The sequence below is a fragment of the Pholis gunnellus genome, assembly GCF_910591455.1.
Source record: "Pholis gunnellus genome assembly, chromosome: 21".
Taxonomy (NCBI): domain Eukaryota; kingdom Metazoa; phylum Chordata; class Actinopteri; order Perciformes; family Pholidae; genus Pholis; species Pholis gunnellus.
This window is the reverse complement of record NC_136548.1, coordinates 8,817,318-8,958,999: the sequence shown is the minus strand read 5'-3', so window position 1 is coordinate 8,958,999 and position 141,682 is coordinate 8,817,318. Positions and strand designations below refer to the sequence as shown.

Below are 141,682 nucleotides of genomic sequence, written 5' to 3'. Positions count from 1 at the left end.
TGAGTCTAGCGCCATGACTTTTGGTGACCTGGCCAACAAGTACTGCACAGCCGCCCACAAAATGATCGTGGCCACAGCCCAGGACGTTGCGGAAGTCTACTCCGACTGGCAGCGCTGGGTGTTGGGCGACCTGCCTTTCAGCCACATGGTCAGGGTCCTGGACATCTACCTAGTGGAGGGCTACAAAGTTCTCTTCCGTGTGGCTATAGCCTTGCTCAAGTTCTATCGCAAGCATAAAGCAGAGGCCCAGGGAGGCCCGGGCAACCAGCAGCAGGATTCAAGCAAGGTTAAGGAGGACATTCAAGCTTTCGTCAAGGGCATTGCCTCCACCGTCACACCAGAGAAGCTGCTGGAGAAGGCCTTCTCCATCCGCATGTTTAGCCGTAAGGAGATCACCCTGCTGCAGCTCACAAATGAAAAGTCCCTGCAGCAGAAAGGCATCACTGTCAAACAGAAGCGGTATAGTCAATAATCCCTTTTTTACGCGGTGAATTGTGAGCATTCTGCTAGTTTTTATATCATTTTAAACTGACATTGACAAAAACGTCTGTTCTCTAGCATGCTCTGGGTAATGCTTCAAGTTGCTCTTCCATCACATTCTGTTCTTGTTTCCTCTTCGTTTGGTTTCTGCCATGTCTTTCCATCCACCATCTTCTGTCTCACCCGCACTTCACTCCTGTGTTTACTGCCTTGGTTGTTTCACAGTCCTAGGTGGGTTTTCTTCTCTATGCTATTCTCCAGATCCATCTTTATTTATTTTGAAAAAACGCTCATTTGCTTTCAGGTTTCTGCGTCACCAACTGTGCGCTCTGCCTCACATTCTGTGCCTCTCCATCTCTTCCCGTGTCTTGTGTTTGTGGGCGTCTCCAGGCGGAACGTGCAGCTGGCGCTTAACCCCGACACCTTCTCCTCTGAGATCGTCAGTGCCAAGGAGATGCGGGACATCTGGTCGTGGATCCCCGAGCGCTTTGCCCTGTGTCAACCACAGCTCGTCTTCACCACCTCCACCCATGGTTGCAGCCTGACCAGGTACATTGACCAGTGCTCACCTCAAAATATTAATCCTGAGTCTTTGAATTTGATTTATGGCCAGAATTGCTGGAAAGAAATACTGTATGAATGTCAACATGAAAGCAAAGCCGTAAACCAAAAAACATATGCCTGAAGCAAAAAGAAAGTTGTTAATTTGGATCAAAATGTTTTAGCCATACACTCAGATTTTTGTTCTATATTTAAACAATGTCTTTACATGCATGTGTGCCTTAGTAAATCTACCAACCGATAGTTTAATCCATTGACTCAGTATAAGGTTAGTTGTAATGAATTCAACTATTCCATTTTCCTCCAGATTCTACTCGCATTGTGAAGGCTACGAACCCACTCTGCTCCTCATCCGGACCACAGATGGCGATGTAAGCAACACTCTCTCATGATTCCCACCATGTTGGAGGGAATTAAGGATGCATCTTGAAATAATGCAATCAAATATATAGACTCTGGTTTTATTCTTGACCTAAACTCTGAATAGATGTGAGAGGTCACGATCAAAAGGTGTCGTATGATTGGATTATGGTGCTCCAAACAGATCTCAGCACGAACTTTGGCAGCTTGCAGAAAGCAATCTTCCACTCGTGTGAACTACTATTTTAGGGAATGATGGCGTTGCAGATGAGCAAAGAGGTAAACCCACTGATGCATATTGGGTTTTTTTGTTTTTTTTTTACTTTTTAGGTATGTGGAGCCTTCCTGTCCACAGATTGGGAGGAGCGGAAAAGAGGAGGCAACAAATTGAGCTTCTTTGGCACAGGGGAGTGCTTTGTCTTCAGGGTGAGTGCACTTTTACTCTCTAGACTTACTGTCTGTATTTTATTTAACTTTGTGAAGCTTTTCTGGGGATAAATTGAAGGGAGAATGATTTCATTTTGAGCATACAGCCACCAGAGGGCACCATCCACGCTGTTTTCACATGTTCCAGATTTCAGTGTCACTGGCCCCACTTGGCATGACAGGCTCCCATTTGGGAAAGCCGGCCTAGTAGGTCACAACTCACCATACTGGCTTTGCCATATCCGCAAAAACAAGCGCACATCATGCTCTTGAAGCTTTTCTGCTTTGAGCTTCGGTTCTATCACCTGGGCTGGAAATAGCAGAACAGACCGGCTCTCTAATGCCTTCTGTATGAATTATTTATTTACAGGGTATCTGTGTGTTGACGCACAGCCGTGGGCTGTCTGAGCCAGAAAAACACCGTCATCTCACACACTAATACTTAAGCACACACAGATCGGAAACTCCTGTAACCTGATCCGTTAGTATCTAACCTGGCCGTCACCTGACACCAGGTGAAAATGGAGATCGTCGGCAAGGACTGATGTCTTGTCAGATGTGGTCTCATTGAGATCAAGATCTCTTTTTCTATTAATACATGTGCAGTACTACTTTATTAAATGTGTGTATTTGATGATGAATGGCTGTTTCCCTTGTTAGCTGAAGCCAGAGATGGAGCGTTTTGAGTGGGTGGTGATCCGCCACCCTGAGTTAGCCTCCTCCAACAAGACTCAGGAAGACACAGCCTCTCCTGAGGGGCAGAACTCAGACAACAATGGCTTACAGCAGCCAGAGAAGCCTGCTGGAGGCCTATCGCCCTTCCTCTCCGCCCGCCACTTCAACCTGAACTCCAAGAATACTTCCATGTTCATGGCGGGTAACTTTGACTCCATCATAGTGGGTGAGTGCATTTTTATTATATGTTATTGTTGTGTATTTGGCATTTCTGGTCTCTTTTTATTGTGGTATTTGTCTTTTTCTAAACACATGGGGATCACATTTCACATGGGATTTTATTGTTAACCTTTCATCCCATTTAAAACTATGATTTGAGAATCTCTCAGGGTGGAATTTTGAAAAAAACATTCGCAGAACTACAGACTTTAGTATCTCGTCACTTATACAAACTGTCTGCTCTTGTGTCTGCTCAGGAGGAGGCGACGGCAACGCTCTCTACATCGACTCTGAGCTCAACCACGGCCGCGCTGGCCGGTGCGCCACCTTTGACAACCCGCCCTTGTGTGCTGAGAGCTTCCAGGTTGCACTGCTAGAAGTGTGGGGCTTCCAGGACGCCATGGCCTCCTAATACTCTACACATGTAGATCCATACAGGCATAGACTCGTAGGCACATATTCATGCACACACATTTTAACACTTTTAAACAGAAAATCTTGACATAAAAGGTCCTGCAAACTGTTAGAGGTGGAAAACAGAACAATGTCCGTCCTGCAAATTCATATATGATAATCTATTTTTTATTTATTAATGCAGTTAATCCAAATTCGACATGTGAACAAAAATGTGATGTTTGTTTTCTGTTTATTTTTGTAATTACAGATTTGTATTATGGTGTGCTAAGTATGTTAACGTGTCCGGTAATATGAAGGAAGTCAGGATCAACTGTAGATAAAGCCAATACGAGCTTCATTTAAAGGTCTTTTAATGTCGGCCGTGGTGTGTTCATGTTCATGTTGAGCTGAAACATTTGAATTCCTGAATGTAAATTCAGTCTTTTATGTGCTGTGGTTTGGCGCAATCTGCCAAATGTACTGTCTCTGCGGCTCTTAAAACATATTAACCAGGCCATAAGGTTAAAGATAAAATGTGTGAAGTCGAGAGTTGATTTGGTGAGATGTGTTTTTTTTAATGTTGAAACTAAGATGAACGCAGTGAAGTTCCAGGTCAGCTGAGTTCTAAGTCGAGCCCTGAATAATTTCCCCCCACTTTGATTTGCTGTACGTGATGAATCAATGTGCTAAATGTTTGTGGTGAATTTGAGTGTTGCCATTTTGCACCATTATGTCGAGGCTTTCTTTTGAATGAGTGGCAATTTCTCCATTTTTAAAAGTATATGAATATTCATGTGAATACAAAAGAACACACTTTTGAAAAGTTTTAAAATGTTTATGGTTTGCAAGTAACGAAGAGAAATGCAGTTTGCTCGTCCGTTCCTGCTGCCGCCGTCCTTTGCAGTGTGAAGACCGTCGCACAAGAAGTCCAAAAGTGTGGCCTGTTGGCGAAGTGTCGTTGGGGGTTATACACCCTGTTTGTATCTGTGTGTTCGAACCTGTGCTCCAGTGAGACATTGAGTAACTACAAATGTATCTTACATGTGAAAAATACAGCAATATGCATTCAGTAGAACAAGTGACTTGGTCTTTGTTTGTCTTGCTACTACTCATTGCTTTTCTTTCAGATCTATCACAGCTCCGTCCTTGCAAAGAGGGGGTGACAATTCTTCAGACTGTCACAGATGTGTGCCAGATGCCTTTTAAAGTCAGCTAACCCCTCGTATCCTGCTCTAGTCCTGGTAGTTACAGCTGGTACGCCTGTTCACCAAAATGACTGTGAAGTCATTATACAACAAATACACTGTTTAAATAGTATTGTAAAAATCCATGTCATGCAATTATCTTTTTTTTTTTATTATTAAATTGATGGCTTCTGTGCATCTATTAATACCAACGAAAATTTCCAATTTTGAAAGATCTTTCCTTCAAAGGAAAACGTGCATATAGTCGACACAATAAATTAGTAGGGGAAACATCTTGGTTTAAACTAAACACTAGTTTTGAGTAAATACATGAAATGTTGCACATTGCATATCTACAGTAGGAAGGTCTAACGCTAACTGTGTGACTCCTAAATCACTCGTGCACACTTCTATTTTTGTTTGGAAGTCTGCACTTTGTGGAAGCTGACGGTGAACGGCATGACTGGAAATATTTAACAGGGATGAGTCAGATAAATCTACAAATATATACGTAAAAGCCTCCTTCCATAGTCTGCTTAACTGCATAATAGAGCTTATTGTTACATTTGCTAAACACAAATTCTGCAACTGACATCCTCCGATTAAATTTGTTTAAAAAAAAGATATGGGCAATTCATTTGCAGTGGGTGTGGCACAAGCTAATGCGCCTGAAGCAATTTAGTATCTTAGATGGCAACGTGTTGGAGTAATTCCTTCTTTACAGTAAGTGGTATCGACTCCGTGAAGCCAAGTCTGTGCTGTTCATTCAGGATTCACACTCAGCTAATCGCACATGCACGTCTATATTTAGCTGCTCCTTTGGGTGTTGGTCTGGCGCATCTCCTGAAAACCATGCTTTCCAGCCTCATGGAGTAAGAGGCTTAAATCTTTAACCCTACACTGAGATGGGACTCTCCTTCACCAGCCCCCGCTAATCAGATAGCAAGGGGGCTGTGGACGGGGATTAAGAAGCGGGCTACAAGGAGGTTCTGACAAGTGTTTTTTTGGTCTCACAGATTGAACATTTCAAATCTGGTTATTGGAAAAGAGGGAGGTCTCTGATTACATGTCACAACTAATCCTTGTGAACTGTACATCATGTCCTTCAATGACAACAATCATTTCAATTGTGTCTTTAGGGCTAATTTCATGTGAGAAAGCAAAGATGTGCCACTAATGCAGGATTAAAGTTTCCAAAACATTGGCATTTTTTTTAAGATTGGGAAATGATTGAGGTCTTTATCCCAGTGAGAATGAAAGCAGAGTTATGTTTTTGGTCACATGCTGAAACCAGGCCATAGGAGAAGTGTAGCTTAGCTCAGTGACTTCCTTTAGATCCCGGGCCTTTCTAACTCACAGTTGGACTGTCAGTTGATGAAGGATCTATAGATCTAGAATCACAGTGTAGTGTAAATTAATGACTGGTGGCAAATGCTTTGCTGTGTGCATCCTGAACGCTATCTTGAATCATGGTCGTGTGAGAATGTCTCAGTTCCCCGTTTCCCTTCCTTAAAGCACCATCTCAAAGACCAACCATCAAAAATAACGCTGTGCTCTTAAACTCTCCTTTTACAACCTTGACCAATGCCACTCAAGGACAACAGCATTCACCTAATCCTCGTATCCATCCACCCAAAACAATAGGCTAACATATTGCTGCATGTTGTCAAATGAGATGGTTGCAAATGTCTGCTGAGTATGTATCCCAGAAAGGAACATCGTAAGCTAACCTCAACAGAAAGGCTACATACCTATCCACCTATAAGAGTCAGCCTGGATCTATGAGTCAGTCAGCAGGGAAAGAGAAAACCAAGTGAAAATCACCTCGTTCATTGTGACCTTTTTGTTGTTAATGCATCACTGCACACACACACACACATCCATTGCTCAAAATGATCTTTATTTAATTGCATAGTGCAACCTTGCATTTGGCAGCCGGAGTAAGATGTTGGTCGAGTAAAGTGTCTGAATGGAAGGAAGCCTGTGATGCTGCGTGGTGTAGAAATTGCATCACGAGTAGAGGAGCCGTACTGAGGGGAGGGGTCCTTCTCTGGTGCTGACTAGACAAGGCAATGCAGAGGGAGCAGAATGGAGGGATGGATGGAGGAAGAGATGTAGGGACTGCACAAGCTCTCTCTGACTCACACACACACACACACACACACACTTCATCACTCCCATGATGTCCTAGCTCCAGCGACCCCTCCTCTCTCGGCATCTCTGAAACCTGCTCTTGCTGGGAGCTATAGATTGTAATGGGGATTCTCGGTTTCCTCCCCCCACCACACACACACACACACATACACGCACACTCAACCATACACACTTAGCCTCAAATTCTCTCACTGTCACGCTCCACGTTGCTGCATATCACAGCTGACTGTAAAAAACACCCTCTGCTGCATGGTAGAGTCCTGGTGCAAAATGCAAAAATGTGTTTGAATTTCAGTGGCCCTCTTGGAGAGGTTACTTTCATCAACTGTGATGGTCTCTTGGAGCATGACATTCATATACGATGTATAATGTATTAAGGCATTTGAAATAAAAGGTGTCTTGATTTTCTTTTCTTCATCTGTACCATATCACAAATACCTATTCCTAGCCCATCAGTGTCTCCACACACCCTCTTGCTTCTCCCCATCACTTCAACCCGTTGCTTTTGAAGGGTGAATGCGTTGGTATCAAAGGGGAAGCCTGCAGCGGAGCACACCAAAGTGATGCCTGAGAGGGGTGACCTTCAAAGAAAATAAAAAAATAAAAAGGAATAAAAAATATAAAACACTTTATTTGTATGGAATACGTTATTAATGTTAGTTAAATCCATATATCTTGTTTCATACATGCATCGTGTGGCACAGTATATTATTAACGAACTTAGTTTTAGTGCGCCCCCCACACCCAGGCAGTGATAGGTTTTATCCGCAAGTCAGGTGATATTTTCCGCTTCGCCATTTTGTGCTGCTGCGCCGGGTATTTATCAGAAGAGTCGTGACTGTACCGTTTACACTGCTAGTTAGGTTGTCAGACGGTTCCTGTTGTCATCCGGTTTATAACTTCAAGCCTGTGGCCTTCGCTGGGGTTTCGCTTAGTGTGATTTACTTGAGTCCAACAGCAGTAATTAATTTTGTATATTTAGTGTATTTTATATTGTGTGAGAAAGAATGTCGGCCGAATCTCCCGAATACGCTCCGTTCTTCGCAGTGATGGGCGCCTCTGCGGCCATGGTGTTCAGCGGTAATTATCACGAGATCACCTTTCATATTCAAGCTGTTTGTTAATTACTAAATGTAGACCGTGTGGATTCACTGCTAACACCTTCTGCGTTTATATCATTCCCTACAGGGTGCCTTGAATCTTTAACCGTGGTGCGTCTCTTGAAGCTTACTTGTGAAAGACGTCCGCTAGCATCGATGCTATTCTTGAGCTGTCATATATGTAGACTTAAGCGACAGCTTGGGTAGACTTTGATTAATCTTAATCTGACAATGTTTTGTGAGTACTGTTAATTTAATAGAAGTATCGCAGCTAGCATTACTGCTTCAACGACAGACCATAAAGACTAGTCATGACTAGTTAGCTACGTTAGCTGATGACGACTAACGTAACAAACGTTAGCTTTGACGTTAGCTTAGTTCGGTTATAGCACGTTTGGTGTGTTTTTAGGTGTGTATTTATATATTTTATGTTAGCTCTCTGCACTTTAGCAGAAGATGTTTAGCTCGGTACTAATCGCACCTTTTCTGCCAGATGTCATGCGGGGTGTTAAAAGCAATTGGTGATACGTTTCACACACAATTATTTAATGTAGCTTACGAGTAGAGACCATTAACTAATGAATTACGGTATTGACGTCGCTCTGAGTGGTGTTTGCTGTTCTACTACAATTTTCTATTTGTCAAGTAGGTGGTGTCACAACTTATTTAACGCAAGTTAGACAAAAATCGCCTTCTCTTACAACTCTGATAACAAGTGTAACGCAGAATCAGCTGGTTAACTTCCTTATTGCGCAAGGGAATGACACAAGGTCACATGATCATCACATGATGAGACTTCTGACTTGGAATTCCCGTCTGGCTACTGCTGGTGTATAACTCTAAAAGTTAGCAGTGAACCTGTTCAAAGTTATGATGGCTGATTTTAACAAAAGACAGTGGTGTGAAACCACTGTTGTCAATGTTTTGGATAGAAAGAATCAAGTGGCCAAGAAAGTGAACTTTGAAACTAGCTTTTATACTTGTTTTATGGATCCTTTACTAGTTTATTAGACAAGTGCTACATCATATGCCGATGATACACTCACAGCAAAGGCCTACATGGGATGAGGGTGACTGGTGGGAAAATGAGAAATCAACAAGCTAATTGACCATGTTGCAGAGGGCTTGACCTGCAGTAGCTCGAGGCCTTATGGCAAAACATGCTTGTTTATGGTGGTGAACTGGACATCACCGGTGAATGGCTACCCTTTTAATATATTTAGACAGCTGTTTTCTTGCATTCTGTTCCCCTTTTTATTTTGTGTCAACACGTGTATATTTATCTTTAACATATTTTAAACCAATCAAATTGGGCTGCATGGTAATGACACATCTCAAACAAATAATTTCAGTTGGAGATTTAGAGTATTGCTGAAATCTGACCTGATTACTGCTGTTTGAGGTGTCAACGTTGGCAGCACAATAAGGCATCTCAGCTAATATGATATAAGTCACATGATGAGAGTACATGATTTTATATTGTTTAGTCCAACCAGGAAATGAGAACCAGCTGACTGTTTAAAACCAACCCTGATCTTGTCATAGCTCAGGTTTAATGTGTAGTGATGGGGCAAGGGCAGCATAGCGGTGGTGTTCCATGAGGCTCTAGCGGTAGTGCTAGTCTGTGGTGGTGAGGGAGTGACAGCTGGGGAATTAGCTTATAGGGAGGGGATCATGCTGGCACAAAGAAGGGATGTTGTGGTAGTGGTGGGATTGATGGGGACACATGATGATTCAGACATAAGTGTTAAGGATCTTCATGAGTTGTTGATAGGAACCTGTAGCTGGTGTTTCTCACTACATATATGGTCTACACACCATAGACCGTATATAAGAAGTGGACGTAGTCATCGTGGCGTCACCCATTGGTTTGTGGACTGGCATTTTTGAAGCCTCAAATTGGGGGATTTTGCCGTCGTCGTCTTGGATTACGGCCGTCGCCATGTTTTTTTGCGACCGATAAACGGAAGTTACAATAGTTGGAATGCGGAGGAGTGACAACCTGTCAATCACATTAAGACCGCCCTAAAACATACTCCGATTTATTGTCTATTTTACTCTGAAAGGGTCCATAGTTTACCAAAGGAACATCATGCTGTATTGAAGAAGACTTGAAACTCGTGATTGAGACCATAAACCCATGTTTACAATGTTTACTGAGGGATTAAATCAAGTGAGAAGTAGTCATTTTCTCATAGACTTCCATGCAATCGGACTTCTTTTTGCAACTGGAGGAGTCGCCCCCAGCTGGTCAGTAGAGAGAATGCAAGTTTTAAGACACTTCCGCATTGCCTTCACTCGGCAGGTACACAAGCTGCAGTTAACATGGCTGCAATCTGATGTGTTTTCGGGGAGTTGATCCATCATAAGGCCTGTAAAATATTGATGGAGGCTCAACATTTCACACGGCAAAAGGCACTTTTGTTGTAATTAAACATTTCTAGGATGGGCTGTAAGTTGCTGTGATTGTCAGGTGTCAGGTGATGTTGCATTGTTTTAGTAGTCTTGTGATGGTGTCCAGACCTGAGCACTGCCTTTAGCGATGCCTGGCCCACAACAGGCGACTCTCACAAGGTGCCATTATCCATTCGCACCACATTATAGCGTAACTATCTTCCACTTTTCACTGACAACAATTTAAGATGCATTTTTGCGATACATCCTAAAACTGCATCTCTTTGCTCCGCTGCCTTTTCCAATTGCCTGTGCTGCAGTTGTTCTGTATTTACTCTCTCAGTGGGATAGCCAACGTTATTTTATGCTTTCAGATGTTTGACCTTTAAATCCCATTCACATCATCCTTCTCTCTCTCTAACACACACTCTTCAATGGAGATGTGTAATTGATGATGGCAGCCTGCTCTAGACATCCCTCAGCTTCTGAGTCTCATGACTTCTGCGTGCAGCCTCATATTTTTACACAATGTGCGCTGCAGCTAGCAGGAAAATACTTCATACTATGACCTTACCGATTCTGTCATTCGGAGTACTTCCCTACTCGCCCACTCGTCAGAGAACACCAATATGCTGTGTAGTGCGTGGGCATATTGCATGCAAGATCATCCCCAGCTAGAGGCTCCTCCTACTCTGACATCACAAGACGTCACAAGGGCATCCCATTCATCAAATATACTGCAGGGAGGAAAAAATAAACAGGGGGAGGGGGGGTCTTTACCTAAACTGAGGGGATTAGGATTAATATCCAGAGGTTGTCTCTCCACACCACTGCACAAGGTTCCTTGCCAGACATCGAACCTTTAATCTTCAGGTCAAAATGGCAATGTTTGAGGTTTCTGGTGTTTCTTGATGAGGGCAAGCGTAACATTGTGCTGGTTGTTGATGGATCGCTGAATGGCTAAAAGAATCACCTTTTCAGAGGATGCCATAGGTGTTTCCACAATACTGTCTTTTAATGTTATGCGTTGCTAAATGTACAGGTTTGTTTTAATTGGATCTGATATCTGGTCTGTACTTCTTCAAGCTGCTGTAAATCAGTTTGTTTGATGCATTGTATTTAAAAAGTGTAGTTTGGCACTTAAACAAAGTCAAAATAACAAAGTCGCTGCCTGAGAAAACGGTGCACAGTTTTACTCGAGCACATCTCTGTGCATGTGCAAGAGTGATTTAACCTCGGATTGATGGCATCAGTCTCGTGATGAATCAATGTAAGTAGTTGGGGCCGTGGCTGGCTGCCATGTGCACATTTTAAAGATTGGTCCACATCGTCTTCCTGTCTGCCTCTAGATCCGTTTGCCAGAAGGCCTCACAGCTAGTGTTTGCGTTAACAAGAACTATCTCCAGGCTAGCTCAGCACACTGTCCCAAGAAATGAGAGCACAGGGCAGGCGTCCTCGGGCTGTATGCAAAAGGCTCTCCAAGATTATATCGCAAGATGCTTTTCATCATCATCATGTTTGCTCCTGTCTTGTAACCCAGTTACATGAGATTATGCAGACATGTTTTACTCTGTTCTGTGCACACTAGCTGTTGACATGTTTTGTCAGTGCAATAGAGAGCCCGCAGAGGACAGATGGCTATATTTAGCATCAGAGCAACATCTGTAACTCTGTGAAAAATATGAAATGTCCTCAGCTGTTCTAGAATGGGCAGGAAAATATATTTAATACTGCTGTAAAGTCGAAGAACTGCCACAGCATGTATGGACCAATATATGAGTTGCTATGCGGAGGCCTGTTCTGTCTCTGAGAGTTTGTTTATCTTGCTGTTGCTGTGGAGGAGAAAACGAAACACATTTATATTTACGCACTCGTGCACACACACACACACACACACACACACACACACACAGACACACACCTTTTTAGATGTGGGGAGATCTTGTCCAACCAGCCGGTCTGTTTCATAGCACACGGACAGGTTTTGTTGAGTATTGCAAAAGACTCGTTGGTCTATTCTGCACACATGCTGCACACATGCTAGTCCTAGTGCTAGTAGTTTCTTCCGTATCTACGGATTGAAGGCGTCTTAGGCTGTACAGATTGTATTGTTTGTGATATTGTGCTATGATTATAATTGACTTGACTCTCCGTCATCTCACCTGGAAGCTATTCTTTGTTGCTGTGTAGATTATCCCCGGTTCTTAATCCATGTCTGCTCTATATTTGGTTATATATGCGTTCTAATTTTCGAGCAGGTTGGTTATTGATGTGTCTCTTTCGCTCGCCTCCTGCAGTGTGACGTAGTTGGCACTGTGCTTCCTCCTCAGCATCACAGGCTGACGTAGCCAATATGCCGATGAAGCCCTTTTTGCTCTCCTTCCCCCGTTACATTATGGCGGCGCTAGCCAGAGCCCCGGTGCCCATCCTGTGCTGATGCCATCTCTGGAGATGTGGCATCCTGCTTCTCTTGTGATGTCAGCAGTTCACTGTGTGCCTAAACCTAATGAGGCCCGTTTCATTCAGAGAGTGGTTAAGAACTCTGCAGCGGTCTGCCAGGGTCCGTTCTGAAGATCACCAGGGCTGAAGCGGTTTGAGGAGACGAGGAGCACCATGTGACAAAGCAGATTTTTAGCCGCAAGAACAGGATCTGTTCTTTCCCTTTTGAACTCGAGCTAAATTCCCCGATGGAGACATGTTTGATTTTTAAGGGGAACAGAAACTAACAGTAGTCGTATTGTTGATCCAGCTCTTATTTCACTTCTGCTTCATTATTCAGCTGGGCCCTCTGATTTCTGTCGTCAGTCTACTGCCTATAGTCCTATAAATCTTGTTTATTTACTAAAATGATCTTCTCTCTCTCTCTCTTCCCCGCCAGCCTTGGGAGCAGCCTATGGCACAGCCAAGAGCGGGACGGGGATTGCCGCCATGTCGGTGATGAGGCCGGAGCTCATCATGAAGTCCATCATCCCCGTGGTCATGGCGGGTATCATAGCCATCTACGGCCTGGTAGTAGCAGTGCTGATTGCCAACAACATCTCAGAGAGGGTCACCCTCTACAAGTGAGTTCAGCTGATCACGCATATTTGTCAACACAAAACGCACAACAAGAGACAACACGGAGTAGCAAGAAGACTGATTACTGTTGGGCTAAACTCAAACCTTCAACATTGAGTGAACAGCTTCTACACTACTTCCCTGTAATGCAAACCATTAGCTCCATGCATGCATTACAGGCTCTGATCACAGTTTAAATGTTTCTTTTATTGCTAAGATTGTGATCATCGACATCCCTTGTGCTGACCAACACTTTTGTCTGTGTGTGTTTAGGAGTTTCCTCCACCTGGGAGCTGGGCTGAGCGTGGGCCTCAGCGGGTTGGCGGCAGGCTTCGCAATCGGCATCGTGGGCGACGCGGGCGTGAGGGGCACGGCTCAGCAGCCGAGGCTTTTCGTGGGCATGATCCTCATCTTGATTTTCGCCGAGGTCTTGGGTCTCTACGGGCTCATCGTTGCCCTCATTCTCTCCACGAAATAAACACCCAGACGTCTCCAAATACAAGATTTGTCCTTTTATGTTGCTGCTGGAGAAAAAAAAAGTGTAAAACGGGGAAAAATATTTGTAAAACTTCTTGCCACTCGAGATGAAAGAAGTGAAAGGCAGGGGGGGAAAAAAAGATTTTAAAATGGCTACATAAATATGGTCTTATCTCAACAATGTGTACAGTTGTCCCAATTTGATAGTCAACTTGTAAATGCGCAACGTAGTGATTTGTCTGTCTTGTGTGCGTGTGTTTAAAAATTGTATGATAAAGATTCCTTTTTTCCCTCCACTTATTTCAGGCCTTGAGGCGGCTTAGCCTCCGGTCTTAGAGAGCTGACCAACGGCCCGACAGGCTTTCTCTCCTCACATATCAACTTGGGGAGTTGACACAATTTCTGCATTAATCTTGAGGATCTATTTGTAAAGAGAAATGTATATGGACTTACGATTTTTTTTCTTTCTTTTTTTTCCACTGATTTTATTTATAAGAAATTGTTCATTGAACTGTCTAATGCAGCAAAAGTCTTTAATTCCCCAGGATATATTATACATATATACAGACATCTAAATATCTACATAGATAGATTTAATGCACTGTGGGTTAATTGTGATAAGTGGTTGGAATTCCTCTGGATGTAATTCTTGGTTTAATAATTAAGAATGCCTTTAGTATGTTGCTGGTGAAGTGGGAGTTTTGTGTGTAGCTGTATTCTAATCATTACGCAAACATTCTCAAACTTCCGTGTTTTTCCTGTAGTACTGCTGTTTGCATTAAAGGTGTGTGCGCCCCGTGTTGGGTCTCACAAGTGTAATTTCCAAATTTTCATCTCCTCTCCATCTTATTCACCCCCCCCTCCTCCTCTCATCTGTGACTGTACATCATCTCTTCCACATTCCAGCCATTAGGATCCTGCATGGGTTTCAGTGTTTTGTTGTTGGATATGAAGCTGAGGAGCAGGCTAGTTTCAGGAGACTTAATCCAGATCAAAGAGATGGTTTAGTGGTGTATTCTTCCTCCAAAAAACAAAAACTAATCAAGTTTACATGACACAAAACTCTCAATGGTATCATTTGTAGCATGCAGCAGGAATCCAGTGAGATTAGTGTTCAAGTTTGGCCTAGTTTCATGGACTGGTCCAATTTGATCTGGAGTTTGTTTTCTGAAAATGGAACTGCTGCCGACGCGTTTACTAAAGCGCCAATCTACAATCCTGTATTACCACTGATATTGAAGTTATCCTGATGTGTCGACGTGTGTGTCACAATCGAATTAAAGAAGATTCCAACTTAGTTCCGACTGTCTTCAAACACTTTCAGTTCTGTATATTTTAGTGACGCTTTCTAATATACAATGGTAGTAAAGCTGTGGTAAAAACAATTAGCTGAGTTGCTGTTTTACAGTATTCAAGTCTTCCTGTTCCACTCTGCGGTGACAGCTGGGAATCTTCACACTGTGGTCGACGCTTCAAGAGCTGCAGCACAAAGATAACTGCACACGAAGCCTGCATTGTACTGTCGGCAGATGGTGATTTTATATAAAACAAAGAATCTTTTTAATAGTTTTATACTGTGTTAAAACTGTACAGGACAAATATGCAACACACAAATCAGCATAATTATATCTGCACAATGACTAACATTTCGGCATTATACAGAGCACACGCGCTAACATGTAAACGCGATGCAGACGTCATAAACGTTCACAGCTCAGGCTGCTTGGAGGCTGTTGAGCAGAGTCTGAGAAATGCTGCTGATGGCACTGAACGTGGCGCTGTCTGGAAACGACTGGATGAAGTCTTTACCCTCCTCTATGCTGGTGCTGAGCAGAGGATCCAGAGGCACAGAACCTGAAAAGAGGGCCGATAGTGAGAACCAAGTGGCTGTTACGGGGCATTGGCGTATCGGCATACCAGCATGGCTAAAGCTAGGCTGCACTACAGCTGGCTCGTCACTGCCACGGGGCAACTGATTTAGCTGCATCATTACTCAAGAGATTGATCTGCACACAAAGCGGAGATCCGCTGGGGGCAACCATTAAGTGATCTATTAATTTGATCAAGAATCGATAATAAGTATGCATCAGCCCCCTCGCTGAGGTATTTTTTTTAAACCTGCTGCTGCTGCTTTGAAATCAGGATCGACCATTTTAGCAGCATGGCAGTCGTGTAAAATGCCTCCTAAACCATGAATGGTGGGTGAGGAGTGATGTGCAGCCGCAGTGCGTTGTGACACCATGTGGCTGGAAGCTGACATGACATGTAGCTCAATCCCTCCCATCTCACCGAGGAATGTTGATCCAGTCAACTTGGCCAACTCTTCACCTCCACCTTTTGAGAAGATATTGCTGCATTCCTGAAAAAGAGAGAATGTTTATTTAAATGGATATAATCAACTCAAAGTCTGTCAGACTTGGATGCTCATTGCTGGGAACTACAATTTCATAAGAAAAGTATTGGTTTTACACATCTGACTTGTATGAAAGTTTACATACTGAGCAGTGTGGACAGACGAATCCGCTCATGTTCTCGATGATGCCCAGGATCCGTACGCCTGTCTTTTTACAGAAGGTGATCTCTCTCCTCACATCCCCCGTGGAGACCGCCTGTAGCCAACACAAGACCAAAAAGAACAATCGGCACTGGATGTCATGCAACTGAGCAACACCGCCAGTCAGTTTTCTCTTTCTCTTGAGCCAAAGCTCAGTTTGTGAGCTTATTTGTCAGAGGGAGTTAGTCCTTTTTTGTACCTGAGGTGTGGTGACCAGGACAGCTCCATCCACTCTGTGTTTTTTAAGGTTCTCCAGCACCGCCAAGTGTTCGTCTGATGTCCCTGGTGGTGTGTCCACCAGCAGCACATCCAGCTCTCCCCAGGCTACATCTGACACAAACTGGGCTATCATAGCTGTGGGACGGGGCATAAAGAGATGGGAAACATATTGGGCAGAAGAGAGTAAGTTTAAACAACGTAGCACAGAGGTTTGTGTTGAGACAGATGTTGAAGCAGACAAACAGAATATTAAAATAGTGGACCAGAGCAGTACAATTGGAGAATAGCTTACCGGTTTTCTTGGGCCCCCTCCACACCACTGCTTCATCTGGGTCCTCCAGCAGGAAGCCAATGGACATGAGGGCGAGGCTCTTCTGGGCATCAGTGTAGACCGGCACCCATCCCGAGTCACACTGGTGCACGTCAGGCCGGCCTACATTGAGCATGCGGGGGATGCTGGGCCCGCACAGGTCAACGTCCAGGATGCCAACCTGACGAACACAGACTTATGTCAGTCATTTTACTTATGGTGATCAGGTTTTGATACATACCACATACACTCAGCTGGTCTTGGAGCTCACCTTCTTGCCAGCATGCCTGAGAGCCAGCGCTAGCTCTGTGGTGATGGTGCTTTTGCCCACGCCTCCCTTCCCCGACAGGACCAACACAACATGCCGGACCTGCGACAAGTTCCCGTCTCATATGGAAAGGAGAAAGAACATTTGGTAAATTCAGCATGAATGCAGCAGATATTCGAATAGCTATTTCTTCAATTTAAATGATACATGTCACGTCGGTCACGAGAGTGGGTCATTTGAGAGAGAATCAGAGAGAAATGTCGCAGGAGTTCGTGCAGCACGTTATCACCCGAGTTCACAAGTTCAACGTAACTGGGTTAGAGTTCCTTTAGAATAATGTTTAACATAAGTTACTATATTAAACCTTTTCATATAAACAATAGCTTCTCCGAGGACATACAACTCGGTCTGTCAGCTCCAACATTGTGACAGACATAATTAAATAATAATTAAAACGTAAACTGACTTCCAATTAGCTTCCGCTAGCCCGTTAGCTTAAATATAAATGGGTAACTTATCACACACGCAGCCGTTTTTTGACAGCTGGCAACTCTAAAGCACGAGGAGACAGTTCGATGTACAGATGCACGAGCTACATTTAACCTGTTTGTTGACCGGAATTGCAGACCTACCATTATTTTGTTCCATATTTTGGATTTGAGTCATGCACGCTGAATTACTGGCTCAGTTACTTCCGCATGTCGTCATGCGCCACCTAGCAAATCAGACAGCGTATGTTACACTTAAGTCCCGCCTCTCTTTCAGTGCCACCAATCGGCTGCAGGTGCGCACCATGGTGCATTCACTGCCACCACACACTCTCAGAATATATGGGAAAACCTGAGGAAAACGTGATTTTTGTGTTCCTGGTTGTGAAATGTTTTAGATGTCTTTGACTCTTAGCTAAAATGACAACAATCTGTACTAACACCTGTCATAGTTATTTATGGTTTGGCAAATACAGCATGATAATCTAATTGTCCAAAAATCTTGATGTATGCAGAGATAATTCTTTTTTGAGTTGTGAGTACCGCTTCAACAAAGTAATCAGCATTAGTATTTACTAGTACTACACTAAAAGTCTGGTGAATGGCTGATAAATATATACAAATCATTTATGTCACCTGGAATTGTGCTTTTCTGTCCTTTTTTTCCTTTCATACTTTTGTTTTTAAGCACGTGAGGGGTATTCCGCTCTTTGTTTTCAAGTCAGCAGACCCACATATGGTGTCTCCTCATCATTTGCAAAAACAAAAAGGCCACGGGTATTAAACAGTTACCCCACTTAGGTAAAGGAACCCAAATATATTAACATAAACTCCTCCTCCTTATGCGTCGTATCCAATAAGAACGTGATAAGGGCGTGGAGAGGTAATGTTTACGTCTAGCTTGCTGCGAAGTGGGGCAGAGTGTAAAAACCACTTGTCACACGATCCGATATAGCGACACACTGGCACCCAAATGAGCCACTGCAAGACAGTGTATAGGACGACTACTGTAAGGTAAGAGCATAACTGCTGCGAGAATGGAGATTATTAATGCTGTACTGTGGTTGACTGTTTACTCGCGGAGTTAAAACAGCAAAACATCGGCTGAAGTGTACAGTACAGCAGTCTATGTGCTGATATTTAAACATTGAGCTGATGTTTTTATATAGAATGATTTTCTTCTGCTGTATTTTGAATAGAAAGTTTGACCAGGACATGGGCCGCGGTGGGATTTTCAGTAATATAATATCTGAAACATGCAAACAAGTATTGTCACTGTCCCACTGCGACTGCATTCATTTAGTATCAGTCCGAACACTGGATGACGAAGTTACAGTAGTTGGTCTTGAGGTCTCGGTTTTCCAGATGATGCATTTGCAGTATGTAGGGTAAGGCCCAATTAAAGTGAGACTATAGCTTCAGACTAACTAATCTAAATGATGTCAGTTATCTCCTTCGCCTGCTTGCAAAGCAGTCACCAGCTGCTGTATTCAGTGGTGGCATTAACTATGACATGCTATCAGGTTGAGGTACAGCGTTTAGGAGAGAAACACGCTTGTTGAGGTGTCAACTGCAACTGAGGCAATTTATTATAATGATTACTGGCTGTGAAAATGGTAAACAGTTCAAAATACATCTGGAAGCATATGGGGGGGAAGGTATCAAAAATAGCCTACTAAGTATTATACTTGTGTCATACTGTAGGGATACAAACTGTTTAGTGCCAATTCAGTTTTTGTACATCAACTCCATGTTTATTATGCTATAATGATATTGTTCACTGTGTCACACTGTGTCATACTTTGACTTACATTTCCCTTAAAGTATCCTCAACAGTAGACATGCCGCACATGGAGACGGTCTCATTTTTCTTACAGAAATCAGTAAATGCACTTTCATTGTAAATGTTTCTTGTGTACTAATTTAAAGAGCCACGTATGTATGTAGGGGCAGTCAATATATAGCACAAGTTTGTGAGACATTGGCGAAAAATGCTGAGAATCCCAGAGAGCTCACAACTTTATCAATCAAACCACATAAGCTACCATCTTCAAATTTAGAAGGAATGCAACCGATTGAAGGTGATGTACTCTAATCTTTGATTTAGGATATGTCTTCATTTGTTTCACACCTCATTTTGCAGTTACACTCATATTCAGCTGAATCTGTTTGCCGTTAAATCCCAGAAATTCCTTTTCTATTTGAAAAAGGGAGTTATTTCTGTCTCTTTTCCTTGAACACAGCCTTCTAGGTTTCAAAAATGTGTAAGTAGATATGTACTTGTATGTGTCCAAAAATAATCTGACCTTAGCAAACAAAAAAGCTGCGAGCCAGGAGTTCAACACTTACTTGACATACATAATAAATAGTAAAGGGCCTACTACACATGTCAGCCTACACGCATGTCAGCTGGTCGTAAAGGTGTTGGGTCTGCTGTCCACAGAGCTGCCATGCAGAGAAGAGGCAGGAACGGCCGGGCTCGGCATTCGGCCTGGAGCGAGACGCGGCAAGAGACAGACGTCATGGAAGTGATCCAGACGTCGGACGGGCAGGAATGGGAAAGCCAGACGACGACACAGGTGAGACGTTGGGGTCTGTGGGGTGAAAAGAAAAGTGGAGCACGGTGCGGAGCGGAAAAGATTGAATTATAAAAAGATCGGGAAATATATGTGAAATTTGTTTTTGGTATTAGTGGATAAAGAGACACTTACAAGCATCACTTACTTGATGTAAGAGGACACGAAACCCAAAGTTTGTGTCATCAGAACAAATATGTTAGGACCAGATATTACAGATAATATTTCTACCGGAGTACCAGTAGTTTTCCACTGGGACTGAAATGGCTGTGTGTAAGAGATGGGGGGCACAGTATTTTTGGAAGGGGTCTAATTTTACTTGCTTGCACACATGACTTCTGTAACCAATAGGAACCATGAACAGCTTTTAGGTAAAAGGCTCTCTTGTTGAGTCTTTGAAACATGGCTCTCATTTGGCTCTTTGGATTATCGATTATTTAAGATAGCAAGATTTAGTGATTTTTTTCCATCCAGGCTCTTCCAGGTTGCTCTTTCTTGCCGCCGCCAAGAGGTTATACTTTACCAAAAGGCATCAGGGCCTCCAGTGGAATGTTTATGAAGCTGAATACAATCCTCAGGCCCTCCACTGGATCTAATTCCTTTCTCTGCTACCAAGCCAACATCCCTGGACCACGGCCACGTCTATGAACTTACAAGATGCTGTTTGTGTTAACTAGATCAGCGACGTGGAGTCCGAGGTGGATTACCTGGAAAGTCCTCAGGCCGTATCTGAGGCGGTTGCATTGCCCAGCACAGATCCGGTGATCGGGGAGTCTTTCTGCCAGTGTGACCGACAGGAAGCGCTCAGCCCTGGCTCTGGGGTCACCAGTGACTGCCTCTGTGGGGAGGAGGATGAGGGTGAGCAAATGCTGATGAATACAGTACACCATACATCATATGAACACAGCAGGATACGCTGCAAATTGGCACAAGTGTGGTGTAGAAGCTGGGCCGACTAATATAACAACATACGGCTTTCACAGTCCAATAGTTGTTCAGATATTTCAATTAACAAAGTATGAAATCATAACTATCCAGCTATAGACGCCCGTGCGTTTGTGTTCGCAGGTTTTGACTGGGAGTGGGACGAGCACTTCAAGTCTTCCGGAGCCTTCCTCAGCTGTGACAATAGGAAGGTGAGCTTTCACTCAGACTACAGCTGTGGCACGGCTGCCATCCGTGGCACCAAGGAGCTGGCAGACGGACAGCACTTCTGGGAAGTCAAGATGACCTCTCCCGTCTATGGAACCGATATGGTGGGTCGCACTAACCTTGTATAATACTGAAGCTATCGTAGCAGTGGCCTTAAGATGTAATCGGATAGTGTCTAGTGGAGATCTGGAATAAGGCTACTTAACCTGTTTTGATCATGTTTGTACTGTTTTGTTGGTGTAGATGGTGGGAATCGGAACTGCAGTGGTGAATATGGAGAAGTTCAAATTCAGCTTTGGCAGCCTTCTGGGCCACGATGAAGACAGCTGGGGACTCTCCTACACAGGTTAAAGGGGCAGAATACAAGTGTGAAATATACCGTGAATTATCAGAGTGATGTGTGAAACAGGACGGAGACTTTATACCAGTCGTAAAAAGTTCAACAAAATACGACCCCTAGATTGGTAACCCCTGGAATAAAGGACTAAACAACCAAGCTGTGTATCAACAGAGAAGGGTTAGAACAGGGACACCCGTATGATGCATATATGTATGATGTAATATATGATCATATCTATCAATACCGTTATTCTTATTTTATACTTTAAGTTCATTTCACTGAAAATACTTCTTCACATAAGTAGGATTTATAATGCATGACTTAGAGCAGTGGTTCCCAAGCTTTTCTTTTATTAAAGGACCAATTTTCTATCAATTAAGGATGTTTGACATTATATTCAATGCATAACAATAACAGCACAGAACAATTAACTTGCTTTGGCGACCCCACGGTTGGGATCCAGTGATTTTTTTTACATTGTAGTATTATTAATATATTTCTACATACTTCCTCCACAACAGAAAATAAAAGATACATCCTGTCTCTTATCTCAATCTGTTCAAAGGACACTTCCAGCACAAAGGGGACAAAGTGAAGTTCTCCTCTCGGTTTGGCCAGGGCTCCATCATAGGAGTGCACCTGGACACCTGGCATGGTACCCTGACCTTCTACAAGAATCGGCACTGTATAGGTGCGTGTTTAATCTGTAATTGAAGCTACACAAAACACAACAAAAACTGCTTTTTAGTTATGACTGCCCCGTGGTGTTTTCAGGTGTTGCTGCCACAAGGCTGCAGAACAAGAAGTTCTACCCCATGGTGTGCTCCACAGCAGCTAAAAGCAGCATGAAGGTGATCCGTGCCTGCTACACACCCACCTCCCTGCAGTACCTTTGCTGCGCCCGGCTCCGCCAAATGTTGCCCCGCTGCCCCGACGTCCTCAACGCCATAGAGCTGCCCCCAGGCCTGCGCACCGTCCTCCACGTACAGCTGGGCTGGGTCTTCTCCCTCAGCAGCAGCCCAGAAGCCTCGGAGCAGCAAGAAGACTTGCTCGAGGATTCCCACGAGGAGATGAACCTGCCTTCCAGCCCCATCCCGAGCCAAGTCTCCACCCTGAGTGCCTGCACCTCCCCGAGCCCCTGCACCAGCCCGTTCCTTGACACGGTCCCATACCACTGCCCCTGTCAAATGTCACCTCAAACTCATCCCTGCACTTGGCACTACCCTCCGAGTCCTCCCAGCAGCGACTACGACAGCTGCAGCTCTGAGCCGGAGGACTACCAATGCAAAAGATGCCGCTGGACATGACCTTGCAGTCAATGTGTATTTGGCCCGACAGCTATTCTACCATTGCCATCGACATCTCCTGATGGAAAATCATGGAGAGAAGAGCAATCTCATCTTTAAGCCAAATTTCTTAATCCAGTTTGAGTGGATTAAGAAGGAGTAAGTGTGCAGTGAGTGAGACATTTAATCAAGATTAGAGGTTAGAGTGACTTCACGGTTATTCATTCACTTTTTAGCCAATTTCTATCATGAGGTTATTAATAAAAATAAGAAGAATCTACCAGTCACTGTCTTTGGAAGGCCTAAAGTTTGCCAGATTAGACTCCGACAAAAAACACATTGGAAGTCTTGTGTTTTTTATCTCAGGGATAGACTCCAGGGAACAAAGGAGTTCCTTTTTTGATACCCTGGAACTTACATTTTGTAAATGTGTTTCGTAATCAACATTTGGCTTTTTTTAGGATTTCTTTTTTTTTTAATTTACAGTTTGTTTATTACCTTTCTTACTCTGGAAATTCTCTAAAATAAAACAAAAAAACCCATTCTGTTGCAGCTTATTTTATAGGCTATTCCACAGGTAAACAAAACAAATGTAGTTCACCAAGGTTCCTCTCACAAAACATCTTGCATTTGTACATTTGTTCATCAAACTAAATATTGTATCAAGGAAAGTACACATCAAATAATTTGTTATTCTACTAAACAATCTCTTCATCAAATCGGTTGAAGTTCAGACGAGTATGAATGGTGCTTGAACTGGAAGGTGAACATGATATCTAAGGCATACGTTTAGCTTGTAAACATCAAAACATTAGCAGCCAAGTGAGGACAAAGTGTCATTAGAGAACCAGATTAATCCTCGCTGACATCCGTCCATCTGGTTTCTCAAGAGGACAGATCAGTCCAGGACAAGCTGGGGGTTGTGGGCAGTGAAGCAGCGGTAAACTCTAGCGGATATCTCCGGTCCTACTCGTCTCTCTTTACCTTCACGTTTCACTAAGAGACCAGCCAACAGCCCCTTTCTGTCTTCCTCTGACTCCAAGCTCTGGTACGCCTAAAAAACAACATTGGAAATTGGTTATTTTTTTATACATCCTGAAAGGTTTTTAGTTATAAATAGCAGTAGAGAGCAACATAGTCTGCTTTGCTTTTTATTGCTTTACGATAAAGCAATTGTAAAGCTTTACAATTGTTGCACACAGTGGGAATTTAGGCCACCCTCTTTATGCACTGAGCTCTACAAGACCAGACTGAAGCATAGTGTACCTGCAGCAGCAGCTGAGGAGACGGGTAGGCTGCAGTCACAGCGGAGGCCACAGCGGGACTAACTCTGTTCAGCTGCTGGATCTGCCTGCTCCAGACCTGGATCAGCCCCGAGCCGTCCCTCTCCACCCGAACCCCGCTGGCCCATGAACCGTCCACACAGAAGGGCAGCTCTGCTCGCTCGGTCAGCAGTCTGGAAAGACGTGGAAGGACATCTTAAAAGTGAGGTGAGGTCAGTCAGGTACGTTTTCCTTGCCTGCTAACGCGAGACAATGACTGAGGTGGCTTCGTACTTGAAAGGGCGCTTTGATAAGGCCTTGGTGACGGCACACACATGGTTAGTGACCTCCCGCCAGCCATCCAGGAAGACTAGGGTGATATTCTTACAGAGCTGTAGGTACACAAGAACCTGGAGAGAAATGGAGCCATTACCATAGACGCCCCTCTTAAATCACTACATCAAGTGTGCAGGAACGTGTACGACAAGTATGGACAGTGTTTAGCGCTCTCTTACCCTCTGAAACATACAGGTGAGTGGCAGCATCTACAAAAAGAACATGCAAGATCAACTAATCCTCCGATTTGAAGTAAACTGACCTCCTTGACGTCCAGGCTCTCCATCCCTGATTTGGATTGTAGCATCTCATCTAGTAAATGCACACCACAAGCATCCGTCCTGTTGTAAACCAATACGTCAGATCAGAGTGTGTACATGAAAGCTAACACAGAATAAGTGTGTAAAGTCAGTAAATGAGAAAGTAACTAAGAGTATCCATCTATCTATCAGAGGCCACAATCACGGACATATACACTAACCTGTAATCTGGCTGAGAGTCCGTCAGTAAGAGCGTGAACACCTTCTTGGCATCCCGGTTGAGACACTCCAATATTGGACTGAGGAAAGGCCCCGTGCCCGTCTCCTCCCCCTCACTGTCTAGCATCTGCAGTGGCAACGCAATGACATAGAGGAGGGCCATCATGTAGACTGGCATCAAAGTGAAATTACTACACCTTCAAAAAGGTCGCTTACTTTCTTCACAGAGATCACCATGTCCACGAAGTCATTCAGACCCAGCACCAGAGCCACCTGCTCCTCCTCCACCGATCCATCTTCGCCCTGCAAAACACAAAACAGTAATGACCCCAGTGGAAAATGTAGAAAAGGTACAAATGTTAGTAAGTAGAAATACAGCAAATAAACAAATGTAATGCTGCCTGAATATCACAATTAATTAAATGAATGTATTATTTTACGAGCGTGAGATGCCTACCTGAGGTAAATCCCTGATCCAGGTGATGCTGTGTGGGACCTGCTGGTTCTCAATGGTATACGTCCACTCAAAGGTAGCCAGGGTGTCCAGCAAGATGTCGGAGCCATCCTGTTGCAGAAGAGCTGGGGGGGAAAAAAAGCACACACTGGTTTCTAGATGAAGAAACGTGTGCACGAAGCATTTCAGCCTTCTCCTCTTTGTGGAAGTCATACTCTGTTGTCTTTAAGTGGTCCTTGGTGGTTCAGACATTGAAGCTTAGGCGTAGGTGCTAAATATGAATTGTCATCGCCGAAAGTTTGCACTTACTTCCTTACATATTTAATATACATTACAAACTGACAGCCTTCCAGCTATTTTATAATTTTGTGTCAAAATAAAAAATATATAGAATGAATGGAAAAGTACTTGCATGTTGACATTTCCTAAAATTAAAATATCAAACCAAAATATTATACGTTTAATCAATGTCCCCCTTGTGTTTACACTATGAGTATTTCGTAGCATCAGTTAAAAAAAACAATCAATATTTTCCGAACTGGTGACAAGCTGCAGTAATCTCTTCGGTGGTGGAATACAATTCCGACAGCACCTGAAGGCAGCATGGTGTACCTAGATCTACGCAGACGGTCAGAGACTTCAGGCAGTTCTCTGGCCGGAGACACTTCAGTTTCTCCGCATCCTCTCTCCTCCTCTGCTGCTCTTGTCTCCTCTCCTCCTTCTCCTGAGCTCTTGTTGCTCTCTGCCTCTCTCTCGCCTCCTTCCTCTCCCCGACTGCCTGTCTGTCCGCCTCTATCTCCTCCCTGGTGCGGCGTCTTTTTGCAGGGCTTGGTGTGCACCGTCGACCTGGTCGCGGGGGAGTCAAAGCAGAAGCTTGATTGCAATCCGGTATCCTGGGTGACGATGATGGGAGGGTTTTGCACGTATGGTCTGAACGCTGATCCTCTTCTGTGCCGATCTTTGCTATTTCACCACTCTCATCGCGGTTTAAGTCAAGTTTAGTCTCAGCGTCGCTGTCCTCAGATTCAGATATTTCCCATGTTTGAACTCTACGCAACGCAGACATTTCCTATGTTTAAAACATAATCAAAAACCTCAAAAACACCTCGAACCATTGGATCCGCAATGTTTATATCACCTCGATGGTGTCCGCTGAAGGACAAAAGACGATAAACGCGCCTTTATCTGGTAGCTCAGTAGAAACCTTTTAAAAAGAGACAAACCAAAGAGTAGATTAGATTTATTTTAACAGAACCAGCCGAAGGCAGAGAGACCCTGCTGTCTGAAGCCGCTTACATATTGGTTATATTAGATTTAGTCTCGGGACAAACTATATAGAAAATAGAAAAATAACATCCTTAAACTAAATAAGGTGCTGAACCCAACAATTTATTTAATTATACGTTTAATTGCAACATTCACAGATGTGTCGATTTATTGAACAAACAATTATGTTCGCATGTACATATTTATTTTATTATTCAGCGTATTCTAGTAATGTTTACTATAGAATATACAATAACTTGAAGATCTATAAATCAATAAAGTTTCTAGGGTACAAAAAAAAAAAAAAAAGGTGCAGAGTCGCTGAGCGAGTAGATTTCCAAACAATCCGCTGCGTCCTCGCGCATCAGAAGGTCCATCCATACAGCTTGAAGAGCTGCGGTCTGCAGACAGCAGACAGTCGGAGCGAACCTGAACGCATCCTGATAACCAGTCTGTTCATGTAAACAACACTGAGGAATGAGATCTGGGAGTTTAATTTTATAGCCACTGTCTTTTTTTGTTGTTGCTCACTATGACGCAACCGGCGGAGAAAGGTACGTCTGAATAGAGTTTTCTTTTCCACAGATTTAGCGAAGCAGAAAACCAGACGTGTGTCTCGTAACCCTTCATATACTTCCCTGAACAACTGGGCCACTGAAAGACCAACTCAGCAGTTTATGCTTTAGTGTTGGTTCAGAGCTCATGTGACTAAATAGGACGTTGCCAAAACCCTGACGTTAGCAGTAATGGTTTTGCTATCTCATGAATTAATTATGACAGAAGCTAAGCTAAGTCTTCAGCTCATGCTCAAATGCTTTCACACAAACAGCTGTTTTTCCCAGTGAGGTAAACACAAAAGAATCCCCTGAAAAGCATCTGCAGCTCCACTCTCAAACATGTGCTTTTCTTATTGTTGCTTCACTTGAATGTTTTTAAGTTGCAGAATGAGAAGATTGTGTGAAATCCATGTCTGACACTAATGATTATTAGTTAATGTCTTCAAGCATGTCTGGAGGGGATCTTTAAAGCTTTCTAGAGAATGTGTCTTTTCAAAATCACTGTGTTAAAAACCAATAATTAATATAAGACGTCTGGATATAAGATTTTTCCATCAGGGTGCTCCCATATGTTCTGGTTGGAATATATTCTGCAGATAAATTTAATGAAAATTTAACCGGACATTGCTGCTATTGGTGTATGTGATACTGAAGTGTTTTCCATGTTTCAGACTGACTTTCATAGTGAGAAACTTAACACTCTGTGTGTTATTTTCCACAGCATATTACCGCTTTGTGGTGCTGTTCTTCAACTGTCTGCTGACATTTGGCTCTTACTTCTGCTTCGACATCCCGAGTGTGCTGCAGGATCAGTTCCAAGGGGTAAGTAAGAGGCAGCAGGGCAGACCATCTTAAAGATACCACCGGTATGGAATGGTTCCCCCCACAATAACTCAACAGCATCTTTGCAGTTTGACGTCAAAATCACAACTGTGTCCTCAGTTTGTGGCTGGTGAGATAATAACTTAAATCACTGGTTTTCTCCACATCTGGCAGAACCTGACATGTTCCAATGCGACAGTGATCAATGGCACAGTGGACTGTGTGTTGGGATTGGGGATGAACCCTCAGCAGTACAATCTTCTTTATGCCATCTATGCTTGGACGTAAGTGCACACACACACACACACACACATTGACTCTGCAGCGATAGGCTGACAATGGCTCATCAGAAACCGGCTACAGTGGCTCTGTTCTCCTATCAACAGGAATGCAGTAGTGGTGATCCTGGCTGGGTTCATGATTGACAAATTAGGAAACCGCTGTAAGTCAACGAAAATAGATAAATATCTTTCCCGCTATCTAAACAACTGATTTGTGGTAACTCGTGGTGAATTGTTTGACCTTTCCTCCTCTCTGCAGTTGGAGTATTTCTGTTCTCCTTCCTGTGTGTTTTGGGCTCGTCACTCTTTGCACTGGGTTCCCACTTCAAAGGAACTCCCTATCTGCTGCCGCTTATGCTCACAGGGCGACTACTCTTTGGATCAGGCAATGGATCTCTGACCAGTGAGGCCTCCTTCCCGAAGTCGCATACATACTCTCAGCGGTGTTAACTCAGAGGAATGTTCCTGAACTGCTCTTCTCATTTACTTCCTTATAAGTTGTTCAGAACCGCATCACAGCCTTCTGGTTCAAAGGGAAGGAGCTGGCCTTGGCTTTCGGTCTGACTCTGGCTTTCTCTCGCCTGGGTTCAGTCCTGAACTTCTTCCTCACCCAGAAGTTTGAAGAAAAGTATGGCATGCAGTGGACACTCTGGGGTGGTAGGTAATGCATAAAGGGGAGAGAAACCTCAAGGTCTATGGCACGATTGAATAATAATAGAATGTAAAGAGTAAGAGTATTTTTTCACATGATGTGTTCTAGGTGCACTACTGTGTGTGCTGGGCTTTGTATCTGCCGTTCTCGTCAGCGCCCTGGACAAGATCGGTATGAGGCAGCTGGGTCTGGATGGCGCCATCCAAGAGGAGTCCCGCAAAGTGGTACGAACTGTACCTTTTTAAAATATAACCTGTTTACAAAGTGCAAGGACGGTGCAGATGGAGGATCTGACCTCACTTATTTGGTTTAAATGTACATTAACGATTACTTCGTTCCTTTGTGTGTGTGTTTGTGTGTGTAGAGGATTCAGGATGTGAAGCTCCTGTCGCTAAGATACTGGCTGCTGGTTCTCACCATCATGTTCTTCTACAACGGCATCTTCCCGTTCATCGCTGATGCCAGGTACGGCTATCGACACAGGTTTAAAATGGCGTGTTGAAGGCCAGAATACAATGTTATTTTTAGGATGAGAACAGACTTTATTTTAGAAATAATACCTTTTAGGATGTGTATATATCATACAATCACTGTATTGTAATGAACCCAGGGCATAAACACTTAAAAGAATAATTACTTGTTTTTCTGTCCAGTAAGTTTATTCAGGATAAATACGACGGCTACAGCCAGAAGGAGGCGGCCTACGTCGCCGGGGCGGTATATGACAGCTCACTGGTCCTCTCAGCCTGCGTGGGCATTCTCATAGTAAGCATCTGTAACCTAAAGCTGTTTCTAAGCTCAGCAGTCAGTCTTATGGAGGTAAGTTGGTGTAACACGTGACCCTCTCTTGTCTTTGTTCCAGGATAATGTGGGGCTGCGGGGCGTGTTTGCACTGGCCTGTGCCATCCTCACGCTGCCTGTGTTTGGACTGCTGGCCTTCACCTTTGTTGCTCCTCTTGTGTCCACCATATGGCTGGGAATCACTTATTCCTTTGCTGCTGTGAGTTTACGTCAAAGCCATTGTTTCACCATTTTGATTTCTAACCTCTGCTTTCTCTCAGGTATGGTGACCCCCATAAGTGATTGATGTGTCTTATTCTTTCTCAATTCGAATGCTTTGGGGTTTGTGAAAAGCATTCGCGTTCTATCTTAATTTAAATTATATGTGCTGTATTCCAGTCCAGCATGTGGCCGTCTATTCCCCTCGTGGTGCCTCAGGCGACCCTGGGAACAGCCATGGGTCTGGCCACCTCCATACAGATGGTGGGCATTGGGTTGTCAAATCTTGTCGTTGGGCAGATTTTGGGCTCCAAGTCCAGGTAGGAAATGCTTCAGATAAAAGGATCTCATTGCGGTGCACTTGATGGTCCATGCTGAACGCGAGATCGTTGCTTACCTTCAATGCTTTCTCCATTTCCCGGGCCAGCGAAACTAAGATTCCGTTGTGGCGTTGGCAAAGGATGATGATCTTCATGTTGGCCAACACCATCAGCTGCATCGTGACCGCAGTGCTGCTCAACGTTATTGACCACAGACAGGTCAGGCATCTCACAGCCCGTGTACCATTTTATATATATATATGTGCTATTGTCACGCTACAGTGTGTTCAGTTCATGTTTGTTTTTCTGCAGGGCGGGACCCTGAACAAGACAACCAAGAGGTCAGGCCAGGCGGAGAGAGACTCCGACAGAGAGCCGCTCAACCAGGGAGAGGAAGAGCAAAATGAGGATGAGGAGGACGAGGCGGTCAGATCTCGTTCTGAAAGCTCCTAAGTTTTGTGAAACATTTTACTGCAGTGAAAACTTTTCTCTTTCTTATATATGTATTTGACTTGTAACACTTCAAATGGGACTCGATTTATTGCAGACCTCAATGATAATCGCGTTACCTCTCCATCCGGTGTCTGCGGTTGCTACAGCAGATACTGGAGCAGTTTAATGAATCAGAATAAATACATCCCTGTTAAACAGTATTTACATCCAGATGGTGACGCTACAAGGTATTAAATGTAAGCACGGTATTGCTGTTTTTTCAGCAACACAGGTAAATAAAACATCAAACTCTCTTAAAGCTTTAGCTTCCAACCGTACTGCCATGACTGAGTGTGTAAACCTCATTCAGGTTGCTTAAAAATACACCTTTTATGTGGATGGTAGATGGAGTCAGATGAAGCAATACGTTCCTTAGTGTGTGCTGAATTTGCAGCTGCAAAATCTATATTTCTTCTTCCATCTAATGCCGTTATTTGACGTGACAGTGACGTAGTTTGATGCAACGAAGAACTACATGCCGGCAATGCCGGCACGACTCCGCGAGCAGGAACACTCTGCTTTGTCAGTTAATAAAGCACTCACTGGCCAATTTATTGCTTCAATTGACCATCAACACTGATCGGGCATCCGCATAAAATGTGGACATTTTTTCCGTTAACATGCACGTTATATAAATGTAATGCTTGTTTTTAATGATTTTATAATGAAACGGTGAAGCATTTGTCCCTCCTATCCGTTTGTTCATTGTTAAAGATTTCACAATGTACTCAAAGAAGGGAATTTGATATTTTTCACATTGACAAAAACAGCAAAAATAAAATGCTGTTTTGACAGTGCAATCTGTGTTACATGTCTACAAAAAAAGGCTCGACACCCACGCATTTTCTTGGTACCATCTGCAGCTCCCCTCGGCTTTACAGAGCTTCATAACCAGTTTCAGCTGATTGTTTAGCTTCATGGCCCACAACTTTACTGTTTTTGGTTCACCCGTAACGCTCAGATAGCAATGTTTCCACTGAAAAAGTGATAAAGAAATCCACTGTGAACTACCTGCTCAGTACCAAACGACAGGCAGATACAGTTAGCGATTATCTGAACATAATGGAGAACATAAAGAGCCAGATATTTCCCTTCAATCTTAATATGCAATATCAGATTGACCAGCATAACTTGTGTGATTTTCTTCTAAATAGATCACAGCATGTTTAGCACGTTACAGCCAGTAGGTAGAGCTCTTTACACACTTGTTTGCAAATGGCTACGACTACTGCTCCTATAGTAAGCGTGGTATTATAGATACTGATGGCTTTTACTTCAGCTCTTCAGGTCCCATATTCAACCTCTTGTTTTACTTACATTCATTCTTAGTAACTGGTTTCTTACCGATCAGAGAGATTTTTGTGGGTCGGGTGGGTACTTTAGGGGAGCTAGTCATGATAACAGTGCTTCATATCACATCCATCATTATTGTCAACAACAGCGAGAATGTAGGCTACTTTTAAATATCTACGGGCAAATATGGCAGCACCGCGAGTAAGTGTGACATGTTTTAGGAATTTTATTTGTCAATTCCTACAGGTGAAAATGTGTACTCCCATCAGCGAAGGGAAAGGAAAGGTTTGCACTATTTCAGTATTTTTGTAGAGACACGTTACCTGTTAAAACTTGTGTTTTCAATCAACCTCCGCCCGTTTTTGCATATAGCCAGCACGCTGTAAACGTCTGAGTAGTTGATTAGCATTGAATTTGGATTAAAAGTAGATTAGAAAGTGCCTTAACTGATCGAGACAGACTGTCTGCTCTTGAATAATGCCGCAGTCCTTAAATACTTCTGGACCCATGATGCCAAACTCCTGTCGCTGACTCTGTTCCAGGTTAAATCTTCCCTGCTCTAAAGCTAAGCGTTCAAAAGACTGCAGTCCAAATAACACAGTAGATTACAGAGGGAAAAAAAATAAAAAATCAATCACATGTACAATATTTGCAGCAGGAGGGTTATGAAAGGTTCCTGAAAAAGCATTTTGTGTCTAGCTGGTCCGTGTATTCAGTCGTAATCCAACCAAAGATCAGACAGACATTAAATCTAATCAAATGATTCTAGCTGCGTACATAACTGGATGATACAATAGAGCTCATAATCTTCTTCAGCGAGTGCCCCAATCACTAGATTACTAGAATAATGCTTGTGATGACGAGTCAAAGTCACTGGAATAGAGGCAAGAAGGTTACCTGAGACTGCCTTGAGCTCAGATCCTCTGTTTACCACGCAGATAAACCCTAAAAATATCCCTTTACTTAATCTTCTTAAGGGGCGTGTGGTAGGAGTTAGTCTTTGACAGCCTGATGGACAACACACACACGCGCTGAGTCAGTCGCAAAGTCTTAGAGGGCAACTTAGCACCTGACATAAAACAGAGGGTTTTAACGTCTGGAGATTTGCTTCATGGTTTCTCACTTGGTGTCAGTCTGCAGCCTGAACTGTGTGGCCGAAAGCCTCGAGGACATGAGCATGTCGGGCCTCCTCAACCTCAGCAGCCTGGGCAGGATCTGCGGCTCCAGCAACAGCAATGAAATGGTCGTCGTGGACCGGGTCAAGAGGAAGAACTCGGTCAGGCGCATGTCAATTATTGAAGATGGCGAAGTTGCAGAGATTCTCTACCTCATTCCGAAACAGTCCATGATGGAGCAGCTGCCTTTCATCAACCCCAACGACTACGTCCTGTGTGAGAAGTTGGCCAGTATACCTGCAGAGATGTCAGGTAAACAAATAGTTTACTTCCTTATGTGGTTCGCATTGGGTGATATCTTGGTATTTTATTGACTTGCCATTACAGGTTATAATTTGGCCATTTTGTTCATGGACCATTTATTTCCAACTTGGGAAAAGGCTGAATATGAATTAGATTTAACATGTTCTGTCTGCTTTATTCTTATTTAATAACGACACATCAAGCTAACAGACAAACAGTGTTGCACACATTTAATATTATGTCTGCTAGTCAACCGGCATTACTATTCATCACCACAGCTCCTCATTTCTATAATATGGACATGAGAGAAATCAATGACTGATTTAACAGCTGCCTCTACACACACTTTTAATCACACTTATCGTGAATATTGTGCCTCATTTATCAGGTTGAATTACTGCTATGCAGACTATAGAAGCCTGTGTGTATTAGGAGACTACTCCTATTCAGTTTGGTAGTTACAAAAAGTATCAGCAGCAGGTGATGTAATCGCTGAATCATCTGTACTGAGCAACAGTCCCGTCATAGACACAAATATATTCTAGCAATTTTCTGCAAAGTAACAGAAATACGTGTCTCGATGTTTTTGAATGCACCACCAATGAGCTGGTGATTGCATCGCCATATTTGAAGCAGTTTGAAGCGGAGGAAGCCCGACAAAGTTAATGTGACTTATCTCAAAAAACTATATAATTTATAAATAATACACAACTATTATCAGCATTAAATGTCTGGAGTTCAAATACTCTCTTGTTCAGCATGTTTCAGAAGCACAATGCCATTCCTACTGTCCTTGAGAACACACACACACACACACACACACACACACACACACACACACACACACACGCACACACACACTCCTGCTCTTTGTGTTGTGGACCACCCCCTTTCCCTTGGACCAGCAGTCCACTTAGTTCCTGTCCTCACTGGGATCCGCTGCAGTGAGCGCTCCAACAGACGAGCAGACACCAACTATCATGAAAGAGAAAGGTAGACATTTCTAAGTGTGTGTGTGATTGTGTGTGTGTGGTATCGGATGTGAAAGAGAGGGTGTGTGTGTGTCTGCTTGTGTTATATGTCTGTTTTTATTTACTTCTGACTTGTTTGCAACCTGTAATTGTGGCATTTGATTGATTTAAAGGTCAAAACTAATTATGACTTTGTCTTAACTGCTCTTGCAGGTAGTGTTATACTATTCTTGCGTTTAACATTGTGTTGTACCGTACAGTGCTGTTTAAACTACATGTTATTTGTAATCTGCGGACGTGAAGCCTGGAAACTAAAAACAATATTTTGACCTGTTAAGATTCTCAAACTTTTTCCCCAAATCTAGAAACTGAATTAGAAGATAAATAGTACGGCTGCCAAGTAGGGGAAAGTGCAATCCCAGCTGTTACAGCTAATGGTAGAGCACCGTATTGGGTTAAGACCAGCATGTGATTTTACCAATTCCTCTGAATTTAGCAGTGTTTCTCTCTGGTTATTCTATTTTGCAGCCACAGGGAACAGATAGATGTTCTATTGTGCCGCTGTCGTGACTCTTACTCAGCAGGAGTGGAGAAAGTACTCTCACTCATTTCACTAAACTAGTGGCTGATGAAAAGCCTCCTGATGTCGGTGGAGGCTCCTGAAGTTGCTGGCGGTCTTCCTTGTAGCTTCATGATTGTAGTGAAATTATAAAAATGTTCTACCCAAAGAAATAAAGAAAGAAAAGACGTTGACGGTTTTAAAGACGATTATTAACACACATATAGTAGCATGGCCAAATAGTCCATATAACACACACTAATATTCATAAGGTTGTTCCATGACCTCATTGTATGGCTAATATTTACGTCCTAGGGTATATTAGGATTACTTACTTTACATAAAATTAGAATGAGGTATATTTACATCTACATTACAAAAACATTCTGAAGATTTAAAATAGATGCTCACTCCTTACACACACGGATGCAGATTTTCATAGCTGATACTGGGTTGTGTGATTAACTGTCCGTCTCAGGTTTCTCACCATTTGCTCTCTTTCTAAATCTACCATTTGCTAATACTTCACACCATATCAGCTTCACGTTCTGAGCAAGATCAAGAAAGAACAGAAGGCATTTTGGATTCCTAAAATATTTCCATCTGAGGACTCCACACATGAGTTTCACCATTGACAAGCGCATGAACTAAAAGTATACTGTACAAGGCATATGCTTCATATACAGGGATAATACCACACAAATGCTGTATTACTGTATACACATAATACAATACCTGTCCTTCTCCATCATTCAGTTCACAACAAAACAAAACCGTCAAACATTTTTAATCAGCAGGAGTATTTCTGTGATGTTGTTGTGTTGGCATCAAAGCTCTGTCATTAACAAATATCTGAGGCGTCCTTGGACAAAGGCCAGTTTGGCTGGGTTTTCAGTCCTCGTTGGAGTCCCATGGCCAAAAGAACGGGTTACATTCCTGCTAGGATTTTGTCAAATTGGGCAGTAATACCACTTATCTATCACAAGTTGTTTTGAGATTAGACGTCGTGCGATTGCTAACACACAATGTCCTCCTACTGCTCTTCTATTTGGCAGGAATAATCTAAAATGACCAAACCATTTTAAGTGAAGTGTGTGGATACACAGACTTAATTACACTGCTCCAGGATGTTAAGATATTGATTACTTTGTCTAATCACTATCATCACTAATGCCATCTGCATTACAGCAGCTGTGGAAGTTCTTAATCCCCACAGCGCTGCATAATGCGCACACTGGTATGTCTTCCTAACTGGACAATCAGTTACAGTGAGCTTTATATGAACCTTTTTTGGAAGCTTGGTGTCTTAATCTAGTGTGTTACCATAGTGACAAATCTCTCCTGTTGTGGGGCAGACCTGGGGCCGCATACCGATGTACTTGACTCAGTTTTCTCGGTATTCATGAGGCTGAGTTGGGAAACGTTTCCAGCAGTAAGTGTGAGGAAATCTTTCTGTTTAGACACAACTCATCCATGTTAGTCATATACACACAGTGTAGCTCTTATCTGGTTTTCTTTGGCAAAAGTGTACAAGAAAAAAAAGGAAAGATGAAGTTCACGTGTTTGTCTATTTGTGTGCTGGGTGTCTACACGGCCGCTCTCCACGTGTCACATTCTTTCCCCTCTCTCCTCTGCTAATCACATTCAAGACCTCTGAAGTGGACTGTGATTAGATTGTGCAGACATCCACTGCTTCTGCTGCCGTACGAACACGAAGGAGACAAAAAGCAGAAGGAATGAGGTTCTTGCTGCAGTATGAGACTCTCGGTTTTAGAGTCAAGAATACCCTGATTGATGTCGGTGCTAGATCTAGCGTGAGAAATAATGGCTTCTTCGTGAGCCCCCGTCTGTCTTCGTGAGGCAGATTACTGTGACTGTGTGTGCGTGTCTATATGTGTGTGTTTCCGTGCCTACGAACAGCTTGTCTGTTTATTACGTTCAGTTGTGTGAGCACTGACAGGAAGGACTTTTGTATTTGTACTGTAATGAACTACTCAGGCACGAAAGGATAAACAGTTTGGAAGTATTGGAAAATGTGTCGGCTAATTTGTGACAGTAGCAGGCTGTACTTGTGTTTATTCCGAATTAACACATGTACGCACGCTAGCAAACTTCACTACGTTTGGCGTGTTATGTAATGTTTGCCATGTTTAGCGCTGTAAACATAGATGTCATTGTGCGCATGCCAGCATTCTTGTTGCTTGCATTTAGAGTTGGCTAAGGAGCGGCTAGCAGTGATGAATGAACAAAGTACATTTACTCAAGTACTTCAAATTCTGAGGTAATTGTACTTTACTTGAGTATTTCCATTGTTTGATGCTTTACACTTTTAATCCACTACACATCTCAGAGGTGGTATATTGTACTTTTACTGCATTACATTTATTTGACAACATCAGTTGGTTACTTTGTAGATTCATATTATTAATTAAATTATACATTAATGCATCAATAATTATAATCCAGTAATTTATTATGATATAATTTTTAATGAGTACTTTTACTTTAGGTAAGTACATTTCAATGACTAATTTATAGGTAAGATTTTTAATTCAGGACTTTTACTTGTAACAAAGCATTTCTACACTGTGGTATTAATACTTAAATAAAAGATCCAAGTACTTCCTTCTGTTGGCTCTTGTGTTTTTCCACATTTTTTTTGTAACAGACAGCTTTGCAAAATCGTTTAGGACATTTCAACTTGTCCTTGCATGATAACTAGCAGAACTAGCAGATACATAGGCGAGAGTACTTTCTGTAGAATGTAGAAGTACTTCCAAACAATTACATGCGGTTTCATGACTGTTGCTTCATTAAAGCTTAATAAACAGAGAGTGGCAGTTTTTTTTAAAAAGGAGGAGGTAAAAAGATAGTAAAGTCCAACAGTTGGCCTTTACAGGTCCTGTAAAACGACATTTCATATGACGTGCTGATAGGCAAACAACGATAATTAATTTGTTAAGACTTAACTGATCGATTATTTCCTCTCTCTCCTGCAGTGCTACAGTCTCATCATGGCAGCCAGCTATGTTCTCCAGAGGAGAAGCCAGTCATCCAGTGCTTAAGATGTGGGGAGCCATGCAAAGGACAGGTGCTGCGTGTACAGAACAGCCACTTCCACATAAAGTGCTTTACCTGCAAGGGTGAGTAGTACCATCTATTCATGCACTTTTGGAAACTTAAGAGCAATCCAATGAATTTATTTCCTCGTGTGCAGTGGAGATTAATTTCGTGGCTGCCTTGAACGCATGTTATGACTGAATTCCTGACTTTTGCTCCAAATCACACATCATCGGAGGCTACATCCTCTCGTATTCGTAGTGGTGTCTTGTAGAAGCGTTTCGTAGGCTACTCTGTAACATGAAGACCATCAGATGCCTAATAATGCATCTGCCTACTAGCACTGTTCATCACTGGAGAACTGTGTTGGGGACTTTTAAAAATGCAAGCAGTAACGCAAGTACCATTTCCCCCTGTAGGTTGCACTAAAACACCCTTTTTTCAGAGAAGGTTAGTTTTAAATTGAGAGGAATTTGCTGGTTATTCAATCAGCCAGCTGGTGCCATCAAATTAAATGTATTACAAAATATTGTGCATCGACAATGGGTTGTGTGAATCTCCTGGGTTGACAGACAGTCAGGCCACCAGAGTTACTTTGTCTCGTGGAAAACATATTTCCTCTTCAGGCTATTGTCCCCACTAATCGAAACCGGCAAGCTTCTCGTGTTGTTGGCCTTTCATCTCATTGTGAGAGTGTTTACAGCGCAGAGGAAACAAAGAGACTTTCAGAGCACAGTGGCCTTCAGTGTTTTAACAGTGGGAAGACCTGGGGATCGAAGGGCTCTGTGGGCTTCACTCATTCAGGATTTGACTCAAAATGTGATTTAAGACAAGCCTTTTTTGGTGATCCATAAAAGTGTTGTTAATTGTCATTTCAGAGTAATTAGTGTTAAGAAATAAAACCCACGTGTACGCTGTGAGTGAGTCGCAGTAGGACAGGAATAGAGCAGCACAAATCTATCCTTGGCGTCGCTGCCATTTGTCCCGTGCATTACGTCGTGGCAGGTTCAGAGAGACAGTGTTGGGTGGGTTGTGTGGTATCAAATGACTCTGAACAAGCGGGGAGAAAACACTGCCTCCTCCTCCAGTAACTTGTCAAACACATAAACACTTCAGAAACAACTGGCAGGATCATGAGGTCAGACAGCGCAAATAGCATATATCTCATCTCTTTGGTGGATTACGTAGTTGTTGTTAATTTACTACGATGACAAAAGCCTGAAAAAAACGTGATAATTAAAACAGTAAATTCATAGTTACTGAACCAAAATACAAAAGACATAAAACATTACATTTATACAAAACAGATGTATCATGTAAGAAGTTACAAATACTTTGCCCCAAAGCTCTTTGAAAGAGAATAAAAGAACACAGAAAATTAAATGTCGGGAAATTTTATGTAATTCAGCTCTTTGGCTACTTGGCCAAGCTGAAAACATGACACACATTTTTTAAGTTATAGGCGAACAAGTTGAACCAAACGTGATGTAGTCTACTCTATCTGCATTAGCTCACCAGCTAGTCGCTAACTTTTGTCTGTTGCAAAGCCCACAGCGGACAATTTGTCTGTCAGAGCTGTTGATGAGCGAAAACTAGGTTGTGAGTGGCACATTAAAGATAAAAAAACAGTAGATTATTGCAGCTTTAATGTTTTCTGTTGTCATCCGTCTCTCCCTGTACAACTGTGTGTGTGTGTGTGTGTGTGTGTGTGTATGTGTGTGTGTGTGTGCAGTGTGCGGCTGTGACCTGGCTCAGAGTGGCTTCTTCATGAAGAACGGCAACTACCTCTGCCCGCTGGACTTCCAGAGGCTTCACGGCACGCTCTGCAACGGCTGTGGGGAATTTGTGGAGGGAGCGGTGATCACAGTCTTGGGCAAGACCTACCACCCAGCCTGCTTTGTGTGCACCGTTTGCAAGTAAATGTGAAAAAAGTATTTGTAACGTTTTGGGAATCTTGAGGCAAAATGCAAATTTTTTTTGTAGGACAGGTAGTATACGTTTGTCTCCTCCTCTGTTTCTCAGACGCCCTTTTCCTGCTGGGGACTGTGTCACCTTCAGTGGAAAGGACTGCCTCTGTCAGCGCTGTATCCGACCTCTGTCTCCTACGTCTAACGGCATCAGCTGTTCCGGCAGTAAGTGCACTCGTGTATGATTTGCTTTAGACATTTAATCCAGTGTTCAGATCAAAACTATCTATTAACGGAGCTTTAGAATAGACCAAGACTTTGATCCCATGCAGACATAATCACACAGTGGATTATGCAGTGGACATTGGCCAAACTGATATTGCCTTAAAAATCCTGTCATCCTCTTGTGATCCTGCCAGGTCAATGACTCACTATGGACCCAGAGACCCAGCAGACCTAAACTCTCCATCTTAACTTGACCTTATCCAACTGACAACTATAGATAGCACAGGGATCAATAGAGGATTCAGACTCATAAAGCCTCTGGATTAAGAGGATCTGTCTTTAGGACTGTACAGAAAGGTGCTTATTTAGAAAAAGAATCTACATCAAAGAGCACAGCAACTCAAATAGTTCAGTTTAAACATTTACATCCTGAAGTAATTAAGAAGAATATAGGTACCTGTACTTGGGTATCACCGGATCGACTTAGCCCAACGCATTTGGTGTAGTATTGGTTAATCTGGATGTTGAATGTTATCTCTTAATGAATATGTGTGTGTGTGTGTGTTCTCAGACTGCCCTGGCTGTGGCAGAGACATCAAGAACGGCCAGGCTCTGTTAGCGCTGGGTGGCCAGTGGCACCTCGGCTGCTTCAAGTGTAAAGCCTGCAGGAGAGTGCTGAGCGGAGAATATATCAGCAAGTAAATACAAATCTGCTGCCCACAATTCTTTCTCTACCTACCCTCAAATGAGTGTATTTTAGGTTAGATTTAGAAACGATTGTTGGCACCTTACACAACTAATACACAGACGTGTGTATTTTAAAATGAAACGTCTTATCTTTCAGGGATGGCGTTCCATATTGTGAGAGGGACTACCAGATTCAGTTTGGGGTACAATGTGAAGCATGTCAGAAGTTTATAACTGGAAAAGTCCTGGAGGTGAGAAATCTTTACTTTGAGTTCAGAGTAAACTCCTAATTGTAATTTTGTGACTTAGCTTTTCTTAGATATTGTTTGTTTTCCAAAAAAAATACATCAATATGACTTGACGGTTGGTGGTTCTAACACATTTCTAATTTCTAATTAACAATTAACCTATTTTTTTAAACCTATTTTATTTTCTATTTCAACAACTAATCTTGAATTAATGATTTTGTTGCCCCTCTCCATTAAAACATGTATTATCTAATTATTCTAACTTCACTTGGACGCTTGAGCTTCACTGTGCAGAATGATGCACGTGCAGAGTTTGTCTTCACATTCATCTGCTGAACAGGGAAAAGTTTCTCTGTGTTCACCTTAAATCTCTACAATTTCTTAGTGTAATTATGTGAACATTTCAGTGCACTAAGAATGGACTCTATGAGTGAAGTAGGAGACATCTTGTGTCACCCGCAGTTGCATATTCATAGATTCTGGAGTTTTCAATGTGGGAGAAAAATGTGGAAAACCCATCACAGACAGAGATTATTATTGAAATTATTAACAGATTATTTCTATGTCCTGAACCCTGATTTGATGCGATCTTTTGAAGCATGTTCCCACATTCAAAAAGGTTGGAATCCCATGCCTGGAGTATCAAATCTTAGTTTTTTTCTTGGTAATAAAGCCTAACTCTGACACTTTTGCCTTTCTCATCATCTGCTGTAGGCGGGGGAGAAACATTATCACCCCAGCTGTGCAAGATGCAGCCGATGTGACAAAATGTTTACGGAGGGTGAAGACATGTATGTGCAAGGTCAGTTTGAGACTTCGGCTTGGGTGAATACGTACATTGAAAATGGTTTTTTTAAATGGAAATTAAATACCTGCTTTGACGAGCTGTAATTTTGTCTTATTTGCCATAATGTCGCTGCCTTGGCAGGATCAACAGTTTGGCACCCGGACTGCAGAGACAGCAGCAGAACTGAGGACAGTTTCATGGTAAGTCCTCCTGAACAATTCAATGTGTGTCAGGAAGAAACATGCAAACACAGATTTCTGTCAAGGCACGTCATGTCACAATATCATCTATATAACTTCTCAAAATAACGAGTTAACATGGGGCTGTAAAATTGCTGTTACAAGGAGGGTGCGAGTGTGAGTACTGTGTCGCTGTATTTACGCGTTCTCCTCCCTCCCAGGTCAGCAGACCCAAAACACCTTCTCTTGATTTCTTTTTCCCCCGACAGAGACTAAAGGTTAATATTGTGAGCGGGCGTGCCGTTTGCAGTGATGGTTTTCCAGAGTGAGCAGGCTGTAATCTCACGTTTTGAGATTAACTGCACTCGCTTTGCTCACCAGGCTGGCCAATAAGATCTCATGTGCTAATTCAAGGAAGCAGAAAGAACACCCCTTTGATACATAGAATGAGAGTTCCTTTCTATAACTTTAATTCTTGCTTTAAAGAATTGTTAAGGATTACATTTCATGCATACACACAAGTTAGCCGTAGCATATTGTGAGGTTTCACAGTGATGCATGCTCGGCTTTATTATTTCATCTGTCATCTGCTTGTACCTGCACAATTTACAGTAACAGCCACCAATGTATGATATTTGTACCATGCAAAACAAAAGTCTGGCTCATATCATTATTAGGTACAAATAAAGGTGCTTTTGTTCCTTTTTTAGCTGATTACAATACGGAACAATGCTCATAAACTGCATGACGCCAGGCCCAAACTGCTGCATTATGATTCTTAGTGCTTGCTTTTACCCACATGTGTGACAGGGACCAGATGTGAGGACCAAGTTGTGTGTATGTGACTATGCCTTGAGAGAAAACAATGGAAGCTGTCAACCAACACCTGAGCTGAAGCAGTACGTTTCTCAGCTATATGAGTCAAACTAATAGATGTTTTTTTTTTACCCCTTGTAGCCCACTAGATCCTCATCTGAAAGCTCCTGCTCCAGGCCGGGCTCATGCACCCCAGGGAGTCCTGGTCGGACCATCTGTGTAAGTTCTGGTGACAACATCTGCTTAACACCTTCCATGGTGCACAATTCACCGTGGCTTGATTCTAATTTATCCTTTATTTATACAGGGGAATCGTATGGACAAAGTGTCTCTCATGCAAGATCATGCTTTTTATAAATAATGGCAAACATTTTAGAGAATAGCCAATGTGGAAAAACATTAAAGAATTTTAAAAGAAAATAAAAAAAATTGAAACTTTTCAACCTTACCTTGGCTGATCGGATCTAGTTTTTATATTGTGAGAGAAAGACAGGATTTCAATTGTGGTTGTCTCAAATCAGCCACATATTGAACTTGTATTTAGGTTTATTTGCTAGGTCAATTTGAATTCATTGGCAATTCAGATTGAAATTTGATTATAAAAGCAAACCCGGTGCTTTCGGTGTCCTTTTTTTTCCTCCATCCAGTCTATTTTGATTATTGTGAGGAATAAACTTTACCCCCATCAAAACCCACTCACAGTGGGGTTGTGGGATTAAAGTTTAAGTCCTCCCTGAAATCATGTATTATGTAACCTTTGACCGTTCACCTGACTTAACCCCCGCTGTCTGCTCCTTGTGTCCTTCACCCTCTGTGTGCCTCCTCCCCTCTCCTCCCTGTCCTGCTCCCAGGCAAAAGTAGATAATGAGATCATTGATTACCGAGACTTAGCAGCCATTCCCAGAGTCAAGGCTATATATGACATAGAGCATCCTGATATGATATCTTATAAGTCTGTGAACAACAACTCCTCTACTTTGGACAACAAAGGCATCAGACAGGACAGACAAAGCCCTCCAGAGGTAACTTTGTTCAATCATCCGAGTTGCATATCCGGTGACATGTTTGTGTGTCATTCTTTCACTGTTGTTTCTTGGTTTGATTTGTGAGTTAAACCATGTGAGGTCTTGCTTTGTTCTGATGATATTTTGACTTTTCTTTGCACAAAAAACAAATGGTCAGATGTGTGTACATTGACATAACACTTCAAATAAAATTATAAAAAATTAAAATTAAAAAATGTAATTCAAGTCAAGATCCTTGGCAGGTATACATGCTACTTACATCTTTAAGAAGTGGGTTGATACTCTTATACAGAGCAACTTGGCTAAAAGTACCTTTATAATAAAATCCTTTTGCTTCCTATTTTTCATATCTGTCTTCATGTGAAAACCTCGTAACTCTGTGTTTTCAAATTCAGCTGAAGGATGACAGAGACTATTGCACATGACTTTCTCTTACAAATCATTTTAAACGTTGCATAGTGGTTATGATGAGGTTGCGTTTCTTTTTCATATCAGACAAATTTGGAAATACAAGGTTTTCACCCGAAGTGTCTACAATTTATGTTTTAGTTTTTTTCTGGTTCATACATTTATTTTTCTTCTTCTGTTTTGATTCAGTCTCCAGGAAATGTATCTGAAACCACAGAGGTAAATATTTAGTTTTATTCACTTTACTTCGACTTACTCCAGGTGACATGCAGTATATGCCAGACCCCTATTAAAATCATTGACGCAAATTCATTTGAATTGTGTTGTGCATTCAACACTGGTTTTGTGTCTACCTTCTTTTCAAGGAGAGTTTTGAAGTCGGAAAGTGCACACCAAAGTCCACAAGCCACGGATCTTTTGGAGTTCATACAATATACAATCGTCACAGCTACACTCCAACTCTGTCCAGATCACCACAACACTTCCACCGGCCAGGTGAGAGGAGCGGACACAAGTAAAATGGTCTTATTCTTCTTATCACCTTTGTAGAAATATTAACCTCCCTCTGCTCACCTTTTCTCTTTTTTTACCACCTTCCCTTATCTCCTATACCTCCACAACTCCCTCACTCCACTTCTTTCGTGGAATAACAAACAGGATTGATGCTTTCTCCCTCTTTATTGTCTGGCAACAATGATACATGCCCCGCTTCCCCTTTATGTCACCACTTACTCCCTCATACCAAAGGTAAGAACCCGAGCTCTTCTGCCACCCTTTTCTGCATCCCTTCTCCCCTCCTGCTATTGCCTTATCTATCAAGCACTTATATTTGTTAGCGAGCCCACCATTTTATATTCTGAACTACTATGGACTGTGCTGAGTGAAATCATGGGGAATTAAGAATTTCTACAACAACCAAATACTGAAAACAATCTGGTTTTAAGGGTCAGAGTCGGCATTTATGTGATGGCTGGCAGAGATGTGATTCACTTTGTTGTTAGAAACACTGAGCCATCTAGTGGTTCAAGTTCAGAGACTGTCAGCCACCCACTCAGACTCGTTCCATATCATATCGTACTGTAGAAAACAGCACAGCTGGGAAAACACACACTGTAGCAGCTAGCTGCTCCCTTCAGATAATCCATTGATCTTCTACTTTCCTTTCCCATTTTGCATATTTGACTTAACCCTACTTTTTCGTTTTCTCTTGTTCTGCCGCCTCACCCATCGCTCACTTAAGTCTTACTCTGAAAAAAATAATCCTTTATATAAAGCTAGAACAAAGTAGGTATTTATAAAACAGGTTTGAGTGATTAAATAAGTAAATATTTCTGTGCCTGTTCTCAACTTCACTCACATATTCCTCTACAGCCGTGCCTATTTATAGCAGTGCTGTGATTTTTCTAAAGCCTTTTTATCGTGTGTTTGTGTGTGTGTGTGTGTGTGTGTGTGTGTGTGTGTGTGTGTGTGGGGGGGGGGGGGGGGGGGGGGGGTGTGCGTGTGTGTCTGGATGAGATATGACAAGCTCTGATCACTAAGCTCTGGCATGTGTTTTGGGTGGGAACTGAAAATCACTCACAACCCACTAACATACTACACAGTCTGGATTTCTGTATTGTCAGCAGTGCATCATTTATATTCGTTATTCATATTTAATTGATTTGAGATCCCTGATATGATCTTGATGCTCGTTTCTGAAACATAGAATTAAACTTAAGAAAACGTTTACTACGCTTGCTTTTAAAAAAAATTATTATTATTACACACGTGATGAACCTTTACTGCACTTTGTGCTGTTCTGAGTAAGTAAATGATGTGTACAGGTGCTCTATTATACTGACAGTGGGTCCAGTCTTTTTCAGGGAAAATGTCCTCTGAACCAAAAAGAACATGAATACAATTTGAATGCAATGCATGAGTTCAAAACAGTGAAAGGGAAAAAGAGATGCTACAGAGGATTATTACAATATATTATTTTCGTTCTGCTGTGTGTTAGAATAAATGATCTGCTGACGCAGCATTGTTTTCTATCTGCAGACGAAGGCTTCAACATGTACAGGAGGCCCCCAATTTATAAACAGCAAGGTACGATATGACCTTTTCATCCCTCAAGCAACCTTTGAAAAAGTTCATTGTAATGCTGCTTGAAGCAGTTAAATATTCCACTGATTGTTATCTCAGTTGAGTTGTTCTAAAGCATGTGTTTGTATTCTTGTACATTTTTACAACATTGATCTACACCGAACTCTACTTACTTATGCAATTCTGTCGTAAATATAAACGTAGAGCAGTCCTGAGATGTCGGTTTTACAGAACAATTAGCAACGGGCTAAGAAAAGAAGCTGGCGAGGTATTTAGTGAGCAGAATGCTCAGTAAGTCTGATCTAATTTGGGCAAAGAGCCGCGTCTGACTGTAAATCGCCTCATGGGGGAGCTAATCTGTTTGCCGTTTCACTTTCACATAGATCCAAATTCCATCACAACCCAAACATCGTCTTTGCCTGGATATGGTCGCAACGGCCTCAATCCGGTAAGAGCAACATCACAGTGCTGTCTTTAGCAATATGGTGCACGGCTATTGACTGACATTCCTAGGCTAATTTTACTTCAAATATACATTATTTTGAAGTCCAATTAGATAAGAGCTAACTACAAAAGAGTTGCATGCTTTTTGTTTCTTTGTGTTTTGTTATAGGGTAACTCTGTTCAATCAGCACTTAATGTTTCCTCTGTCTTTCCTCCTCTTCTCGTTAAGCCACGGTCAGCTGATTTCTCCCATTACAGCAGCGACAGATTCAGAGGTTAGTATATGTCGACACCTTTATCATCCTACATAGATATTGTTGATTCACTATAAAATCAACTCAGTGGATAATTCTTCAGAAGCTAATTCGTGTTGCTTGTTCTTTACCCTTTTCCCTGCCTTTCAGACTTTAAGGTATGTGAGAAGAGCTTTAAGTGATCTTGAATCCCCCGGTCGTACTTCCTTTCCCTGTTTGGTTTACTGCATTTCCAAAGGACTGGCCTCCCCTCACTGTCTGCATGAGCATGTTTTATGAAGTATGTATTCAACTCAATTGTAATCGAAAATTGTAGTCACAGCTTGCAGGTCTCTTCATTGACATATGTGCTGCACTGTTTGCATAACTGACTCTCTAACCACACATTTTATAAATATACTTTCTTGCAGTAATTTGGCTTTTAGCTTTGAAGTGATTAATGTCGCCGTGGCACTTTCCCATTGCACGTTTTTTGCTTCATTCTGTAGCTCATCTACGATGGTCAACATCCATTAGCACGAATGGACAGAGGAGTGTCTATGCCTAATTTGTTGGAATCAAAAGCAAGTATTGTTTGTATATCCATGTGTACTAGAGGAGAGTTTTCACTGCAAATACTTGTAATGTTCTTTACCTATAGGCACCTTTAGAAGATTGCATACCAGAATAAGAATAATACATGAAAAGAATTACAGGTTTCCTTTATTATCGTCCTTTCTTTAATAAAAAGCATACGTGAAAATACATTTGACAAAGGCTAAAGAAGCAGAATCTTGTATTTTTCCCTGAAGGTTGAAGCACTGGTACTATAGAGTACTGCTATGCATGACAACTGTACAGCGGTTATACAAGGTGCATATTTGCATGGTACATGATATTCAAACTCTATCTCAATAGCTCATAGCGTAAGTGTACAAAAGATTGTTTATAAGTGTAGCATCTGGGATAATCCACTTATAAAGCCTTCTTAACCAATCTTTTTTTTAATGAAGGTCTACCCATATGAACTGCTCGCAGTTAGTAGTAGAGGACGAGTGAAGCTTCCCAGGGATGTTGACAGAACAAGACTTGAGGTACAGTAACATGTGAGAAAAGCATCATCATTTACATGGCTGAACTGACGACTTTGCATTATTTGTGTCTGTAATTGCCATTTGTTAAATAAAACAAATGTCTAAACTGGACACTGAAGTTTGCCTAAAAGCGCACCAGTTCAAGTGCAAAATGTGTTTTCAATATTTTCCATTTCATTTTTTTAAATAAATGCTGGTCCTTTTGTAAAATACTACACATACATGAATGTTGATAAATTCCTTGACAGTGGCATCATCCGCTGAAAGGTTTACATAGTATAGCTTCAAACCTACAGTATGAGTTTTATTTTAGAAGAAAAAAAGAAGCAACAAACAGATTAACTGTGCTGCTTTTTCCCACAGTCCACTTTATTCTTTCTTGCTTTCCTTTGCAGCGTCACCTTTCCCCGGATTCATTCTTTGACATCTTTGGCATGGAGTTTCAAGAATTTGACGTACTTCCACTGTGGAAACGTAATAATATGAAGAAGAGGGCAAATCTCTTCTAAATGCTGCCTAATGCAGGTTTTAACCCATTGTTAATATGCAGTACATTTAAGTCCCGATGGCCCCTTCTGTTTATTTCTTGGCCTTTTACACAAATATGTGATATTTTTTGCTTATAAACTGGACACAGTGTTGTGTTTCCCAGTTAGTTTATGTAAGCTTTTGTAATAATGTTTGAATGCATGATACCTCAAAGCAGATATGAACATGAGAACTCAACTTGCTATAGTCTTGGCTTCACTGATAGATAGCCATTATTATTTTGTCTTTCCTAAATCAGCCCTGTCTCCCCAGGGATTACGTTCATAATGGACAATTAGCTGTACACAGTTTATCTCCATTCACCGTAAATGCAACAGGTGTGGCATTTTTGTTCGTCTTTAAATGCCAGAGACTAGACTGTTTCAAACCAACAATTGATGTGGACTTTTGTGATATTTACCAATGCAGACAATCTTTCCGTTGCCTGACCGATGCCTAACCTCCGAGATGTTAACTGGCGTGCTGCTGTTATGTTTTCACACTCATAGCACCAATAGATCAGCACAATGCTCATCTATCATGTAGGAATGATTGTGCAAAACCTTGGATTAAGATCAGGGACAAGATTTTTGAGTGGAACTAATGCTTTAAAAAAACATTTATTCCTAAAACATATGCAGATCGCACCTACACGATGGATACGGTTAGGCACATTGAGGATAATGTATCAACATGTAGTTCAATGCAGGAATAAATGCATGAGTATTTTTCTCTTTGCCTTCTGGAAATTAAAGAACGATTGATTTCAGAGCACAGTGTTCGAGAGGGGTAAGGGTGTTTGAAGTTGGTCATGTCTAAAATTGTTGAGAAGCAGGTTTCAATTATTTTGTCTTAAGTGAAAGCCTTTGTAGATAATGATTATTAACCTTTTGGAATAATACATCATGATACCTGATGTGTGGTGCAGTGTTTGGGTACATAAAGTGTTATAACTACATAACTTGTCATCAACACGTAATTCTGACACAAGATATGAAATGACTCTCTCAGTGTTGTCGTTGTTACTTCAATATGATATTATACTTTTGTTATTCAGTTGATTCTCACTTTGTTGTCGACTGGTTACACAAATGTTGAAACACAAAACTGAAAAGAACGTTTTTGAAAATGTTTATGTCAATAAAATGTTCTAAATTGGGTTGTAAAAGGAACAATTAGGATGATTTAACTTATTTTTGTTTTATGTTTTCCCCTGACATAGACATGATAACAATCATTGTATTAGTTACCTTGACACTGCTGTCAGCGCCCTCAATAAAATCTTGCTCTTACAATTTGAGAAAATGAATGCCTCTTTATTGACAGAATAAATTAGGTTGTGCGTTTGCAATGAGGAGTCTGTTTTGAGGCCATATTTTTGCACAACATTTCAGTTTTTTTGGTGAATCTCCCAGAAGAATCTTATTGTCCAGCTTGGAAAAAATATATAAATACAATTAGACTTCAATGAATCTGCCCATGATGACAGATAATCTTGATCTGGTTTTCTATACTAGAGATACCTTCATGATGTCAACTCTCTCTGTACAGCATGCATTTATTCAGCATGCAAATTTCAGTCAGGCATGCAAATTTCAGTCAGAATCAGCGATGAATACATTGATAGAACTATCACCTTGGCAATGAAGTAGCTGGAATTCTAATTACTATCCAACTTTCTTGTCTACCTGTCAAAATCAAGAGACAGAAGGTCCAGCAACTACTTTATGGAAGAATGCAAGCAAAGGACAACCAAAGTACTTCCACACTCATCCGCTACAGTCAGTTTTATCAAAAGTCATCAAAGTCTTCCATGACTTTTGATAACATTTTGCTAAATTTCCAAAATTTGAATAGTACAATAAGATATGACACCTATAGTGTTGAAATAAATTCGATTTTCTAGTGTGAGCTCTGCTTTGATAAGGCAACAAGTAGTGTTCCAGTACGTTGCAAAGCAAGTCGACATTTGAATAACGTCACAACATTCAGTTACACTTCATGTTTTCACTCATAAAACCAGCCACATGGTGGAAGAATCGCAAAATTCCCTGACTTAACTTCACCTGCGCTCTATCTCTCATGCATTCATATTTGAATTTGCTCTGACATGTTTGTACAGCATGGTTTTATTTCTTTTACCATCTCCAAACGTGACTCAGTCTTGATCACAGCCATTGCATATTTAGGAACCAACAGATGGTGCTCTGGAGCCTTGAACCAAAACACCACTTCAGGATCGCTCCCCCTGTTTAAAATGAACGTCTGACAGGCTTTGTTTATTATATATTTGGGCTTTATATTTGAGACATTCTTTTTCTTTACTTGCATCTATCAACATGTCATTTAGTTGTAGTAGTAGAAGTAGTCCTGGTGTAAAAATAGCCTCCATCACGGTCCCTTCCTTTGTAACTTACTATATCAGCCCCAATAATAAAACAGATGGGATAATGGAAACAAATGGAAATAAAGTGTTCATTCATGCTCTGCATCTGTTATCAAATCTAATAAATCAATTATCTGTAACTGTAATTTCCAAGACTATAGTGTTACAGAGTTTTGTGTCATGTTGCGTGTAAAACATACACAACATTAGAGATATATGCTGACATTGAGGTAGTGAGCTTTTGTTAGCCTGCTCGCATTTCTTTAAACATAGGTCATAAAGAAAAGCTTCTGTGTAGTACTCAGTGCATTTGATGGCTTTAGACTTGTGCATGCACACATGACTGTTCAAATAATCAAGGTGTTATCATGTTTAAATTATGTATAATCTTTACCAAGTAAAACCTCAATAATTACCGTGTGACATTTCCATCTGAGGCAACACAGTTTGGACTGTTTACCAATTGTTTAATGTTAGATAAAAGGAAAGAATTAGAAATGTTTGGACAAATAGTTACACTTCTTTTACTGTTTTTGCTTCATTGTCCTGCTTTTATGGATTTTAAAGATTAGCACACCACAACCCCCCACCCTCCCCGAAAAAAAACAAGAAATAAGCTCGACTAATAACGAGGGTAACCTGAATAAACGTAGCCCGCAGTCTGTCTCTTCAGTTGGGAATGACACATATTATCTCAGGCTAATATGAATAACATCACAGTTGTACACAGAAGTTGTTATTTGTTATCATGGGCTCTTTAAAGCCCACCTAGCTTGAGCGAGAGTATTGGAGCTGTTCGAGGATTTCTATTGGACAGTTAACACACGGGCTCCGTTGTGGGCGCGTGTGATTGGTCGAGGCGGCTGTCACTCGCCACTTCCACTCTCTCCTGAGCACCTCCCCGTCTCTCCACCTCCCCGGTTGTACGGCCCAAACGAGGATTTTCACGAAAACAAATCAACCGCAGACTTCGTACCAGTGGCAGCGGGAACGGTGCTACGACGAACGGGACACCGACGTAATGGATCCAACGGCGTGACAGCCGAGTGGATGGCGTGCGCAAAGTTGGATAACGGTGTTCGGCCTTGAGGAGAGACGTTAGACGCGTTAAATAGATTTCACGGCAATGCATGCGGTATCACTTGTTCTGCAGAAAGACGGAGAGAGAGCGGCCAAAGTGGACTCGCTCCCTCGGTAGAGCCGCCCGATGGAGGCTGACGGGACAGTGAGCTCGAGGCCCGGAATGTCACCTGTGAAACGTCAACAGCTCGTCGGGGGACGTCTTTAAGGGACAGACCGCGCGCACACCTGTCCGCGCTTTCGACTACTCACCTGACAACTTCTTAGTACTGCCTGCACACAGAAACAAAAGTTAGCAGGTCAGCGTTAGCTGCGGGAGGCGACCCCTCAGGCAAGATGGCTATCATAGATGTCACTTAACGGGAGGTTTCTGCCTCAGGTAACACAGGACAGGTGAACAACACGCTATTTCCTATTTAATGGACTTCAAGCTTCTTTCTCAGAAAGTTGTCCTGTGATATTCCACCAGCAGCAAGTTGACTTTTGGCTGCGAGAATTGAGCAGTTTTTGTTTTTCAAGCAAGAACTTTTTTGAATTTTTTTTTTTTTTTTAGTCATTTTTGTGTCGCCTTCTCCGTCAGTCATGTCATTCAAAGAGAATCCTTGTCGGAAGTTTCAAGCAAACATTTTCAACAAAAGTAAATGCCAGAACTGCTTCAAGCCCAGAGAATCACATTTGCTGAACGACGAAGACTTAAATCAGGTGAACTAATGTTTTCATTTCTAACACCGAATACTCCACTAATATCGTCTTTGTAACCTTAACCTGTATTAATGGAGAAGTGAAAGCCTGTTTTTCCTCGTCTGCTTGATGTGCTCATGTCAAACTGTTTGTCATGTGTCAATAGCCCATGAAGCGCAAAGGTTAGGCTAATTGGACATAATTAGTTTCCAGCCCAAGGGCATATATTGCCCTCAGTTCATGCAGATATAGGCCTCCACCTTGCTGCATTCCTTACAGCAAAGTAAGCTTCTGTTGAGTCATTTGGGTTACAGTTATGTCTGTGAAATCTTTTTTATTTTTTTATTTGCTATAATGTCCCATGCTACAACACTTCCTTATTCTTTAAGTTCAGTCGTAAATCAATTGGAGTGTCTGTGTCTGTCATAATCATACTGCTGTGTTTCATTACCATATTCACAAATGAAGATGTTCCAATGATGCTTCCTACTGCAGCACGTTGTTGACAGTGTGACATCACGGCACACTGAACTCTGTTGGCCTCTATCGTGATCACTCCTTTGGGTTAGCTGTTTAACGGGACAGGTTAAGAGTCGCCGGTATCCAGTCTTGTTTATTATGAACGGCACCTCTGTGACCGCTGCTTCTTCTGTTGGTAATGTCTTCAACGTGGCTGGGTGAGGAGCACTGTACCATCAAACTGACATTGTGCACATTTTCCTGTAATTTCCCTCCGTCATGACCGATGACTGCTCCTCTGCTGGAATGGGAGTCGTCTTGAGGTTATTTGTTCTTCTCTGTGGAATTTCTGACCCACTGGCTATGAACCTCGTTCCTTTGATGACTGCACCCAGTGAAAGGTTAACATCGGTGGTCAGAGGCTAGAGACCCGGGGGCAGGCTGTCCATGTTGTTCATTGTGTTGAGTCGTACTACGAGAACATACCGAGGGCCAGCGAATCTATTTCCATCCAGAACTTGTTTTTCATTCCATTTCATTTGCTGCCCCACCAATTTATTTATGATGTGTGGTAATAAGACGTTGGGTGTGGGGGGTGGCATTGCAAAATGAACACACGCAAACACACTCGAATGGCTCCGTTTATCCACTGAATCGGTGAAGGGTAAAAAATGGCCCAGATTCATCTCGTCTGTGTCTCTCTCCCGGGAGGACTTGCCGTTTGTTGCTGCTGTCATGTGAGGAGAGACGGGACGCTCGGTCTAAATGTTTCTCCTTCGGCTTTAGACTAAAGCCAGGAGCAAGCGCGTGTCCCGGTGTTGGTGTGATTTTCCCCCCTCAACCCTTCTTTCCAACTGTTCTTTCCTGCAGCAGCCACATTATCAAATACCGTATCTTAAGGTGCTTTTCCTATGTGTCACTTCTCAGGTTGTCTTTCAAAAGTTGGATATTGTTTCCCGTGCAAGTCCGCCCAAACTCTTCACTGTCCAAGGTTACAGCTGGACGTCTGATTTGAAAATTCCTATTATGTCATTTTGTTTACAGAATCACTGAGCTGAGAGAAATATGCCGTACCTCCCTGTAATCAAAGCAAAACACACGATTTTAGTGGATTATATTTGGCTTAACATGGGATGAAGTTATGACTGTAATCAAAACCACTGATAGAGGGACACCGGGTTGCCGGGCGGCTTTAAATGTTAGATTTTTTTTTACACTTGATTCGTTGGCTGTTTGCACTGCAGACTTGGGAATGCTGTTGGATTGCGTAAGAGGGACTTAATTTGTTAAGCTCTTGACATGTAGGTAAGATTTCAGTGCAAACATATTTAGTACAAATGTGTGCTCCTGTACACGCAACCTTGCAGTGGTTATGCAGAACTTTTTTTTTTTTTCTTCTTCTTCTTTTTTTTTTGGCTCAGCAAACAAACGCTGACTACTAGTATGGCTAGAGTTCAAGTGCATACCAGAACGATTTAAGAAAGACTGCCAGGCCAACTTGCATTTCTCAGTGCGAGTTTGAATTGCAAATCTGCAGCCACAAAAGCTCTCTGGCTCTGTGCTGCTTCTCTCCACTGTTTCTCATCCACTGTTTTTCTTGCTAACTTCTGCCTCTTGCTGCCCCCCCCCCCCCCCCCCCCCCTCCAACCACCCGTCCACCCACTTAGAGGATCAGAGGGAAAATCATGTGTGCTAGCCTTTCCTTTTTTTTTTTTCCCAGGGCAGCATGGTGCTCTGGAATACAGCCAGCTGGAGAATGTAGCCTGCAGTCAACTCAAGGCAGCAAAGTGACTAATACACACCTTCCTGGGGTTGAGCTAAAATGTGTGTGTGTGTGTGTGTGTGTGTGTCCTTGTAATCCTGGCTGATATTGGGACACAGTTTTGAAACGAGCGACTCGCCTCCAGTTACATCGACCGTGAATTCAAATGTGCACAGTTGAACTGTCCATCGATATGTTAATGTGCCGGTTCAAGTGTTTGCTTTCAAGACTGTAATTGTGCTTTCCTTCACCAGGCCAAGCCCATATATGGAGGATGGTTGCTACTGGCACCAGAGGGGACAAATTTTGACAATCCCTTACACAGATCTCGGGTAAGTGGTTCCTTTGCTCGACTCGAAATTGGTTATGTTCAGAACAGAGCATAGTTTTCTCTCCAACTCTTTTTGACGTCCTATTTTTAAAGGGGACAACTTTATTTGACCCATTGTCTGTAGCTTCTGCTCAAACCAAGAGTGAGTTGAGAAGCTAGTCCTTCCTTTTTTTGATTTAGTTTCTCATGTGACATCTGACAAACGGGAGGTCTGGTTATTGTGGCTCCTGTAGCTGTTTCATGGATTCAGCAGCTTCCTGTGGGAGGCTTGGCCCTCGATCAGAAGAAGTCCCATTCTCCAGCAATAATGAGCCCAATATTGACTTTATTTCACGAGTCCTGCTCCCCTAACACCATGTAATGGGAGACTTGCTCTGTTGCACCGCTTCCTTTATCAGCTCTCAGATTATACTGTGGTGGTACATCCCAAAGAGGAGTAAGAGAGAATGTGGGGGAGGAGAAGGAAAAGTCCCAGTTCTCACAGCCACACTGATGGCTTCCATATGTTTTCTTTTTGGGAAAAGCACCTCTGGATCCTTCAACTCAACTACTGTCAACAGACCGCCGCTGCTTTGACATAATCGCTGATGTGTTCGGCCGATTCTTACAATCAGCTTTCCACCGCCGATGTATAATTGGTGGCTTGTAGTGCTGAGGTGAGCAGGCCGGTCAGAGTTCGACTGACCAACAAACAAACAACAGAGGAAAAAAAGAGCTGACTTGTTGGATGAGTCATGTTTTAGGACCACTTTAGTCTGACAGGATGCTGGTCTGCGGTTGTATTATGACTAACAACAACACCGTGAGCCACTTATCTATCCCCTTTTTAATGGATATGACTGCAGTGTCCCCTTTAACATCAACTGTGAAGCTTATCAACGCCCCTATTGAGACCTTCCAATGCCTTTTAGGTTACAAAGCACCTCTTAATATTTCATGGATTGGGCTCCGTTGGAATTGGAGCTCCGGATATTTAACACTGAGACAAAACGGTGCATTAAGGAAGACAATGAGTAAAGGAGATCAATGTAAACTGTCACAATATCATTTGCTCAAATATTGGCAGAATTAACAATGTACAGAATATGATCGGCTTCATCTTCCCCAGTAGGCTGAGATCCATTAACATTGTGCACTTCATGCGTTTTAGGCAAACACTGACGTGAAACTGTCTATCATGTTTTTAAGGTTATGTGCATTTGACATGTATATCCTGTAAGACGGATTCATTAAGCTGTGACATAAGAAAAACCGGGGTTTTACTGTTTCTGTCTCTTTTTCTTCATATATTTCTTCATGAAGAAAAACGATCTGATTTGCCGCCAGCTTGAAACCCCTTTTTGAAGTTGTGATGTAGTAGAAAGTGTGCCAAGGACTGGGACGCTACTGCATGGCAGCTGTTTCCAAACGCTTGCTAGCCCTTGTGTATTTATGGGTGGTATGTGTATGCAGTTCAGTCTAGTGGCAAAGATTCAAGATTTTAATTGCAACATGTACAGATTCATTTACAGATCCCGTATTCAAAATCGGCCTTTATAAACCTAACATCTGTCCACACCTCTAACAGTAGCTGCTTTGTTAAACTGTCATAGCTAAAAGGGGCTAGTGTCAAATATAATGCAGCTTTCTGAACCCAATCTTTTTCACAAGTTGCTTCATCCTTTACAAAATGCTGATGTGGCTCACTTCTGGGATTGTTATGATATTTATGATGTGACCATGTCAGTAATTCAAAAATGTCTTTTATTTTATGCAGAAATGGCAGAGGAGGTTCTTCATTCTTTACGAGCACGGCTTACTGCGCTATGCTCTGGACGAAATGGTGAGTAAAAACCTTCCTCCTAATATTTTTTTTTTGAATATCCAATAAAGGGCTTGCTCTCTTTTCAGTTCAGGCCCTGACCACGATGTGATTATCTACAGTAGGCCTTTACTGTGGCTTGATTTACTATAATATACATCCCATGACAGTGAAGTGTTAAGTACTTTTTGACTCGAGCAGAGAGGCTGATGGCGGATTTTATGCTTGTTCATTTTTTTTTAAATTATAAACTGAGTTTCTCTCAGTGAAAGCTTTTCACACGAGGATGTTTCAGAGGAATACCTGGAGGATGTGATGCGCTCACTGCCACTGCTCGACCAGACAGTCGCCTCACTGTTGACGCCGGCGCTTTCTCTCATCAAATAGAGTCATTTGTGAATGTGTTAAACACTAAGCTAACTAGCGCAGCGGTGTCAAAGGGAATGGAGTGACGGCATATGGTGAAAGTCATGTGACGAGCTGTGTGTGTGTTTGTTTCGGTGGCTAACACGCTTATTGTGCAAGAGCCTCATGGTACCTTCCTGTTCTGAAAATAAAGAAATAAGACAAACATAATAAAACAACTCGATACCAGGAATCCTGATGTCTTTAGTGATCTGTATTGTTGTCAGCTGTTGAATATCTATCAGTAATTCTAATATTAAAATGTAGACTGCCTGTGTTTGTAGGTCACTTGTGTGAATACTATAGTTTGTTGGTTCTATATGCACCGCAGCACGCTGAATATTGATTGACCCAAAGTAGCACTCCACAGTTTTTTTTTTTCTTTTTTTTTTTTTGTGGATGTGCTTTGAAAAGAGGTGAAAGCAGAAGTAGTTGAAACAGCACTTGCTTTGTTGCTTCTGACCCTTTCATACTGTATGTGGCATTCTCTGGCAGAGGAGAGATGTGCTGAGAGGCTTTATGTAACAGAAGCAGCAGGAGCTGTGATGCTGTGTAGATTGTTCTTCTTCTTTACTGTGCCCTTCAGGGTCATTTCTTTCCCCCTATAGAAATCCGCTACATGTTGAGTGGAAAGGCTATTTACATAGTGTATCCAAGTTTTATTTCTTTTTTTCTTAAACCAAGGTTTTCCTTGTACTAAAAATGTCAAAAAAAAAGGTTTGGCCTAAATGTCAAACTCTATCCAATAAATTGCATTTGTGTGTTTACTGGAAGAGACAAAGGAAAGAGGCGGATGTGCTCTTTCCATTCATCGTTCTCTCTCGATGTCACTCTTCATCTTTTCATCTCCGCTCTGAATGAAGGATCAAAAGGAGAGGAGGGCTCGCAAGGGTCTGGAGCTGGAAAATATCAAGTGACACTAAATATAGAACCTCACTTGTCACACAAAACTCATTAGAATAATTGCTAAGTGTTGAATAATCGGCTGCACAAACTTGGCTAATTTGCTCTCTGGCTCTTGTTTTCTGTGGACAAAGAGGTAAAAATTCATATTTAGACTCTTTGAACATCAGCTAGGGTTAGAATCTGATCGGCATTGTAGGATTTCATAAAATACAGTTTAATGCCGTGTTCTGAATCTAAAGAAATATTAATAACACCAGAGCCGTTTGAGTGTGTGACTTTTTTTTAAATTTTCTTTTACTGGTGATCAAATCCAAGTAGCCAGTATTGTTTTGCCTTTTTGGAAGTAATCTCAGCTTAGCTATTATTGCAACATTGTGTTTGTTCAGTGATGCCAAAATTCAATACTTTATTGCACCATTGGTGTGCAGTAGGTTATTTGCTCATACTGGATGATAGAATGGTTTTGAAATCTGACACACGGCTATAAAGTATGCAGTAGTATGCATATAACATGCGGTTACAATGTTCAGTGTAAAATGTTTCAGATTGCTACGATCAACATTAAATACAAGAAGGAGACGGACACTAAGATCAGTTTACATGCTGTGTTGTTAAATGACATCAGGTCAAATCTAAAGACTGCCAGCTTTCTCCAGTACAACGTTGCTCCGGACCACATCAGAGCCCCCATCTGAGAGCACTGGTTGGGGTTGTAGATGAGGAGGTGCCCCTCCGTCTTCCTCTCGGCCTGCTTTTACGACTCTTGTGTCTTGGCTCTAACCAAACCCAGATGGAGTGCGGTCCCAACCTGCAGGATGTGGCACAGCTCCGGGGGAAAGGAATGGGTTAGCAGAGGCCTGGGAGGGATTCACAGTTTTTAAAGCCATCGATTTGGGGTTGACCACCTACAGTGAACACCCAACACGACGCACCCACTGCCGTCATTTTATGCCCGGAGCCGCTGTGGCTTTGTGGAGCCGTCAGTGAAAGTGTAGCTTCATTCAGTATGAGCAAGATGAAGAGGGGAAAAGGTGCTCTGATTGGAAGGATGGAGAGGGTGAATAGCCGAAAATGTTGGCCAGCGTAGACCGTGTGCTGCCATGCAAGGCTAATGTGTTAGTGCAACGTGGAACTGAGATAACTGTACTCGCAAAGCCCTCTGTCGATTCAGCCTCCAGTGTTCGCCGAGTGTACAAGCTAGATTCTCCCAGAGCAAACCGACGCAGTTATTTCAGGGGAGCGTTGCCAAGGCAACATGTTTTGTCCCTTTTGTCCAGCGACCCGTCTACCATGGCATGTGTAACATGGGAGAGAGTTATTCTCTGTTTTTGTGGAGCTGCTCTGGCCGTCTCTGTCCCGACTGAAGGGATACAAAGCGCGAGTGTGTGGGCTGAGGTTGTCTCTCTAGTCATGTGGTGAGCAAAGCCTTTCTACTGTAGGTTTAAGTGTGGAGAAACATCAGACGCTGTATAGAGACTAATGAGGCTGTGTCGGACAGAGTTGTAGTTTGTGCTGTGTGTGTGTGACTCAATGCACCTGGGCCCGATGGGGGGGGGGGGGGGGTGGGTTTGACTGCAGAGTCTGTGTCAGGAACAGGTGTTGCAAGGTTTTTTTTTTTAAAAAGAACTCCGCTTTAGACGTCTCGAGTTAACACTGCTGAGAGAAAGTGGTCTTCTAATCACTCGGAGGTGAGGTAAAGAAACGTGAGCAACATGAACACAGGCCGCCCAAACACCACTGTGCGACTACGCTGTTCAAGGTGTTTTTAAGTGATGTGAGGAACACGCCATACACACACAAAATCCATTATCGCCTCGTGGCGAGGGCAGGTAGGTGGGTGTAAAGAACTCTCCAGCCTCAACAAAGCCACTTAAATGGCATCAGCGCGAGTTCAAATGATCAACACCCACACTCTAATAACGGCTTTGCTATGTGGTCCCAAATATCCCACACAACAGCCAGCTGCCACTGACCTCGCGTTGACCTAATTGTAACCTTTTCGGAGTGACGCACTCGCACACCCCCCTCATCATATGATCTGGGATGAAATAGTTGTCTTTTGCAATGTCTCAATCTCTGGTGTGGTCTCTGAGCTCACACTGAATTGCAGCCTCAGTTTCTGTCATTTTGCACTGAAGCTGTTTAATGACTGTTGACGGTACGTTGTGCACAATATTTCCTCACTTTATTCGGAGGCCATTGGAAAAGACGTTGCACCTTGTGTTCTGATACTTGTCAATTGTTTTTTATTCCCGATTGAACATGCACAGTACACCTGCAAATACGATGAGTCTACCTATTGAGTTGCACTGCACAAAAGGCCCATTCAGAGGCTCTTGAATTGCATTTGCCTTTTAGAATGTATTGACTGCAGTTCACTGTCTGTTCCTCAGCCATATCCCTTGTTATTCCAAGGAGAACATGATGTTCTCATGACATTTCAGCTGTTGAAGTCATTCTCATTTCATCTTAACTCAATTAATTTCCGGTGTTTACTGGATTTGTAATAGTGGACCCCTGCCCCACAGCGCAGTCCAAGAACTGAGAGAGTTTCGACAAACTTCCCCCCGTTTCCCACACATATTTGTGCATTCTTTTAACCTGAGGCACACTATTCTTTTGCTTCTCTCCTGCGTCTTTCAGCCACGAGCACATACAACCGCTGAGCACGGTTTGCCCTCAAACTTGTAAGACATTTTGACGTGCTGAAACCTGCTTAAACTGGGCGATTTTTAACCAATTTTGAGGAGCTTTTGTTTTGGTTTGGGAATGACGATGGCTTTCTAGGGAATGGATGAGTGGGCAGGGCCTCTGAGCTGTGTTGTTGCCTTCAGGCACTCTATGCAGGGAATAAGTGGAGGCTGACCAACCCGCCCCATCAAATTAGGGATACTTATAGGGGAGCTCCAGTCTTCCACTCACAGCAAGGTATGGGGAAACAGAGTGGAGAGGGAAGCGAAGGCTGCCTGCAGTACACAGGTTTGTGCAGTACAAGATGGATCGATGGATGCTTTAGGATTGAAAGGCGGATTGGGGAGAGAAGCAGATGATTTAGAGGGAAAAGAGTAAACGCGATGTCGGTCACAGCTCGTGTTGATAAGACGGTGTAATCCCTCCATATTGGATCATTGTGGTTTGTTTACAAAGTGTGGGTCCTGGGTGAGGCGTGTGTTGGTTTTGTAGAGATATGGTGCGTGAGAGTCTTCTTTAACCCCTGCCCTTCCTTCCCCATGGTTCCAGTAGGAACTGATCTGCTGGAATGTAAACAGCCATGGATTACAGTGGGGTCACTGTTCCCATCGCACAAAGCCACAAAACCATGGGAACAGCCATTCATACAGCTTGTAATCATCAGGGTCTCCAACACTGTAACTGCCACTCAACCCCCGCATCCAAAAAAAAAACTGTCGCCCAGTTTACTGTATTTATAGAGGGACATTCCCTTGTATTTGTTTTCATATACAGAAATAGGGAATGTTTTATCCCAGGACTTCCCGAGCTGTGGGCTGGGGGCTGGGGGAGGCTGACCACAATGAGGCTACAACACACAGGAAGTTATTCTCCCTACTTTGAGCAACCACTGTGCAGGTATAACGATCAACCAGTAGGAGTTGACTGTGCATCAACAGACAGCAAATAACCGAAACCCTTGTATTCAACGGGCCCTGGGTCTAAAGACCGTAGTACTGATTATCACACTGCAGCCCCTGCTCTGTGTTGGGTCTGTGGAGGAGCTTTACACACACACACACACACACACACACACACACACACACACACACACACACACACACACACACACACACACACACACACACACACACACACACACACACACACACACACACACACACACACACACACACACACACACACGCGCACACAAGTCAGTGAGCAGCAGATCATAGAGGCTGCAGCAGTGGTGATAGCGAAAGTGAACCAGGTCAATTCAAGATTAACTGTTACTCGAGTTGACAACAGCTACGCTTGTTACTGTAAGTATTGCAATAAAACCTTCACAAGTAAAAAGTCAATCATTTTATAAATACACCTGTTACACAAGCACCAACCATGACATTATAAAAGCGATATTTTATTCTGCTTTCTTTTTCCGCACTCTCTCTCTCATCCACCAACGCTATGTTTACACAAGCACAGCACGCTTGCCGAATAGTGTGAGCTGTTTGGTTGAGTTGCCTCTTAGTGAAGGACTCTGAATGACTTTAAGTTCCCTCTAGTAAGCAGTGTTGCAGTGTATGCGAGCGGGGATTTTATTGTGAAAGGTGGAATGGATGGAGTGAAGCGGTGACACGCTGTTGTTGACAGAGTTGGAGTGATAAAGGTGTTGCCGTCTTGGTGCGGACTAGTGAGCCTCAGTGTTATCACAGGCACGACTGAGGACAGGATGAATCACTTCTGATGACTCTTGTCTGTGTTCGATATTCTTTATAAACGTCACTCAGGAATATTATTTCGTCTATTGACATTTTAGATTGGTTTAAAGTGAGATATTATAGAGTTTATATAGTGACTTTGCTTTTATTACTGTTGCTGCTGTAGAAACATTTAGTTTTTAAAATATTGAATTCTAAGAAGCAGGCCTACATAGGAAATGTATGGCTGATATGCACATTTCAATATTTGTTTATTTATAGCAAGGCATATCTATAGCGTAATATTGAACAATGCTATCGCACATCGCAGATTTTCCTCGCATCGTGCAGGCCTCCTTTTGTCTACCCAAACCAAGCACCGTGTATTTCAGCCACAGTCTCTCCGTCAGATCCAAGCCGAGAAGTCTACCGTCCTCTCTGTTCTCATGAGAGCTGATTGACCCGACACGGACACGACAAACTTGACTTCAGCTTCTACAGATATCAGGCCAGAAGCCATTTGGTAGTCCGTGAAGACTTCCCTGCTTAAGCAGAGGTTCTTATCCAGCAGCTCACATTGATCGCTAATCAAGGGGCTTGCTGCCCTCCAAGTGACCCAACATGCAGGTCCCCTTTGCAACTGAGTGCGTTGCTTTCTGGAGAGACACGGGTTTACCATTACCAGGAGAGTATGATTAAGCTGAATACAATGAAAGGGCTCGGTTGTATTTTCACTTGATCTACGACCAATCTGGCTCTCTGTCGGCCTTTTCCTTCCGACTTTCCAGTGCCTTGTCTGTGCTCTTCTTTTGCCTTGGCTTTAGCACTACGTCATTCCGGATGTGGCCAAGATAAAAAAAATCTTATCTCCTCAACTTGTTCACTCTTTGAACACTTCAACTCTTTAGGAAGTACAGTAACCCTATCTGGCTCAGGACAAAGTCTGGTCTCTAAACGCTCCCGACTTTGGCCAGGTGTTGGCCACTAATCTACATGGCACTACTTACTTTTTTTGTCTTTTATCTTTTAATAGTGTCATTTAAAGCTATTTGTGTTATTAGTATACAGACACACGTGGAGAGCTGCCCTGAAATAAGTTTATTATTTATTGTGTGTGTTCCACACCCAAAAGACCTAATGAGTCTAAAAAGAATGGCTTCAAATGACTTATTAGATTCAAATTACAGTCAATAAAACAACGACGTTCTCCAGTATGCACCCTCAAATACACAGAAAAGGGGGACAAGCTGCCCCTCTTTGATTGGATGAGCAGAAAGTGCTCATGGGACTGAATTCATTGACCTGGTATATCTTCTCTTATATCAGAAATGTATCATTTTAGTTCATCATTTTATTAATCATTATATTATAAGGTTCTACTCAAACTTTAAGCTTTAACTAATGTAGGCTGGGAGCAAGTGGCGCCGGTCCTTGTGTTCAACCCAGTGGTCTATTATTATATTGGTGCTCACTGTTGCGTGAGCCTGTGGACAGGATCATTTAACACAGGGCACTAGGTCTATCAGCACCAGAGTGAAATAGTATTATACTGCTCATGGCAAATGGTTTCTCATAAAGTATCAGTTTTCTATTGATGTAGGATTCCAGTTGATGGAGAACTTGTACTCTCTTTTAACTTTTTCTTGTGGAGAAATTGCCATGTTGGGTTGAGCACAAGGCTAGATGGCGGTCCATGGTGAGAAAACCTTGAAAAGGCTCTTTTTTTTTTTTTTTTTTACCGTCCTCTTTGTACCCTCCTTCATTTTCTTGTTCTTTTTAATGATTTCCAGCTATTCATTATCCAGAGAAAGGCTGGCTCCAGGAGGCTTTGGCTAAACCAGTGTCCACTCCACTTGCTCGGTCCCCACTTTTACTTTCCCATTACTCAGTGCGATTCACTATTCCTTCCTTTCGCCGCCTCACTTTCTCTTATTATGCCACTCTCTTGCGTCTCTGTCTTTCATTCCAGTTCTCTCTGGCCAATAAATCATTTGTGTTGGAGAGAGCAGCCAGCTGTATTGTGTAACTTCTCTCTCTCCCAAACCCTCCCTTGTCTATAAAGCCAAACATGGCCGGCCTGACTGCCTGCTCGCTCAGTTTGTTCTAAACACTAGAGCAGGACACTGACAAAAGGTTTCATTTAAAGCATCAGGGTGAGAGGTTAGCCAGCCCTGAGACGGGCTCTAATAAAACAGTCTGGTAGGTGGGTAGGTGTCTGGATGTGTGATGGTGGGGGGGGGTGTAAGGACGCTGAGACACCAGAGAGTGAAAATACTGCTATTGTGAATTACACACTGATGCACACCACTGTAACCCTCCAGTATATTGAGGTCATATCTGGTATTAAATAACATTTGGCAGCACAATTTCTCACGCTCGTAAGCTATAGCTGTCTGTTACATCACTGCAGTACGACTTCTCAGTTGGATGAAGTCCAGTTGTAACCTGGCCCCAGACCAAGTGTGTGATGCTGCTGCCTTGTGATGGCTTGCAGTAGCCACAGCTGCAGTTGGATGTCTTTCCGAGTCGCGACAGGTGCAGGTGTATTGGATGACCTTTCACCTTAGCTTGGCGACTCGCCAATCCCACCACCTGTTGAAGTCGGAGCTTTCAGACTATTTTTTTTAGACAGAAAGAAAGTGCAACCTTGGAGTTGGGTTTGGTATAGTTCTGCACCAAATGATTATTATTTATTGATTATTTGTTCAAGAGAAAGAGAGAAAAAATGCCCCCTCTATATAAATAAACCACAGTACTTTGAAATATTAACTACTGAATTAGTAAAAAACTGTAAATTAAAAAAAAATACTGCAATGAAGTACTGATTATTATAAAAACACAAATATGAACTTGTTGCCATCTTTTCTTTCTTCATCAACTTTGAGCTGTTCTGGCAACATATTGTGTTCAACTAATACATAGACATTGTTGACAAGCTTAATATCAGAAATATGCAAAACTATTAAGATGCCCAAACTAGAATACAAAGAAAAGTTCTTATTTTTACTGTTTGTGTTGAGACATAATGCATTCACAAGTAGTTTGGTTTACGATTAAACGCTTTATCTGCTGTCAGCGCTGTTTTGGGCAGGTTAACTGCTAACTACCGGGCTTGTAGGACGCAGCTCTTCAGCCCTGTGGAAAAACTGCTAGCGCCGAAACCGAGGTATTAGCTGAATTCCCAAAGGAACATTTTCCAATGCCTCCCCCATTTTCCCTTCCCTTCTGCCTGATGGGCTAAATTGCGTTGACTTAGGCTTTGGCAGATTTGCAGTCATTATCAAAGAGGTACTGGAAGCCTGACTGCACTCTAATGTAATGTCTTCACACAGAGTAGACTGAGTGGCAGAAACTAGCTTCTTGTTAGTTGTGCTAGAATGAAACATATTTATGTGCCTCTTGTATTTTGATCAATACAATTGCAACCGCATATGATGGGTGTCTGTTCACCTCGGCCTACTTTCCACAGTGCTGTGTCGGAGCACCGTGTGGGACGCTGCAGTAATCCAGACACTGCTGTTTTTGGGGCACACTGTGATCTTGGAACGACTGCTTTTTGCAGTGGAGACAAAAAGCTGATCCTAGAGCTGCAACTCTAGGATTTACTGCTCTAGAAATCAGTGGGTGATGGTGCTGTATTGAGAGAAACATTAAGAAGCAGCACCGGATAATAGTGGTGTTGTAAATATAAAACGGTCCAATGCGCAGGTTATCCACTCCCGATTCATTGTCCTTGGAGGAGTGGAAGTTGCAGTGAGTTTATATTGGCGATTGGTGTGAATGGATTGCGGTATGTGTTTCATTTTGGACCCAATTGTGTTATCCATGTGTCGTGCATTTGCACATGCATAAGCCACTTTACTGCCTCCATGGTCCACTGATGTTACTGCGATATTTGACAAAACTACAATGTTTCACAATACGAAATTTAGAGATAGCAATTATCTACAAATTTCCTCACGGTTGAGAAAACCGATTTTACAATGGGCAGCTTAAATCAATTCAACTGGAATTAGTCAATTTTGGTTAAATTAAGCAACTATGGCGCTTCGATCATTTCACGCCTATGACGGACACACCGTTATGCAATAATTTGCTTCAAAGTCTGGCACTCTTCCAACTTTCTTGGGGCTTGGTATGTCATATCATGACTAAAAATAACTTTTTCGTACATATTAAAATAACTTTTGAAAATTAAAAACATACATTTCAATTAATCAAATCGATTTGGTGTCTCGCTCAGCCTTAGTTAGTTAGCACAGACTAAAGTGGAGAGTAAAAACTAGAGCAAGTAGACATAACAGAGGTCGAAGAAAGAAGTTTACACATTTAAACTTCAATATGAGGCATAAGTGTGCAGAGCAGAAAGGAGCACCGTGACGAATGTCAGATGGAGTTGGATAGCAGAGAAAGGGGGAAAAAAAAGTTACCCATCTGGAAAACCACACATACTCACAGTAATTCTACTTCGTCTGAGTCTCAACAGCCAACGCAACATGACACAACTCGATCGGAGCACCTGTTTCTGCAGCCGCCCGTCTACTCTGTCACCACCGAGACACAGACGGGCTGATTTCTCACAATCAGTCTGTGTTTTAGTATTATTCATTTGTTAAAATGATATACATTACATAAACACAAATGACAACGCTTCAATTACAATTCTGTATGTAGTAGAAAAGGGAAAATAATGTACTACAGATCAATTGTTTTATTTTGCGCCCACTCATGCATTTAATTATTCCGGGCTTGCCATTACTGCTGGTTGCCAAAGCTCTGGTTCACGTAGCTCAAGTACAGTTGCATCTGATTGACCGATCCCAGCCGCTTTTTTTGAAAAGAATCCTGCTGTACTTGCCGGAGTAAATGGTTCTTCATCCTCCAACTCTCCCTCCTCTTCCTCCTCCTCTGCATTTGTCGACTGCTGGCCCTCTAACACAGCATTAAACCACCCACTCCCTCTCACCATTCTCCATAAGAGATGCAGCGCCGCTAACCACCCACAGTCCTCTCTGAAATACCTGCTACAAATATGTGTGAAACTGCGTGGTGTTAGGACTTTTTTTCCTCCGAATATTGTCTCGATACAGTGCCCTCACAATCGGCCTTCACTGCGGTGCAGAGCAGATGCCTCTACCGTAGCATTCATGTGAACGTCTTGAAAGCATACCAGTGGAGTGAGGTGTGTCTGAGAATGCCTGGAGGACTGTTGGCCCTGTAACAGAGATGTCAGATATCCACCATATGGTTTAGTCTGATTTTTATAGAGCTATATGTTTATCTAAAGTACAGGCACGGGCTAGGGTTGGTATTATAAGTGAGGCTATAAGGTAAATACCACATGGGATTGTCCTGGCTTAATGTTGTCTCGATATTGGGGTGTAATTATAGGTCCGTGAGGACTCTGCAACTGTGATGATTGTAATCTTGTCCATGACCAATCTGTCAGCTCTAGTTCCTGGCCTGATTGCAATGTATATCTGTGTTTGTATAATTATTGTGGACTTGGGGAAGGAGAGCGAGAGAGAGGTTTTGAGATTCCTCTTTAGCAAGACTGAAGGTGACTCCATCCGTCTGGCACCTGAGGACATTTCCCCCGCAGCTGGTTTCTTGGGCATGCTCACTGGTATCAAAAATGTGTGTTTACCTCTATTGTCTGATGTTGCCATGGAAAGATTCATTGCATAATTGCTGTTATCGGTAATGAGCAGAGGATGTTGGACCCTGAAGAGTCCTGATTCCAGGCCACGTCCATGAGTCAGGACGTAGCGGTGCCAGTTCATCAGCTTTCCTTTTGGTTTCCATGTCTTCAGTGATCAAAGTCCAAATGCCTTTGGATGCGGCGTGACGAACTTGAGGATCCTGCCGGTACACGTCTAAAGAAGAGTAATGTAACTTAATGAGCGAAGTTGTAGCTTTTCAATTTGTCACAACCAACGTCGGCAGACAAACTGGCACCGAATACCAAATGACAGATGTTTCTGATCAACTTACAGGTGTTTATATAACTACCTTGGACATTGAGCAATGCACGGTGTATTTGGATACTGATACAATATTAATGAAAAATAAAAGATGAAATATCTGACTCAGCGCACATGATTAAATGCCATTTCATTCCCTCATGCTCCTCTCAAATGAGTCAGCTTAGCTGCACTTTTTACTTTCCATGACTAGCAATGAGTCTGTCAAACCCAAAAATGTTGATGGCAGAGGAAGACAATTTGCTTCTCAACCAAAATTGAGAGTAGATCATCAGCCAGCTGCCAAAAGAAGCAAATATTTCTCCCGCTGTGTCATAAGGGAGAATGGGATGTTTTGCTAAGCTGCGGAATGGCCAAGAGTGGAGGAAGCCAGGAGCACTAAGACATGCTAATTACCATTTTCTAAACAGAGAGTTGGTTCCTAATGAACACTGTTGTAATGATACACACCATCTGGACAGAGATCACAAGACGTATGAATACTATATGGTAAGGAGAGGAGGGTTGGGACGGAGCTATGCAGTGGATCAGTTGTAGTTGCTGAGTGGGTAAACTGGGAATACAGTAGTGTCTCCGTTCACTTGTATTGCATTGGAAAAGAGATTTTTATTTTTTTATTTGACCACTTAAAAAAATATGAATTATGCTTTTAGATGTGAAGCAAGTTCTCTAATTAATTAATTAATAAATGAAATACTCATATGTAGATGATGCAAAAATTGAGAATATTTTGATTTGATGTTTGCACAGTTCTGGTGAAGACGAGTACTGCATGATGGCTGAATAAGCTAATTTGGCTGCTGCTTTCATTCAGTCTATTAATATACGTATTTATATATCCCTATAAATATCGGTGCTGATGTAAAATGTCTTCCTGTCCCTCCACTCACCAATGACTGGCCCAGAGAAACCAAATCTCTCTCTGATTTGTCTCCCCTTGAGACTCCGTGTCTCCCATCCAGACAGTATTCATATTATTGTCTGAACAACTTCAGAGACTAGAATAAGTTGATGCTGGTTTCATAATTTCCATGCTCCGATCACAAAAGGACATTTGTTCGGGGCCTCTTGTCTCTCGGTCATTTCCTCGTTGGAGAGTTAACGGGAGGAGTGGCTCTGTGGACTGTGGCGGCTGACAATCCCACATTGTGTGAACTGCTGCAGCCTCACAAAGGGCCCATTGTGGAGAGCGGTGGCCCGGCAAGAGGGGACTGGGTCTAGGCTAGGTGACAGAGAGGTGTGGGTTCCAGGGGGCCTGGGTCCGGGGGGCTAGGACCGTGTAGGGGCGTGTATTGGTGCTTAGCTGACACTGTGTTGGGGCCAGGGAGGCTGCACACGTGTGAGAGGAGTCCCGTGCTGCTTTTATACATACTGTACTCCGACAAAACCACCCGTTTTCTGTAAGCGCTCAAATCTCACTCGCAGGTGAGCAGCTTTGTGAAAATAGGTTTTTAATCAGAGCTGTCAATCTCCGATTTATTTTCAGTGTCCAGATTATAAAACTGGGGGCTTAAGCTGCTTGTACAACTGTTCCCAGAATTTGAAATATTTTGCCGTTTATCCTCCTCTGACTCCAGCTCAAGGACAAGCCCCCATGTGTGGTGTACTCTAGATTTGTTTACTCAGACAGATGGCCGAGCGGTCCAAAGTCAGAGTACACCAAACCCTCCTTTTTTCTGCTGCACTGCTGTTCTCCTTGACCACCAGTTTGAGACTTAATCTCCCCCTTTCTCACCCCCAAACCGCCTTCCTCTCCACATGTCTGGGAGTGACAGGGCTCTCAGGTCAAGCTGACGCCGGTCTCTCTGTCCAGTCTGAAGCAGGCCTCGGCCCTCGCCCAGCTGTCCCAACGTCTATTTGTCCGTCTGTCTGTCAAGCCCGGCTGTTGCCCTGGCCCTCTCACCTTTAGTGTCAAGAGCCCTCCTGTGATTTAACAGCCATGGCTTAAAGAAGTTGAACCAAAACATCGTGTCCAACTGCCTCTGTGGCGCTCTTGTTTTACTCTTGTTTTTCAAAGGTTGTGAAACCTGTTCCTCGCTGCCTCCGGTTCTTCTCTTACTTAGTTGAACCAAACTACTATGTTCCAATTTGTCGTGCCAGATTTTGACTGTGCTGTCTGCTACAATATAGACAGTGGTGAGAGAGAGTCAAGAATGAAAGTGACATTTAACAGTAATGAAGTAAACGGGGCCTCTCATCTACCCTCTGGGTTTGATTACCACAACCCTTTGACTATTGACTTCTCTGTCCACATTAGAGGCTTCCAATGCCCCGTTGCTGACAGGCTATGGTTACGCTGCACAAATTGGGTCCTTGAGATAGATTTATTAAGGCAATAACGAGCATGAACGGGATGCCTTTTAATTTTGTTTCCATCGCTATCTCCTAATATTTTCTGATTTGCAGAGGGCTGTAATTTATCATCTGTGGCTACTTGGTGCTTGAAGCCGCTGTGGCATTTTGGTGTCTCTAATTCTGCCTGTATGTTTAGTGCAGTGGAGGTAGGGCCCAAGAGCAGTTCAAACAGCCGCCCATGTCCAGTGTGCTTAGTCATGCAGTACTCATTTACTTTACATTGAACAAATATAAATCCCTCGGTTAACTAGTGCGGCTTCTCCCGTCAGTCATTTGGAGGTCAGACAAAGCAAAAGTCAGTTTTCTGATCCAGTAATATTCGTGATATGTGTCCAAATATCTACTTTCTGTAAGTGCTGTCAATTTAAGAATGCATCTGCACAAGTACTTTGCATGTAGAAAAGCATGATTTACAAAAACTGCATGACTAGGCATAACGGGTTAATTCGGAGTGATGCATCGCGATGGCCTATGAATAGATTATTTTATCCGTTCCAAGTCGAGCTAGCACGCCTCCATTCATTGTAAATGAGGCGTGCCGGCATACAAAGCCACTGAATGCTTACATAAACCTGGATGTGAAAACCTTAAGTCACTGTACACAAAGTAGTGTTATTGTGGAAGCCTTGTGGTCACGTTATTTATGACTGACAGATGGCATCCATGTCAGTGTGCATAGTTGGGTTTAGGCATCAGACAGATTAAACTCCAAACCGCTCAGTGAACCCATGAACCTTCCCGGTTCTTCAGTCCTTTTTTTCAAAGGTCCTTTCAGGCTCTTTCTATTGACACAATATACAACGTGTCTGACTGTAAATTTGGGATGAACCACCAACAGGCTATATTCACATTTGAACTGATGCAATATGAATAATCTTGAAGTAAAACACTCTGGTTCATTTGATAAATAATGTAAATTAATATGATTTCATGTCTCTTTTTTTGTATGCACCTGATTCTAGATGGCACCCTTTCTAGCTCGATCACATTTTATTTGAACAGCTACTACAAATGCATCATTATTACTGTGGTGATTATGGACTTAAGCCTGGACTGAGTGACGACTGTTAACAATAATGTCATGCCGAGGCCATTAATGTTGTGAACAACTACCTAATTTCTCCGTCTAAAATCCCAGTGATTATTGCCAGAGCGAGACTTTCCTTTTCACAAATGGAGCTAGTGCAGTAAAAAACAACACCTAAATATATGATGCAATTACGTAATTATCCTCTTTTGAAAGGCTGCGTTCCATCTCGCAAGAAACAAAAACACAAGAACATTTTCTTGTGCACAGACTGTGATTATATCAGTGTGTGTGTGGTTTGCCAAGCTTGGCAGGAAAATCATTGCTGGGGCCGGATCGTGTGAGAAGACGCACCATGTGGAGGGATATGTGGGCTCGTCTGTTAACTTCCGCCACGTAACACTCCATCTAATGTGTCTCTGTTGTGTCCTTTCAGCCCAGCACTCTACCTCAGGGTACAATCAATATGAACCAGTGCTCCGACGTCATCGATGGAGAGTCCAGGACGGGTCAGAAGAACTCTCTTTGCATCCTGACCCCCGACAAAGAGCACTTCATACGGGCCGAGTGTAAAGAAATTATCAACGGGTAAGACGTAATAACCAGGAATGTGATCTGTTAATGTACGAATTACAAATCTGCTATTATATCTTCATATATCTATGTATAGATATATATCTATACATAGATATGATGTAGAATAATTGCCTCAGATGGGCAATATGGTTTTTGTTGCTCTCTATATTGGTTTGGATGAATAGGGATGACGGAGACTTGGACAACGGAGAATAGTTGTGAGCAGCTGCTTTTGCTGCCAAAACTGCTCTGCCCTCTGCTGTTTCCTTTGGGTTGTGCTGTTTTCAGAGCCTCGCAATCCCCACTGCAGTGACAGTGCACATTCTTGAACGGTTCCCCCTCCCTGCCTCTCTTGGCTTCTACCTGTGTTCACGACCCCCCCCCCCCCCCCCCCCCCCCCCCTATACGCCTGGACGCAGATCACAACACACTGACGCAGTACAGAAACATATGGAATTAGATTTTTAGTAATTTCCAGGTCTGGATAAATATGGAAAAAGAAAAGAGAGAATGGAAAATATTTGTGTTTGCTTATCCTGTTGTCTGAGATATGAAATTCTGAATATAAATTGATCATACAAGCAGGTGTTTTTTCATGGTATTTGGAGCAGACAGCCAACGCAGCCCAAATGTTTACCAGTGTGTGAGAGAGAGAGCGCGCGGGCCAGAAGGAGCTTGATGTCTTCGAAAGCAAGGCTGGCGTACAACTGAACACACACTCCTACGCAGAGCTGCCTTTGCGCCTGTACGTCACAGCCTGCAAAAACAGCTCTGCCCCAAGTGCAAAGATGTTTGACAGTGAAATGTCGTCCAGCTGTCTGCGTATAGGACTCTGGACTGAACGGCCACAATGGGTAACTGCACTGAGGGCTGGGTTGACAATCCCAGATATAAAGCCTTGTTGGTGGATTCCAAATGGGAAAAGGGAGCTTGATGCAAAGTTTGTGTTCGACATCTCCACCATGGGGGTAGCTGCAGCTGTAGGCCTTATAAAAGGTCAAAAGCATGGCACCAATCGTTTATTTACATAATAAACATCCAGCTCGGATGTCAAATTTCTTGGCCGATTTTTCAGACCACATTTGAGTCTTTTGAAATGGATAATATGGAGGAACATCTCCCCCACTGCTGCACATGTAGTGTGTTTCTGCACTGCACTCTCCCTCCCTGACTGTAGAATAGATATTATGGCTATTCTTGGGGAGCTGTGACTCACAACACCTACTCTCCGTTATGCTACCTGCTCCATCACTGCACACCTCCCACTCTCCCACCATCTGGCTCCCATGTGCTGGTTGTGGGCCACCACACCGTCATATTAGCCCTCGCAAATGTGTTGTAACAAAATATATGTATTATTTTTGATGTCTTTCCTGGTTATGTTAAGCTTTTATTAGTTATGCTACAGTATAACAACAGGGCTGTGTGGACAATCATTCATTATGACAGTTTGTAGTGTGACAATCCACAACAAAGCTTTTCACTCTTTACAAAATGGGCGTAGTAGAAACATATTTGATAATGCATGAGTGTTGTGTACCGTAGTCACTGACTTGATTACTCTTATTTTAAAAGAGCCAGTAGTTTCTGTATTGCATGAAGTTCTATATTTAAAAATTACATGAGAATTTGTGTTAATCTTGACAGCTATTTAAAGATTATATTAGTTAATCTTGAGATCAATCAGTCCAGGTGTGTTTTAGTTATATTTTGTCCACTTAATCATTCTACTTTTTGTCAAACTTTAGTTTTTAGTAGACTAAGACTTTAGCTACTTTGTCTTAAACATGAACATTTTAGTCTAGTTTTAGTTATGACCAAGAATGGGCATTTTTCTGGGCTAGAATTAATCCAGATGATTTTAATTGAAGATGCACACACATACATACATGATACCTTGTGTGGAAGTAGAATGATGGTGCTACAGCAGAGTATAATGGCACAGAGACAATAAAGCTGTGTAGTAAATAATATATTTAACACTTAACTAAATCCACATTGGCTAATTTGATAATCGTATCCTTGTGAATTGCCTTTTTAGTAAGAACACACACACCGAGCAAAAAAGCAAACGTTAATGATCAAAGATAATCAAATGTTACCGTACCAGGCTTTAAAATGCTTTGTGTTGCCACCGAGGGGATTAGACCGTGACGAACGGTTCTCCTTCGCTGCACTAGCTCACTGTTGAGAGTATAGAGGGTGTTAAAGTTATGGTACATTGTATCTTTTTGTATCGCTTTGTGGTGTTGGGTCATGCACATGCTTTGCCTGACAAGTGTAATGACTCATGTTTTGCTACAGAGAACTTTGTCCTTCATACAGTATATTGATCCCCCCACAGGTCCAGAGTATTTACAATCTGCGTTTTAGTTTCCCAAGAACATCTCTTTGACTGTCTCACTATTCGTAGGTGGCAGGAGGCTCTGACTGTATACCCCAGGACCAACAAGCAGAACCAGAAGAAAAAACGCAAGGTTGATCCACCCACTCACCAGGTAACGCACCTATTCACACGCTCCATAGCAAAGTGCTTTTTACTTTGCTCATTCTGAAGACTGTGCGAGTAGTAAGCAACCAAATTCAGGTGTGACGGCAACAATTCTGATGCATATTTAGTTTGGTGCATCTGTGCTTGTTTGACATTATGACCTTATAACTGAAATATATCCAAATGACAGATAATGAGTGTCTCCTAGTATGATTTCAGGCAAACTTTTAAGATGGATATGACTTCGTATCGACACTTTCAGATAAGTTGAGCATTTATAAGTGATCCTCACGTGGCAATTGTTCCATTGCTACAGCAAAGGAAGAACATACATATATTATTAGGACAACATGTGCTGTGGAAGTATGCAGCATGGAGGCTTTTCATTCCACTCAAACTACACCAGCTGTTTTCACCAGAGAGCGAGAGATCTATTGTTTTCTTTCTGCCAGCAACATGATGGACGGTTCATGCTATCCACATTTCCATTCTTGAGTCCCATGATGTGTCCGTCTCGGTGGTCGGATAGACTGCGTTCCACATACTCCTAAATGTATTTATACGTCTCTAGATCAATTGCAGTGTTCATTGGTAAAGAGTGTGAATAACATGTTTAAACATCGTCAGCTATTTTCCTGAACGAAATGCTTGCATCATGTTTCCAAAAATGTAGTTTTAATAGCTCACCTACTTTAAATATACGTATAGTATATGCATTCCACATACTCCTAAATGTATTTATACGTCTGGATGCACTTGGATCATTTGCCGTTGCCAATGGTAAAGAGTGTGAATAACAAGTTTACACCTTGTGATATGTTTCTGCAAGAAATACTTGTAGTTCATGTTTTATAAATGCAGAACAGGTCACCTACTTGCATACATGCACAGTTTTACCTGGTGTGAAGGCCGCAAACAAACGTCTGCTATCAGAATATTCCTGATATCATTATCGATTAAATAACATTCAGCAGTAACTTTCAGCAATGGGACCATGATCCTCTCACTTGTGCGTTTGGTTGGTTTGGTGCAGTCTGTTTCATTGTCTTGTCCAGTAGAGGCTGTCTTACCTGCCAGGCTTTCGCCTGTTCAGTCACTGCTCTTGTGTGTGCCTGGTCAAAACAGATTGCTTTCAAAGTTGACGCTCGTCGTCAAAGAAGTCAAATTCAGGACTTGAAGTTGACGTCTTTAAAAGTATCCAAGTCCCCGTCCTAAACCCTAAAAACGGAAACATTACAATGTTTTATTAACGTTCCCTATGTGCCCTGTGAAAGTATGTGAGTGCAGGAGCGTGCAACAGCTGAAAATGGTCATGAGGAGCACGATACCGTGTGAAATGATGTTACCTGAACCATTTCAATTTCCAAATGTTAACATTCCAATGCTGTGAATTGTGAGTAAAATCCTAAAGAGCCCCTGCAGACTTAAAGAGAATGCATGTCTGAGTCTGAGTGTGTGAAGGTGGACTTTGAGTCTGTTTAAGTCGTGCTGTTTGTTTGAGGACTTTCCACATTGACCTAGAGGGTCCCAGAATGTGTCTAGAAGGAATCTGAAAAGTATCAAGTGTGTATCTACACAAAGTTTAGCAATGAGAAAACAATACACGGATGTGTTCAACAGTCTGAGAGCAGCGTCATTCAAGCATGCGTGTGACCAAAGGGAATAAAAATGCACTTTTCTCCTTGGTAGTTAGACGTCAAATAACAGGACTAGGTAAAGCTTTATTACCATAATATTTGTTTCAATAATGAGATGAAATATAGGCGCTTGTTATAAAATATCATACAGCCCACCCACCGTGGGATACAGCTGTCCCCATTTTCTACCCCCATTTTGACGAGAGGCCAAATTTGTGGTGAGTGCACACAAACTCCTCTCTGAAGGTCATTGTCTGGTTTCTCTAATGACGGCGCCCTGAATCCCACTGTGACCTTGCCAGGCTGACACTAACAAGGCTCATTTGCAGAGGTGACACAGTGATGACCATGACTGTTTACTTTCCTGTGTGTATGAGTGTAACTACTACAAATGATATTTGATCACAGAATGTTCCTGGTATCTGCTTTAAACAACAATATAGATCAGAACAGGAATACATTGTTTTCTTGCATGTATGTGAAATGACAGTCAAGGCCGAGCAACATCATTTTGTCTAATAATGTGTGAGGGTGATTTAAGCTTTCACCGCTTGTCTCATGTCAGTTTCTATTATTGTCTCATGGGCTGTTTTAGTTGTTCTGGGATGGAAATGGCTCACATCGCCACCTTCCACAGTTCTCCCGCTTTGACTGAAGTTACTGGAGACACATGCTCGGAGACTGTTGTAAATGCTTGAGCACTGTAACGTGTTTGTCTTCTGGGTGGTGCCCCTAAATTGAAGCACCTGACCTCAAGTACAAAACATCTGACGGGAAACTTATTTGTGTGTCATATTGTAACTAAAAGGAGTTTTGACTTTCAGATTCTTGTGTTGGCGTTTAATAATGCTTTATGCTATAAATATGCATGAATTTGGCCTAAATAAGAACAAAACTAAAAACCATAGTTCAACTAGTACAGCAACTATAAATCACTGAGACAGATGGGTTTACCTGTATTGATTATAAATCAGCACTACATAGCAGGCATTAACATCAAAGGCTTTTTTTGATTGGCAGGGTGGAGAAACTGCAAGCCAGTGTTTTTCCACTGCAGACATGAACGGACACCCAGTGAGTTCAGCTTGGCCAAACCTTTTATCCTGCTTCACTCTTAGTGGCTTTGAAATTCCCGAATCAATTATTTGTTGTTAGAATCCAGGTGAAGGGTGATTAAAAATAACCTGCTTCTTGCTTCTCTACTCTGATATGAGTGATTCTTGGCACAACAGCATGTTTGTGGTGATTAAAGTAGGCTGGCTGTTTGAGGGTCGCTTTGGAAGTCTTTCTCCTCTGGTGAACTCAAATGCTGATGACCAACCAATATGCACTGGAGACAATGTACGTTTAATTTAGTTTGCTCTTTGTATTTATTACTCGGATGAAGAGGACTTCTATGATTTTCATCAAGGGCTGTACTGAATAGTTCAAAGCTTCAAATCATCATTCATAATTGTGGCAGTGAAATTCTCAATCAACATTCATTATTCATTTTGTTTGAATCTGGTATTTCTGCACGGTTGCAGATAAAGGTCAGGCAACCCTGTTATTTGTAGGAATAGATTCCTGTGGTTGCAGTAGGACTCCAACCACTCGTGCGATCCAAAGATTTCCAATAACTCCAGAGCATTGTCAGGACCAAAAGTCAACATTTATTGGAAAAGTTGGATGCTATCATTTCCAAAATTCACAACATGTTTTTATCTTACGAAGGATTCTGCTTCAATCCATATTTGTTGCCGTTTAGCCTTTTAAAATCATCTTCACTGCCGTCAAAAAAAGGGAGGCACTCACTGAGTTAAAGTTTATTTAGTTAAAAACATAAAACAACGGTTGTAACGTCATGAAATATGACGACGGGCATACAGAGCTTCAATGAAAACCTCAATAGAAGCTTTGAATGTAAAACAATGACATTCGGTACAGCCCTCATTTTATTCTGGAGAATCTATTGCAACATATTCTGCCGCTGCAGAATGGAATTTCTTTTTCTTTTTTCTGTAATCATCAATAATTACAAGTGTGTTTGCCAAAAATGAGCACTTTGTCTAGCTGTCGGTCTCTTTCTCGTTTCTACAAATCCTCCTTATTTCTTACCAGAATCTGTCTTTATACCGTTAATAATAATACATTTTCTGTGGCTTTGTCTTCTTGATATTAGATGTACCTGACTCATACGGTACACTTAAAAACCCAATTAATAAAAACAAAAAAAAACAAATCAATGTCAGGATTTAAAGAAAATACGTTTCCTTTTCTGAGTTTCACATTTCTTTTCGGAATCTAATTATTCTTCAATCTTTTTCCTCCTCGTATTCCTTTTTCGTAGTCTCTCTGTGACCTTACCTCCCAATATGTCATTTCCTCTTCCCATCCACTCCTTCCAACCCAAACCCCCACCCAGGAGCCCGGCCCTGCTAAGGTGACGGTGACCAGCAGCAGCTGCAGCGGAGGAAGCATCCCTTGCCTGCCCAGCAGCATCGCCAGTGCCGAGCGTGTCCCGATGAGCCGTGCCACTCTGTGGCAGGAGGAGAGCCGCTGGAGCAGGGCCACCATCCCCTGCAGCCGCAGTGCCTCCTGTCTAAGCCAGCTGAGCCAGAGCCAACCGGACTCCAGTATCACTACTCAAGATGGTGAGGACTAAGAGGACAGCATGCGACTTCCTCAACATCCTGTATATGCTTCAGCTATTGTTTCACTGTGATGAGGAAAACGAGGTTCAAATATTGTTATCACTGCTTGCATAAAGGCATTTTTAAGTCACATTTACTTTTAGTCAACTTCTTCACTCTTGACGCTTAAGAACACGATCTTTCAGCCACTTGGCCAGCTTTCCGGTGACATAGTGACTATTTTGTAGTATACAAATACAGGTATGCAATGTATGTTCACGTATTTAGCACTATATGCACACCATTTTGGGAGTTTCATACGGGTTGCACTGTGTTCTTGCTTCAGATGGCGGCACCATGAGCACCGGACGCAAGGTACGAGTGGAGAGCGGTTACTTTTCCCTGGAGAAGAACAAGTCGGAGCCTTCGCCACAATCTCAGCCACCGCAGCCACCCCAGTATCTGCCCTTGTCCTCTTCAGCATCTTCCTCCTCTTTAGGAGCTCTCAGTCCCAGGTACAACTCTGAGTCCGAATCCCAAACTTCCCCTTATCAACCCTCCCAAGATCCTCTCCCTTCTCCAGGTGCACTCGTTTCCCCCAGCTACTCCACCATCAGCTCCTCCCAGAGCTCGCTGGATTCCGAACCCAGCGTGACTACACCCACCTGGGAGGGACGCAGTGGTGGTGGTGGAGGAGGAAGCATTTGTAGTGTCAGTGGTGGAGGAGGAGGCCGAGTGGGCCGGCCTGGCAGGGAGTACACAGCGCTGTCTGATGTGCCACGGGCTCGCAGACTGAGTCACCGCGAAGCCTTCCGCTCAGAAAAAAAGCGCCAAGAGCTAAGGGCACGGACCCGGAGTCCTGGCAGAGAGGAGGTGGCTCGGCTGTTTGGGCAGGAGCGCAGGTAAGAGCTTATGTATACGTGTCATGCTTGGCAGACTGCAAAAAAAGATTCTACAGAGACATTTGAAGTCACACATGCAGATTCACTTGTGATAATACTCTCAGCCAAACATGATTTAATAATCATCAATGAACCTCTGGTTGTAAGCCCTTGACATAGCCTTAAAACATATAGATAGCATGCCAAGTGATCTATGTGGAGCTCATACATTGCTTAAAGCATCAGCACTATTAGGTTTTATTTAGCACCACCCTGTGGCTGCTGTCCTTGAGACATTCCTGTATCTTGAGCATTGCTGCCTCCCCTAGCTTTACCAGTGGTTTGCCATTAATGATTTGGGGATTGAAATGCATGTTTTACCTTCTTTTCTACTGATCTCTACCTTTTGCTCTTGCTACTTTGCTAGTTTGTTTTGTCGTTTCAATCTTTTCCAGGGGCTCCTGAACAGAGCTTCTCAGAGCTAAACGCTCACCCGGCCCTTCCGCCCCTCCTCTCTCAATGCCTGCTGGTCACCGCTGATTCCTGCTTTCTATCATTTCATCTCTGCCCTGCCTGGGAGATCACACACACACACACACTCACACAGTTTCATAAATACTTGATTTACTGTATATAATGTGCATACTCAAACGTACTGGTGGTTGGTAATGATGGTGGGTTTACATACAGTGTGATCTTTCTTTCTTTCTTGTGCGCACACACACACACACACACACACACACACACACACACACACACACACACACACACATACACACACACACACACACACAGACACACACAGACACACACACACACACACACACACACAGTAACAAGTGCAGAGCCTTAAGGTAATGCTGTGTTGCCGTTGCTGCTACATACATTTGTCTAACCAACCATCCTATTCATTTTCCTTTTCTTCCAAAGTTTAATCTCATTATATAACACCTTTTTATTCTTTGATGTATCTCTGGATTGTTCTCTTTGGGGATATTACCTCTACCTTGCACATTGTTGTCTATGAAAGTCTCTTTGAGTCTAGAATGATGTCCAAAGTAAAATGACTTACGTATTTTGTAAATGTTGTGCACTAATGGCTGCAGTGCATTTTGCACACAATACATTGAAACTACTTGTATCCATTATGGACATTGATTTTGGCTCAAATTTGCTTTCATAACATGCTTTGGTCTTGTTTTTATGCTGATTCTGCCACAATGTGATGATTATATGCTGCATTTTTAAGAGTTATTTTTGTATGCTGAAAATGCATTTTTTTTTAAAGAATGATTACGATATTTAACTGATTGTCAGAAAATAGTTTTTCATTAAGTGAAATACTGTATGTACTGTGAATCGAGCACTTCTCTGAAAAGGATGGTCCCTTTGTGTCTGTCAGGCGTTCTCAAATCATTGGCAGATTCGAGGAGGGTCAGCCTGTAGAGCGCATGGACATAAGCAGCTCCAATGAGCCCTCCGCTAACACCACGTTAATCCAGAGACAAGGACGCAGCGAGAGGCGCTATCTGGCTAGCAAGCATGTATGTTATTCTCTTTCTTAATCCTGAAGAAATACATCTTAAAAAGGTGTGAACTACCCAAACAATCCACTGAATGGCAAATGTACTATGTAACGTTGATAAGGGATTACTTCTAATTTCTAATACTAATTCTATTTATAGGAGATGTCACTGGATGCAGGAAAGGATCGCTCGGTCCCTGATGTGTCCAGCTCCACTTGTGCTAATTTAAGAAGAGCCAAGTCACTGGACCGCAGAGTCACCGAGTCCTCAATGACTGTGAGTACAGACGCTATTTCCAAAGTATATTGTTGCATTAACCCAGCGGGCCAAAAAATATTTTCACGGCCCCATTAAATGGCTTTGTGATTCGAAAAGCCACCAGTGCACCCCTTTCTTGTAATGTGCACTGCTCAGGGGAAATGGCTTTATTTACTGGTCAGTGTACATAGTTAAACTTTCACATGCACCCAAACACAATTCCACATGCTGCTGCATATACAATATAAAATTAGCATTAGTTTTCTTCAGTTTCCACAAGTGAGATTAAAGTAGCCCTAAAGTTGCACTGGTATCTTCCTGACGTCTGACAAACTGCCACTGATCCACGGTCTGTCCAGTAATGCAGGGGTGATCCAGTCAGTGTGTGTGTGGTTCGTCTCTCTGGGCGAGCTGCAGCTGCCAGAACCCCCGCCCACTCAGACACACACATTTATGTGCACACCACTGCCGCCACCGCTACTGATGATTATAAATAGCAAGCACAGAAGCAGCCGCAGTTGTGTATATGTCCATGGGACAGACGGAAAGAAACAGATTGTCAACATATGAAGTGAAGGCAGTTCACCATCAGAATGACTCTTTGCCATGCGGTGACGCCGCACTTGATGAAGCTCAACAAAAAGAAGGTATTGTTGAGTGAGCAGAAGCCAGGTTTTGGATTAATGATTGACTCTGGAGTCTATAAACAGACTTGAGCTTGGTTTCAATGTGCAGCAGTTTGTGTTTCACAGGGAAAGTCCAGCTCCCGCCAGTCGGTCTATTTAGCTGGAGACAAATATCTTCACTTGTACTTATTAGGCTGAGGTAGCGACTTAAATGTAAACAAATGCACATAAATGCAGCAGTGCTAAGGGGTGATGTCCATTTTATGTTCCGACTAAATCACATCAACACTCACATAGTGACAACTTCTAATATAGTGACAGATCAGCACAGAATGTTTCAACAAAATATGAATTCATTAGTTTTGTTTATATTTGTACTTGTTTAATCTGAAGTCACTTCTAAGTGGTAGCTGAATTTCCTTTTTTATTGATTTTTAATGAGTTAATCTAGTTGCATTATATAATATCACTCTAATCTGTTTCAATTGCAGCCAGATCTGTTGAACTTCAAAAAAGGATGGATGACAAAGCTGTATGAAGATGGAATGGTAATTGGCTTTCATTAGTGGGATTAAATGGCTTCTACTGAATACAATTATATTTTACTCATTGAGGCGCCGGTGAAATCAAATTAATGTTCTTTTTTCCCTCTCAGTGGAAGAAACACTGGTTTGTCCTGACAGATCAGAGTTTGAAGTACTACAAGGACTCAATAGCCGAGGAGGTAAACATTGTCTTCTGGAGACTGTGTGGTTTCGACTGTAAATTTGAATGAATACACAATTAATTAAAGGACTTTTTTTGTTTTTGTTATATTGTTTCATTTGTTTACTTTACTTTAACTTAGGCTTTAGAACTGGATGGTGACATTGATCTCTGCACATGTTATGATGTCCAAGAGTTCCCTGTCCAGAGGAATTACGGCTTCCAAATCCTGGTGAGTATTGATTGTTCATGGCATTAATCACCAGTAGAGAAGAAACTCATTGTCAACACACTTGAGCTCTGCCGTCTGCTGACGGTCTATAAACAGCCTTCGACAACATGTGGTGCAACTCCAGGTATCAGGTTTTGTCTTTCTGAAAGGATTCTTTGTCTGTAATGACGGATGTCTCTTGACTTGTCATCTCTCTGCGAGAGGCTGACATCACGGTGGTCTAAATCTGCTCCAGCCGTCGCCAGCCCCGCTAGTCTCTCTGAACCGTTTGTCCTTCATCCTGCACAATATGTTTACCTAACCTCTTGCGTTCAAAAACCCCATCCGTGTCCACATTTGCTCAATAACCGTAAAAAAACAGTTATGTTACAGTAATTTAACTTTAGGTTCTATGGATGCTGCAGTGAATCCTACGACAAACTGCTTTCGCTGTATAATCCTTTTGGCCATTAAACATTTTTAGCACTTGTTGCTGGCAAAATACTTCCCAGACACATATAGCTGCTATGCAGTTCAATTGTTATCCATTTGATGTCAGTGTGGGTTTGGTTTCTGCTACATATAGATTTAAACTCACCATAATAATCTTATATTACGAGACTAATAGCAACACGGTCAGTTTTTTTTCTTTACATTAGCGTGAAGCAGCTTACCTAGATATTCCCTCAGAGGAAGTCAGAAATAGAGAAGTCAAAGGGATCGATGTCTCTTTGGCTGAGAACAACATGGTATTGGTGTCGAGAAATTAATAACTCCAGTATTAATGTCTACTCCCTCTGCTCCATGGTCAGACTGGAAGGGGCTGTGTCATGCAGTCAGAGCAGTGCAATAAAGTACAGGGTTGCGTAAACCCCATTACTGTGTCATCAGAAGCTTTAATGAGAAACTGTGTTCTTGGATAAGACATTTAACTTCCAAGTATTTAAGGTTTAAGTTTAATGTATTGCACATTGCCCCTTAGTGTAGAACACCTCTGTTTTTAAAGGGAGAGTTCTACTACTCAGAATAGTTTACTAAAAATTGTCATATTTTGCAATCTAGGGCATTAAGAAGAAAGGTCTCAACTAACTACATGTCATTGTAAACAGCTTCAACCAATTTTAAAGCTAGAGGCTATTAACATTAAATGGTTATTGCATATACATGATTACAATCTGTTTGATGTAATAGATTGGTAGCAGTTGTGTGTAAAGCAGCAAATTCACACCAATCCTAAACTACACACAAATTTACAACATTTGTGAAAACGCAACAGCCCCGCAGGGTCTCGTGCTCTGGGTCTTCAGGGCAACAACGCATTGTTTTCCACATAAAATCAAAGGTTTAACACAAGGTTTATCGTAAATGGTTTCCTCTGTTGGACTTTGCAAATTCTGTATTTTGCTCTTACTTTGTGGCAAAAGGAAGGGAAGTGGCAATCATAGAGGACAACATATAGCAAAGTTCTATCTAGATTTGAATACACAGTCAGATTGAATCATCTAACTTGTTTAACAGCGAAACAGAGTAAAGCAAAGGATAAGTGAGGCCCAGAATGTTTGTCTTTATTTCACGGTTTCTATTATTATTCTGCTGATAAAACTGCATTCTGAGAAGAAGTGTGTTCTTTCAAAATGTATTCCTGTTGGAGGTAGAAGTATTTTGCATTAAAGCTACTTTTACAATTAATAAAGAAGATACTGAAGGACATCTTATGCGGTGAATATAAATCTTCTACACACCTCTGGTTACAGTCAGTGAAAGAAGAGCAACAAATGAGTCCGTCCACTGAAACAGGAAAAGCCTTGCATTGTCATTAGGGTTGGGTACCGAAACCCGGTGCCAATATGGAACCGGTACTTATACGACCGATACCTACCGGACCGAAACGCAACGCAGATTTCGGTGCTTCTTTTCGGTGCCTGAGCCGATTGAAATACTTTTTTTTAACACTACTCTGATGACTCCGTCCTGGCAGCAGGTAACGATAGCTACCGTTTGTATAGCTACAGCAGCTAGCTAGCCATCAACCTTTTAACAGAAAAAATTCCGAAAGGTAAACGGTCAAAAGTGTGGCTGTTTTTATTTTGAAAGTCCATTGCTCACTGGCAGCGGTGGAGGAATGGAGACTACTGGACATCGCTGCGGTAAAGTTAGCAGACACTCAGGTCTCCGTGGTCAACTCAGCAGACACTTAGATGTTAGTGACCTATACGCTGAAATTCACGGTAAACGCATTCAAACGGCACAGATCGGGAGCGAGCGAAGGACTTTGAAAGTTAGCGGAAAGATTTAACCTGAGACAACATCCGGTTTCTTCAGAGGAACATCCGATTTTCAGAATAAGATGCCAACAAAGTATGAATTAAATTCACATTAAGTATAAAACATGCTACCTGCATCTCGTGAGTTAAAGGGAAAATACACCTACATTGTGCGTAAGTGTGTCTTTATTCTTTGATCGCTGGGTAACCATCATCACCTCTGAGTTACAGCATTATATTGATGAACAGTAGAGCTGCATTCACATGCTCTGTCATGAAGACACACACATTTAGATGAAACGTGCTGAAACATTGTATTCCTGTTGCACAGCAGTGGAACGTTTCACATGAAGTCACACACTGAGCACAGATAGTGAAGAGATATAACTGCTACTGTGTAAAGGGAATACTGCTGTTAAAAAGAACCTTATTTGTTTAAAGTGTTTGCAAACCAAATGTTATTGCACTTTTGTTCATATAGCAGTACTTTTAAAATAAAAGTGCACAATACACTACCTTTGAATTAATTATTGAACTTTGCCATAACAATGAGATTAATCGCAAAAATTCCATGCGATTAAAAATTGTAATCGTTGCCCAGCACTAATATGTATAGTATACTTTAAACAGTTAAATATATTGTTAAATTTGACTTGGCAATAAAAAAAGTATCGGTTCAGGCACCGTTTAGGCACCGGTATCGTTTTAAAAGTATCGTTTTAGCACCGGTATCGGAAAAAACCCAAACGATACCCATCCCTAATTGTCATGGTAGTTCCACTGTTGCACATCTTAATACTAATGTGAGGCTTGTACAAAAACAAGTGTCAAAAAAGATATTTTATTCGTCATTTAGTCTCATCCCTGTCAGTCATTTAAATGAAACGCTTGTCTGTTTTCAGTGTAAAGATGGAGCGTGCACCCTGTCGGCCATGACCTCCGGAATCCGTCGCAACTGGATTCAGGCCATCATGAAGAATGTGCGACCCACTATTGCTCCAGATGTCACCCGGTAATACCCAAAGAGGATTAACACTTTAACCACTGCGGCAGATTTGACAGCTGCTTTTCTCACATATTTTTATTTTGATTCCTCTCTCCTCCTCCTCACCCTCTCTTTCCTTCTTTCTCTTCCTCCCTCAACCGGTATTTTCAACCTGCTTCCAGGAAAAACATCTCTCTGAAACTATCCGTTCTGAAGCCCAGGTTGGAGTGCTTGTGTGTTGAATATCTCCCCCTCCTCGAACAGTGATGTAATTGCTCAGCGATGTCAGCCCCAGCGTGTTTGTCGTCCCACCCTATGTCATGTGATTGTTGAGTAATGTCTCCCTGTCAGTTGTGCTACTGTAGAGACGCACACTGCAATCACATCAACATACTAGAATAGCCTACCAGCCATCTGTTGATCAACAAGCAGAGAGGATTTTAATGATTAATCATCAAGTGGTTGTCCACTGACTTTTGGAAGTGATCACAGAACAAATCAGCACTGACAGAAAATGCCTTGAGTGAATGGAGAGAAGAGCTGCGATAACTGTAACTAGTGTTGCCTTTCAGATGGGTCATCACATCTGACACTGACCCGCATTTACTGAGTCACACACTCTGCCCGTGTGTCTCTTAGGTACCTAAGATATTTTTGGTATTTCTGCAAAGCGCCTCACAGAGACACCTCCTTTCTCATTCCTGAGCTCTGTTCCTTCTCGTTTTCCCCCTTACTCATACCTCCTGACACCTCCACACACAACGTGGTGAAAATAGATTATTCCGTCAGGTCTCTTTTTTTGTAATGCTCTGCCCCTCAACACTACTTAGTGCCAATCAAACGCATTCTCCACATTAAGCTCCTAGTTTATACAAATAGCATTAACATAGAAACTAAAGGCAAGCGTCTGCCATCAGGCTTACTTCAGATCTAGAAGATTAACTCCAAAGTTGCTTTCAGCCTAATGCAGTGTTCCGTGTAAGCATTTTGATGTTGATGCTCTGACTTGGATGCATTTCACTGATTATCATGCTTTCAATGCGTAATGAAATGATGCTGCTCTGCCACAAATGTACGCGTCGTTGTTTGTCCAGCAATGCTTTATGTAATACTATTGTCGCTTGATTTCAATGTATCTTCAGTTCTGTTAAAATCATCTAACACATAGCCTCTTTATTTTTTGTGTGTTTTTTTTTGTTCATTCAGATCCCTCGCTGACGAGAAGACAAAAGCCCATGTGATGTTGGAGCCGTGTCCACAGGCCACCTCTGAGCCAAGCCCCAGTCCTGAGGCCCCCAAGTCTGATGTCCACCGACAGCCAGCTGGCAACAATGCCTCTGCCCCTCTGTCTGAGCCCCGAAAAAGCCGAGTTCGTGAGCGCAGACGAGAGGGTCGCTCCAAGACTTTCGACTGGTCCGAGTTCAAAATAGAACGGAGAGAAAAGCCTGTGAAGGAACGAGCGGACACTGTCGACCTCAGCTCATCCCTCTCAACAACGTCCTCATATTGCTCTCCTTCCTCTTCCCCTTCCTCATTAGCGTCCTCTCCTAGCTCTACCTCCTCCCTCCAAACCTCTTCTGTTTCAGGTGTTCACCCACCTTCTATGACAGTAGAAGCAGAAAAAGAGAGTGTAACGAGGGGCGTCCCTCCACATAGTGCAACCCACATGCCAAATAGTGTTACTGTTACCATGACCTCCACGCTAAACACTACACCACCGGTACAGCCATCGATACCTGAATGCCAAGAGCAAGGAAAGATGGAAGTAGACCGTCCTGCTAGTGAAGATAAGAAGGACAACAGAACCTCCGGTGTCCGAGAAGAGATTGAGCAGCGATGGCATCAGGTGGAGACGACACCGTTAAGAGACGAGAAGCAAGTGCCGATCAACACAGCTTCAGGAAACTCTGACAGATTGCCTGCACATGAGCTTGCTGCACTGCTCGACAAAGAGGCGAGTTTCCTTAGTGTGGCGTTCTACATGTTTATGAGCATCTTCTGCCATTCGTTCATTATCTCATTATCTCTTCTCTGTCTTTCTTTGTTCAGTTGGGACAGAAGCAGCAGGAGCTGGACATACTACAGAAGCAAAACAGTGTTTTAAAAGAGCAGTTGGAAGATGCTCTAGGGAAGGAACAAAGTGCCAGAGATGGCTATATACTGCAGGTACTACACTCACCATCCATCGTGCAGGATTAGTATGGGTTTTAATGTTGACGATATGTACAAATAGCATTCCAACATGCATTCAAATTTTTACAAAGAAATGTTTTATAAGATAGTAAACATATATATATTGTTTAAACGCACAGTAAATGTTATAAACTGTAAATGTGTAGATAGTATTTTTGTTATACAGTCTACTTGCTCATGATGAATCAGATTTATGTCTGGCTACTGTAACTTATCAACGTATCAAATCTGACTAACAGGTGTGGGTGCTTATTCTCTGAAACTGATACGCATGGTTGTGGTGTTCTTAGCATGAGTTTTCACTAACTGTTTTTACGGAGTTTCACATCTCCTGGGGAAATAATTGATTTGGTCTGATTTGCTTAAGGTAAGAACCTTGATTAAGAAACCTTGCGCTGTGCTTTGTCTGTGTGCCCTTTCCAAGCTTGATTTCTGCATGCTTTTTGGTGTTTCAGAATTGCATACTCTAACTAATTAAATGCTTTTTTTACATTGTGCAGTTTTAAGTTATACCGGTAACTTATCACCGAGATAGAATGTCATTTTTGTATCACATCATATAATAGTTTGTCTTTTTTTCTTTTCTTTTTTTATCACTATATTGACCCACCAAAGTTTTTTTTTTTTTCTTTCCACGTCACCTCTGAAAAAGCACAGTGGAAGCTTTTTAAAAAAGACAGATTGATATCAAGAAAGGAGAAAATGTATTTTCCCGGTTACCCCCGAGATGTGGTTCTCCGTATATGGTAGGGGAAGTAAGGTGATGTCATTAATGAAACTGTCTCATCAATCTTTTTCAAGAATGCAACACCCCCTTCCTCTTCACCGCACAGAGTGCCGTGGCAATGCCTACACAAGCTTAGTCAAGATTTGCAGGGCGAGTTGGAGACTCAAAAGCACAAGCAGGACCTTGCTCAGCAGCAGATTCGGACGCTAAAGAGAAGCTACACAGAAGCCCAGGACGCTGTAGACCACCATGAGGCTGGTGTTCAGGCTCTGCAGGCGAAACTAGCATCTGCAATGGCTGAAATCTTGGCCAGTGAACATGCTGTGGCCCGAATGCGCAATGAGCTCAAGCTAGAGCAGGAACGCTCAAGGGAGCAAGAAGAGGAGTATGGCCGTGGTGAGGCCACCCTCCGAGCCCAGCTAAAGGACAGTGAAGATAGACTCCGCGATATAGAGGCCAGCCTCTTGGAGAGAAACCAGGCCCTCAGGCACCTGGAGCGCCAGCAGGCCCTGCAACGGGACCACGTGAGAGAGATACAGAGGCTGCAGGAGAGGCTGCAAGAGGTGACTGCTCGGCTAAGTGCAACTGAAGAGGGTCAGGCACTGAAAGAGGAGCGCCTGAGGAGGGAGCAGCATAGCATGCAAGAGAGTCACGAGAGTGAAAGGCAGAATCTGTATAGAAGGTTAGCCGAGGCTGAAACGGCACAGAAAGAGATGGAGAGCCGACTGTTAGAGGCTGAGCAGCAGGTGGAGGCCCTGTTAAGAGGGAGGCAGGCCTCTGGAGGAAAGGAATGCAGGGAGGAAATGCTGAAATTGCATGAGGAGTTGGCCCAGAAGACCGACATGATAGAGTCACTGAGGGAGAGTATGCGTAGGCTAGAAGAAGAGAAAGGCCATCTCACTTGCCGCTGTCAGGAGCTTCTTAACCAGATTGGAGAAGCAGACCGTGAGGTGAATAAGCTCCGCAATCGTCTGGAAACGGAAGAGGCTGATTACTACACCCTGGAGCACTCGTATGAGAGGGCGACCCAAGAGTTTCAGAAAATCAGCCAGTTCCTCAGAGAAAAAGAGGAGGAGATCCGGCAGACTAAGGAGATGTATGAGAGGCTAGTGGAACGTAAGGAAGAGGACTTGAAAGAGGCCCTTGTTAAAATGGCTGCACTTGGCAACAGCTTGGAGGAAACGGAACAGAAGTTGCAAGCGAAGGAGGAGCTTCTTTGTCAAATGAATCAAAGTATCTTAGATAAGGTTGAGCCCTGTAGTGCTGAAAAAGATCTGAAAGCCAAACTTGTGGTTGCAAAGGACCGCATAGCAGAGCTAGAGCAGCATCTCAACGCCCTGCAGCTGGGCTATGCTGACCTACGTGTAGAAAGGCAGCAAATCCCAGAACAGAGCAAGAAGTCGAGGCTTAAAACATCGGCCTCCTTATCAGCAAACCAAGAACTCTTACTCGCCTTTGACAATACATCAAAGACGGAGAACTTCCCAGATGATAAGGAGTCTCAAGCTAAGAGACCAAGGATACGTTTTTCCGGTATTCAGTGCCAAAAATACTTAAATCTAGAGGGCCTAGACACAAGCCACTTGAGCGGTACCTTTGCAGACACGAGACAAAAAGTTAACCAGGATGTAAATGAAGACATGCATCTAAGTGAAGAAAAAGTGTCCTCTGATATCACCTTATCTCACAGTAGTGACCCAGAGAAGTTCATCTCTATCATACATTCCCTAGAGACTAAGCTGCTAGCCACTGAGGATAAACTAAGAAACCTCACACAGAATCTAGAAGAGCAACCATCCATCCAAGCAGAGGACATTTCAAAGATGACCGAAACAAAGCCTAACCCTGATAAGGAGTTAAGTTGTGAAAGTGGGATACAGAGTAGTGCTGCCAATAAGCATTATGCCAAGGCACTGGCGTGTGTGGAAAATAGTCGTGCGAAAGTCAGGACTATTCTCAGAGGCTCTCACGATACCACTGATTCACAGCTGCACTCATTGTCAGAGATAGAGAACGATTTGTTCACTGCATCACTGTACATCCGACAAGGGCGTAAGACATTCGAAGAGCAGTCCCCAGTTGCCCATCAAAATCAAACCCCAGAAACTCTAGATAAAGAAGCTCTGCACCTCTTCGCCAAAACGTTGTCGTTTGAGGCGGTCGTTTTGAACAAGATGGCTTTGTTAATACAGACTTCAAAGTCTGACATCTTGCAATCTCTGGCTGAGATATGGAAAGACACGGAGAACATTAAAACGGGTGACAAAGATTGCTTGGCTATAGTTTATGCAGATGTCTTGACCAGGAAGTTGATGTTAGAGAGTTCATTCTGTAAAGAATTGGAAGAAGCTAAGACGGATGATGCTAAATCCAAAGAGGGCAGTGTTTCAGCTGATGCGGATGTTGACACTACAGTTATCTTTAACACCTTCATTAAAGCAGAGCTAGCCTACTCTCTTCAGAACCTTAAACTTTGCTATGAAGAGAAATTCAAAATACTGAAAAGGGAGTTGACGCATGCCCACGATAACCTGCATCAAAGGGAAATGGCTCTGAAAACAATCATTGAAGCTTCCAAAAGGCCTGATTTGAAAAATGTCATAAAAGAAGTCAAAAATAACTTTGGGTTTAGTAAACCGAAATTAGCCGACATTCGCCCCCCTGAACTTGCTCCCTACATGGAGCAGATTGAAATGGAAGAGGCTAGAGGCTTGGCTGAGGAAATCGTAGACAGACACCTGGCTGGAGAAATGCCCTCTTGTGGCGTCGACTCAATCGAATCACTGCAAAATGCACATGACAACCTGGCTAATGAGCTTCAGAGACAAGCAGCAATCCTCCATAAGTATGCTCAAGAGATAGAAAGTGGTGAAAACCACCCTGGACTGGCTAAAATGATCTATGCTCTTCTGGGCCACCAAACTTCACACAATTTCACAAGTACCTCGCTCTGTATGCGCGAAGCCCTAATCCAGGCTCAAGTGGCATATGTGGCATGCAGGCTACGGGCCCTGCATGAACAAGACTTGGGCTGGTGTAAACAGACAGGTCAGAACATGGACGCTCTCGTCCAGCAGCATGCCCGCAATGTCGGCGCAATCCAAGAGAAATACGAAGCATCCCTACAGGATGAGCGCCAGAACTTCACGCAAGCAGTGTCCACGCTCCAGAAGGAGAACCATACATTAAAGAGCGAGATCAGCAAACGTGTGAACCAGCTCTCCCAGCAGCAGAAGCAACTGGCTCTCCTGGAAGACCGTTTTAAGAAGGAGACTGGAGAGCTGAAGCAAAGGCACATGCAAGAGCTAAGCCAAGCGGAGAAAGGCCGCGCCTCAACCGAGCTGGCCGTCATGGAGACGACAGCCGACAGTCAACGAAAGCTAGAAGTTCTGCTCGTGGACATGGGCACCATGGAGGAGCGGCACGAGGGTCACGTGAGGAAACTGGAGGAGCAATTTGACCAGAGGATCTGTGAGCTCCAGCATATCCACAAACAGGAGATTGAAAAGTTAAATTCCCAGTATATGGAAAACATTCAATGTATCCAAAGGCACCAGGAGAACAAAAGGGATCCTCAGGTTTCCCACTCGTTTCCTTGTGATGAGGCCGCGACACCAATGGAAGAGGAGGAGCAGGGGAAGAGGGAGGATGCACAGACCGTTTCAGAGTTGGACTCCATGGTGGTTCTGAAGGACCGTGTCCAGGAGCTGGAGGCTCAGATGAGCACCATGAGGGACGAGCTGGAGAACAAGCACCTAGAAGGAGACGTGGCCAGCCTGAGAGAGAAATACCAGAGAGACTTTGAAAGTCTTAAGGTTTTTGCTCTTTCATTTTACTTTAGTGATTTTTTTTTTAAAATAAGTGAGAGAGTGCTAAATAAATAGTAAGCTGCTTTTGTTTAACAATCTGCTAATGGACACAGTGTGTTTGGAGTTGGGAAATGGTGTGATTTGTAAATTATTTGTAACACATAAAACTTGCAATCTAGATTACATCAGTTGGCTTCCGTCCCTAGAGCCATACTAGCACCGTGGTTGTAGGGATGTCATTCATCCACAACTTTCTATTTGTTTATGTCATATTTATGACAATAAACATTCATTATCTTGTGAAATATATCCACATCTGGATGGATTGGCACAATATTTGGCATGACTGTGCTGATGCCCTGAATTATCTTCTAGTCTTATCAACTATTGGATGGATCGCTGGAACATTTGGTGCAGACGTTCATGTCCCCCCCCCCCCCCCCCCCCTCCCTCCAAAGTGAATTGAGTGTAAAATGCCTCGCTTGCCAACAAGATATCGATATTCTATTATTGTATTAACAAACATACCATTTCCCACATTCAACGATAGAAGGAAATGCAGTCTATTAATGACAATTATGCAGCTCTCATTCTAACATAGCTGGCCTTCAAATCCTAAAAAGCTTGCATGGCTTCTATCACTAATTTTGCATGACACACCATGTAGTCTAGTGAGCTATTAATAGATATTGCACTGAAATCCATGGTCACTAATTAGATTATAGGTTGTAAATTCAAAATCCATTTTGTGATAACGAATTGTCGATCCTGTCCTCCACTAGGCCACGTGTGAACGTGGCTTTACAGCGATGGAAGACACCCACCAGAAGGTAGTACATGACCTCCAGAGGCAGCATCAGAGGGAGATTTCCAAACTTATGGAAGAGCGAGAGAGACTATTGGCTGAGGAGACGGCTGCCACAATTGCTGGTAAAGACAACTGTATTACCACCAATTATTTCTGTACTTTAAAACACGACCAACATACAGTAATTGAATGTGTGTGTGATCTGTCTTAAATGTAGCTATCGAAGCGATGAAGAATGCACACAAGGAGGACCTGGAGAAGACCCATCGTTCCCAGCTGAGTGGATTGAACTCTGACATTGATGAACTTCGCTTACAATACGAGTAGGTTTTAAACTTTGCAAATGAGAAGTAAAAGAGCTGACATTTTCATTTTGACTTTTTCTTTGATTTAAAAAAAGTCAAACCCTGAAAACCATATTCATGTATTTCCGATAAGTCCTCAGGTTGAGAACAATTGTGTCACTTCATAGAATGGGTTAGGGAGATGGCAAGAGACATTTTGAATAACTGGAGCAACTTTTTAAAAGGCTTTTGGGAAAGATCCACTCATGTCTAGGCTGGTTTGGTCAACATCAGATGATAATTGGTGATATTGTGATGATCCGACTGTCCAGGGAGGAGCTGCAGTCCATCCAGAGGGAACTTGAGGTGCTGTCGGAGCAATATTCTCAGAAATGTCTGGAGAACGCTCACCTGGCCCAGGCCCTGGAGGCCGAGAGGCAGGCCCTCAGGCAGTGTCAGAGAGAGAACCAGGAGCTGAACGCTCACAACCAGGTGTGAATGCCCATCTATGCACAAGAACACACAAACACATTTGTGTTGACGGGTTAAAACACACGATTATTCTGTCCAACAGGAGTTGAATAACCGACTGACTACAGAGATCACTCGGATGCGCTCCTGTTTCAGTGGTGAAACAGCGCTGTCACCACTTACCCAGGGCAAAGATGTGTATGAACTGGAGGTATGTGTACACACACACACACACACACACACATACATGCAAACACACAGGATTTGGTCTTAAGTCTTACGAGTGTTTCTCCCCATCTTGTAGGTGTTGCTTCGAATTAAGGAGTCAGAGATCCAGTATCTTAAACAGGAAATCCACTCTTTGAAAGATGAACTGCAGTCTGCGTTGAGGGTACGCAAAACCACATTTTTTGTATCGTAAACTATTTATTGAAAGTGTGTTCCTGTATTTCATCATGTCTTATAACAACATTGGAGAAACTGAGAGGCATTGTCATTGGTTTGATTTCAACAGGACAAGAAATATGCCACAGAAAAATATAAGGACATCTATACAGAGCTCAGCATTGTGAAGGCGAAGGCTGACTGCGACATCGGCAAACTGAAGGAGAAGCTGCTCATTGCCACAGAAGCTTTAGGCGAGAGGACTGTTGATGGAACGGTCACATCTGGATACGGTAAATAGGAAATGTCCATTAATCGGTACCACTGAATTAACCCCCAAAAAAAATCTTTACATCTCCAAAGTTGTGTAAGTATGGAAGCCAGTCAGGAGTAATGACAACCTGTTTTGTCACTGTTGTTGAGATCTGGAGAATGTAAACACCTATTAAAATGGGATGCACATACAGTTTATTGTTCCTACATACAGTACCTTAGTTCTTTACATAAGTCACATATTTAAATCATATTGCTTGTAAACTTTACTACCACCAAACTATTATGCTACCTAAGTTAATGATAATAGCATTCACTCATTGTGTTTTTAGATATCATGAAATCAAAAAGTAATCCAGATATCCTGACAAAGGAACGATCAACAGCCTCCAAGCAATCAAGAGGATTAAGGTCAAAGGTGAGTCTCGAGTTGAATAAGATAGTTTTTCCTTCCCGAAATTACAGGCATTTTGTACTTTAGGAGAAAATTCCACGCACTCTAAAGCTACCATTTCAGTTTGCTGTGTGACGTGATGTTGAAGCTTTTGTCGCGCAGACGTCATCGCTGTTAATTGTTGCAGCTCAGCCGCCACACACTGTAGAAATGTGGTCCACAGTTGGTTGATAGGGTTGAAAAGTCTCTTGTCCTGTAAGTTTGTCATCTGTCTGTTTTGTCCGTCAGTCTATCACTGAACAGGTCTCATGGGATAGCTGACACCCCCATTGTGGGGTGATTCCCCCCCCAACCCCTGCCCTGAGATGTGCTGTAGGTATAGCATGATGTAGAGCAAAGCATGCCCTTAACACCCTCGCATGATCTCCACCCCCCACCCCACAACCTGCACCACCCGAGCTGATTGTAGTGACTACCTCTTAGTTCAATGTCACAGACGTGAGCACTAGACGCTTTGTCCAAAAGCCTTTCTGGCTGGACATTTTAGGAAAAGACACTTATTTGCATTCTTTCCGTGTGTGAGATGAGGAAAACGATACCACTCTCTCTCCTGTACGGTGAATATGAAGCTACAGTCAGCAGCAGGTTTGCTGTAGCTGAATACCGGAAACAAGGGAAACGGCTGTAGCCAGGCCAAAATACAAAATCTGCCTACCTCCCCCCTGTTAAAATTACATGTTATCTAATTTGTTTGATTGATACAAAAAATGTGAAAACAAAAGTGTTGATTTGTGAGGTTGAGAGGTGCAGGTAGGTGGATTTTGTTTCATTTGGACCCAGCCATGCTAGCTCTTGCTTTTAAAAATCCAACACCTAATGAAAGTGTTTCAGCTTACTCATATTTAGTATTTAACGACGTCATTCACACATTTTCTGTGAGCTGACGGGCAGAACTAAGTTCTTTCTGCAATAACAGCTCGTGAATATTGGTGTTGCTCATCAGTGGACTAATCAACGATCTCAGATCATTTTATAGAGGAATGAGAGCGCTCTTTTGTTGTTTCGCTCTGTTAATGTAAAAAGCCTTTCGTCGTTGTCATCTTTTGTCTGTTTGTGAGTTTTTAATTTATTTATGTATTGTGCGCACCAGTACCTACCGTCATGTGGCGTGACCATATTCCATCTTAACACCCTTTTTTTTCTGTAGATCTCTCATTGAGATTAAAGTATGTCCTCCAGAGCAGAAAAATAATTCCCATTTTGTGACGTTTGTGTTTTTCTAACATTCTTCTCTGCCCACGTTCACCCTTATCATTAATGAACAATAAATTACTTTCTTCTTTTCCTTTTAACAGAGCCTGAAAGAGGGACTAACTGTTCAGGAGCGTATGAAGCTTTTTGAGGCAAAAGATTCCAAAAAGATTTGAATATCAGGAATCAGAAGTTTTTCTTTCCTCTTTCCTGGCCTTGGGTTTCTGGTCAGAATGCTTCGGCTTTGCCAGCAACAGCTGACGACTATTATTGGAAATGGAAATACATTTATCAAGGGCAGTTTTAAACCTGGACCTGCTGCTTCCATGCCTCTGACAAGTTGACATAGTTCTGTTTTGTTTTTGTTTTGTTTTTTTTATTAATTGAAAAAAGTTTTATTGAATCAATCCTGTATTAGTTTAAAGAAAAATCATATAATCTGTCCAATAGGGAGATGTGTCAAATAAGCTGCGAGAGGGATACATGACAGCATTTTTACTGATCCTCCAAAATGCCAAAATAGACAGCAATACACAGTAATAATATATATTTCCCTATATGAATTAAGTATCTGCTGTATTTTATTATTGTTACAGTTTCTATATCTAATAATTTGTATGTGTTTAATGTTGCACCAGTTCTGTTGTACATAACTACTGGATACATGTAATAGTATGGTTTGCTATTGATTGTTGGGGCATCTGCTGTACTATAACTATGGTTTGATTGATAGTGGAAAACAATGTGATGCTTAATTTGCTTTTGTATGAGAGTTTTATAAAATGGAGTGTCTTGTGTGTGTGTGTGTGTGTGTGTGTGTGTGTGTGTGTGTGTGTGTGTGTGTGTGTGTGTGTGTGTGTGTGAGTGAAGGGGGGGAAAAGAGGGGTGGGATTGCACTTATCACTTGACTACTTGAGGAAGCTTTTCTTTTCTTTTGTATTCGTCTCAAATTGGTTTAGTGACTTCAAGTCAATTATTGCAGTGCAACCGAACATCCTGACTTATGTCAAATTTAGTGAACAACTGTGACTTGTTAGTGATACTGGATTTTTTTTTTTTTAAGTTTCTTAAAACCTGGATTTGTGTTTGCTCAGTTTTGACTTTGGTGTGAGAATATCATCTCAGAAAAAAACAACTATATCGGACTTTGCATGACAGTACAGTATCATTTGAATTGCAGAATGATCATGTTGCATCATTTTCCTACTTAATGCTATAGTGTGGAACTCTTAACACTAATAAGCTTTGCTTTTGCAAGTCCTACTGTTTAGGTGTTGAGATTGAAATGTTTTACTGTAAGCAGCAGTCTTTAAGCACTTGGCCCAATCCCTGACCTCTCACTAAAATCAAGTTGTGCCTCAACTGAGTGTAGAATATAAGCATCCATGAAACCTGTGCAGCTAAGAATACACACTGTATAGTATTCAAACCACGCCTTGTGTGTGTGTTTGTATATACGCATGCATGTATAAGTGTATATATGCATGCGTGTATATACGCATGCATGTATACGTATATATATATATATATACATGCATATATATGCATGCCACACAAGACTTCTGTGTTTTGTTTTAAACTTGTACCTTGCTCATTAGCTCTATATGAAATATATATGAATATTTTTTATTTTCATTTGAATGTATAATGTCAAATAAATGAAGTGTTTGGAAATCTTGGACTAATATATTTTGTTTTCTTCAGCACATCCACTCGACCTTTACACTTAAATAAGGGAAAGAAAACCCTTAAAGAAAATGGACAAAAAAATAAACTGGGTTGTAAATCTGTGTTATGCCACCGTCAACTGTAATGAATAAATTATAAGTCTAAATGTATGTATTCAGGGCCATATTTCTCCTGCAACTCTTTTTTTATTTTTCAAAACGATTAATTTTGTGTTGCTGCATCCGGGGGACCGTTAGCGAGCTGACCGTGTCAAATCATGTCTGTCTCTTACTTAATGATTAGTGTGGTGACATACAAATGCAACTGGTCACAGGAAATTAAGCATTTTAACATTCATGGCATCATATACTTTGACATTTTTATGAAAAAAAAGGTTTGGCATACTGTGACATTCTCATTTCATACTATATCACTACTACAATATTATTAGAGCTGCAACAATCCGTCGACTAATCAAGTGGTAGATCGACCAAAAAAGTAATTTTTTAAAAAGTGCTGTTTTCAAACATGGAGATTTCCTGATTTTCAAGAAATCACATTGGACTTTGAAAAACTGGAAAGGATATTTCTCAGTGTTTACTGACCTTTTTAGACCAAACGATTAATTGACAAAATAACATAAAGATAATCATTAATGTCATTATTGATTCCTGTACTAAAATTTCCTATCAAATGTATTTTACTTGGTTGGTATCAGTACCACGTAATTAACAGCATGTAAATAAAAAATTACCAAAACAATTCACGATACAGGTCATGAACAGATAATTAGCTATGCCAACTCGTGTTCTCCATCTCTTCCTCCCTCCTCATTGTGTTTTAAAGCGTCGATCAGTCTGACCCAGAAAGCGTCCTGTTCCTGTGGTTTCTCAGGCCACAGCAGGTAGGTGTTGTTGTGTACGATCTTGCGTAATCGTGTGTAGGGAGACAGACAGTGTTCAGGTATCTCCTCCAGGAACACCAGCAGCAGGACATCACTGCCGTCACACAAAAGCCTCAGACTGGCCAACTGGAACTCCACGGAGCACCACTCACTCTGCAGGAAGTGACGTGTCACCACACAGATGGTGTGGCGAGAGCTGTGAATGGCGGCCTCGATGTTCTCCAGGACAGCAGCGCCGGGCCGGAAGTCTCTGTGGTGAAGGCACAGCCTGAGCCTCGGTTCCCCACCAGCGGGCCTCTCTAGATTGGGCAACAGCTGTTCCATCACCCAGGCCTCGTCCTTGGAGCAGTAGGAGATGAATGCGTCGTACTGGAATTTGGTCCCCGCTGCCCTTCTATGTCCACGTAGTTTTGCCCTCAGGACGAGCAGCAGGTAGCGCAGAGTGGGGCCTTGTGTGTGCCAGGCCAGACACACACATACAAACAACATGTCCGCCACAGAGCAGGCGATGAAGAGAGTGAAGGAAACCTGATCATAGGAGCAGGCCTTATCGTCAAACTGCCACAGGAAGGCAGATCTCCTGTCATTGTCACAGTACATGCTGTACAAGTAGGACACCTAGAGGGAATTTAAGAAAGTTTCTTTTTGTTGGTTTTACAACATACATTAATACTTATCACAGTGTCTCCAGCTATTACCTGTGTATGAGTGTTGTGGATGGCCCAGTTCTTGAACCAGGCATTGTCACAGGTACAGGTAAGTGGGTTTTCTGTAATGTCCAAAGCACGCAATCTGGAAATACATAAATATACACCAATTTAAATTCACACCAAATATCTACATGTCAGTACAGGTAAAGTTGACACAGAAGAGGTAACTAGATTCTAAATTTGTTTCTATTTTAGTGAAGCAAATATGTCTATTTATTTGACAAGTAGAATTAGAAAATCAAAATGTGGTAGAATAGGTGGATTTTGTTACAGTTGGACAGAGCCAGGCTAGCTTGTCCCCTGTTTAAAGACTACTGGATGCAGCTTAATCGTTACCGTACAGACATGAGAGGGGTGCCTCCTGATCTAACTCTTGAAAAGGAAGTGAAATAACGGCATTTCTCAAAATGTTAAACTATACTGCGGCTGTAACACAGTCAGTCTTAAAGCTAGAGTGAAGATACCGGTATCATATGAAACGAAACTACAGTACATAATGAGTCCATTAGCATCATGTCATGCTAGCTTGTCAGGACGGAGGCTGAATAACGCTCCAAAGTTAGGCTACATTTTTGCAAGCGAAGACTTGCATGGCGGGGTCCTTTGACCTCTCACCTCAAGATATGTGAATGAAAATGGGTTCTTTGGGGTCCCTTTACAGACATGCTGCTTAATACTAATCTAATGCAGTTTTGGTTCATGCATACTGGGGTCCCTAAACAGTCTTGGAATTGCATACATCCTAAATTTTAAATCGACTCTTGTCAACTAATGAGCCCAATTGTATCCATGTGTGATGATGTTCGTCCCCAAAGAGGCCATTTCACACAGTAATACTATTTTTTGAACAAACTAGTGACCTAAGGCATTCAGAGGATGAATGGTATATTGACAATCGGGGGGTTTCTGAGCAGTTTCCAGAACAGGCGTGCTCATCTATCTAATTGGTGAAAAATGCAATTCTTGCAGAAATCTCCAAATGTCTTGGATACAAAATGTGTCTGGTTATATTACCATATAGTAGCCCAATCTAGCAACACAAATCAAATGCATCTTCAGGTGTCCAGCTGACCCCCCCCCCCCCCCCATAATAAGCTGTTTGCTAGACATTTCAGTAGCTCTTCTACCTCGGGAGAGCATCCAGCATAGTTTTGTCCACGGTGTGCAGGTGGTTCGACTGGACTTTGAGAACCTCGAGTGTATTATCTGGTGGCATCAGGTTGGCAGGCAGATCATCAAGGTCTGCTCTGAAAAGAGTCAGCTTCTTCAGATTTTTCAGAGGGGACAACACTGTGCTCAGGTTGGTCGTTTTCATAACAACACCAGCTATGTACAGGCGTTTCAAATTGACCAGAGGAACAAAGGCATCGGGATGGAAGTCGAGCAGTTTGCTGTGCCCGATGGCAACAGACCTGAGTCTACGTTGACCTTGGAAGAAATGCGGTCCGATGATACCAATGCCTTTACCCCCGGGACCCTGGTAGTTCATCTCCAGATACTCCAAGGTTGACATAGAAGAAAGACAGATACAAATATGAACAGATTTATACATAAAGTGCATCACTATTTTTATCAATTGACTCTCAAAAAACAAGTCATACCTCCAGAGAAGTAAGGTTTTGGAAAGGGGCTTCATAGGATCTAAAATTGAGGCGGTTGTTGTACAGAACAAATGTCCTCAAATTGATCAGGCCAGACAGAATATATGGTGTCAGCCTCTTGATCCGATTCCCACTTAGGTCCAGGTATCTAATGGACAGATGAGTGTGTTAAATAAATGGACAGTGAGAGAAATGTAGGAAAGGTGAACGCACAATTACATACTCAAGCCTCGTCAGGTCTCGGAAGGTGCCGGCTTCGATGAAATCAATAATGTTTAAGCTGAGGTTGAGCTTCGTGAGCCTCCGTAGCTTACTGAAGGGCTCTTTGGTGATGTATTTCAGCAGGTTGAACTGCAGGTAGAGCTGCTCAAGTCGAGTTAGGGCACTGAATACCTTTGGTGTCAACTCAGTGAGGTCATTTTTCACAAGAGACAGGCGAGTCAGATACTTCAGAGGGACGAACCAGTTGGGGTCAATGTCACGGATTTTGCTTCTGTCAAAGCTTAAGAACGTGAGGTGGGTCAGGCCTTTGAATGTGTCCCTCTGAATGTCGAGCTTGTTATGATTCAGCTGCAGTGTTTTCAGGCCTCGGTAACCGTCAAATGTAGTACGAGATATCTGCTTCAACCCACAGTTGATGAGATAAAGTCTGCTCGTATTACCCCTACCCAGGGACAACTGAGCAACATTCCCAAGGTTTGCATCCTCAATAACAACCATGGGTGGAGTGTCACAGTCCAGCAGGCTGTAGTTAGCCCAAGGTAACCGGGATCCTTTTAAGTCAACCTGTATCAAATTAAATGTAGAGAATAGTTATTTAAAGCTCATTAAAAAAGAAACACTAATATTGCATGAGCAACAAGAGCACATACCTCAACTTTCTCAAGCTGGTCCATTCCTTGTAACAGTCCACAGATAGTCAGTGGAGATTTCTCCACAAACAAAGAAAACGCAACCCAAGAGAGATTTTTCTTTGTCTCCGCCAAGAGTCCCACCAGCAATTCTGCTTCAACTCCCTGACAAAGCAGACTCTTCAGCCTAGGGTTGGAGGCAAAAACATCAGCCTGCAGCTCCAGTTTTGAGTTGTTGGACAGCTTGATGTACTCGAGGGCAGGGAAACAGCTCACATTAACCGTCAGGATGTTGTTTGCGAAAAGGTCGAGCCGCAAAAGAGTGGAGGATCCACCAGAGTCCCCACAGCTGAAGGCCTTGAGCATGTTCAGGGACAGATTGACTTCTTGAATGGCTGGAAGGGACTTAAAGATACTCTGAGAGATTGTTGCAAGTACGTTGTGGGTCAGAAGCAGAGTTTGTAGCCTGGTGAGTCCATCAAAGGCATTGGAGTGAATGTGTGAGATGTTGTTGCAGGTGAGGTTGAGACATTCCAGGACACCCAGGCCTCTGAATTCTCCTCCTTTTAGAGAGACCAGCTGGTTCTGGCTCAGGTCCAGGCGTTTAAGCCCAAGCATCTGACTGAATGACCCAGGTGGGATGACCCTGATCTTGTTCTTGGACAGGTTGATGGCTGTTATGTTATCTGGTATCATGCTAACAACTTCAGAGAGGTTAGCGATGTTCTTGTTGAAGCACCATATAACGTCTGTCTTGGGGAAGTTCAGAGAGCAGCCTTTAAAGCCAAAACCACAGCAGGCCGAGGTGTTGAGCAGAAGCAGGAAGAGGACAGAGAGCATCATCTTTACTTGACAGCTACTTTTGCACAGACCAGAGGTCAGTCCAAAGCAATCTAAAAATATGTTAAGATAGAAAAGCAAATGAGGAAGTTAATGGGGAACACAATCTCACAAAGTAGCTGTTAAGAGACAAAAGCATTTTAACCTACAATAGCTCATTATTTGGGCTTCTTGGTGGCAAACAAGTTGCCGCTCTGTTACATGCCTCACCCTAGTCACCAGCTCATCACTAAAAACAAGGAACTTTGGCCTAAAGCAACGCTACAAGTAAAGTTGTGGAAAAGTGGGGGAAACTCACTATAACGCTCTGTAAAGCTGAGGGGAGCACAGATATTGGGGATAATTGTAAAACTGCAAAACATAAGGCACTTTAATGAATACAGCGTGAAGATAGTAGACGTGACCATGAGTGGAAGTACTCAATTACATTTCTTTCTGTTGTGATAAAGTTTTTGAAATTAAAAATGTATTTCAATTTCAAGTGTAGTTCGATTTATCTACATTGCTACATTTTAAATAACATCCACTCTCCAAAAATACTGCTTCAATCATTACTTAACAATATGAGGAGCCATATCTGCCGTTAATGGAGAGTCCAACAACTAATCAGGCCTTACATTGTAACAATTGTTATTTTGATCCAATAAAAACCTTTTACCTCTCTGCCCTCCATAATTACATTGGGGGAAAACAAATACATTTGATAATTTTAAAATGAATGTGACAACTTTAACAGAGTTAAGTGTAAAAGACCTATGTTCCTCTTTTACTATTCGCACTATGTTCTTCTTCTTACATACAGTACTGCATTACGTCTTCTACACCAACTCCGTTACCTTGTGCATTGAATCTAAATGAACTTGAATGTAGTCTACATTTGAGTATTCTGACTGCATGTTCCAACCCTGACATTATTAAAATATTAGAACGTACCATTTAATGCTCCTCTTATGTGGCTTTCATTTCTGCAACTGCACTTCCTATTTTAACTGGCAGCTTCTTTGCATGTCTAAGTTAATCTAAAGCTTTTTGAGGAAGGATTTTGTCATCAGACGACGTAGCTTTAAATCTTTTCTCCACATGAGGGAGCTATCTACTTGGATTTTAGTGAAGCTACAACTGAGCGAGTACAATACTTTTCCTGTCTAAAACATCGAAATTGGCATTTAGTAAACCCTTAAACCAGTCAGATAAAATTCCAACATTTACATTTTTTCCAGGAGACTCACCTTAAAGAGTCCCCAGGTGATACGAAACCGTTGTGTTGTTGCCTTTAAACACAAGGACTGTAAAACTCAAGATGAATACTGACACATGTTTAATCATTTTAAAGCCAATGAAATGTTTCCAGCATGTTTATCTACTTTTTCCCTTTTGTTAAAGTAAATTCAAATTATTTGCATATATCTGCTTGAATAACCGAATGGTTTATATTGAACATATCCAGTCTGAGCATCCACTGTGGGCTCTTCTGGTCAAGGCAGCTGACCTTTGCCGCTGTGTCTTGACTGTGACGGTGGTGAAGGGGCCAGCGGACGTGGGGCGGCCCAGCGCTCAGTGCCCATCCTGGGGGCGACAGGTAGTCCTCCATATAGTCCAAGCGGAGCTCGGCCCTGGGGCCCTGACCTTTGCAGGAGGGCTACTTGATCCACGAGGAGAGGCACAGGTGACCCCGCTGATGGCAATTTAGCTTAAGGAGCTGCTTCACCTTTAGCACATCCACCCGAATGTGTCAGGACAGATACAGGAGAGTCAGGTGGTGCTGCCACTATGAGTCTGTTTGTCTCTAATTTAGACTTTAAATGATAGTGATGATGACATTTTGCCTCGTGGCTTTTCATAATTGGACTGAACGACAAAAAAAAAAGTTAGTTTGTTCCCATTTTCCCTTTTATTGGTAATAAAACAGTCTTTTTTGTTTTTTACTCAGTTTATTCAGAGAAATACAGTGTGTATAATGCAATTTATTGTCATCAAGTGAAATGATGCAGTCCAACATGACATCATCCATATAAAACCATTTACCCGTCAAAACGTTTTACTTACATTTACTGTAATTACAATATTTACAAATCCATTCAAAGGTTCGTCTCTCAACATGATTTCAATGGACTTAATTGTTGAAATGATCCTGATGGAAGTTGCTGTTAAGTGCTGATGTTACATTTTTAAATATTTTTTTAGGAGAATCTTGTAACAATCAAGGTCCATAGTGCATTTGTAAGACTTTTTTTTTTGTGTCATTATTCCCTGTTTGTCTTATAAGGTGCAAAATGTTTGAGGTTGTTGCGAAGTTGCGAGGGTAAGAGTGACAGTCCTCCTCCAGCCAGTGCAAATCCATGGCATGCCAGTAATAATGAATGCATGGAGTCAGTTATATTACAGTCAGATGAGTAGAAGTTCAATTGTCGGTAGCTGTCAAAGGGCTCGGGGGACACTGGGCCTCTAGTCGCTGCATGGACGGGGGTCTCTTTGGGGTTTTGGCAGAGGAAGGGATGTCGGTGAAAACCACTGATCGGCCGTCTGCGCAAAGCAGGACGCTGGAGTCTGCCTCACACTTGGTGGTTCTGCTCGGCCATGAGGCCTCGGCAGAACTGGGCCTCATGCCGAGACCGCCGGTAGAGAGAACCTCTGTGTTCACCACCGACGCCTGACTCATCTTGATCAGCATGTCCAACGACTGCTTTCGACTCTCCAACGAAGCCTTCATTGCATTTCTCTCGCCCTCATTCTCCTCTTCCTCCTTTTTCTCCTCCAGTTCCTCGTCCTCGTCCTCTGTCTCTGTCGTGTTGTCTTTAAGGCCGCCGTCCTCTCTCATGCCGCGGTTGCCAAGCAAATCTGTCGAGTCCCTCTTAACTGACAGGTCGAGAGGCCCGTCGCTCTGGCGAGACGTCCGCTCCAGCGCCTGGTGGATGTGGGAGAGCTCACTGCGGATTTTGCCCAGGTGTTCCCAGAGGTGGCGCTGGGCGGGAAGGTCTTCCTTCTCCAGGTGGGAGATTTTGCACTCAGCCTCCTGATACTCCTGCAAGGCCTTGGAGAGGTCACTGAGGAGAGCAGTCACTGACTCTGAAGTTCCCTCCCCCATTGCTCGGGCAGCAGTCGGGTCATGGCTGTTGGGTCCCCCACAGTTAGAAAGAGAGGAGGTTTCACTGTTGGGGCTGGTGAGAGGGTCGTTGTACCACAGTTCCGTGGGCCGGGTCGGTCGCTGAGCATCCTGTAAGCTGAGAATGGGAGAAAGCAATGGCTTATTGAGACGACAGTATAACAAAATGAAATACCTCTACAGTTGTTCCCCGTAGATAACTAGCCTAACTGGCTCTACTTGGTTTTAATACTCACAATATTTTTTTTAACAACAAAAGAACACTTTAAGGAAATCTTTACCTTCCATGGAAGAGAAGTTTTTCCGCTGCCATATTAAGAGTTGATGCAGTCTGAATATTCTTCAAAAGGTCCAAACTGAATCCCCCCATGGCCGGCTTCTTCTCCACAGGTGCCTCATGGTTCCCCAGTGGGGCACCTGTCCTCTTGAGGCCCCAGCTTGCTTTGCCTTCCTTGGCTATAGCCTGCATTTTGTCCCCCACCCTGTAGCCCTGTTCGGGGGAGTCTCTCTGAGGTGACACCCAGCCAGCGGGGGAGACTGCGGCAGTCCCTGGCCGCAAAGCAGGCACTTTCCACAGATTGACTTTGGGCTGGAAGCCAGACAGAGGATTCGCTTCTAGACTGTTGATGGACGTCTTGAGCGCTTTGCCGGCATCACTCTGACTGGAGGCCGGTCCGAACGTATGCTCACACAGAAAGGGGTAGTAGAGGCGAGGGGGGATCAGAGCTCTGTCTGTGTGGGTGCTGGAGGCTGGGTGCATCAGCTGAGCGGCCGACGCAAGGAAGGGAAACTGGGCAAGCTGCGCGTGGGTCTGGGCGGTGACACCCGCGGCAGCAGTGGGCATAGCTGAGTTCATGTAGGAGAAGAGGCTGGGGCTGATGGGGTAGCCCACCCCGAGCAGTGACAAGTTGAGTCCAGTGGGATCCTGGTAATCCACCAGGTTTGGCGGAGGAGGATAACAGGGGATTGAACTACTCACTCGGGGCTGAGCACCTTCAGCTTTGGCCTTAGAGTGGCTGGACGCCAACAGCCGCCACTGCTCCGACAGCAGACTAGGAGCTGTCAGATATGTCTTAGATAGTTTGTAGTGTTTCAGCTGGGCCTCTACTTCTACTGAGCGCGCTCGTAAAAGCTGATCTTCCAGGGAGAGCATGTCAGCCATCAGAAGCTCTGACTCTGGCTGTTTCATTTTCCTGGTAGCGTCTCCTCTGTTGCGGTCACTGGAGCTCTCTTTTGTTAGCCCAGTGACCTCCGGTCCCTCTCCTCGTCCTCCCTCTTCTCCATCTTCTGGTCCCTGGCTTTCCCTGTCTTCACCTTCCTCCTCAGCGGCCCTTCGTTGCCTTTGTCCCTCCTCAGTCCGTGTCACCTGCTCGAGTCCATCTTTCCCGGTAGCTTGATGGCCATGTGCCTGCTGAAAGGGTCGTAGCTGTTCTGGGTGCAGGATGTTGCCCTTTTTATACGGCCAGTCTGACTCTATTAGCAGAGAAAGGGAGTTCTTGCACAGGCTGTACTTCATATGGTTGTACAGGTGGGACTTCTCCATGCAGGTAAAGGGGCACTGGAAGCATTTGTAGTTGTAGGGTTTGCCCCATGGCCGGGGAATATAGTGAGGCTTCTTAGGCTTGCGCTCCTTGTGTTTGCTGGCAGACGTCACTTTACAAGCGTCGTCTTTCGACATGATTGAGTCTTGATATTTATGAAGATTGTGTGGTTGTATTTAAATGATGATGATTCAAGATATATGTTTAGATTTGATATCTTTTGTGCCAGGGTTCATTTCATAGTTTTTCCCTCAGTTTGGTAAGGTAGATGAAAAAGAGCATGTATGGCACCTGTGAACACACAAGACAGTTCTGTATGAATAAAGGTGAAAACAGCAAAACATCAACTGATCAGAGACAACAAAATGACAGATTTCCTATTTGATGTATATGTATACAAAACAGGAGACAGCTTGCAGAAATGTAGCTCTGTAAGAAATCTAAATATCCGAGCTAAAGTCATGTGTGCACTGAAGGGTGGTATGTATCATTATGCACACATGTGTGTTAGGAGAGCACATTTGTTGTCTGCCTAAGCTGAGGGTTGCCACTAACCTAACTGCAGGGAGGCCCACACTGCTCTGCTCTCATTGTACCTGCCACTACTCATTAGTTCCAGTGCAGCACCAGGCGCTAGCAGGGTCCAGGGCTGGGGGGGGGCAAACGGGGGCCGTCACGGGGGACTAAGCACCTGTGCAGGGGGCCCTCACAACACTAACAGGCCTGCTTGAGCTCAGGGCCTGACCCCTCGAAGGCCGGCTACAGGCGCGGTGTGGACAGGCCGAGGGTTGCAGGTATTTAACGAAGAGGAGTCGGGGGTTTGAGGCCTGGTTCCTAATGAGAGCCTGGCGTCATGCCTATAGGGCGTCATTAGTGCCAGGAAGGGGATCTGGGTCAGGACACGGTGCATAAGTTCGACTGCTCTCCTGAACTCTGTCTCTGTAATTTAGAGTTGTGTCACACTTTATCAATCAATAAGCAATAATAGCATGTATTACATTTTAATGAAAAGACATGTTTTCTCTTTATCTAATTTTAAAATGCTTTAATTATTGTAATGGGTTATTATTTTGTAATTTGATGTGTCTCATAACATTAGTTTAAAACCCCTCGCCATCAATACATCTAGTAGACATTTTAATTAATTTATCATTTTTAACATGATTGTATTTTGTCTTTCTTACATCAATAAATGTGTAGCAAACAGCTTGCATAGCTGACATTCATATATTTAAAGAGGGCTACTATTTGCACCTTTCAATTTACTCTGAAACTGTGTCAAAATACTTTCTCTCTCGCCTTTTATATTTCTGTACTTCTTCATCATCCATGAGCATTAGCTTAATTAATATCTCTCTCTTCTCTAATCCCCTAAACAAATTTAAATACCCTGCGATAAATGTGTTTTTTTTATCCGTTAAACTACAGAAACTTTGTGATCTTTTTATACTTTAAGCCAGGCCGATGGGTGAACCCTCCGGTGAAAGAAGATGCGGGGAGTGTGCTCCTCAACTTAAAACGCTTTGAGGCTTTTATTTTGTCTTTTTTTCCCCCAGGTCATTCAAAGATGAAAGTCTGTGTGATGTTCAGTCCAAGTTGAAGTAAAGATAAACTTCACCAACCAATCTTTTTCTGTCTTGCACAGACGGCTCATGACAAAGTTTTGATTTAAAGGCCAGTGAAGCAAACACAGGTGATGGATGGCCGGTTATACTGAGAGACAGCAGACAACCTCATCTATAAAAGCCACAGCACGAAGGGTGATGATGAAAGATGCAGTGAGTCTAACACAGCATGGCAGGCTGTTGCCAACTGCTCTCCCAATTGGACCCTAAGAATTGGCCCGTTTTGTGGCTGACCATTTGATTGGCTCACTTGTCCGCCCCGGGGCTCTGACCTGAGCTTTGAGCTCATAATGGAACCTAACAGCTGCTGCTACGATCCAATCAATAAAAATCATTTTTACAGTAGTTTTTTTTTTCCTCTTCTGGCCACTGCTATCCGCTTGCCTCTCCACTGACTGTGCACTTTGGCCCCCCGCCTCCCCATATACAAACCCTGCGGTCTTGTTTTAAGCTTTTAGGGCTGATGATCAAACAAGCCTAACCGCTTGAACATCTATTGTTCCAATTAAGGAGGTTCACCACACTAAAAGCTTTGACAAGTTACATGCAACAGCAACCACACCACTGACAGACTATCGGACAGGCTGTTTGTGAGTAAATGCACACAACGACTGTGTAACTGAAATAGTTTTTAATCATTTATAAATTCATACTTTACCTTGTAATGATGAAGATTTGGTTTTCTGGAAAATAAGAAAGAGGTTTAAAATGTATTGTCATTTTTTATCTCCGTTTCATTTTCAATATAATAACAAATGTCCTTTTAGCTCAAATTTCAACCAAACAATGACAAAAAAAACATTGTTCTACAAACAAAATAAATGTATTGTATGCATGAATAGACACATTATTTTCTGCTGTTAAAATTTGACAAACAAACATCAGATGATGCGGCAGCTGATAAGTTTTTAGGGTTACGGAAATTGCATTATAATTACATTTAATAATGCTAAATTGCATGTGTAAAATTAGTGGCAATGCAGTGTATAATTTTAACTTCGAAAGTCTGTATATAGAAATAATAAAACTGTGTTTTTATAAAATGGTGTGACCCCATTCAGCATGAGAAATGAACAATCAAATTGCATTGAAAATAAAACTTTAAATGTATCCTTTTACGTTTCAAAATCTATTAACATAAAATAAATACAACAAAAGCATTTTCTTAACGTGTGCAAAAACACAAAGTACATACAAGTTCCTTCATAAACTATCACTTAATCTTAACGAACTAACCTGCTTGCTCGCCACCATCTACTTGAAAGTAGAGAAGGAATGTATTCATCCGTTACCTCGAGAGCGTCCCGGTGTGGCTGGCTGTCACTCCACTGCAGTGGCACTGAGAGGGCAGCGCGTCCCGCTCAAATAGGAGCGCAGGAGCGAGTGTGGATATATATATTGACTGGGAGCATTGCCCGCAGGCACTACAATACAGCCGCTCCCCCCCTCCCCTCACTCCCGTCCCTCTCCTCCCTCTCTCCCCCTCTGAATTGTCAAACGTGGTCTCTACCTTGCAGCCAGGATGCAATAAAACAACTTAGACTATATCGGCAAAGGTTAGGTCGGTGATGGTTTCTCGTTAACACGGAGTGTGGACATTTTTTCTGGGTTAATTCCTCTATTATGAGGATTTTTAAGGTAGATCATTGTTTGTTTTTGTTGTTCTTAAAACAAATGCTTTGCCCTGAATGCTGAAACAACTAAGAGTTAAATTAGCTACATGCTGTGTTGGTCTGATTATTAGCAGCATCAAGGTGAGGAACAGAGATAAGTGATTGTTGTAGTCCAGCGTTCATTTTAAAGATTATACAGGAAACAGCAGAGATAAGAGGTAAGCTCTTACATGTGAATTAATATGTCAACACCTGACATCACATCATCATAAAACAAAATCCTGAAAAACAATTTCTTATTAATAATTTCTTGTTTTCAATCAACTTGCACAGGAAATGATTCCATAATGAAAATTACATCCGTATCAGAAAATGCTCATAGCAGGAGGACTTCCAGCAAAGATGGAAAAAGAAATACTCATAATTGTCATTGTTTGAATTAGTTCTCCAAATATTGCAAGAAAAAATGTACTTAGTATAAATCAGAGAGCATCTCTTGCTTCTGCTGCACTGAAATACACTGTTAAGCATATACAGACTATTCTCCCCAAATGTCGCCATCCATTCTTACTCACTACATCTGACTTTGTAATTTGCAATGCATTAAAATAATGGCACACCAGATAGAACTGTGAATTATTTTGCTTATTCGTGTGTTTGAAAGATAAAGGTGTGTGTGTGTGTGTGTGTGTCTGCTCTTGTGCCTGCATGTCTCTTCTATGACTGTCTAACACAGTAATTATGATTGTGTTTTTTTTCTATTTCAATTCCCGTGCATCACCAACAACCTGCAGGCAGCTGGGAGTTGAGGGGTGTCAGGCATTTGGAGCAGCGTCCCTCAGAAGGAAATGATTAGCGCAGTGGCACAGGGCACTGGATGGGTTACTGACATGAGCTATAAGATCGCATCTACAACCGATGACTGACATGTGCGTCTTCTTTTTTTGCCCTCTACCACTTTACCTGCCCTTATTTTGCATCCCTTTGTCTCCCACTCACTCCTCATCTCCTACCCCCTTCCTCTTTCTTTTCTCTTACGCGTTTTCTAAATTGAACCACAACCTCTCAATCTCCACAATCTCCCCTTCTTTCTTGGGTCAACTCCAGGTTCTTCATTTCTCTCCTCTGGCTGGGTGGGAAGCGCACATGCAAGCCCCTTTGAGAAATGTCAGCGTCCGTGTGCTGGGAAAGTCGGGGGCCCTTCACGAGCCATCAGACCCGCTGTCACACCGAGGCGGCCAAATGGAGACTGACAGGCCACTCCATAGAGCCTAACCATCTGTACCAAATGTGACAACAGGGGAAAGAGGATGTCTGGCAAATCAGCAGGAACGACAGGAGCGAACTGTGACATGGAGGAGGGAGAGAGAGAGAGAGAGAGAGAGAGAGAGAGAGAGAGAGAGAGAGAGAGGCAAGATCCTCCGCGCGGGCACATGGAAGATGGTGTCAGTTATTTTATTTTTTTCCTCCAACTACAGAGACACTCAGGAGACAATGTCAGTTTCTCCTGTTAAGTGTAAGAGTGTTAAGTGAGGACTTACTCCTTTAGTGCTGCCACTTCTTTTAGCCTTTGTTGTCAAATTTGGTGGAAAGATTGTTGGTTTTCGAGGTGTGAAATGTTTTAGCCTGCATACAGTCTAACATTCTGAGCCAACACTATCTTGCAAGGATTTCTTCAAGCTCTTAGAAAATCATTCAGAATTAAAGGTCTAAAAGTTTCCATATACAAAGAAGTCAAGCTGAATGTAACAGAACCACAGGAACATTCTTTATGATTGAGGGGTTTGAAGGGCATCATCCCCATTAATCAAGTGAATGATTGTGAATAAAAGTAGTATTGTATTGCTTATAATAAAGACACATGACCATCAAGGACATACTGGACTGTAAAGTACATCTCATTAGGTAAAAAGTTAAGATTAGACCTGCATCATCGGGCTTGATTAAACACGTTAAAGAGGGCATACATATATACACATAAAATGTGTATATATATATATATATATATATTACAACCAGACCTCAACACACACACACACACACACACACACACACACAGAGTTAGTTAAGAGACATGCGTTCATTTTGACATGCTGTTGTGTTACGAATGCTACTCTCACATTCAAACATATTACCCTTTTTGTCGAGCTTCACATTGGTTTCCGTAAACAGGCCCAATGTTAACATAAAAGGTGGCGCTGCCAAGTGAGTGTATTGATCAGGCCACGGTTTATTCAATTATAAGCACATCGAGCCCGGCACCACAAGGGGACTTAAATGGTCTTAAGTTGGTCAATTAAAGCTTTATGTATCTATCCTATGTATCTATATGAAAATAGCAAAAACAACACAATTATTGGCCGATACATGACGTGGCTGTTGCGCCAGGACCATGGACAGTGCTGTTTGGACGGTGCCGGCGTGACATAAGCACCCCTACAAACTACAGAGTACTGAAAGAAAGGGAGCGGTGGAGAATGATTGACAGACAGCTTTTCTTTGCCTGCTTGCTTTTGCGTGGTTGTAAATAGAACTTGCGGCTCTATATTAGAAGGGAAACCACAGGGGAGTGAAGCGACAGTCAACAAGAGAGAGACTTCAATTTAGAACAATTTGCTCTCTCTCTTAGTAGGCCCTGTTTGTGTTTACAGTGTAGGGGGGGGGGGGGGGGGGGGGGGGCACTGCAGCTCTGTCAGCGAGTCAGGCCCCCTGAGGCCCAGACATGGACAGTATTTTGTGACAATTGATGAATGTTGTCTGGCTTTTTGTTTGCTCTGTTTTTATACCCCAAGTTCAAAAAACAATTTCCAAAAAGTCCAAATGCAAACTTCAGTGTTTTATCTTCAGCAGGAAAAGTAGGAATGTGAAGAAGCTGAGACTTGCAGTGCGAACACAGAAGTCTCCTGGCGAGTTAAGAGAGTTGAGGGTCCTTATGGAGCGGCATCTGGGGAGGCTGACAGGAGCACTCTATTACCACTCAGAGAAAGGAACCTGAGGGCTGCAACACCACCGCTAGCAGGAAGATCCAGCTGTGCAGATGCCTCCGAACACACACATAGACACACAAACAGACCCATGCAAATGAAGATACAATCTACGTGCACCCACCATCTGAAAAAAGTGGACTGTATGAAGTGATAAAAAGATACACAGATAGGAGGATGGATGACTAAACAGCGACCCCTAACCCAGGGTGAGTCTTTCCACTGCCTGAGCTTTAGGCCTGAGGTGGAATAGCTAACAGCTCCTCTCTTAGTCTGTGCTGCTGGGCACATTAACTAAACTCATATCGCTCTCAGCCACTATCAATTATTCACCAACCCCCTCCCTTCTTCCCCCTTCTTCCCCCTTCTTCCCCCCCCCCCCCCGTTTTCAAAAGGAGAACAACTCCAAAAGCCATTCCAAGCCACGGTGACAAAACAACCTCACGCCCTTGGTGACTTCCTCTAATTTTCTTTAGCACCTAGTGTGTTTTACGCCTTAAAATTATCATTGTAATCAGAATATTATTCTTTAACTTGCTAAGAGCTGTCTTGCATCATTTTTGCAATAATATAGTATAAATACACTGCAGCTGCTCGACGTATAATTGAGCTTGCTTTTCACGAGGCACTTCAGCAGTCCCGGAGCAAGTGGAGCTTCAGTGTTTTGCTCAAGGACACTTCAGCAGGACAGAACCTCACCAACAGAGGCTCACAGCCTCTCAAGCTGATTGGCCTCCGAAACTTGAATGAGAAAAAGCCTTTTGGAAAAAAAAGGATCAGACGGCTGTAGTGTGCAAAATGCAGAGTACGGATTGCTGCGCAAACTAAACGAACTACTTCGCTGTGATTGGACTGACGTTTCAGTTTTCTTAACGATACCTATGACATATCCGCGCCTGACATTGTGAGGTTTTCATGAAGCAGTACCCAACTTTTGTTAAGAAGTAGCTCACGATTTTGTAAAATACTATTCGAAGGAGCAGATTGATGCCACTCTCATGTTTCTCCTTTAAATATAAAGGTGATGCAGCAGCTTAGTTTATAGCATAAAGACTGGAATTGGGGAAACAGCTAGACTGGCTCTATCCTGTGGTAAAACAAATCCATCAACCAGCACCACTCATGCTCAGAGGTTCACATCTTGCATCAGAGCCTCAGCCTGGCAAGTCACTACTGCCGCACATAACCTACATGTAAATCAGTGAGCTTTTGGAGGTGCTGGTAGATGGATTTGTCACCTCTGGACAGAACCAGGCCAGCTGTTTTCAGTCTTTGTGCTAAGCTAACAGAATGCTGATCATATTTAACAGACAGATACGGGATTGGTATGGACCTTTTCATTTACTCTTGGCAAGAAAGTGAATAAGCATCATTCCCAAAACTATTCCTTTTAAAAGGTCATTGATGTCTTCTAAGTTATCAGAAGCGCTTTGAACATCCAAAAGTCCCGACAAAACAGACATGTGTCCTTTTCAGAGGTGAACTGCCCCGACAGTATGTCAGGGAACAGCCCTAGGAGCACACAATGAGACATTTTCAGCTTCACACTTAAACGAACACACACAATTATACATAAGAGGGCTGGATGAACACTGGCTATTTTCCAAGGTGAAAACACAGTCGTCAATGTAAGCTGGGCTGATATCTGAAAAGGGCAGATGTCAAGGTTCAGTCATGACTGGACATATGACTCGCTGGATTTTTCTCTGCAGATATCTACGACCTTCTCCGAGTCCAACATCCGATAAGGATGTGGCTTTGCAGCAGAATCAGAGCTGCTTGTTACTATATATTCTATATATTTGGAATGAGAGCCAGCTGATGCTTAACATTCACTGTTTATCATTCATATATATATATATATATATCTGTGAGTGTGAGGAGAGGTGGAGTTCACACCATGCTGTGGGTCACTGACAGGAAGCAGCTGGTGCCTCGGCCGCCCGCTTTTCCGCTCATCGTCTCTTTCTCCGCCCTCCCGTTTTCACCAGCTGCCCCCAAACGCACCCGCAGGAGGCGGGGTCTCTCTCGCCAAGGCACCTGTGGGTGTCACCTGATGGGGGAAAAGCAAGTGGAAATGAAAGGAAGCAGCAGAGTCTGTCAGAGCGCATCAGGAGTGCTGTCCATCACGGCGCTGACCTTCAGGGTGTGTGCATGTGTAAGTCTATCAACAACCGAACCAGTGTGTGTGTGTGTGTGTGTGTGTGTGTGTGTGTGTGTGTGTGTGTGTGTGTGTGTAAGTATGTGCATATTAAGTCACTCACCCACAGGGAGTTTATGTGAGTGTGTGCATATGTTTGTTCATCAATGCAGGATGTGTGAGACCATGTGTGTACATTAGCGCCTTGATCCCAGTGAGTGAGTGTGTCCGTAAACACATAGACCTTAAGGGTGTGTGTCTGAGTGTGTGTGTGTGTGTCTAACTGTCTATCTCAGTGCAGTGATCTGTATAAGATAGCTGCAGTAGCTGGTAGGTCATTGACAACCTACTCCACTCCTAAAACCATATCTCCTGACCTTACTCAGTATCCTCAGTTCTGACAAATTCCCAGAGAAGAGAGTATCCGTTACCCAAAAAACGTGTCCAAAATCGGAACGCTAATGCACAGCAAATGTCCATATGTGTTGGGACCACAGCACCAGCATGTCTTCTTGCCGGGACCGGGGCTTTTATTCCCTCAGCAACAGGGCTCACACTCTGGGGACCAGGGACAAGATGATGGTGTCAGTCAGTTTCCCAGCTGCAGCCAGGGCCCCCCCCCCCCCCCCATGTACGCCCCAAAGCCAGTGGCCCCTCACCTCCCCCCTCTTCACTTCTCTGGGTTTGACTGAGGATGGGTGTGGGGGGTGTGGGCAGCAGCAGGGAGAGAGAGGGAGAGCGAGAGGCTGCTTACTCCTGGAGGACGGCTGTTCGGCTCTGGCTGTCCAAGCGGGAGGAATTGAGGGAGACAGGGACCAAAGCCCGTCAGCTCCATCCCTTAGGGTGCCTCAGCCTCCAAACTACAAGTCCATGTTTTAGCAAACCATATGTTCAGCCTCCCCCCCCACCCACCCACCCACCCAGTTAGCAAATAAACAAGTCAGGAAGCCATAGCTAGAGGGAAGTCTTGTTTCCCTCTCACTGGCTGTCCTTCTCGCATATTCTCACTGCCGCTTGCTGATTCTCTCCTCTCACATCCACTAATTTGGAGCGGTGGTACACAGCGGATGGTGACGGAGAACGTGTGATACGTTTTTGTGAAGTGTCTTCTATTTTGGAGTTGCATCTTTTTTTTTTATTATGTATTTTTGCATTTTTTTTACTAAGAAAGACTTGTCAGGCCTCATTATTGGAAAACGGTTTTGAAAATCAAAACGGCGCATTGTCTTATGTATTACATCCATACTGGACAGATCTGCCCCTCATGTACGGTACATTCAATATTAATGTGTCAAGTAGCGTGCCCTTCATGTATCAAGGCAAAAAGTAGGGATGTGGAGGTCGGGGTGGTGGATGGTTGTGCAGCAAGTCTTTAATGCAGGAGTCCAGAGTTCGCCTTTTCATTAACTGACTAGGATTTGCGTTTTGGTACCAACGCCAACAGTATAAAAAAAGTTGGTATATGTTATGTTATGTAAATATCAGTGCCGAAACTCAAGTGTCTTATTCGCACTAGCATTTTTAGCCAAGACTCAGAGTACACAGCCTTGCTAGTGACTCTGTACTTATAGTCCAGGTTCAGCTCAACCTCATACATATTGCAGCAAAAACAAACATATTGCAGTGACCGTCAGTACACGTCTGCATTGTTGTGCATGCTAGATTTTACCATGCTGTATTATTTCCTAGAAGCAAAAAAAAGCACATAAGCCTACAATATATCAGTTATGAAAACTCATTATGATCACCTCACTGATCTTATTCTACCCACATCTGGTCTTATTCTACACAGATATGGTATTATTCTATCTGGTCCTATTTCACCCAACCAGAAATGAAAAGTATGGGGCTCATCAAAATCATAAGGATCCATCCTCTGGGGACCATGGATATTTTTGACCAAAAATAGTGGACCGACGGACCAATCAACAGACCAGCATTGCCATCCCTAGTGCCATGCCGCTGACATGACTAAAAATCTTGAACTAAACGAGGCTCTCGTGGCAAATCTGACGTATCATGCATCAGGCCTTTGTTGCTTCATAAATAAGCCTACTGCTGAGTTTATACTAAACTTCAATGACTCAATGTCAGTACTTTAAAATCCAAAATGATGTTTTCCAAAGGGGTGAATGAAAGAAAGTCCGAAACAGATGGACAGCTTGTGTACAAGGTCCGCAGAGCCAGTCAGTCCTCCCTTTGGGCAGAGAAAATGTCCAGAGATGGACAGCTGTGCCCAGGGCAGGGCATATAGGAAGTGAAATCACACACAGTATTTATGGCTCCCTCGGGGTCTAGCGACTCACTGACCTGGCCATCCAGCAGCAGACAGGCAGACAGTTGGCAGTCCAAAGTTTTTCACAAGGTCAGCCACCATCCATCACAGCTTAAGGTTGCAAGATGAGATAAAAAAGCATTGTTCTGTTGAACAGAACTGCACTTCTTCTATCTCACGTCCTGTTCTGACTCCCCATGTATAGCACCGCTCCAATCATGATGGGTAATAATAATACATTTAAAATAGTTAAAGCCAAACGCACAGAACAAAAAAAGGAGGAAAAGAAAGACGAGTACAAGCACCACAAGCAAGCTATGGATCTCTTGTTCTTCTGTGCACATGCAGTCAAATGTCTCATGTCTATGTAGCGTCCATGAGTTCACGTGATCGGCGCTTCGGAAATGATTTTGAATTAGAACAAGCCTGGAAGATCTTGTGGAATTTTTAGCACGTCTTTATAGATTTTGTCCTCATTGATTTCGTTGGGGGCTTGGTAACTCGTAAACACACACACAAACATGGACACACGCATAATGACACGACAGCCTGCCTCACTGACTGGTCCATTGAGTCATCAGTGACCTTCCGTGGGATTGGAGTTGCCAGGCCAATTGACCAAATCACTGATCTTTAAAAGCAGCTCTGCGGGCAGGAGGAGGAGGTTGAGTGGCACCCAGTCCTCTACTAAACACACACACACACACACACACACACTCCATCCACCTCACTCTCTAATCAAGGAGCAGGCAGGACTCTGGGTCGCCACAGCGACACTAACAAGAGGCGACAGCTCCTCAGCGCTTGGGGCAACGACCAGCTCGGCTGTCGAGACCGCGGAGTGAGTCCGCCAGGCACGCACTGAGGCAAGGTTCGCTGTTTTGGGAGGAGGAGAGATGGAGGGGGGGGGGGGGGGGGGGGGGGGGGGGGAGCGAGCTGGTGGTGTAGATGCATGGGGAGTTAATGAGGAAGCGTGGATCTGAGAAATTACACACCGACTTCCTCTTTTGATTCAGTCACTCACTCACTGTCTTTAAGTGCATATTTGTACTTCAATCTGGAAACTTCAACAAGACAACACAGAAACACAAGCCGGAGCCGCCACAGCAGCACGCACACACACACACACACACACACACACACACACACACACACACACACACACACACTCTGAACTGACGTGCACCCTCACCAAGCCATCCAGCCCTGGGGCCTACTTGCAGAGTGCTGTTGCCCCCTCAACTCCCCCCCCCCCCCCCACCACCACCACCACCCCCCTCACCCCTCACCCCCCATCTCCTCTGGAACACAGTTTAACTTCTGTCATTTAGATGAAGCAAGTGAGTCAGTGTAAGAGTGGCAAGAGGATGTGACAGGCCGGTAATGGACAGGACAAAGAGGAGATTTATGAAGTATTAGTAAACCTTAATAATTCACTACACGAAAGACCCTGGGAGTCCCCCAGCCGTCCCCCTATCCCTGGCTCTCATCCCAGCCCTGATGTCCTCTGGATCTCTTGCTCTCTCTCTCTCTCTGCCACAGCGCCTGTTAGCAGTCAAAATCAAACACAAGAAGAGTGCAGAATGATCTTCCCCGACTGATCATTTAAGACAGTTTTCTTTGATATTTTTGACCCCGCAATCGACAGCAACTCCGAGGAAGTCTAAAATAATAAATACTCTTCAGAATTGACATTTAAAATGTCATTTATCATATTGATCTGATACGTATTGATTACGTATCAATTAATGAGAGTTGAATGAGTTCTGACAGTAGTTGAAAAGAAACAATCTCACCACAAAGTGAATTTAATATCGGTCTGTCTTCGTCAGCAGATGGAGCTTGCCCAGTTGTCGTGGATGTGTTGGTATTAGTTTGTAAATTCATTTTCATTCAATTCATTCAGCATTTCTGCAGAATGGTTTCCATTGATCTTATATTTATGGCTAAATATTGTGATGTGCTCAGAAAACACAACTTCCCTCTGCAGAAACTACCAACTGACAGCAGCACGATGATAATAAAGAGTCTAAAAATCAAAGAAAAGAACAGAAAGCCTCATTCATATGTGCCGATGTAACCTTGTAGCTGTGGACGTTTTTGTCCAGTGGCTAGTGTAGCTGTGTAGGTCCACAGCTACACTAGCCGCTCTGCAGGAACATACAGTAAAACCAACGTTGACAGCAATACATCCAATAGTTGTCGAGACATTTCCCTTCCAAACCAAAAGTGTCATCATTGTGGTGGCATTTAAGGTAAAGTTAGGGGGTCATATTCTGTTCTTCAATAAAACTAAAAATGTCAACCAGCAATAGAAGGAAAGCCAGGGGATCTGCATTGTCGGTAGCATTCATTCACTAGACACCATGAATGTGTGTACAGATTTTGATGCCAATCTATCCAGTAGTTAAGATATTTCAGTCTGGACTTAAGTGATGGAGCAACAGACAGACAGAGCCATCGGTGCCTTTAGAATCCGTGTCTGTTTCGGACTCCTCCCTCACCTGTCTGCGAAGCAAACAAAAGAACAACAATAGGCACTGTCTCCAAATTTGGGGTACCTCCTTCCACCACCACCACCGGCCACCAATTAACTGTGATAGAGTTTAGCAGGTCACAATCGGTCAGACAGGCGGCCTAAAGGGAAACACAGACACAGATAATTCTCCTCCGTCCCAGCTGCTCCACCACGGGTCCATCATCAAAAAAAACAGCGCGGCGTTAATTCCCTCCCTCAGCAGCCATCTCTATGACAACTGCAGTCGTGGCTGAGAGTGGCAGGCGCAGTTATTAGATCCCTAGATACCCCCACTGGCTGCTCTTTTTACCCTCTTTTGTGTGTGTGTATGCTGAGTGGTGGTAAGGGGGGGGTTACAGTGACGGGTGTCAACACCGAGGCCTGGTCCAGTCTGCTGTGGCCTGGTGTGACAGCACTGCTGCCTGACCAGCCCACCCATGACCCCCTCTCTGCTGCCTGCATCGCCCCGAGAGACGTGGAGGGTGATGGGGACTGGCACCGCAGGGGCCTCCCTGGCTGGTGCCTTTGCTGGTGGTCTCTGTGGCCTATTAGTGTCTTGCTATGGGCCTGTCAGACTGACAAAACAGGGGCCTGTCAAATTAAGTAGGGGCTGAATATCGGAGATATGTATTCAAACGCACCAAGGGGAGATGGTGGCGGGGAGGGGTGAAGAGAACCAGGATGAGGAAACCACCGGTGCTAATGTCGACGCTAAGTGAGAGTGACAGGTGGAGAGCTGATCGGAGAGGAGAGGAAGGAGAGAGAAAGAGAGAGAAACAGTAACAGTAGTTGATAATGGTGGCGTGGTTGTCCTGAGGAGACTTGTTAAGGGCCAGTCCAGACAGAGCAAGACAGCCACCATTCCCAAGGATCTGAACGCAGGTAAACTGCTCCAAGTTTGGCCCAAACAGCTTGGAGTTACAGCACTTCACTTAATGAGACCGGACTGATGAGCCCTGTGTGCAGGTGTGTGTGTGTGTGTGTGTGTGTGTGTGTGTGTGTGTGTGTGTGTGTGTGTGTGTGTGTGTGTGTGTGTGTGTGTGTGTGTGTGTGTGCGCCAATGAAGCATCCCAAACCACAAAAGTATTTACTGGAACAATAACTATTTCCTCTGTTGGCAAGCACACGTACCCAAGGCTCTGCAGACTTTTTGTGTAAGACATGCACATGACAAAAAAAAAAAACAAGCATTAATCCCGGGCACCGAAGGGATCTTGCGCACTCTTTTCTCATCATTGCATCGTAACTTTTTCCTCTCGTGACTGTTTGTGTTACCTCACCTCTGGAGACACATTGGTTACCCGCGCTTCCGGCCAGTCCATTATGAAGCCACGCGCAGCGCACCTGCACTAAATTCGACAGTTCGGCTCGCTCGCTCACTGCACACGGAGTTATTTGAACTTTGCCGAGAGTTAGGCCGCCGTGTTGGGACGCTTGGGCTCTGAGCCTCATCGTGTGTTCAGCTCTCGGGAGAAGAGGCTGAAAAAAACACAGGAGCAGGTGAAATATCAGCAGCAGGATTAGGTGTCATGGCAGTTGTATATGACAAAGCCCCGTGTGAGCATACATGTGTGTATGTTACAAGGGGAGCCGTGGCGGTGCCTGTGCGTTCCGGAGAGGGCTGCGACTCTCCCTCTCATGTCGCTGCGCGTTGCTGAGACAGAGAGGCTGATGCACAGTGGCAGCTCCCCCCTCGCAGCCACAGGCCTGCCCAGAGCCACTGCAGATGATAGTTTTAATTGCTTTCAATCTTTCAGGCTAGTCCCTGCCCAGTGGCGCAGAGTGCTTGTGTGTGTGTGTGTGTGTGTGTGTTTGTGCATGTGGGAGATGGTGTTTTGCTGTGTTTGTGTGTGTGTACATGTGGTGTGTTTATGCTGAACAGTCATTGTCTGCGGATGCTGTACACATATGTGGTGCGTGTTTGATGGATGTGTTTGTCCAATATGAGAGGGAAATTAACAGAGAATTAAGGCCTCGCAGTGATACATCTGATACATCCTTCTGCAGAAGAAGACCGAGAAAAACGTATGTTTATCAGGCATCTGCCAACATAAGAACACGTTAATAAAGCTGAAAGAAAAGAGCGGTTGATTAAATAGACAACCCCCCCCACCTTTTCCATAAAGGTTAAGTTACGTGTGTTTATAAATAATAAAGTTTAGGGTTTTCATGCAAAGACCTCAAAACATGCACTCACATCCTTAAAAGCATTTTAAACGCGGTGAACTACAAAACCAGCCAATCAATAATTCAGAGTCAATGTCGAGATGGCATAACAGAACACGGAAAACAGCCAGAAATTAAGATGACAGACATTTATTGCATACGTGTGTGAATGAAATCATTTCTACAGTAATAATTTGACTATGGCTAACAGCTACGGTCAAAAAGAACGGATGTGGATGTTTCATTGAGTCTGCGGTTGGGGGAGACTCCAGGTCGCCTGAAATGAGGCAACCAGCACAACTCTGAACTGTAAAAGGGAAATATAGCTGAAGAATATCTGATTATTTTAAAATCTATTAATATGTACAAATTCACATTGTGAGTGGGATTATACAAGCTATATTGACATTGTTGGAGACAGTGATGTCACGATATATGGCCTGATTGTCTATAAAAACCTTTCACTTTATATCTTATATCAAATATTTTTAGTTAGTTTGATTTTTAATTATAATTATATGATTTACTTGTCGACCGTTATTCACATATTTATTCATCCGTGCAAATATTTTACTGTCAGTTAGTCAGATGTATCATTGCATGTTAGTATACACACATGTATACATACCACATATTGCCATGTGAGATGATTTCATCCCTGTCAAGTACTTAAGGTTTTAGCAATTGTCTTTTTCTGTCCATCTGTATAAATGTTGAAAAAGAATCTGATGTGCATAATATACAAAAACATTGAGGAACATGAGTACTAAATGCAAGTATAATACAGGTTGTATGTGCAAGTTTGAATGATCCAAGTCTGCAACACGAGGTATTCATGCTTCATAAATCCAATGAGCTGCTTTGCCTTCTTTCTTTAAACACAGTACAATGCAGTTTTTGCATGGCTGAACAGGATTGATCCTGTTAACCTGCTCACACCTCTGATCTGCTGCAGTACATTCACCCCATGAAACCGCAGTACATCCTCCACTGACCCACTCCCGGAAACATGCATTCCACTTACACTGGGGCACATGTACAACAACCTCCCTGCTTCCCCTTTCATATCCACACACACACACACACACACACACACACACACACATCTGGCCAGGGGGTAAATTAAGCCTCAACATTCCCACAGAGGCTAATCTCCATCCATTTAGAGGGCTGTAATATTTAATCAGGAGGCCCCGGACCGTCTCCCAGTGCCACACGCTGTGGCACGGTTCATATGTTCGCAGGAGAGGCCAGCCCAGAGGCAACGGAGGGGAATTCACCGCTAAAAGCCACGATGCATTCAACCACAGCACCTCTCGCTCTCCTCTACTATCTGATGCCACGTTCCTTTGGGGTGGGGGAGACAGGAGAGCACCAAGATGGATTGGCACTAATGTGAAGGGTTTGGAATTTTAGCTGGACATTTGTTCTGTAGTGTTTTTTTTGTGAAATACTGTATACTGCCTACAGTACATATTTTTGGTGTACTTTTGATTGAAGTGCTTCCCAGTTAATCTGTTATGCCACTACTGATTGTGTTGCAGTCTGATGAATATAACATGCATAGTTACTTTTTTTATAAATTAATCAAATCTACATCATACTACATCACATCCAATATAGCATGTTCCAAAATAACAAGAACTATTCCTTTATAATTCAGCTAATGATTATATTTTGTTAGGTGATTTTTTACTTTTTTTTCCCCCAGAGCCCAAAGTGACGTTTAGAAATTGCTTCTTTTCTCTGTCAAAAAATGTAAGAAATATTATTTTTATTATTATCAATTAAATAATTACCTAAATTAAAATTAAACTAATTAAAAGCCGTACTCCACAGTGTTTGCAGTGCACTTTCATACATTTTAATGGGACTCACAGGAGACATGTTAAGTCAATGCAGCAGACGATGTTCTGACTTTTAGTCCCTGGTGTGAGTAAACTTCCCAAACCACTAGATCCTACACTTTCTATACATGCAGCTATGGCTTCTCTCAGAATAATGGTTGGTTCAGGTTTAGGCAGGGGGAAATACGTATTGTGGGGGAAACAGTGGTCCAAACAACACCTTCCCTGGAAGTGCTGTCAGGACGCTTATACTGACAGCGTTAGCCGTCCTGTCTGGAGGTATTGCACCGGAAAGAACCAATTGCTCTCACACTCCCCCCACAGTAAAGGTCAGGCCTCTCACCATCAGCGTGAAAAGCCTGCACTGGAAAGGGTATAGTCTGTTTAACAACGATGCTTGTCTGTGTGCATCTGTACAGTACATACAGTATGTGCTTGACCTGACCTGCAGCAAAAAATAAATAAAAAATTGGACGCCGCTGTGATTTTGTGTTTTTCGTAAACATACTATTTGCGCTGCTAAGCGTCGAGTGATAAAAAAATGTGTCGTGTGCGTGGCCATTGTAACGCCTGCTCACTGATTCAGACTGACTCTAATGGGAAGGCCTGGTGAATTTTTCATACAGCCCAGAGGGAGAGGACGAGCGACCATACTGGCAGATTATAACCTCTAAGAGAGGCCAGGCCAGGCCTGACTTTCAGGTCGTAGTGTCACCCTCCAATCGGCATTTGGGGCGCATTTAAAAGATTAAGTGAATAGAAGTTCATCTCTCAAGATTTTTGAATCACATCCTTTTCCCAAAATTATTTTATATTCTGAAAAATAAACAAGCTGCAGCTAATTTGTTTAAATCAGGAGCCACGTCTTTTTTAACCATTAGTTCAATCAAAGATGATCATGAGACAGCACACAACAGCCAGGAAACTCTAATCCTTTCAACAGTTTCTGTTGTAATATAAGTGTTTTTTTAAATCAGTTGGGGGATAAAAGGACACAGTCTTAACTGCACTGCTCTGTGTGCACATCTTGGCTTTGTTAATGCATGGATTCACAGAGGTTGATGTTTAAAACCTGATGTTCTTTCATGTTTTTGATTCATCTATGATCATCTACCAATCACTAAATCTGACAAACAAGAGCAACTTCATTTCGATGATTCTTTGCGCGCTTTGTGAACAAAAGCAGGCTGAGTAATGCCCAAGATCTCAATTTAATGGGCTGAAATTTCTGCAAGAAAGCTCTAAAAAAAAATTATCCATCTGTTCAGTGCACACATGCCACAGCTCACTCAGATAGCTCGTAGCACTGTCTTGCGTATGCAAATATGTTTTGCCTGGAAATCTATTTGGAGTTGCTCGAAGGAATCCAGAACGGCCCTCCTTCTGTCTCCCCTTGCCGGCTCACGCGGGGCTCCCTCTCGCCGTCTATCTCCTCTCGCGTGGAAAACATTTTCACCAGCTCCACACGGATGGACATACATACAGTCAGTGGCACCGCCTCGCCTCAGACAGCTTTAACCACCACGGGCCAATATGCAGATCTCACAGGCACACACTGGCGGCCCTGTCCGCGAGCAGGACAAGCAGCCCTGCAACTGTTTGCTTAGTTGGATAATACATGCAATAGAGTGACACAGAGGGAATAATTATCCACTCGGTGAAGACGCATCGCCACTAATTTTGTCCTTCTGTTGCACACTTAAAGTCCTCCTTTGTAATGGAAACAGTGGCGTGTGTGGCCCCAAAATATGAACATGTCTGCACGGAATGGAAAGGCTGTGTTGATACAAGAAAAAACACAGTTTTATTTGCGAGAGCAATGATTCATATTTTGAGTAGAACCTTGAGATGTTTTAAAATTGAAATGACTAAAACACTAAAAGCAATCAATGATGTTAAACCTTAATTTTTTTTTTTAACATGTGTGTGTATGAAGAATTAGTACCCCTCTTGGGCAGAGATGCAAAAATAAGGAAATAACAGACCGTGTGTGCGTGTGTGTGTGTGTGTGTGTGTGTGTGTGTGTGTGTGTGTGTGTGTGTGTGTGTGTGTGTGTGCGTACCAGAGGGCGGAGAAGCCAGGCTTAGGCAGATGGTCCACAAAGGTGTTACCACACAGTGAGTGGGCACTGCGATTGATGCATTGCAACATCCAAGAAGGTGGAACATTTGGCTGCTGACCCGCAGTCAGAACTCATTGGCCCTGCCTTCTCCTTATTTAACTGCTGCGAGAGAGCCGACGGGTGATTTGGTTGGAATAAACACACACACACACACTCGGAACGCAGCTCTTTCCCACCCTCAAGGGAGCCTGCATGAGCTGCACGCTGGAAACTTCTCCCTCGTCTCTGCAAGGAGGTCACGATGGTGGTGCAGGCAAGGGAGGATGAGTGCACAGAGCCATGGAGACGAGCAGAGACAGCACACTGGAACTTAGGGTTACTGTGTTACACTTGGATGGAGAAGATCTGACCTTGAGTTTATTCTGAGGGGATTGTTAGTGAAGCAGCTCCATATGACTGGATTTCTGCAAGTAACATGTTACGATACTATTCTGTCTGAGGAACACTGAAAACATAGAGACAAAGGCCCATGAGGAAGGGGTGCAGAAGCTTTAAGTGATGGCTCGTCTTTCCTTCTAGAGTTCAAAAATGGTCTTCTGAAGAAAAGGACGTTTTGTCAATTGAGCACAAGCACTACAAAATCAATTTGTGCATTCTCATTAAAAATGTATTGATGGACAAGTGGCTAATTCTCTATCTTTATGGAAGCTTAGTGTCTCTTCCTCATTCAGCCGAATGAGTGAAATTCCTTTTAAAAATGTCCTAAGTAAATAAAAAATAACATAAAATACATTTAACAACTCCCCAGTTGGAATTATGTATACAAGTTATTGTCACTTTAAAATGTGTCCAAAAAAAAAGATGATTAAGAAAAGGAAACAGCAAAAGTTCAAAGACGAGTATTCTCTCTAATTACAAACATTATTAGTTATGCATATGGAAAGATTTTATTTCAGACCCAAAAGCGATCTTACATCAGTTGAAACATGGAAAATTCATGAGTGAGTACTCTAACCAAAGGCAACATTATGGCGATGGAAATTAAACATGATAATTGCTATTTGTCTCTGAGTGCAGTTAAATCATTAAGTCCACTGTAATAATGCAACTCCCAGTTTACTGTTTTTCTATCCCCTTCACATTTACCATGAATAACATCAAACAAACAAATTCTAATTCTAACAAAAAAATGCTTTTTTAAAATCAATTTTTACCTGTAATTTTCTAAATGCATTGCAGTCGTCCATTTAAAATACATATCATTATAGGCTGGTGAAATTAGTTTTTGAATATATTATAGCAGCAACATTTTAGTCCGTTTTTGGTGGCCTCGTTAATAACCTCAGTTCATATCTATGCATATCATATTATCCGATGCATGATAATGCTTCACTTGACACCGAGTTTCTGTTTGATGTGAACTAGTACAGAGTGCCACCCTATGGATACATCTGGCACATCAACTTTCTGTCATATTTACCGATCAAAGGATGAAGCTTTGAGATACAAAGACTCGTAAAACTTTTAAAATGCAAATATAAGAACAGCGCATTGATCCTAAACTGAGTTACTGTTGAGCAAAAGGTTAATGATGTAAAAACAACTGACTTCTGTGTCCCACAAAGTATTGGCTTTAGTTGCTAGTGCAGTTTGCTGCATATATGTATCGGTGGATATTCAAGATCTTTTCTATTTTCTTTACCTAATCATCCAGAGGTCAAGAGACGTGTGGGCTTTATGGAAGAACAGTTGATGGGCGCGCTACCATAAAACAACACTGAATCTAAAAAAGAAATTCACACATCAGTATCAGTCCAACACAGATGTCTAACGCCTCATCCCTCTCTGCATTCGACTCCACGCTCAGTCAGTCATCATCCACCACTATCACGTTCCCGTTCAGCTCATACTCCATGGTGCCCCAGTCAAAGATGTTGCCCTTGGGGACCTTGTGCCCGTAGTGCCAGGCCTGGATCATGCTCCTGGAGAGCACAAAGTCCCACATATTCAGATCAGTCATCTCCCCGACAAAGCTCTGCACGGCCTCCAAGCCCCCCAGGTGTTTGTCTGGGTCCTGCCCCAGGAGGACGGTGCCTTTTGGACGGATGGTGTGCCCGGGTTTGTAAACCTGGTAGGTGCTGCGTTTCCCTTCCACCCAGAAAGCAGTCAGGCCCGTGCGGGACTCCCAGGTCAGGCAGAGGCTGGTGCGGAACGTGGTGAGCGGCGGCAGGTGGTAGAAGGTGCCGTCGCCGCTCATATAAAAGGAGATGCGTCCGTCCTGCTCGCGCCACACGTTGAGCTCGTCATAGTCGGCCGTGCGGTAGGCGAACAGGATGATCTGACGTTCCTCCGGCAGCTCAGTGGCCACGCGCATGCAGAGAGTGAAGGCCCTTAGTCCCATCTCCTTCTGCGGGATCAGGGCCACAAAGCTGAAGTCGGTCTCATAAGGGAACACCAGGACTTTGTCGCTCAGACCCACTGGGGCAACACAAAAAGGGGAGATAGAGTTGAGACACCATACCTCAGTGTCCGAACAACATAATGGTGTTATACTTCTGAAGGTACGTTTCTCATGAAATTCTGTTAAATTCATACCTTGGGTGGCTGAGGAGAGCGTCAGAGACCATCCAAAGATACCAAGTACTCCCACAGCAAACCTCACAGTGTTGACACTCTTCAAACACATACAAGACATCCATCATCCTCTGAGAATATCCAAAGATGAAGTCCTAACCGTCTCTGAACAGACAAGTCACACCAGAGACCAAATTATGTAAAATAAAAAGTTACAAGAAGAGAAAGCGTTTCTTACCATTTTGCTGTTTGGTGCTGCTCTGTGTTGCTAACTCAGTCCCACTTGATAATGTCCCGTGCCCAGTCCTCTTCCCTCCTAGCACAAGCCATGACGTCAGCTCTCCAACGATGCTCTGACAATAGGCCTGGTGTGTGAGGGCTGGGTGACACAGTCCTTTTACATGTGACTGATGCAAACACACACCATTTCAGCTATATGTGTGTGTGTGTGTGTGTGTGTCCCTGCGTCAGGGAGAACAATCTTTCATAGCAGATGTCAGAGCTGTGGCAGAGATTGTTGTTAATTTCACTTACTGCTAGTGGTAACCATGCAAATCATTATGTCATGAACATGCTTTAAATATTTGCATTGTCATAACTCAGGGAAATAGTTTGTTAATGAAATGCACATTTTTAAACTAAACGTTTTTCATGCATTCATTTCAAGGATGTCTTGTCTTTATGCTATGCAACCCGACTGGTAGTGAGTTTTTAATGTCAATACTATTAAGTTGATATCTATTTTAAAAGCTGATATTTTAACATAAATACAAATATACAAATACAGAATTGTGACCAAGATAAACTGATTTTTGCAATGGTGACACTATAGTTACTTATTCGTTGACATATACATTAATACTGGAATATCTGGATATCAGCCAATAATAAACCTGATCAGCCAGTCGAGCTCTGATACAGGTTTCAAGTCTGCTTTCATGAAGATCTGACAATCAGAATCATCCCTGAACCTCAGCACTGGCCCAGTCATACTCTGCAACAGATTGAGGTTCCTCTCCACAGGTGGGGCAGCAGCTCAAGCCCACTGTGAGCAGACGATAAAAACACATCATTGAGGTTTGTCCTCTGCAGAGACTAAGAGGAGGATTAGTCACCCTGCATACAGCAGACCAGGAGGCAACTGCTGAGCTCAAGGACTTTGCATTCGCTAAATAAATGATCAGAATGTGTTTTTAAGAAAACATATACTTCAAGAGGTGCGAGAGACTCAGTTTGTTTGTGACAAACTACAGAACCAAAAATAGACATTGAGTCAAAAAACAAACATTAGCTTCAACAAATTAGCATTTATTGAAAAGCTCATGTCACGGATTGTACCGCAAAGCAGTGATTTCGCTTTGTCGTAAAGCTGGAATATTATGTATATATACACATATATTATAACATATGTTGGAAAGCATTTGATTGCTATGGATGGGTTGCTTATGAGCAGTACAGTACGGACGTCATCATACTTGGTATCTATTTAAACGGCGTCACAAAAAAACAACAAACGAACTCAAAGTTCACGGTTTAATGGGGACAAATGAAAACTGAACCAGGCATTTATGTTATCAACATATCTACATTTAATACAGTTTCTCAAGCTCTAGGATTTCTCAAGAAAGAAAAAAAAAAAAAAAGAAAAAAAGAAGAACCCTATTTTGTCAAGAAATAAAATCTGATACACGAGCAAATTATTTACACTGCCTGCACACAGACATCGAACCACCGACAGGTCTAACTCACCACAGACACACATTCGGCTGGAAAACCTGTAAACTAATGCTGAAATAAAAACGTGTTTTACAGAGAATGCCAGTGAACCAGCATCCAACAATGTAGACTGAGGTATGGATGCGATAGAATGGTCATAACTCTTCCAGCATTTCTAACACAGGAGGAGGTTGGTGCAGTGATGCCAGCGAACCTCAAATCCCTGCAACAAGACACAACTTGAACTCAAGTCTCACACCGATGATTGGTTTACATAAGCTGGTGCAACCTGCAACCTGTGACAGTATAAAGGGGGGGGGGGCAAAAAGGGGAGCGCAATGGTAACCATCCTCCTGCCTTTGCATAGGAAAAGAAAGAAAATGCACTTCATGCTTGATGTGAGCGTCCACTATCATTCATGGCAAACAGCACGAGCCAAACACAACGTCCAAGCACATTTTTTTTTGTTTCTATGAACAACACAGACAGCACAGACCATTCTCCAAAAGCAGGTTTCTAGCATCAACCTGAACAACTCACGTCAGCTACCAATATTCAAACATTTTCAATTAATATCCAGCTACGTGAACACTTTTTTTTCTCTATTCAGCGGCCGTTTTCTATTGATTTTCTGCATCCAGTTCAAGGCCGCTTTTCATGGAAACCTTCTATTATGAAAAAAACAAAAACATTTATGAATTACTGAAGGTCAGGTCTAAATCTAAGAGTAGTATGCATACATTCAACTTATTTAAATTGTCTGTAAGGGGGTGTGATTGATATGCAAAGAAAGAAAAATATTTTCTCAAAATATTACAGCATGGTGACATGGGTGGGTATGTTTGGAGCGCCACCTGGAGGTGGAGACGGGACTTCATTATGTAAAACCTGCACACAAACTCCCGAGAAGTCTTTTTTTTTTTTTTTGGCATTTCAGTTACCACTTCAGCTAATGTGATTATGAACGCTTCAATGTTTCATGAAAAAGTTACCAAGAAATACTGGAGTAAAGGACAGTGTATTTATGTATTCTACCACCGTGTGTAAGATGTCTTTCTTTAATATTGGTGGTTTCTGTAAAATACTGGAGTGCAATGCTGACGCTATCCAAGGATTGTGGCACTCAGAGAAAGGGAGGCAGAGGGAGGGAGAGAGGGAGCAAGACAGACCTGAGAACGTGGCCCCTTATAGAAAGAAGGGAGTCAGGCTTGAGAGACTTGATACAGCGTAAAAGAAAGGAAGAGGAAGTGAGAGAGAGAAAGTATAGTCAGAGCAGAATGAAGAGGGTTTTAAAGGGAGCAGCAGGCCATGGACACCGAGCCTTAGAAGGTAGGAGCGGGGAGTTTTACAGCAAAGATCAAATGTGGGGAGGAAGAGGCAGAACGAGATACACGGCTCTCATTCGGTAGTCCATAGTGTGGCTTTTTGCAGCTTGTATAAAGTACATCTCCAGGCAAGGGGGTGATCTGTTCTCTACAGTCTTGTGTTGTCCAGGCTTGTGTTTGGGTATGATGGAGAGATGGGAGGCGGGTGGGTGGGGTGGGGTAGGGGGGGTCCCTCAGTAGTCCTCCACCCAGCCGTTCTCCTGGATAAAGGCATCGATCACTTCCTTCATGGCCAGGTTCGGGATCAGCTGGTCCTGGGTCAGGGTACTCCTGGTGACCGGGTCAAAATGACCCACTCGCTGCACAGAGAGCAGGTTACATGTTAGTGTTGGCATCTGTGGTTGAATTTACAGAATACAAACAATGCAAATAAGACCACTTTATTTGGGAATAATCATACCTACAATACAATGTTACTAATAACATCATACATTATATTTATGACTAAAATATTTTTACTAGAAATAACGTTTTTAACTGACTGAAGGGGGATTCAGACCACATGAATTCAGGGAGGTGGTTTTCAAAGTAAAATACTTTGATGCTATAAACTCCGTGGTACTTTTACAAGATGTTAAAATGATGAACTTAAATAAAGTCATAGGCTGTGTATGAAATAAATCACTATTCTTAAATTTGTATTTTCCTATATAGGGGAATCTATTGAGGTCCCAAATCAGGTGTAAACCCCTCAAACAAATGATGTGAATTGGGACACTTATCACACTACGTGTCCTTTCCTCCAGCCCACTACCATAGCTTGTTGGTTGCTACGGAACTGAAAATTGGCAATGCATTGTGGTACAGTTTTAATATTAAAGTGAGCATAGATATTTGCATATTACAGTGCATTTTGGGAAACGATAAGTGCCCTCAAATGTACTCAACATACACCACAATGTAAATTACAATTGGAACACTATAGAAACTAGAATTACACCCAAAACGTCTGTCAAAAATGTCCTAAACATGAATAGTGATTCATTCAGGACGCAGGAAGTCTAAATGTAGTTCATGCAAACCACAGCGTGAAAATGACAGAATGAGAGGGTTTACATTTGGTACAAGATATTAAGTTAGCCGAGGTAAATAAATTACAAAACATTACGTACGGACGGATAGACAGATTGATGGACAACCCAGAAACAAAAACATAAAACTCGCCATGCAGCCGACGATGGCTTTACCTGTAGGTGCTCTTCGATGTCCTTGCGATCATACGTGATCCCACTGGGTGTGATGCAGGGCTCCCTCATCAGCTCAAAGCTGATCTTGCCACACAGGTAATCTGGGATCTCCCGCTTCTGAACAGACGACAAAACGCAGCCGGAGGAATGGTAAGAGATATGAAATCACTATTGATTCTAGCTTAACCTAAAACCTGTACCAGACCCGATAGCTTGTGATCTCGTCTTTTCCTGGTTTTACCAGATTAATTACAGCGTAATGACGCTGCTGATTGGCGATACGTTCCACATTAATGTGTTCTGACACAACATCATCCAATTTAGATGAAATTTTATATGAAAAAGCAACAATGCGCATTCTAAAAACTATCATCAAACGGTTGAAATAAAGGTATTATATAAAAAGTTCTCTACTGAAGCCTCTGGCCTTCACAGCTTCCAACACATACAAGACAAACGCCCTGCTGGTAGTCAGTGTGGTGTCATATTAACTGACAATGATATGGCAACTACCTCAGGTCAGTCAACGACTAACTACAGCAAAGACAATTAAACACTGCAAACAAATAGTGACGGTTGCCATAGAAACAGTTTGGGCTGGAACTAGAACGTCTGTCTGGAGGAAAGGTGCGTTTTTTTTCAAGCACTGACGGCCGCAGATCATTTGAATATACAACAAAGGGAACAACGCAGAGAGAATGTCCATATGCTTAAAAAACAGAATCTGGAATGAGCCACCGTGACTGTGTGCGAGTCTATTTATCCTGTTGCTATGTCGACGATGGAAGAAGATGGTGTGAGGTAGGTGTGTACTGTTAGCGGAGACGTGTCCGTGTGGGCGAATGTGATCAGTGTGTGCCCGGCTGTTTGTCAGCCGTGTGACGGATGACGGTGACCTGTCCAGAACATGTCCCCGCATGCTGGGATGAATTCCAGTCCGCACATAATGGGAACGTGTGGGTTTGAGACATAACTGAGGGAATGAATACAATCATCAACACTAATGATTTTCATACTCACTTTTCTTTTCTCATCCACTTGAGAGAAGAGCTCATCCATGTCCATTAGATACTTGTCCTAAGTAGGCCACATTTCCATGTTACCAGACATATTTACGAAAATGCAGTTAGAATATATAATTAGTATATTTGCTCATAAGAAGATGTAAAACTTGCATGTTTTGATGCAATCTTGGCAGCGTCTCCTCCATTTTGATTGTCGTCCTGTTTCTCTTTGTATTCTTCAAGTTCTCTGCATAAATACAAAGTTATTATAAATTATAAATAAACGGTATTATACCCTTGTGACACTCATTCCAGTGCTCTGCAGTCTTCCTCAAGAGATCATTATGACCGTGCAGTTGCCTGCCACCCCACGGTCTCACCTTTCCTTCTCAGCCATTATGAGTTTAGTCAGATAGGCATGCAACTCGTTCTCCTGGTTGATGCGTTTCTCCTCAATGCTGTTCCATCGCTTCTTCTTTGCAATGCGCAGGGCGCTGGGGATGTCATCTCCGAAATTCAGTCTTTGTTCTTTAGCCAGGTTAAAAGCTGGAGAAAACAGTATTACAGCAACATTGGTAAAACCATTACAGTGTCACCTTCTGACATTTCTTGCTCCATAGACAACATGTGAAAAATGTAGAGGTGTAAAACTCTTTATACCTTTCACTGTAGAATTCGTTCCAATGATAGAAACCCTGACAAAGCATATTATAAAACATCCCCGCAAACATATGCTGTGCCCATAAAGTGCCTCAGAGTAGAGGAGCTGGTAAAAGAGACACTATACCACTAGCATTAAAAAAAACACATGGACTTAAACATAAATGAGGAAATACATGAGTGACATTGTGCAGTTATGAGCAAGCTGCTTCTACACTAAAGGTTGCAACAGGTTTTACCACCTCATACTGGTTTGCTCTGACCTTTCTGCAGGTTGCCGATGGCCTCGTCATAGTTCTCCAGCTCCAGGTGACACTGGCCCAAGAAGAAGTGGGCCTTTACCGACTGGCTGTCCAGCTCCAGCGCGTGCTTACAATCTGCCAGAGCCTTGTCATGCTGCTGCAGCTTCACATGGCAGAGAGCCCTGTTGGTGTAGTACACTGCCACGGATGGATTACGGTTCTGGGAGCCAGGACATAGCAAGTCAATACATACACACGTTAACACCACGGCACTGTAGACTCGACTACAAAGAGACTCACCAAAAATAATGCATTATATTTCGTATATTTTGTTAGGAAGACGCCATTTCACCATTGACAATTACTCACAATAGCTTTACTGTAACACGTAGCAGCCTCCTGGTATTTGCGGCAGAGGAAGAGCCGGTTCCCCTGCTCTTTCAGCTCCTGCGCGGTGGAGCTCTTCTCCGGGCTGCCGGCCATCTTCTCCACCGGCTCCGCGGGGCCCGCCTCGCCCTGCTTCCCTATCCTGTTCCCCGTCTCTTCGGCTGGCTAGCTGACAGGTCCTAGAATGCCCTGTCCCTCCTGGATCTCACGCACTAGATCAGAGACACGGTGCATATGAAGTTCAGACAACATTCAGCGGCGTGCGTTCACTGCAATGCACCTGCAATGCGCGTCTTTGGGGCGAATTAGGTGCAGTCACACAAAAGGCATTCGGTTTAATTCGCTGACTGTGCACACAGCTCCAAAAAAATACAACGAGGTGGCTGGACTGCTGACGAATTAACTATTCATTTGACGAACATCAGTAGTGACTAAATGAGACGCACAGCTAGCTAAATATTGTACACTCACGGTCCAAAGGCTATACAACTGGAACATTAGACGTAGTTAAGAGGTTGTAAACAAACGACGATGAAATTGTCATAAAGATTCGTCTTACTAACATTTGAGGTATAGGTGTTGCAGCAGACGGCATAGAGACAGATTGATAATGTCGTTAACTTCAGTTAATAAGAGACGTTATAAGAGTTCGGTGCTGAGCTTGACGTTAACGTTAGCTAGTTAGCTAAGCTAGCATAGTAAACTAACGCTATGTTGTCGTGTTACACCGGGCGTGGATGGTCTGTAGTAACACAATTCATCAGCAACTGATTGGACTTTAGGTGTCATGGGCCTGGAAACGTCGTCTTTGCATTTATCTCACATTTACCTCAACACCGCTAAGCAACCTCATAAAACAGAAATGAGCTAATGCTAGGTTAGCTTATTTGCTACACAGCCTATTGCCTTCTATTTTTCTATCTTTGCAAGTTATAGTTTGTACCTGAGAATCGCAGTTTCCACACCTTACCTTAAAGAGGTAATCTTACATCCAGGTGAAACGGATTTTATATGGTTTGATATCTTAATGGATATTTTTTCCCCCACACGAGCTGTCATGACAGGTTGTTGTTATGCTGACGTCAAGAGCATACGCGACGTTGACGGAAGCCGAAAGGACGTGTTTTTCTCGATCACCTGACTGAAAAAAAAGTCAGGAACGAAAGGCAAATTGCCTGTTGCCTCGATAAATCGTTCATTAGCGAGGATATGTGAATCAAGAGAACCTAAAATAAATGTCATTGTCATCGATTGAGCATGAAATATGTAAAAATATCTTTGTTTAAATATATTTTGATGAGGATGCCTCCATGTGAATAAAGTTATTTTCTGCGGGTGGCGCACAAAGTACTACTAGCCCGCAGATGGCGCTCAATAACAGAAGTTTGATCCAAAGCTCAAAAGTGACACAAGTGCAAAATGTTCACTGAGTTTTTTTTAAAATGTAAAATAAGTAAGACTTTTGGAATCATATGACATTAATAATGTATCTCATTTACAAATACCTTAGACTGGAATTGTGACTCATGATAAGGATGACGAAAGCAGCATGTGCCCAAATACTGCAAATATTGTGTCACAGATTAAAAAAATTAAATGAAAAAGAAATGGGGTGGGTGGGGGGGGGATAAACTCTGTCACTTCCTGACAAAGGTTTATTCATTTTTGGGAGGCATGTTCAGAAAAATGGTAAGACTATGATCAAGATGATTAGTATATATCATCAGGGCCATCCCACCCACAGAGAGATTCAACCACACACAGAGACAGATCCATAGATGACCTTTATAGGCCTTTATTAAGAAACGAACATTCAAGTTTAGCCATGGAGGCCTTAGCACGGCTGTGACTGTGGACGGCGTCACTTTCATCCCAGCCTGTTGTGCCTCTGAGAAGGCGCAGCACAGAGATCAGCGTGTGAAGATTAGAGCACATCCCCTGAACAAACACACTGATAAATTTGTGAAGGGGGCCGTTGAGCCGCAGACCCACCAGCACTGTGTGTCCCCAGCTGTGTTTACCTATCTCCGCCAGTCTGGTCCCCTGAACCCCCAGAACACCCATCTACCCAGCCAGCCTCCAGTCCCATCTCTGTAAAAGTGGGGTTTTAGATTAGTGACGGAGAATGATGAGGACAGACACACTAATGTTGCAATTTTAGATTCGAAGATGTGAAACTTAAATCAAGGACACCAAGCATTTACTGTGGCGTACAATCTGTACCTCTTTCTTACACTTAACTTTTTTTGAATGGGATATTTTTAGCTAATCATTTTCTTAAATCTTGAAGTTATATTTGATAGAGAAAATATTATCACACAGAGACTAATTTAAGAAATAAATGTAGTTTTACTCAAATTTCTGCTCTGTGTGCTCCAAACCCCATGTACTCTCGCTTTAAGAAATATATAGTTGCAAAAAATATTTGTTTTGTGCTTAGGATTTCCCATCATGCAAAGGGTGACGTCATAAAGGTTTGACTGACCCATATCTATGATTGACATCTCAATAGAGGCATATTCAATAATATCTACTTTAATTTTCCTTATTGATATGAGTGAAGTTTAAGCTTGCGCAGTATATGCCAGAAACATCTTTAAACCTGCTTCTCTTGCTTGCTTGATTATTTCTGAACTATCATACCGTATTTACTCATCTCTTATAATCATGTTCCTAAGAGAAAAAAAGACAATTTTACTTCCACATAATGTCAGTGTATTTGTCTGCCATAGAAAGAGGTTCTACATTATACAAAAATCTCCAACAGAATATTGTGTGAGCAATTGTAGAGATTTGGTGACTGTTTGCAAAGGATGATAAACAGAACAGAAACTCCACATTGTGATGGTTCATAGGAATGCAGTTTCAAAGTGCTTACATTCAAACTGCCTCACCCTCATTCACCAGCTCCCTGCCCTCTGTCCAACATCCCAACCGTCATCCTCTGCCCCCCCCCCCCCCCCCCATCAAACCCAATTGCTGCCCGCTGCACCAGCTGGCTGAGCTTCCAGTCACTTTGGCAACGAGACCAGGAAGTTGCCCGGCTCCTCTGGCACAGCTGAAAAGCAGCCACTTCCTGATTGATTTTGGTCTTTCTTTCTGCCTGTGTAGACGTTTTCCCATTTGGCAGTGGTCTCCGCTATTCAGCGCCAAAGCATCTGAAAAGAGAAAAAGGGTGAACACACTCTCCTTAGCGTTAAGGGAAACCTCAGGTTCAAATGGGTAAAACAAAAGGCGTATTTATCCACAATGGTGGCCCTTTGTTTGGTGGGTTTGCTCATTTTGGGAAGAGGAAAGGCTCATAGACTTAATGCAGTTTGTTCAAGTGGGTCTGAATGCAACACGTACACAAAAGTAAAATAATAGTTCCACTGTCTTCACTGAAAGAAGATGGAAATGCAGGAACTGATTGTTTAAATTTACTTGTCAACTGATTAAGCAGCTTCATAATGAAAGGAAGGTCGCCGGTGTATTTTGACTGTTTGAGAGTCAGACATGTGCTAATATTGTCATACTGTCAGTATAAATCACATTACGTCATTGTTTGTTCATAAAAACAAGTTTACAATTGTTTTCCTTTTACAAACTCTTCTAAACCTGTTTCACACTTTTTTTTAAAAAATAAGCCTGCCTTCACACTCTGTAATTAACCATCACACTGTGACATCTAATAAAACTCATCTCACTCAGACCATTCAAATGCACACACATGGCCAGCTGTCAATCACAACTTCCCTCTTTATCTTGCACTTGCTCATCCCTATAATCTGCTCTTGTGCCGGAACACAAACACAAACTAAAACTTTAATGTTCGTCAAATAATCAAAGCTGCTCTGCAAATCTGCATGCACAATGTATTACAAGTCACAAGTAATGAATGTGCCCCAAGTTACCGAGCGAGCTTTTAGAAGAGGAACATTGTTGGATGTGCTCATAATGACTTCAGAAGGATGAAAAAGGGACATTTTGAAATTACAAAATACACTAAATCAAGCATTTCTTCCTTTTCTAACTGATCATCCATTGGGAATTGCCATATATATTCATTTTGCAATGCTCATTAACAACAAGTTTACTCCCCAATAGATGTTATTTCAACTCCAGTTCAGTGACATTCTTCAATGTTTTTTTAAATTAAAATAAAATGAATGTAATGTGTGACTTGTAATTACTTTAATGGTTAGAAGTGTTTGGTAATCATCTATAGTGACTGTGTAAATGTGCATTCATACTCACTGGTTGCTAAAGCTGACTCCTTGGGTTAGGAGTTAAATGAGGGATATCCTTAAGCTAACCCAAAGGCAAGTAAGAGAAAGGCCAGAGATACCCATGGGTCAAAGGTCAGCCACACACCTCTGCAACCGTGATTAAACTTCCTGACAAAGGGAGGGGGTGGAATAACTCATCTTATTCAGACCTTGCACACACACACACACACACACACACAAACAAACAGGGAAACAACAACATCTGGATTGTTAAGGAGAATTCAATCTCTGGCAAACTAAAAAGTTTAATTTTACACTGTGAATAAACAAAATCCTGTGCAAAGGATCACAGGATTAACAGAGATTTTGGTATCAGCCACAACAAAAATGTAACA

The 141,682-nt window shown here is 42.8% G+C and overlaps 12 protein-coding genes across 17 annotated transcripts in view; 6 read left to right on the top strand and 6 right to left on the bottom strand.

Annotated features, from left to right (window-relative positions):
* tbc1d24 (TBC1 domain family, member 24) overlaps positions 1–4,184 on the top strand; it is a 7,133-nt gene extending 2,949 nt beyond the window's left edge. For both annotated transcript variants that reach the window (XM_079183269.1, XM_079183270.1), the window contains 6 exons: positions 1–459; positions 871–1,029; positions 1,349–1,412; positions 1,732–1,827; positions 2,488–2,728; positions 2,979–4,184. The exon at positions 1–459 is cut by the window's left edge. In XM_079183269.1, coding sequence (XP_079039395.1) covers positions 1–459; positions 871–1,029; positions 1,349–1,412; positions 1,732–1,827; positions 2,488–2,728; positions 2,979–3,133 — 1,174 coding nt within the window. In that variant the 3' untranslated portion in view covers positions 3,134–4,184. The remainder of the gene's footprint in view (positions 460–870; positions 1,030–1,348; positions 1,413–1,731; positions 1,828–2,487; positions 2,729–2,978) is intronic.
* A 3,089-nt stretch (positions 4,185–7,273) lies between these two features.
* atp6v0cb (ATPase H+ transporting V0 subunit cb) lies at positions 7,274–14,283 on the top strand. The gene is made up of 3 exons (XM_079182053.1): positions 7,274–7,535; positions 12,828–13,011; positions 13,280–14,283. Exons 1-3 carry the CDS (start codon positions 7,463–7,465, stop codon positions 13,482–13,484), a joined length of 462 nt encoding a protein of 153 aa, XP_079038179.1. The 5' UTR covers positions 7,274–7,462; the 3' UTR covers positions 13,485–14,283.
* Positions 14,284–14,882: 599 nt separating this feature from the next.
* Positions 14,883–17,533, bottom strand: nubp2 (nucleotide binding protein 2 (MinD homolog, E. coli)). The gene is made up of 7 exons (XM_079182052.1): positions 17,467–17,533; positions 16,838–16,953; positions 16,549–16,747; positions 16,237–16,391; positions 15,982–16,092; positions 15,773–15,842; positions 14,883–15,337 (listed from the first exon to the last, which is right to left on the bottom strand). The coding sequence occupies exons 1-7, from the start codon at positions 17,498–17,500 to the stop codon at positions 15,198–15,200; spliced, it is 825 nt and encodes a 274-aa protein (XP_079038178.1). The 5' UTR covers positions 17,501–17,533; the 3' UTR covers positions 14,883–15,197.
* Positions 17,534–18,249: 716 nt separating this feature from the next.
* On the top strand, positions 18,250–23,080 carry spsb3b (splA/ryanodine receptor domain and SOCS box containing 3b). Its single transcript, XM_079183226.1, has 7 exons — positions 18,250–18,336; positions 19,766–19,901; positions 20,576–20,756; positions 20,967–21,154; positions 21,294–21,396; positions 21,956–22,081; positions 22,165–23,080. Exons 1-7 carry the CDS (start codon positions 18,296–18,298, stop codon positions 22,695–22,697), a joined length of 1,308 nt encoding a protein of 435 aa, XP_079039352.1. The 5' UTR covers positions 18,250–18,295; the 3' UTR covers positions 22,698–23,080.
* Positions 23,081–23,246: 166 nt separating this feature from the next.
* Positions 23,247–26,481, bottom strand: eme2 (essential meiotic structure-specific endonuclease subunit 2). The gene is made up of 8 exons (XM_079182240.1): positions 25,820–26,481; positions 25,211–25,332; positions 24,970–25,056; positions 24,756–24,880; positions 24,537–24,615; positions 24,233–24,348; positions 23,943–24,132; positions 23,247–23,730 (listed from the first exon to the last, which is right to left on the bottom strand). The coding sequence occupies exons 1-8, from the start codon at positions 26,271–26,273 to the stop codon at positions 23,575–23,577; spliced, it is 1,329 nt and encodes a 442-aa protein (XP_079038366.1). The 5' UTR covers positions 26,274–26,481; the 3' UTR covers positions 23,247–23,574.
* Positions 26,482–26,643: 162 nt separating this feature from the next.
* Positions 26,644–31,335, top strand: mfsd1l (major facilitator superfamily domain containing 1-like). Its single transcript, XM_079182239.1, has 13 exons — positions 26,644–27,027; positions 27,752–27,852; positions 28,027–28,136; positions 28,239–28,294; positions 28,393–28,536; positions 28,632–28,790; positions 28,894–29,009; positions 29,150–29,250; positions 29,439–29,550; positions 29,648–29,785; positions 29,965–30,104; positions 30,212–30,323; positions 30,417–31,335. Exons 1-13 carry the CDS (start codon positions 27,006–27,008, stop codon positions 30,555–30,557), a joined length of 1,452 nt encoding a protein of 483 aa, XP_079038365.1. The 5' UTR covers positions 26,644–27,005; the 3' UTR covers positions 30,558–31,335.
* A 1,665-nt stretch (positions 31,336–33,000) lies between these two features.
* Positions 33,001–47,232, top strand: LOC306712624 (actin-binding LIM protein 1-like; the record flags this gene model as incomplete). Of its 2 annotated transcripts, XM_079181997.1 has the most annotated exons (18): positions 33,001–33,316; positions 37,837–37,980; positions 39,630–39,813; positions 39,920–40,029; positions 40,601–40,727; positions 40,874–40,967; positions 41,679–41,766; positions 41,893–41,951; positions 42,152–42,208; positions 42,888–42,965; positions 43,598–43,768; positions 44,369–44,398; positions 44,545–44,674; positions 44,837–44,926; positions 46,217–46,264; positions 46,645–46,709; positions 46,935–46,980; positions 47,110–47,232. In XM_079181997.1, 18 exons carry the CDS (start codon positions 33,001–33,003, stop codon positions 47,139–47,141), a joined length of 1,869 nt encoding a protein of 622 aa, XP_079038123.1. In that variant the 3' UTR covers positions 47,142–47,232. The 2 variants fall into 2 exon arrangements, with proteins under 2 accessions (XP_079038123.1, XP_079038124.1); XM_079181998.1 differs by lacking the exon at positions 42,152–42,208.
* Positions 47,233–52,011: 4,779 nt separating this feature from the next.
* Positions 52,012–98,314, top strand: LOC306712730 (myosin phosphatase Rho interacting protein). 4 transcript variants are annotated; one of them, XM_079182134.1, is made up of 26 exons: positions 52,012–52,728; positions 55,183–55,260; positions 57,016–57,081; positions 72,547–72,698; positions 75,100–75,184; positions 77,835–77,888; positions 79,219–79,447; positions 79,773–80,328; positions 81,710–81,851; positions 81,993–82,109; positions 83,209–83,265; positions 83,373–83,441; positions 83,565–83,654; positions 86,800–86,909; positions 87,065–87,103; positions 88,089–88,836; positions 88,932–89,048; positions 94,394–94,541; positions 94,637–94,742; positions 95,036–95,195; positions 95,278–95,385; positions 95,479–95,565; positions 95,689–95,851; positions 96,164–96,249; positions 96,514–96,597; positions 97,581–98,314. In XM_079182134.1, exons 1-25 carry the CDS (start codon positions 52,609–52,611, stop codon positions 96,544–96,546), a joined length of 3,720 nt encoding a protein of 1,239 aa, XP_079038260.1. In that variant the 5' UTR covers positions 52,012–52,608; the 3' UTR covers positions 96,547–96,597; positions 97,581–98,314. The 4 variants fall into 4 exon arrangements, with proteins under 4 accessions (XP_079038260.1, XP_079038259.1, XP_079038262.1 ...); XM_079182133.1 differs by lacking the exon at positions 96,514–96,597; XM_079182136.1 differs by lacking the exons at positions 77,835–77,888; positions 96,514–96,597.
* Positions 98,315–99,382: 1,068 nt separating this feature from the next.
* LOC306713241 (uncharacterized protein) lies at positions 99,383–104,053 on the bottom strand (the record flags this gene model as incomplete). Its single annotated transcript, XM_079182889.1, has 6 exons — positions 99,383–100,666; positions 100,747–100,840; positions 101,886–102,256; positions 102,360–102,507; positions 102,583–103,145; positions 103,232–104,053. The coding sequence occupies 6 exons, from the start codon at positions 104,051–104,053 to the stop codon at positions 99,938–99,940; spliced, it is 2,727 nt and encodes a 908-aa protein (XP_079039015.1). The 3' UTR covers positions 99,383–99,937.
* Positions 104,054–106,451: 2,398 nt separating this feature from the next.
* prr35 (proline rich 35) lies at positions 106,452–108,831 on the bottom strand (the record flags this gene model as incomplete). The annotated part of the gene is made up of 2 exons (XM_079183132.1): positions 106,452–107,271; positions 107,435–108,831. 2 exons carry the CDS (start codon positions 108,829–108,831, stop codon positions 106,452–106,454), a joined length of 2,217 nt encoding a protein of 738 aa, XP_079039258.1.
* Positions 108,832–129,791: 20,960 nt separating this feature from the next.
* On the bottom strand, positions 129,792–130,610 carry LOC306713240 (C-reactive protein-like; the record flags this gene model as incomplete). Its single annotated transcript, XM_079182888.1, has 2 exons — positions 129,792–130,402; positions 130,520–130,610. The coding sequence occupies 2 exons, from the start codon at positions 130,608–130,610 to the stop codon at positions 129,792–129,794; spliced, it is 702 nt and encodes a 233-aa protein (XP_079039014.1).
* Positions 130,611–131,830: 1,220 nt separating this feature from the next.
* On the bottom strand, positions 131,831–138,167 carry stub1 (STIP1 homology and U-Box containing protein 1). The gene is made up of 8 exons (XM_079183221.1): positions 138,050–138,167; positions 137,062–137,291; positions 136,714–136,912; positions 136,171–136,336; positions 135,962–136,037; positions 135,807–135,863; positions 134,787–134,903; positions 131,831–133,898 (listed from the first exon to the last, which is right to left on the bottom strand). The coding sequence occupies exons 2-8, from the start codon at positions 137,173–137,175 to the stop codon at positions 133,773–133,775; spliced, it is 855 nt and encodes a 284-aa protein (XP_079039347.1). The 5' UTR covers positions 137,176–137,291; positions 138,050–138,167; the 3' UTR covers positions 131,831–133,772.
* Between the last annotated feature and the right edge of the window lie 3,515 nt (positions 138,168–141,682).

Excerpts from the sequence above, each read along its gene's own strand:
- atp6v0cb (XM_079182053.1), top strand. The coding sequence starts at position 7,463 with ATGTCGGCCGAATCTCCCGAATACGCTCCGTTCTTCGCAGTGATGGGC. Across the intron at positions 7,536-12,827 it reads TGCGGCCATGGTGTTCAGCG|CCTTGGGAGCAGCCTATGGC; the intron begins GTAATTATCACG and ends CTTCCCCGCCAG. Across the intron at positions 13,012-13,279 it reads GAGAGGGTCACCCTCTACAA|GAGTTTCCTCCACCTGGGAG; the intron begins GTGAGTTCAGCT and ends GTGTGTGTTTAG.
- stub1 (XM_079183221.1), bottom strand. The coding sequence starts at position 137,175 with ATGGCCGGCAGCCCGGAGAAGAGCTCCACCGCGCAGGAGCTGAAAGAG. Across the intron at positions 136,913-137,061 it reads CGTGTTACAGTAAAGCTATT|AACCGTAATCCATCCGTGGC; the intron begins GTGAGTAATTGT and ends CCTGGCTCCCAG. Across the intron at positions 133,899-134,786 it reads ACATCGAAGAGCACCTACAG|CGAGTGGGTCATTTTGACCC; the intron begins GTAAAGCCATCG and ends CTCTCTGTGCAG.
- LOC306712730 (XM_079182133.1), top strand. The coding sequence starts at position 52,609 with ATGTCATTCAAAGAGAATCCTTGTCGGAAGTTTCAAGCAAACATTTTC. Across the intron at positions 57,082-72,546 it reads GCTATGCTCTGGACGAAATG|CCCAGCACTCTACCTCAGGG; the intron begins GTGAGTAAAAAC and ends GTGTCCTTTCAG. Across the intron at positions 88,837-88,931 it reads CTGCACTGCTCGACAAAGAG|TTGGGACAGAAGCAGCAGGA; the intron begins GCGAGTTTCCTT and ends TTCTTTGTTCAG.
- mfsd1l (XM_079182239.1), top strand. The coding sequence starts at position 27,006 with ATGACGCAACCGGCGGAGAAAG. Across the intron at positions 27,028-27,751 it reads GACGCAACCGGCGGAGAAAG|CATATTACCGCTTTGTGGTG; the intron begins GTACGTCTGAAT and ends TATTTTCCACAG. Across the intron at positions 28,295-28,392 it reads TGACAAATTAGGAAACCGCT|TTGGAGTATTTCTGTTCTCC; the intron begins GTAAGTCAACGA and ends TCCTCTCTGCAG.
- nubp2 (XM_079182052.1), bottom strand. The coding sequence starts at position 17,500 with ATGACTCAAATCCAAAATATGGAACAAAATAATG. Across the intron at positions 16,392-16,548 it reads GAGGGGGCCCAAGAAAACCG|CTATGATAGCCCAGTTTGTG; the intron begins GTAAGCTATTCT and ends CCCGTCCCACAG. Across the intron at positions 16,093-16,236 it reads TCCTGGTCACCACACCTCAG|GCGGTCTCCACGGGGGATGT; the intron begins GTACAAAAAAGG and ends TGTTGGCTACAG.
- spsb3b (XM_079183226.1), top strand. The coding sequence starts at position 18,296 with ATGAGCCACTGCAAGACAGTGTATAGGACGACTACTGTAAG. Across the intron at positions 18,337-19,765 it reads TATAGGACGACTACTGTAAG|AGCTGCCATGCAGAGAAGAG; the intron begins GTAAGAGCATAA and ends TGCTGTCCACAG. Across the intron at positions 22,082-22,164 it reads CAAGAATCGGCACTGTATAG|GTGTTGCTGCCACAAGGCTG; the intron begins GTGCGTGTTTAA and ends TGGTGTTTTCAG.
- eme2 (XM_079182240.1), bottom strand. The coding sequence starts at position 26,273 with ATGTCTGCGTTGCGTAGAGTTCAAACATGGGAAATATCTGAATCTGAG. Across the intron at positions 24,881-24,969 it reads TGGTGATCTCTGTGAAGAAA|ATGCTAGACAGTGAGGGGGA; the intron begins GTAAGCGACCTT and ends TTGCCACTGCAG. Across the intron at positions 24,133-24,232 it reads TTATCAAAGCGCCCTTTCAA|ACTGCTGACCGAGCGAGCAG; the intron begins GTACGAAGCCAC and ends ACGTCTTTCCAG.